Here is a 144,179-nt window from a genome sequence, read left to right as displayed (position 1 = left end):
CCTCCCATCCTTTGTCTCCACCATTGCCTATGGCAAGCACTCTTAACCATTTTCCTACCATGGGCTTCTTTGGAACTTTATTCAAGAATATGGACTCTCAAAATAACTTAATGCATAAAATGAAATACACAGGTTTCAAGGGAAACCAATTATACTGGATTGTAGTTATCAAAATGGTTTTGTAAATTGTGATACAATAATAAATACATCTTAACTCATTAAACAATACAATCTAGACAATGTGTCTTAAAACTACCTATTTTTGAAGGATTTGAGTGATGAATGACATTTGAAAAAATAATACTGTAATATGAAAATGTTCTTTTGGGTGGCAAATTCATAGATGTTGCTAATACTATACTGTGGTTTGTTGTCAACCTCATAATTGAAAATAACATTGATTTTAGCTAAAGGCTTTTGAATATAAGGAAGTAATATTTTCCCACCCAAGTTCATGAACCTAAAGTTAAGGACCACTGCCCTAGGGTGTCTCTTTGGCTTGAAGCTGAGTCACAAGTGGTTTGGTGTTCCTACTTACAGAAAGAGGAAGAGCATGAAGTGCACACTCAGTGTTTTGAATCTCTGTTCTGTGTCATGGATTTCTTCTGCTTGTAAGAACTTAGGCAATGGCCACATCTAGCTAAAACATAAACCCAGTCTTTAAATATAATTGTATTTCATGAATTTTGGTAAGCAACTAGCAACTTTCTCTATGCTTTCATAGAAAAAAAAAATTTAACAAATTTTAACTTATAGAACAGATAAATGAGAGGGTGGAGTTCCTTAAGAATTTCTCTGATGTACAAACATCATTCATATGCATTTTAAACATATCTTAATAAAGTAAAATATACTTCCAAATTGTAAGCCTAAAGGAAATAACCTAAACTAGGTTAGAATCTTGGAATTACCATAAAGTTGTGAATTAAGTAAGATTTATTTCAATTTTTACAAATTCTCATTCCTATTCAATTTTTAAAACATCCTATCTCTTTTTTCCCATTTTGTAGATTTGGATCTTTCAGCCTTTGTCTCTTTCCAATGTTTTATTTTTAAAATTTTCAAAATACAAAAAAGTTGAAAAACAATGTAATGAGTACCTATATAAACCTTCCACCTAGATTTGATAATTGTTAATTGTTGATATTTTGCCAATGTGCTTTGTCTCCCCCCCCTCACACACACACACACACACACACACACACACACACACACACACACACACAGGTTGAGCATTCCTAATTTGAAATTCAGAATGCTCCAAATTCTGAAACTTTTTTGAATACCAACATGATGCTTCAGGTGGAAAAATTTGACACCCGACCTTATGTGATAGGTCATAGTCAAAATGCAGGTGCAATAAAAATTTTGTACAAAATTACCTTTGGTCTGTGTATATAAACTGTATATAAACTGTGTATATAAACTGTATGTATATGAAACATAAATGAATTTTGTGTTTGGACTTGCGTCCCATCCTCAAGATATCTTATTACATGTATACAAGTATTCCAAATCTGAAATCCAAAACATGGATTTGGATTCCAAAAGGCTGGTCCCAAGCATTTCTGGTAAGGGACATTCAACATGTATATAATATATACACAATCAAGCACTGCAAAACATTTTGGTCAATGACAGAACACACATACAACAGGGTCTTATAAGAGTATATCACCTAGTGACATTGTGACTGTCTGGGTTTGGGAAAGAATATTCTGTGATGTTTGCACGATAACAAAATTATCTAATGAAACATTTATCAGAACATAGCCATGTAGGCTGGGCAGGGTGGCATAAACCCAGCGGCTCAGGAGGCTGAGGCAGGAGGATCATAAGTTCAAAGCCAGCCTCAGCAAAAGCAAGGCCCTAAGCAACTTAGTGAGACCCTGTCTCTAAATAAAATACAAAATAGGGCTGAGGATGTGACTCAGTGGCTGAGTGCCCCAGAGTTCAATTCCCAGTACCACCCCCTCCCCCACCCTGCCAATAAAGAAAGTAAGTTACAGATAATGTGACTTTATCCCTAGATACTTCAGCATGAATCTCCTAAGAATAAGGACATTACCCCACATAATTAAATTAACAATAATTCCATATCATCTAATATCCATTCAATATTTAAAATTTCCCAATTTTTCAAAAAATATTTTCTATAGTTACTTTTTGTTCTAATACTCATCTTTCAGTTCGATAATTGATCTTCTATTTTATTTTATTTTCTTTCCTTTTTCTTTTTTCAATACTGAGGATCAAATCCAATGTTTCTTGAAGGCTCAGCAAGCATTTCACCACTGGGCTACACCCCTGCCCCAGTCTTGACAATTTTAAATGAAACTCCTTTGCAACCCAGTAATGCGTTTCTTTTGTCTAGAACTTTTATCTTTACTTATGGAATATTGTATACAATCTAGACAAGGACGCAAGAAATAAGATATATTGTTTTATTTGTTTGTGGTGCTAGGGATCAAACCTAGAACCTCACACATTCTATGCAGGCAGTCTACCACTGAGCTACATCTCCAGCCCAATAATTAATATTTAATTATAAGAAAATAATCACGTTTACTGAACTCCTACCATGCAATAGGCTCAGTGCACTTATTGCTGCAATAATTCTACAGAATAAACCATCCCAAAACTCAGTTGCTTAAAACTACAAGCATTTACTTTTCTCTTACAGGTCTGTGGATTGGTTGGTTACTCCTTGGCCACATCAGACAAGATGCTTACCTCTGGCCTCTGGGTTCCGGGTTCCAGGTTCCAGGTTGCAAATTAAGATCAGGCGTGTTCTGTGTGTGCTTTCACAGTAACTACTCACATCAGATCATTGAAGCACAAGGCAAGACAAGCTTCACAAGCATATTTAGAGACTGTACTCATTTCCATTCATATTATGAATAAAGCAAATGATATAGCCAAGCCCCAAGTCAAATGAGCAGTGAAATAGAGCACACTCTCAACTGGAAGGCAAGTGAAGTGAATATTTGCTGACATTAATCTATTACATCAAGACTTCCAGGAGGAAGGGCCCAAAAGAGTAAAAATATAGGCTCCAACCAGCTGTGTAGGGAGGTACACCTGTAATCCCAATGACTTGGGAGGCTGAGGCAAGTGGATCTCAAGTTTGAGATCAGTCTGGACAACTTAGTGGGACCCTCTCTCTAAAAATTAAAAGGGCTGATGGTGTAGCTCAGTGATAGGCCATCCTGGGTTCAATCACTACTAATGCAAAAAAAAAAAAAAAAAAAAAAAAAAAAAAAATATATATATATATATATATATATATATAGACTCCCAATGGTAGGAAGAGAAAAGCTTAATTATGTTTATGGTTGGAGATGGAAGAGGAGAAATGGACCCCTCAAAACATCAACTCTCAAAAAATAATATGCAGGGGCAGTATGTGTGATGATGATAGCAATGAATGCCACAAGGTATCACACACAGACAATGACGCTGGTGAGAGAAATGCGTGGTCAACAAATAAGAAGAAAAATAAAATTTTATTTGATTGTTTATGATGAATAATAGCTATTTGTATAAAGTTCTCACCTTCTGTGAATCACATTCTTTAGGTACATAATCAATCATTAAATATATCATTAAATATATGAACTTGTTATTTTAATTGTAGCATAAAAGTTTATAAGTCAAGTGTCCACAGATTTTTATCAGGTAATCTGATTTTTTGCTGATAATTAGAGAGATGCATGATCTAATCTTAGTGTAAAAGCCAAAGAAATAGAAATAAAAGAATATATTTAAAGATGTTTTGCAGAAGTTATTAGCAGTAGTAGTAGTATTTTCTCTCCCTTTTTTTTTCTTTTCTCTTTCTCTTTTTTCTTTCTTTTCTCTTTCTCTCTCTTTCCCCCTTCCTTCCTTCCTTCCTTCCTTTCTTTCTTCCTTCCTTCCTTCCTTCCTTCCTTCCTTCCTTCCTTCCTTCCTTCCTTCCTTCCTTCCTTCCTTCAGAGGTCTTGCTATATTGCCAGGTCTTGAACTTAAAATTCTCCTACTTCAGCCACCAACTAACTGGGATGGTAGGTATGCACCACAGTGCCTGACTGTTCATAGAAATTACTAATGGAAGAAAGGAAATAATAGGATATGGGCTTAAAAGATATGTATGAATCCAAGATATTATCATGTACAGATCCATATAACTCTCAAATAGTACAATCAACAAAAGCAAGTAGTTAGTAAAGGGTTTGCTATGGTTGGGACCTGGAATATTCCCAAAAGGCTCATGTATTAAAAGACTTCCCAGGTTGGTGCTATTGAGAAGTGGTAGAACCTTTAGGATGTGGGGCCTAGTGGGAGGTCTATATGTCATTGGGGGTATGACCTTAAAGGGGATCATGAATTCCTAGTCTCTTCCTCTTTCCCTTTTTCTTCTCAGTGATGAAGCTGGTAATTTTGCTCCATTACACATTCTTACCATGTGATCTCGCCATGTTGTGCTGCCTTGCCATGGTCCCAAAGAAATTGGAACAACCAATCATAGACTGTAACCTCTAAAACTGAACCAAAGTTCAGTTAGGGATGTAACTCAGCGGTAATGAGCTTGCCTAGAATGTTCAAGGGCCTGTGTTAGATTCCCAGCATGGCAAAAAATAAAACTGAGTCTGTTATGGTTTGGATATGAGGTGTCCTCCATAAGTTCATGTGTGAGACAAAGCAAGAAGGTTCAGAGGAGAAATGATTGGTTTTGAGAGCCTTAACCTAATCAGTGAAATAATCCCTGATGGAATTAACTGAGTGGTAACTGGAGATGAATAAAGTGTGGCAGGAGGAGGTGGGAATTGGGGCGTGGCTTTGGGGTATATATTTGTATCTGGCGAGTGGAGTCTCCCTCTGCTTCCTGATCACCATGATGTAAGCTGTTTCCCTCCACACCCTTTCCTGCCATGATGTTCAGCCTCACCTTGAGCCGCAAGGAATGTACCCAGTCTTCTATGACTAAGACCTCTGAAACCGTGAGTCCTCAAATAAGCTTTTCCTCAATATGATTGTTCTGGTGAGGTCCTTTAGTCACAGTAGCAATAAAAAAAACCTGACTAAAACAGAGTCAAAATAAACCTTTTCTCTTTTTAAGGAAGTTATCTCAGGTATTTTGTTATTGTGATGGAAAGCTAAGACAGTATCTGAGAGATGATCTCCAAAGATAGCTACCAGCAATTCCTTTCCATCCTATACGCACATGTTGTTCCTCCCATCCAAAGAAGTATGTTTAATTATACATACTTGTCCTTAAATCTCCTTAAATCTGAACTACTTTTAGATTTGTTGTTGTTGTTTTATTTTGTTTGCAGTGCTCAGGATTAAACCTAAGGCTTCACACGTGCTAAGGTAGCACTTTGTCACTCTGCTGTATCACCAGCCCTTTGTGATTTATTTTGACGGTAATATATGGCAAAATTTATATAGTACAATTGGGGGCTTTTCCTTTAAGAAATCATGTTAAATATTTCAACCTCAGGTGGACTCTCAGCAGAATGTAACTGTATAAGTAACCCTAGCTAAGACCATGTTGGCAGTTACCAGTCAGCTGAGTCTAGACAACTCACAGAATTGTGAAAAAGTATAGTATTATTTTAAGCTAATACATTTTAGGATGGTTTAGTCTCCAATAGACAGACAGAAATTGGCATTTGGTGTCGATGTCAGTCATAAAAATAACCTGAAAATATGTAGCAATGACTTTTGTACTAGGTGGTGGACAGAGAATAGAATGTGAGAAGACTTTGGGAGAGGGCTGGTAAGGCAGTGAGGAGGTAGATGATATATACAAGTAAGTAACAAAAGTAAGTAAGTAACAAAAGTAAAAACAAAAGTAACATCAGTGGAAGCTAGAGAGGCACCAAGGGAAATTATTATTGGATATTAGCAAAGAGAAACCCAAAGTATGTAGTAACAGAACAATCAGCAAGCTTGTCATCTGTAACAACTGACTTAATTGATTTATCCAACAGAGATTTACTGATAATCTATTATGTTCTGGGCATTGAGTAAGGGACTAAAGGATAATATAAGTGTTACAAGAGGACAAGTTTAGGAATTTTCTGATTTATTCTGAAAACACTGGTAGCTTCTAGCCATTGAAGGTGGTGGGGCCACCACCTTCCCTTTGATATCAGTCATATCCCATTGAACCTACAGACTAGGAGATTTCCAGGCAGGATATTGAAAATTCCAATTGGTTTCTTTTAGCAACAGTATATGATGATGTATTATAAGAGAAAGGTGAGAGTGCAAAAAAGGGATTGTTTAGATTTCAAACAAAAGTTAGAGGACATAAAGGATTCCAGGCTATTTTTCTAGGAGGCAAAAAAATTCTGAAAACAAGAAATGTCTCCAGGAACAGTTCAAGTCCAGAGTTCTGCCAGTAAATCTGTCAAGATCAAGTTAAGAGTATACTATAAGACGTTTTGGTGACATAATGGAGATTACTTACATATTCTTAGAATTGTAAAACCATTATCATATGGCAACTGAATAGGCCCTGAACAGAGAGGGTGCTATATTGGAAAAAATTACCAAATTGCTTTCAAGGCATGAGGTGAAAAAGGTTTATATAAAATTTCTAGTCAGGATCCATGGTGCACTCTTGTAATCCCAGTTATCCAGGAGGCTAAGGTTGGACAGCCTCAAATTTAAGGCCAGCCTGGGCAACATAGAAAGACCCCATCTAAAAAAAAAAAAAAAAAAAAAAAAAAAAATTGCTGTGCGAATTGCCCTGAAAACACCATTAAAATCACTGTCATCTCATGCTGAAGGACAGAGACATTCAAAAAAGCCTCTGGGCCCAACTCCTAACCACAGAGAATAATTTATAGGAAAGGAATGAAAGTTTAGGTGCAAAGAAGATCTCATATTGGCTAAAGCCAAGAAATCAACAGAACAATGAATTTGGAAAACTCCCAGAGAACAGAACTGGGACCTGTCTTTGGAGTTGGGGAAATGTGCCACAGGCACTGGCCAGATGTCAGATTATTAAGAATCAATGACTACTATGTGTCTTACATTTCCAACTTTTAGAACATGAGTTTCTATTGTAGTTATCCTTTTCTCACCAATGTATATTGTGTATACAGTCAGAGGGCAGGAATAGGGATGAAGGTGGAGAAGATGTTTTTAATTCACAGTATCTAGATCAAAATTAACTGAACCTGAGAATCCTATCTTCATCTAGACTTAACACAGATGACAAGATCCTAGACTGATCCAGCAAAGAATGGGATGAGATTTGGGTAGAGGGATGAATGTATCTTGCATGTGAGAGGAAAGCAAATTGATGCTGGGCTCATGATGGTACTTGCCTACAATCCCACTACAAGGAGGATTCCAAGTTCAAGCTTAGCCTGGGCAGCAGAGCAAGTCTTTCTCAAAAAAAAAAAAAAAAAAAAAAAGTTCCCAGAGGGAAGACTATGGTAGATTATTTCTAAAGACAGCTGCCAACAATTTTTCCTACCCCTACATGTGTGTGTCACTCCACCCTCAGAAATTAGAAACTAACTCCCTAACAATTTGGGCTTAAGAGTGACTTGCCATAACCTGTAGAATATCTTAGCAGTGACACTGGAATCACCAAGCACAGGTCATAAGAAGCTTCTGCTTTGGGGGGAATGAGCTGCCATATAAATATGCTTGGGCCAGTCTCACCGAATAGTGAGAGACCAGGATTTTAAGAGAAAATTATCTCCTTTTACCTTTTTCTGTCAAGACCCCAGATATTGGGTGGATCTATTTTGGGTATTTCAACCCCAGTTTATCTCCCAGATGTACCAGTGACTTTAACTGACACCATATGAAGCAGACATAAGCCATTTACCACTAAGCCTTACTCACACTGAAGAACAAATGTCTTTAAAAGCCACTAAATTGTTGGGTTGGTTTATTACACAGCAAGAAATAACTCAAACAGTGTAATTGAGACCACTTTGGAGATGGCGCAATACATTTCAGAAAATAAGATAGTGATTTATGTGTGTGTGTGTGTGTGCGCGAGTGCTGTGCTAGGGGCAGAACCAAGGACCTTGCCTATCCTAGGCAAGCACCCTACCACTAAGCTACATCTCCATTCCTTAGACAATGATTTCCTAGTAATTGGGGATTCAAATATGTTGAATTTCAGATCAGAGTGGCCTTTTGGGATAGTGGTAGACAGAAACATTCTGCTGTTAAATTTACAATACTTTTAAACTTTTGAGATGAAGAGGTTTCTGAGGTTTATTGAGTTGTTTACAGATGCAAGCCAAAAGTAAGATTGTTCCTGGGACAAATTTCTCAGCTATCAACACCATTTCCAGATAGCAACTGGAAAAAATGTTAATCAGACCTAAGGAGCCAGGATGTTTATTTTATGAATGTATGTATATATGTTGTGTGTGTGTGTGTGTGTGTGTGCACGCGCACGTGGCTAGAGATGGAACCAAAAGTCTCACATTTGCTAGGCAAGTACTCTACCACTGAGCTACATCCCCATCCATCTAGGCTGTTTTATAATGAAATTTGGGGGAGAAGCAGCAAAAATGTTTACAATGAACCTACATTGACTGTAGATAAGAAGTTCAGGACAAGGAGAAGTGGATAAACTCCTGGGAGAAAGATTGTGAAGTTCTCTATGAAGAGGTTAGTCGATACCAAGAAGTTTTTACTGCTTCTTAGTTGGTTGATTCTAAAAGCAGAATGCAATGTGGCCTTGATGGCTAATCTTCAACATGCAGAAAAAGAATGTGGAACAGTTTTTTTTTTGGGTTGATTTACCTTGAAACTGTGAGTTACAATGAACTTATCTCCTTTCCTCCCTCCATTCTCTGGCCTGTAACTTAATTTAGAACATCTCAGAATTCTTTCCTTATCAGCACCTTAGAGAAGAATAAAACAGGAGCATCCATTTATATCATATTTTAAGCACTAATTTATCCAACAGCTATTTATTGAGAATCTATTATGTACCAGATACCATGCTAGGGGCTAAGAGACCATGTATGTGTTGCAAGATGACTTAAGATAATTTTACCAGTTAGTAATTTTCAGAGCATTTAAAAAATATACATAGTTAATCCTACTTACTCAGGAGGCTAAGGCAGGAGGATCAAAAGTTTGAGGTCGGCCTGCCAATTTATTAAGACCATGCTTCAAAATAAAATAAAAAGGGGCAAGGACGCAGCTCAGTGGTAAAGCACTTGCCTAGAATATGTAAAAACCTGGGTTCAATCCCAAGTATGGGGGGGACAGTGATGGTGGGAAATACATAGTAAGATGATAAAGCAAATAAAAATCAGTATTTTGGCACTAAGTTTGGAAATAAGTTATCATTGGCATAATTTATGCTTTATGTGTTTTATGCTTTAAGACATTTGGCATATTTAATGTTATGATCTTTATGAGTCCCATATAAAATGTACCATTGGTTCAGGTCTGCAATTTTAAGTTGAAAGATAAAAGATAATGTTATTAGTTTTATGAATAGTATTTTAACTTTTAAAATAACTTGGAATTCAATATAGATATGTATACGTAGATATATTTCTAATTTTCTAGGTTTGTAAGTTTGATATAAATAAAATACTTGGGAAGTTTTATCAAACAATTGAAATATTTGATGAAAATTATAAATGAGACCAAATATTAATCAAAGTTCTCTTTAAAGTAATGATTAAAATCTGTCAAATCTGTAAAGTAACAACTAGCTTTATAAAGTGAAGTTAAAAGCTTAAGAAGAAATAGATCTTTAACTTTATAACTTTAATAAATCAAACATTGATTTTAATAATCTCAAGTAATATTCCTAGTCATTCTCAAGGACACCAAAACTATTCTCATTGTCATAAATGAATCCAGAGTTCTTAAAATGTTAGATAATGGCTTTCAATGAAAAGGAATATAATACTACCATGTATGTGTATGTAGTTTTTCCTTATAATCTATTTAGTTAAATAGCTGAAATTTACATTTCTAAAATTTAATTTGAATCTTTAAAGTATTTTAAGTAATACTGCTAAGAGAGGTTCTTTGTTTTGTTCTGTATTGCAAGGTGCGCAGAATTGTCCAAGAGTTGCCCAGAGAACTCACTGTAGTTTTCCCAGACATTAACTGCTTCCTCTCTGAGGGGCTAGGACTGCAAGTGAACTCAGCTCCTCACAGGTGTTGGTTTCCGCTTCCCTGCAGGAGGCTTGCAATTTCCCATGGGTGCCATTATCTCCATGAAGGGCTGGATATAGACTTTTGTGAAGTCTGGAGTTTATACATCTCTTTACACTGACCCTTCATTTTTGTTTCTCAGATGAATCATTCTCTAACCTGCGCCAGGTGACACAGTGAAATTAACCTTTTTACCCTCTTAGTCTTAGTGCTACTATTTGTATGTATAGTCAGTGCTATTACTTTACCTGTGTTTTTAACATGTAGTTATGGAGGAAATTAATTTGTAATTTTTTTCCTGATCAATACAATGTAAATATAAAATATAGTTCTGCAGTCACAATTACATGTAAATGGAATTTAGAAAGAATAGAAAGGGTCTGGTGGGTAGGGCTCAGTGGTAGTTTGTCTAGCTTGTGTGAGGCCATGGGGTCCCAGAATAACAGAAAGATTAAAAAAAAAAAAAAAAAAAGAACCCTAGGATACTTATGGTTTTTAAATTAGAAATTGTCATTTCCATTACCAAATTTTTACAGATCTGAAAAGTAATAATAAAAGTGGTCATTGTTGCAAATACACTAACCCTTTTTCATTTCATTAACTTGCTTTATGATTGAATACAAGATTTTCAACAAAAAATGTATCTTGAGCTGAAATATTCTCAATTCAATTTTTTGTATTGATATGCAAAATAATTTCAATTCAAATATTTTCAGAAGTAACTTCTTTTTTCTTCTTCTTCTTCTTCTTCTTCTTCTTCTTCTTCTCTTTAACCTCCATTCATAATAGTATCCTTTCTTCTTTTGCAATATTTTGTTCCTGAGGATTGAACAAGCCCTACCACTGAGCTAATCCCTAGTCCCAACAAAGGTTTTTTTTTGTTTGTTTGTTTGTTTTTTAAGAGAAAACTTTTAGATAATTTGTCTCGAGGGTGTGTAAGAACATTTTACAAAATTCACAGCAACTAAATTATCTGGCTTCTCATTTTCATTCTACTCCATTATAAAAATATATAAATATATTCAAAATATAATTATATCAAAATTCGATTTTGTATAACTGTTACATTCTCAATATTTAATGTTCTGTTCCTTCCTTACTTCCACAGAAATAAGTTTAATGTCTTCTAGTTTGAACGTGTTATTTTTAACAATCAGAATTTCCTAAGCTTCAACAGTTAAATCTTTTTTTTTTTTTTTTTTGTATTGAGAATTGACCCCAGGGGCATTTCACCACTGAGGTATACTCCCATCCATTTTTATTTTATTTAGAGACAGGGTCTCTCTGAATTGTCCAAGCTGATCTTGAACTTGCAGTCCTCCTACCTCAGTCTCTCTGGCAGCCGGAATTACAGACATGTACCACAAAGCCCAGCACAAAAGTTCAAGTCTTTTGATGTTCCAAAGTTTTGGTTAAACTTTGCAACCAATTTTGAACAAAATGAACTACAGAATTAGAGTGTTTGTAAAATGTTAACACCATTATAAGACAGATTGATCCATAAAGTAGTTCTTCAAAGGTTTAAATATTTTGAAAAATTTTAATGATGTAGGAAACAAAGAGAGGAAATGAGTGCATGTTGAAGTTTTTGTTGTGTTCGACATCAGCTTTGTGACAAAGTTTTGTAGTCACTTTATTCTGAATGAATAGATGGATAGTTTTTTGGTGGTGGTGGTGGTGGGTTGTTTTTTGTTTCTGGGATTTTTGTTTCGTTTTGTTTTGCTTTTTGGTACTAGGGATTGAATCTAGGAGTCTTTTATCATTGAGCTACATCCCCAGCCCTTTTTATTTATTTATTTATTTTTTATTTTGAGGCAGAGTTTTGCTACATTGTCATGGTTGGCCTGGAACTTGAGATCCTCTTGTCTCCACCTCCTGAGTCAATGGGATTGCATAGGTTAGATATAGGTTTTTGTAAATTTTGACAACTACAACTTCCGTTTCTATTTGTGAAATACAGCATGTTTATTCACAATTATTAATTATGTAACCATTTCCAAGTACATTTCTGCCCCATAAGTTTTGTACTTTAGTAGCAATTATTTTCACCTTAACACTATTTCACATTTGTATTTGAAATACACACACACACACACACACACAAACATACACACACATGAACACCCATATACATACATGTTATCAAGTTTATTGAAGTAAAATTTATATTTAGTAAAAACTCATCCTTTTAAAGTATAGTTATCTGAGATTTGAGAAATGTATATATTCATATATCTCCACCACAACTAAGATTTAGAATATTTTAATCACACTCAAAGGACTTAAATGAGATTTATAGTGACTTTATTCATAACAGTCAGAAACTGAACCCAACCCATATGTGAATGAAAAAATTATTACATATTCATACAAACACTATTCAGCAATAAAAAGTGATAGAACATGAATCATGAAAACATTTTGCTAAGCTAAAGATCCAGACACAAAAGAGTATAAATTACATGATGTCACTTATGTGAAACTCTAGAAAATACAAATCTTAACAAAAGGGAAAGAAAGCAGATAGTGTTTACCTGGGCTCAGGATGGTGGGGGATTAACTGGAAGAAGGCATGAGGAAACTTCCCGAGATGATGAAATTGTTCCACATCTGGACTGTGGTGGTGGTCAATGACTCGAGAGGCTGAGATAAGGAATGTCATTTATGAAGCCAGCCTCACAACTTAGCCAGATCCTGTCTCGAAATAAAAAATAAGAAGACTGGGTGGTAAGTGTAGGCAAGTGGCGCTTGACTGGAGGAGTTGGGTCAGTGAGGGTGTGACCTGCAAAGGTTGTTCTACCCTGAGGTCCCTTCCCCGCTTCTCTGTCTGCTTCCTGGATGCCATGAATGGAGCAGCACTTCCAGGCCATGTCCTTCCACCATGATTGTGTTGCCTCCCGTTGGACCCAGAGCAATGGAGTCAGCCATCTATGGACTGAGATCTTTGAAATCATGAACCCCAAATAAATTTTTCCTCATCTGAGTCTTTTTGTCGGGTATTTTGGTCACAGCAACAAACAGCTGACTAAAACAATCATTTAACTTATTTTTAAAGTTGATCTATTTTCATTTCACTTATATTTAGCTATTCTTTTTGCTATAAAAAATAGCCACATTTGGACAACAAATTGTAAAGCCACCTTACTTATAAGGCCTCACTTATATACCTCCCCATGTTGTTGATGTGTATGTGGTTGTGGTTGTATACAGAATATGAACGTGAAACAACAGAAAGACAGATTCAGGACCGCACACAGATGCAGCCAACTGACCTTCCCCCCAGTAATGGGGATTGAATTTAAGAGTGCTCTACCACTGGGCTACATCCCCAGCCCTTTTTTATTTTCTATTTTGAGACAGGCTCTAAGTTGCTCAAACTGGCCTTGAATTTATGATCTCAGCCTTCTGAGTTGCTGGGATTACAGGCATGTGTCTTGGTGCCTGACCAGCCAATTGATCTTTTTTTTTTCCTCTCCTCTGAGGGGCCGGCGATTGGAACCAGGGTCCTTGCGCATGCTAGGTGAGCACTCTCCCAACACAAGCTATTTCTTCAGCTCCCAGCCAATTGATTTTTAATAAAGATGTGAAGATTTTTCAATGGGGAGAGGAATAGTCTTTTTCAACAAAATTTTATTAAAAGAATTAAATACTCAGAGGGAATGAAATGAAGCTTAACCCTTAATTCACATTGCACAAAACATAACTTGATATAGGTCAGAAAAATAAATGTAAATGTCAAAAGTTTAAAACATTTAGAAGAAGAAATAGAAGAAAATCTTTGTGAAATTGAAATAGGTCAAAATTTCTTAAATGGGACATAAAAAATCATGAACCATGAAAAAGAAAAATTGAAAAATAGAATAAAACTTTTGCTCTGAAAAATATAATTGAGGAAATGAAAAGTAAATAACAATATGAAAAAAAATTACAACACATACATCTAATAAAGAGCTTATATCCCAAACTTATAACTCTCTAAGATGAAAAAAACCAGGTATTTTTTTTTTAGATAATGGGGACTGAATCCAGAGGTAAGTGCTCTACAACTGAAATGTAACCCCAGCCAAACTCTGTAAATAAATGTAACTGATTTTTCTATTTGAAGAATCTGATAACACTGGCATAAAAGCTATGATCATTTAACCATTCGCAAATTCTCTTCTGCTAATGATGCCAACATTTTAACAGCTATTGTTCTATTTTTCATAAGTGCACAATGAGACTCTTTAATTAAAATCAATGAAATTAATTGAAACAGTCATTTGACCTAATCCACAGTTATGCTTCACAAAGTAATATGTAAATGGACTTTGTATACTTGCACATATTAAATTTTTGTCTCTCAGTACAGTCTTTTAAAAATCAGTACTTACTGTGGGACTGGTGGGTGTACTTCAGTGGTAAAGTGCCACTGGGTTCAATTCCCAGTATCAAAAACAAAAACAACCAAAGAATTAATGTCAATGGTGCTAAAACAAAACAAAACAACACAAAAACTAGTCAACTTTCAGTAGGTCTTAGTATTGTCTCAGAATTCTCAATAGATTCTCAGTACCCCCTCAGTACCTGCTAGTAGGGTAGAGAACTCCTTTCTACCCTCAGCATACCACACATCCACACCTTACTATGGTCTCCTCCAAGGTTGACTTGACACTTGGCCCTTTGATTTTCTTTGCTCTGTCTTGCAGTGTTAACAATGTCATGTAAAGAAACCTAAGCTAGTTGGCTACATGCTGTACTCCTGTGGCACAACCCAGCCAAAGCACTAACCACCAGACAGGAGAATTCTTCTTAGACTGTTTAGCCCCATTCAAGCCACCATCTGACTTCAGTCCCATGAGTAGTTACAAGAAAGACCAGGAAAAGAATCTCTCACAGGTGTCCAGCTCAAATTGCCCTGATCCATGAAAATTATGAGCAAATCAAAGAGGTTGTTTTAAGGCCCTAAGTTGAGAGTTCGTTTTTTATATAGCTATAGATAATTAATACACATAGCATGAATTTTGGCTTTAATTCTGAGATGAGAAAACATTAGAAGGTTGCAAAAGAAAGGCAAAGAAAAAGAAAGACAGAGAAAGAAGGTTGTGAGCCAAGAAGGGACATAATCTAAGCTTTCAAAAGCATTACTCTGGTCGGTATGCTAAAACAAAAAGATAGTAATAAGATAGGGGAATAAATAGAGAGACCACTTTGCAAGGTAATAACCAAAACTGGAGAAAATATGATTGGACCACTTAAGTAGTAGTAGTGTGATTGATGGGAAATGGTCAGAATCTGGGTTCTGAATGTACAAGAAAGTTTTGTTTACATATTGAATGGGAAGTATAAAAGAAAGAAGTAAATGAGAATGGCTTAAAGTTTTTTTTAACTGAGCAACTGGACTGATGATGGGATTATTAAATGGAGGGGGAAGAACGCAAAAATAGTGAGTTGAGATAGGACAGTAACATCAGCAATTCTGTTTGGAAATGTTGACTTTGAAAACTACCTATGTGTGTTCCATCTTTAGGACAAGGATTCTCAGACTGTTGTAGTCTGAAGGCCTGAGAACCTAGATCTCTGATGTCCAAGCGCGGGAAAAGATGAATGTCTAGTGTGAGAAGACTTACCTTTCCTCTTGTCTTTTTGTTCTATTCTGACCCTTAACGGATTGTATGGTGCCCACCCATAGTAGTGAGGGTGGATCTCCTTTGCTCAGTCCACTGATTCAAATGCTAATCTCTTCCAGAAACACCCTCACAGACACACCCAGAAATAATATTTATTTGTTATTTGGGCTTTCCTTGACCTAGTCAAATTGACACATAAAATTAACCATCACAGCACTGGCTAAAGAATTTGCTTTAAATGAGCAAAAAGTTCCCACTCCTACTGAAACAATATGTAGTAAACAAAGAGGGAAGGCAACTGCAGGCAAGTTTGTAGGTACAGTAGCAAGAAACTGAGGGAGTGTCAATCTGATGGCTTCTACTTCTATTTTCACTTTGAAGTAGGAGTGTGGCATCTGTTGAGATGAGTGGGTTAAGTGTTTGGGGGCTTAAGAGTAGAAAACATGAAAGGCCAAGGAAAGACAGAGAGCCAACTAGGAAAATCAGAGGGTTCCCAAGGAATGTGGACTTTTCAGGTGGGGTTAGAGATTATATGCTTTGTGGCACAAACTACCTAATTGATAGGTTTTTCTCTAGCAAATATTTAACAGCCCAGGTGGCGGTATGCTGAAGGCAGGTAATATACCTGTTAGACCAGAAGCAGGCAAACTTTTTCTAAAATGAACCACATAGGATTTGCAGGCCACATAGTCTTTATCACAGCTATTCAACTCCGTACTTTTTGTAAGATCAGGATTAGATGAAAAGAAAACAAATGAAAGTTGCTATATTATAGCAAAACTTTATGGACACTGAAATTTGAATTTAATATGATTTTCATATTTCATGAAATAAATTTTCCTTTGATTTTTTAAAATTGCTTAAAAATATAAAAACCATTCTTAGTATTGGAGCCATACAAACAGAGGCAGCAGGTAGATTTGGTTTGTGGGACCCATACATTTGTGAACCTCTGTTCTAGTTTATATGGCACTTTAGAAAAGGCACACCTTTGGGGCAGAACTATCCCAAGCTTGAGTTTGTTTTCATTTGTCCCATTTGCAGGATATTCTAGGGCAGTGCACAATCAGTCCCTGTGTTTGTGATGGTTGTGACAGAGTTGAGGATCTATCAGATGGTAGACACCAGGAAACAAAGCATGGACAGGGACAATATTGGCCGATGTGGATGACGTGATGTTTCTGCAGTAATATCTGGATGAAAATGGCAACGAAGGTGGAAGGAGGATGATAGATATCCTACTGAAGGGATCAAGGGCTGTTAAGTATTGATGAATTCAAGGAACTGTTGTAATAGAAGTGACTGAGAAAAGAGTTGGAAGATTAAAGTCCTAGAGTGGTGTGTTTGAATTCAAGATCTTAAAGTGAAAGAATTTCAAGTAATAACAAGATGTACTATGTGCCTTATCCATGGGTCAAAGTCTTTGATGAGAAAGAGGAAATGACCAGTTTGTCAATAAGTGACAGTAATGAGGAGATTAGAGGTTGGGACAGCTGATGACATGAACAAAAATGAACAATGTAGAGTGAAAATGTAATGATCTGGAAATGGTTCAGGAACAAAAGGAAGATGCACAATTGCTCTAACAGATGGCTGACTTTTGTTTTCTTTGGTCACTTCCCTTCCAAAAATTAGTTCTCAATTTTTGTACTTACACAGCAAGATCTTTGGTCCATTAAGATCCTTTCCCTTATTCCCAAAGAATAAGCAAGGGAAAAAATAGTGAAGAAATTTAGAGGTTAAAGGACGAAGAACAGAAAAGCCGAGGCTGTGCATAAGGTAATTAATTTTGCTTCATTTTTTTTCATGTGCTTCACCTGACTTCTGGAATGTCCAGTTGGATGTATCAGAGACCTCCTAAGCTCAGTATTTCTGAAACAGAATTTCATTTCCTTCCATAATGCACTTTGCCACCTCTCCCTCTGTAAACTTGTTTACTTTTGTGTTCTTTCAGTAAAAGTCATCACCGACAGCCTGCCCTGCGTCCCCTGACTCCCTTAATAGTTCTCCTTAACCCGTCTGACTATTTTTATATCTAGTGCATCTTTTCTGCTTCAGGCTCTCATTATCTCTCATTTGGATCATTATAAACATCTTTTCAATAAACTCCCTAATAATCATGTCTTTATTTCAAATTTTCACAAGTTATCCATCATGAATTTCCCTGGCATTAATTTGATTTTCTAAAATATTGCATTAAATATCATTTATCTTGATTACTGAATCTTTAGTCTCTCTTGAAGTTGTGTGCACTAAGCAAGTTCTTCACTCACTTCCTGCTTGTCCCAGTCCTGCTCCCTGCCTCAAGTCTCATCTCCCTTTATGTTTCCCACTCGGCAAGGACAGATAGTCAACTAAAATACATGTAATAATCATTATCAATATCACATGTAATAATATATGTGTAATCATTCCACATTCTTGCTTAAAATTCATTGGTGTATCCTCCTGAGGTTCATTCAACAAAATTGCAATAAGATCAATCTTTCTGTGGTCCCTGTTTATTACTTTAACTTCTTTATAAGATTTGCTCCTCCTCTTCTATTCTTCACTCTAATTAAAATCAATTACATAGCACAAATGAACACATTATGTTCTTAGAGCTTTACGTGTCTCACTTCATCCTATGTGATGAGGTAATATAGATAGCATTATTTTATTTCCATAGTATTATGTGTGTTGGGGGAGGGTGCTGGGATTGAATCCAGAGCCTTCCACAAGCTAGGCAAGGGCTCTACCATTGAGCTACATCTCCTGTTTGTACTACTTTATAGCCCAAACACTGAGCTCTAAAGGTTCACAACTCTCTTCCTTTAGGAGTCTTTTAGGTTTTTCTTTTTCTTTTTTTTTTTTTTTTTTCAAGCATATTAAGTAGGTTTTATTTAAAGGTAATAATACAGACTTCTCCCGGCAGGAAGAAGGGGGCCAGAGCTGATGTTCTAAAGTCCCAAGAAGTGAGCACACCCTCCATCTTTTATAGGTTAAATTCTCTTTTGTTCTCCAGTTCTTTCCCTCCTTATCTCTCCTTCCTGCCTACGTGACTAGGCCTGGTTTTGCATTAAGAGTCTTTTAGGTTTTTCAATGTTTCTATTGCCTGGAAGACTCTCCAGTGTACCTTCCTTGGTTACTTCCTGTGGTTAGAAGGAAGAATTCTCTCCTACACCCACAAAGATGTCCATATTCCAATTCCTGAATTCTGTTACCTTGCATAGTAAAAGGGATTTTGCAAATGTCATTAGGGTTAGAAATCTTGAGATGGGGGAGATTGTCTTGTATTACAAGGCAGACTCAATGTACTTACAAATGGCTTTATAAGAGACACAGGAGGATCAGAGTGAGAGAGAAGATGTGATGGTGGGAGTAGAGTAGTCAGGTGATTCTACTGCTGAACGTGATCTTGAGGAATGTAGGTTTCTTCTAGAAGTCCTGAAAGGCAAAAAACAGGTTATCCCCCAAAATATCCAGCCCGGATGACACCTTGATTTCGGACTCTGAGTCCAGAACTGCAAGATAATAAGTTTGTGTTAATATCAAACCATTTTATTTGTTGTAGTTTGTTATAGCAGTGATGGGGAATAAATACACTTCCTCTTATATCTGTAGCCTCTTTCCTGATCTCCACAAGCTGGGTTATATACTCTTTTCCAGATGTTGCCACAACTTCTGGTCCTCACTTCTCTCATAGTACTTGCTTTTCTTGCTTTGCATTTCCTGGTTATGAGCCCTACTCTACTTCTAGTCTGTGAGTTCCTAGGACAGAGGATCATTTTTAAATTTTATTTATTTATTTTGTACTCTTAGAGCTTAAAGATATGCAGCTGGAGCTCAATAGCTATTTGTTGAGTGAACGAATGTGATTTCTCAAAGAGGCCATGATTATGTGTTTATTTTAAATTTATGTGTAAACGTGACAATTAAGTTTAAAAAATACAACTGAATTTGTCTTCCTGCCAACAAAAAATTTTTTAAAAACATGAAATGGACTTTTTGTTAAAGATTCCATAAACACAAAAGAGGGGAGCCGTTTCATTGACAATAGTGAGAAATCTGCTTTCTTCAGAGAAACAAATGAAGCAATAAAGCCAGAAAGGGTGAAATAATTAGAAAAAATTTAAACTTGAACAAAAGCATCTTAAGTTTTTTACATAGTTGGATACATACTTAGAAATAAGTTATGTGCCAGTTACAAGAAGTTTTTTTCTTCTTTTTATTCATGACAATGGTGAATTGATGACTGCTATGCTTGCTACTACAAAATATGAATCAAACATGAGTCAGGGCCACATGACACTATCTATTCTGATTTCCCTTTTGTCATACATTTTTGTAATAGCCTATATCTTAGTTCACTTGGCTACTATTGTAAAAATACCATAAACCATGTGACTTAAAAACAACAAACGTGTGCTTTTCACTATTCTGGAGGTTGGGAAGTCCAAAGTCAAAGTACGTGGCATATTTGGTATCTGGTGAGGGCCTACTTCCTGGTTCATACTGAAGCCAAGCCCTTGTCCTGGAGCTTAAGAGCAATAGCCCAGGTGGGCTGGAGTGTGGGTGGTGAGCTCATATCTGTTGTAGAGCCCACCATGCCAGTGCAGGCTGAAGGCAAGGCAAGTCAGGGTACACCGAACTGTCACTCCTTTCTCAACCCCTGTGGCCTGGCCAGGGTCCAGTGTGGATACCTGTTCCACAAAGCACCTCAGCTCTGAACCTCACAGCATCCAGTCTGCTGACCTCAATCTCCTAGGTAACTGGGATTGCAGGAGAATAGTGAGAAAGCAAAAGTGAGGCAGACCTGAATGGAAGTTCAGATTCAAGGGCTAATCAACAGTGTTAGTATTTGTCCAAACCCTGATCGGCATAAATTCAGAACAAGAGCATTGGCCAAAGTACTATGCAAACCCCTCTTGCCCCTGCAAGGTTTTTTTTCTATTCTTCACATTTGAGTAAATCCTACTCCTTTCACTCTTTTTTTTTGTTGTTGTTGTTGTTCCATGAATTTCATTTTTTTGGATTTGTGAGACAAGAACTCAGAAAGAATTTTATGGCCAGCTGCTGGTGTCTGTTGCAAACCTGGAGGGCATAGCTTACCATTTAGAGCTGCAACACTGAGAGCTGCAATATGCAACTCGATAGCAGTGGAGAAGAATTGGGCTTTGCAGCTGTGACCCTGTGAGCTGACTCCATAGAAGTGGATAATCCAGTTTTGTCTCAAAATCAGGTTTCATACAATGGCCTTTTCTCACTGTGTCCTTGGAGGGAAGATGGGCACACAGCTCTCTTTTATAGCACTACTAATTCCACTCATGAATTCTACCCTCACGACATAAGCACACTCCAAAGGACCAACCTTTTAATATTATCACATTGGAAATTCAATATATGAAACTTGGAGGACAGAAACATTCAGCCTAGTTTCAAAATGTAATTTCAGTATGCTGATTCTGAAGGGAGAGGCCTTTTTAGAATAACCTGAGTTTCTTTCTCATCCTCTACCCCATCAACTATTCTGATGTCTGGTATGTTATGGATACATTGGGTATCACAAGGCTAAAACCAGTAACTCAGCCAGACATTTTGTTTAGGGTGGGGAGATCTGGAAAACACATTCGCTTTCCAGTCCAGTGGTGTAGTTGACAAAGTTCAATTTTGGGGGGTTGTAGGACTGAGGACTCCCTTAAGTTGTTGGCTTTCAGGAGTTGCTCTCAGCAACTAGAGGTTGCTTTAAAGTTCTTTCCCTGTGGCCACCATAGTTACTTCATGAAATGGATATCTGGTTTTCATCTAGGCTGGAGCCCAGTTGTGTGTGTGGTGCTGGGGATCTGATCCAGGGCCTCAGATGTGCTAGGTTGGCATTGGACCGCTGAGCTACATCCTCAGCCCAGAAGCCCAGTTCTTAAACTTCCACTTTAGTCAGAAAAAAACTCTTTTTTAAAGAGTTCAGATGATGAGGTCAGGCCCTGTCAGATAAACTCCCTACCTCAAACTCAACTCTAAGTATTGGGATCCACTTTACAATTCTGTCTGCTTCACCAATATCCATGAAATAGTGTATTTAAAATAGGGGTAAAATAGTGTATTTAGAAAACAAATAAGTTTGAAAAACCTGAGATTTTTCTTAGCATTTTTTTCCCTGCATACCCATAGAGAACCATGTTTTAAAGGAATTAAACTTCAACAACTCACAATTATATAATTAGTTCCAATGTGTGTGATTAAAATGATTAATCCAATTCTTTCAGCAGGAGTCTTCACTTGGTTACACAATGATGGCAGCAGGTAACAAGCCCATGCAGGCCACCCCTGCTGGTGGATGAATTCACATGGTTAGCTAATTAATAAGATAGCAACAGAAAAACATTTTTTGAAGAGCTAAAAATATCAAATAATGGTTTTGTTATTGTACTATAGTTTTGCAAGATGCAACCTTTCATAACCTTAGAGATAGGAAAATAAAAGAAAATTACAATGAAAGAATCTCCATCAATGAAAGAATCTCCATCCTTTGACTGCAGACATCTAGAAGGACCTACATTGTGCCCAAAGACTCAAGATGCACATCAAGAGGTTATGAGACTCTTGTATTATGGACATTTTCATCCTTTTCATACATTGTTTTTAATCTTCTGTGGTTCATGTAACTCTTGTTCCTTTTCAACACGTAAATTCCTACTTCTTATGCCTTTCTCAGACCACTGATTCAGAGCTATTTAAATCTGTGTCTCTTGAACTGCAATTCCTAAGACCCCAAATAAAGTTTGTTTTACTTTTTTATAAAATACATATTTTAACTAATTAATTAATCTTTGAGGCACTGAGGACTGAATCCAAGGACTCAAATATTAGGAAAGTACACTACCACTGAGCTACATTGCCAGCCCCAAAATATGCTATTATTTTTAAGCAATGCATAATAATTATATATATTTATGGGCTACAGTGTAACATTTTAATACATTATGCAATGTGTAATGATCAGATCAGGGTAATTGGTATATCTATTGCCACAGAAGTTTATCATTTCTTTGCATTGGTAACATTCAAAACTTTTTCTAGTAGTTATTTTGAAATAGTCAATTAATTATTGTAAACATAGTTACCCTACTGTGAGAACACGTGGTATTTGTTTTTCTGTGCCTTATTTCACCTAACAGTTGATTTTATTTTTTTAGTTACTGAGTTTGGATTGATTGACATGGGAGACTCAGTAAAGGATACATAGAAACTGGGTGTGGTGATATGCAACTATTCAGGAGGCTGAGGCAGAAGTATTGTTTGAGCCTAAGAGTTCACACAGGCTTAGGTCATATAGTGAGACCCGGTTAAATAAAGAGAGAAAAAAAAGGGGACATTGGCTCTTTCTCTATTATTTCTCATAACTGCATGTGGACATACTAATTTACCTCATAATTAATATTTAATTTTAAAATATCCATTTTTTGAGGACATAACATACTGATGCCACATGTCAGGTATCTGGAAATTAGGCAATAGTTTTGCTCTTAAAAAAATAGATGCAAGGGAAGGCTGAGGATGTGGCTCAGTGTTAGAGTGCTTGACTAGTCTAGTATGCTTGAAGCCCTGGGTTTAGTTCTCAGCACCACAAAATTTAAAGACTAGAAACATGGGACTGGGGCTTGATGTGTAGCTCAATGGCAGGAGTGCTTAGCATGCACAAGACCCTAGGTTTGATCCCAGCACCACAAAACAAAGGACACCATGAATGGAGGCAGGATAGAACTGAAAACCTGAGTAACATAAGCAAGGAATCCATTAAAAGCTCAATAAAAGGTGAGCAAAAACTAGGTAGGCCAGGTATGGTGGCACATACCTGAAATCCTAGCTACTTGGAAAGCTGAGGTTTCAGACCAGCCTGGTAACTTAGTAAGACCCTGTCTCAAAATAAAATGAAAATATATAGAGATGTAACTCAGTGGTAGAATGCTTGCCTAGCATTTCCAAGGCCCTAGGTTCAACCTCTAGTACTATAAAGGACAAACAAATAAAAAACCTCTACATAGGTTCTTCTTTGGTTGATTTGGCAGGTTTTAGATATCACTAAGTGGGTGTTTTGGCTATTCATATTTTGGAATCTGTGCCTCATTTAGAATATTAGAAATCCAAAGCTTTCTTCAAGTTTCCATAATATAACACAGGAACTAGATATTTTAAGCAAAAACACTGTGCTTTTATAATCACTTAGGGAATGATTTTTTTAAAATGATCCTAAGGAGCAAGATACTTACTTTCTTCTAGACACCATTCTTATGATTGCTGTCACTGTAATACAAAGCTGCTCCCCAACCCTTTCCCTTGCATCACAACCTAGCTTGTCAGTCTGAAAGCTGCTCTCCCCGCCCTTTCCTGTGCAGCCATTTTCCCCGCCTCCCAACTACTGTCAGTCTGTGAACATCCTAGCTAGCTATTGGTTCATCAGTCAGCTTGCAAGTATCCTTCTCCATTATTGGTCCCCTGTTAGCCCAATGGGATTCTTAAAGATAGCTTCACCGCCATCTTTTCTCTCTTGTCTTCCTCTCTCCCTGACTCACTTTCTCCTCCTTGCTTTTCCTCAGCGTGTGCCCTTTCTCTTTCCCTTTCTTTTCCTCTCATTTTCTCTCTTACCCTGCAGGGAGACACTCCATTTGCTTAATAAACTCCCTTATGTGATTTCCTGTGTCCAGAGTGGTTTTTGTGGGATTCCTTGCAGTCACCACCAAGTGACTACAAAAGCCCATCAGTGTGTTCTCTACAGATAGGCTAGATCCCAGTTAGGTGAGAACAGTACTGTAACAAGGTCTTAGTTCAGTTAATTATGATTTATCCTATAAAAAGTATTTAAGTATGGGGATGTAGCACTGGTCAGGTGTGCATAAGGCCCGGGTTCAATTCCCAACACTACCCACAAGAAAAACTACTTAAAATAACTTTTTTTTTTTTTTTTTTTTTTTTTTTGGTGCTGGGGATTGAACCTGGGTAAAATAACTATTATATTCAGCTTATTACATCGTGGAATGACTGAACAAAAGTATCATATTCTATGATTAGCTTCAATTCCTAACTTGTGTCAACAGAAAATAACAACTCTGCTTTGAGGAAATGGTTCATTTGGAGCCAACACAAATGACCCATGCCCTGGGAACACAAACTCAAGTTAACAACATAAACTTCCAAAACACATGGTTTCCCAAAGACCTGGTTCTTCCATGAAGAGATTAGCCTTTTACAGTCCCAAGAAAGTAGGTAGGGTCAGCAGGTGAACTACAAAAAGGTGGGGAAATCGACTAGATTCAGATGTTGTTTTCAATAAAGCAGGGTAGGTAATTTCCTGTAGCATTCTGGTATTGTCTCATTCCCAGGCTTAAGATTGGGAGGGGCCAGAGATCCGTCAAGCTTCGCATATGTTTATCCAGTGGTCACAAAACTGATAGATCAGACACAGAGGTGATAATTAATGGCTGTCAAGGGGGCAAAAATAGCCCAATGCAAATTATGATTCTTAATTTGCAATACTTCATCTGTCCATGAGGTCTTGATATTCTAATCACTAAAATTCAAACAACCTAGAAGTTCCCAAATACAAATAAACTTGCTTCATTTGACAGCAATAGAAACTTTCCAGGTAAGTTCCAGATGCTATCCACCAGCTCTTTTTACTTTCTTAGTTATTAAATGCTCATATTCTGTTAGTCTAAGACTGTAATAATTGAGATAACTGACAAAGGTGTCCTCATTTTGCTAAGTCCTGTTTCTTTTCCACAAAATTTGATAAAATCTTCAGGGGAACATTTCAAGCCATTGTTTCTATTTATGAGTCAGAAAAACAAAAGGCAGAGCAAATTGTGGATGACAAGGACCCTTGGAATACTTGTGTGCTGTGTAATAACCTCTCATTTATCTGGAAAGAGAGATTTGATACACTGTCATTAGAAGTACAAAGTACCCCAAAGCCCTAGGATAATTTGATTTACGAAACATAATTTTTTAAAAACGATAACAAGGCTAGCTGAGTCACACCCTATAGTCCCTGTTGGAAGACTGAGGCAGGAGGATTTGTTGGGACTACAAGTTCAAGACTAGTGTGGGCAACATAGCAAGACTCCATCTCAAACCACACCCCCTGCCAAAAACAAACAAACAAACAAAAGAACACAAAAACCCAACAATGATAGTAGTCTAGGGGGAAAAGGATGAAGGGTATTTTGTTTTTGTATCTTATTCTATACCATGAAATTTTTATGTCCATTTAACATTTCTAGTAGGAATTAAAGAAAGTTCACCTCTTAATGCTATAAATAAATTTTTTAAAAAATTTAATTTCATGTCATTTTAGGCACCAAAACAGAGGGAGGTAACATTGCATGGAAAGATGTGACTAGGTCATGACTATGGATCCTAAGCATAGATGAACTTCTCAAACTTTGGAAACCATGAAGGCAAGAAATTTCACCAGTAAACTGTCTTTGCTCTGTTGGAATACTGCCTGAGATCATCTATAAGAGCAAATCTATACTACCACAGGATGATAAGCCATGTAGAGGAGACCCGAAATCCCTACTTGACCAGGGTAGCCAAAATATCAGACATGTAAGGCCATATTCCAGCCTAGTCAACCCTCTGTGTATTTGCTGATACATAAATGGATAAAGCTGACAGACCAACTACCCAACCAACCCACAGAACTGTGAGCACAATAAATACTGTTAAGTAAATAAGTTTTTGGGTGATCAAAAGAAGTTGGGGAATAGATTGGGGAGGATTTCACAGAACTGGACATGTACAAAACTGGACTCATTTTTCTTGACTTTCAGATTTTACTTTTTCCTAGAAATATAGTCACCATTTCTTCTTTACTCTATTTTGAATCAGAGGCATGTTTTCTTCTTAATCTTATTTTCTTCTCTCTACAATATCCAAATCTCATCAATTCTTCCTTCCACTAACACTGTTACCACATTCATGTAAATTTAATAACTAAACTACAGCAATGATGCTCTACTTTCCATCTTTAGCTGTTGAATTTATCTTGAATCCTCTTGTAACAGTCATCGTAGTAAAATATTGCTCTAATTAGGCTTCTTTCCACTGCAAAATCCTTGTGTGACTTCCTTAGCCTTATCTATTGAGTTACCTCCCTCTTAATTTTGTCTGTCATGTATATTTCCATGCATAACTTAGCTTTCTTCAAAGTTATCACATTTTTTCCACAAACCCAAACTCCAGTCAAATTAGTCTTGTCAGTTTTTTCTAGACTATGACATAAAAACATTCTTTAAAAAATATTTTTGCTTTTGATTTTTTTCCCAACAGAATTCTTACTGCCTAGATCTTGGCAATCCAAAAATATCTAATTTGAATTCTGTGTGTGTGTGTGTGTGTGTGTGTGTAAGACACAGGGGATGGAACCTGAAAGGAGGGTGGGATGGGTTCTACCATTGAGCTACATCTCCAGATATTTCTTTTTTAATTTTTATTTTGAGACAAGTTCTGACAAAGTTGCTGAGGCTGACTTCAAACTTGCCATCCTCCTACTTCTGCCTATTTCTACTGGGTGTACCATTGCACCCAGCTTCCCCCCTTCCCCTGTTCTTTTCTTCCAGTGCTAGGGGTAAAATCCAGGACCTCCTGCATGCTAGGCAAGTGAGGAACTCTTCCAGCCCTCAAATTCTATCTTCCACGTGAGACTTCTTTCCTGATTATTCCCAGGTTATTTTTTGAACTCCTTTAGTATTTATTGTCTAAACCATTCAGTTAACACTTAATGTTGTTATTTTTTATATACTTACAGTTTTTATGTGTAGATGTTTTACTCATACACCTAAATCATAACCATCTGGAGACCAAAGTGCACATCTATACCTAGTATAATGTGTAAAATGTTGTCAATAAGTATAATTATATTGAAAAGGGCAGTAAGATTTGGGTAGAATTTGAGTAGGTGGTGAGAAAAGGGACACTCTAAACTAGAGTAAAAAGAGCAACAATGAGAAAACATATGGTTTGTTCCAGAGATGAGAAGGATAAAATCTAATAATGAGTCAATTTATTTCCTTAAGAATGAATGAAGAACAGAAGCACTCAGCTATCATTCTTCCTCTTATTTTTCTCCAAGTTACAATAAGGCTCATTTTTGCCTCAGGATTTTTACACTTGTAGAAGATATGATCACTGAACTAAAATTTTAAATTGGACTTTGTTTACATGTTACGGAAAGAGAAGCCAGTGTCCACAAAACAGACAAATTATCACCTTTATTCAGTTCTGTAACATAAAAGTATAGGATCTATTTTATATCTAAGACCCTCCTTCTAGAGTTGCCTTGTGGTTAGAGAGAAGAAAATACTTCAGAAAACCCAACAGAGTGGGGGAAGGGCAAACCCTTTGTCAAAAGTTCCTAGGACTTCAAAACCCTGTATAAAAGGACCCCAAAACCCTATAAAAGGGCCCAAAGTTGGTCAAGTAGAGAACTGAGAAATTAGTATTTAGGTAAAAACTTTACTTTCTTTAACAACTGTTGCCTCCATTCAACAATTTCTTGCCGGGGTCCAGCCCTAGCAGGAGTCCATGGGTTCCACACTGGTAAACGGGGCGCGGGGAGACAGCGTGGCGATGGATGGAGAATGAAAGACACAGACTCTAGTTCTGGTGCAATCAATCCCACTTTATTCTGGAGAAGGCTGGGTTTATATACACTTTTCTTCAGGCTATGATGACAGGCTTATGATTAATAAAATCAAAGAAGTTTCCAAAGCATAGGTAGAAATTGTTTTTATCGAAAGATTATGAGAAAACAGTAACCTTACAGATTATCCTTACTTAATCACAATTATTTTAAGCATATCTAACTATGTCAATGAGCTAATACAATGTTTATTTCCTTAATATCTAAACTCTATATGACCTAAGACTATTTTTATTATTTTTGCGGTAAAGCAATAGACAAATAATGTCATGTGACCATCTCTACTAGGTCCTTCTGGTTAATATCTAAATTGCTGAATTAAGGGTTACAGGAGGGCAGCAGTCCCAATGGTTATTATGTACCAACGTTTATTATAGGGGTGACATATTCTTTGTAGGAAGGAAGGAATGTTGTGAAACCTTATTCTTTTACCTTACCACCACACATAAACAAAACCATCATCTGGATAAAACCACCCTGTAGGAGACAGGGGGAGATCTATATCTACCTTCTCTAAGGGCTTGCCTTTAGGGGGGTACCAGGGCTTGCCATTGATAAAATAAGCTAATCCATATCTAGTAGCTACTGTGGGAGATGCTTTGTGTTTAGAACTTGGGGAAACATTGTTATCTATAAATTTCTGTACCCCAACAGGTTCTGGCTATGCCAGTAAATGCAGTGTTTGATTTTTAACATAATAAAAACATTCTCCTATAGTGAGGTCAACATCACAGGGTTTCAACAGGTGTTTTGTCTCCATAATGTTTTTCTGGAAATTTGTAGAATTATTCCCATCACCTCTAGCAAGATCCTCAGACTGAAGTGAGTAATATATTATTAGGAAAATTGCACAGAATAACATCCAAGCTAGGGAGGCATACATCTGGCTATAATCCTTTTAGGATGAGTCTCTGCGATCATCCTTGAGTGGAATTCTGTCAAGCACTGCAAGGAGAGCCAGGTGCCCCCGCAATTTCTTTTATTCAACAACATTGCTTACAATAAATAAACAAAAATCATAAACACAAATTTTGGTAAAAAAGAATAAGAAAAAATACATACCATGGGAGTACTGTCCCAAAGAAAACTGACATGGTTATATGAATACAAGTGATGCGTACTTTAAGAAAAACAAAACAAAACAAAAACAGCCTAAACAGCTGAAAAGAAGAAAGTTTTAAAGAAAACTTTTATGATGTATCTTAATATAGTAGAAGTTAAAGTATCTATATTACTTTTATGCTTAAGAAGCTTAACAATAAATATCGAAAATATAGTTGAAATTAAAATGTCTTTGACTGATCTGGGGGTGTATCTTGGTGATAGATTACTTGCCTGGCGTGTGTAAAGCCCTGGGTTCCACCGCTGGCATTACCCAAACAAAACAAAGCAGAACGAAACAAAACAAAAATCCTGGTTGTTTCCGACATGCTGTTTGTTAACATAAGGATCCTATCAGGACTCATCCGATACATTTGGTCTAATAATGTCTTAAATCCTTCAAATGCATAACCTTTCTCTACTTCTTCATTTTTCTTGAGAAATCCTCATTTGGGCCTTATAATTGACCCTATTTTAGATTTTCTTGATTGTATCCTCGCTCTTATTGAACATGCTCTCTGTCTACTGTCTTTTCTATAAAACTGGTATTGAGGGAATAAAGGTTTGATCAGATTCAGTTTCAATTTTTTTTTCAGGAATTTTTTATACGGGGTGTTATATACATCCTATTGCATCAAATCAGGTGAAAAATAAGATTGGTTGTCTTTATTTTTGTGATGTCAGTAATCATTGACCATTATAGCCTTAACCCAGGATTTCTTTAGGAGTGGAAGATTGGTGATATTCTAATTTGGCATTCCTTATTCATTTACTAACTGGAAAACTTTTATATAGAGAAAGTTACTTTCATCAACTATACCTCAGGTCACCCTACAGTGCAGTTCTTTCAGAAAAAGCAAAATAAATGCTTGATTCATTCTCTTTACATATTCTCCTTGACTATTGAGACCTGATAATCCCAATGTAAACTGGAAACACTGTTAATTGAAACTGTATTTAATACATCTAACCTACTGAACTCCAGAGCTTAGCAATACAGTATACCATTCAGAATTGGTTGTTTATTCTTGTGATCACATGGCAGACAGGTAGTTATGGCTCACTACCACTGCCCAGTACTGTGAGAGGCTATTATAGAGTGTACCACAAATCTTTGAAAAGATCAAAATTCAAAATGCAAAGTATGGTGTCTGGTGTCCATCGAATGCATATCATTATCTCATGACTTTGATCAATAATCATTGAAAACTGGGGACCATTTATATTTAGTTTTTGTTTTTAGAATAATGTATTGATGACCTAGCATTGTCCAGAGGGATCAGTGAGTTTTGTTTGGTTAACTTTTTTTCTGTTGTTGTTGTTAATATTCTTATGGACTCTGAATTTTTACAAATTTGTGTTCCAATTTGTTGCAGTTACTGATATTGATGCTCAAATTGCTCCACCTTAGGCCACAGGGAGCCTCTTTTTTTGACTCCTAATTCACTGTTATGACCTCAGAAGACTTTGACAAATAGCTTGCTTTCTATTTTGACTACTACTTATTATTATTTTGACTACTCCAGACCAACAGTTAGCCATTTCTCTAGGAAATTGTCTTGATTCTTTTTAATGGAAAATGATATTTAGAGTACAGACTACAACCTTGGTTCATTAGAATTGCTTGGTCAAAATTTCTATGGCATTTCAATGGATAGAGTTAGAAAGACAATTTTAAATAGAAAATAGAATATAAATTCATACTACTCATACTGATATATTTAACTATGATTTGGAATTACTGGGATTTAAAAAAAATTTATACTGTATTTATTTTTACCAGGAAAATCTTAGTTTCTGGTGGAACTGAAATACATGTGTGTATTTTTTCTCTCAATATGCATATACCTACAGAACCACATAAAAATATATGTAGATATAGATGTAGCTATATACATATAATTTCAGATATACCAATATTTTTACTAATAATATTACAAAAAACAGCTTAAGATTTCTTTGCAGTTATTTTTGTCTTTAGAATATTTTCCATGTATAGACAAATTCCTATATTCTAAAGGAACTTAAAATAATTCTTTTTTGTGTGGCCAATTTTTCATCTCTCAGCCAGATGTGGTGGCAAATCCCTGTAACCCCAGCTACTTGGGAGACTGAAGCAGGAGAATTACAAGTTTAAGGTCATTCTCTGAAACTTAGTGAGCCCCTGTTTCAAAATATAAAATAAAAAGGGGTTAGAGAATAGCCAGTGTTAGAGTGCCCCACCCCTGGGTTCAAACCCCAGTACTGCCAAACAAAACAAAACAAACAAACAACAACAATTTAAAAAAAAAAACAAAACAAAACAAAAAAAAAAACTCTCTCTGCAAATTGGGTTTATTCATTTTATTTTCAAGCAATTTTTTTGTTTTACTTCACTTTGTACTTATATAAATCATTTATATTGGTTCCAAAGTGGATGCTGCAAAACAAGATACTTTCAGAAAAGTTCACCTTCATTCTTTTAATTTTTTTTAAAACAGCATTTTGATTCATAGTACACAAATTTGGGGTACAACTTTTCATTTCTATGATTGTACATAATGTAGATTCATACCATTCATGTAATCATACATGTACATAGGGTAATAATGTCTGTCTCAGTCCACTATCTTTCCTTTACCCACTCCCCTGCCATTTCCCTCTACACAATCCAAAGTTCCTCCATTCTTCTCTTGTGCCCCCCATTGTGTATCATCATCTACTTATCAGACAAAACATTTGGCCTTTGTTTTTTTGGGACTGGCTTATTTCACTTAGCATGATATTCTAACTCCATCCATTTACCAGCAAATGCCATAATTTTATTTTGCTTTATGGCTGAGTAATATTCCATTGTGTATATATACAACAGTTTCTTTATCCATTCATCAATTGAAGGGTGTTTAGGTTAGTTCCACAATCTAGTTATTGTGAATTGAGCAGCTATGAACACTGATGTGGCTGTGTCACTGTAGTAAGCTGATTTTAAGTCCTTTGGGTATAAACCAAGGAGGGGGATAGTTGGGTCAAATGGTGGTTCCATTCCACGTTTTCTGAGGAACCTCCATACTGCTTTCCAGAGTGACTATACCAATTTGCAATTCTACCAGCAATGTAAGAGTATGCCTTTTCCCCCACATCCATACCAACACTTCTTATTGCTTGTGTTCTTGAAAACAGCCATTCTAATTGGAGTTAGATGAAATCTTAGGGTGCTTTTAATTTGCATTTCTCTAATTACTAGAGATGATGAGCACTTTTTTATATATTTGTTGATCACATGTATATCTTCTTCTGTGAAATGTCTGCCCATTTCCTTAGCCCATTTATTGATTGGGTCCTTTGTATTTTTGCTGTAAAGCTTTTTAAGTTCTTTATAAACTTTGGAGATTAATGCTCTGTCTGAAGTGTGTGTGGAAAAGGTTTTCTCCCACTCTGTAGGCTCTCTTTTCACATTATTGCTTGTTTCATTTGTTGAGAAAAAGGTTTTTAGTTTGAATACATCCCATTTATTGATTCATCTTCATTCTTAATGTAACCTCTTTGTCCTCTCTACCTATAGTTAGTTTTCATTAGTTTTTGTTTATCCTTCATTTAAAAATAACATACAAATATACAGTATTTTTCTTTTCCTTTCTTAAAGATGTGTGCTTTTTTTCTAAGCATACTTTTTTTTTTCTAATCATGCTTATTTTTTAATGCTTAACTAGTATATCCTGGTGATTATTCTATAGTGATAGGTAGACATTATCTTTATTAATGTTATAGCTGCATATACTATTCAAATATACAAAATAATTGTTAATTTAACTAGACGTTTTATGGTAGGCATATGCATTGCTCATAATCTCTTGCTGTCTCAAAGAGTGTTGCCACAACTACACTGTGTACAGAACTTCTTGTGTTTTTATGATGGTGTTTCTTAGGGACAGGTTTTTGGAATTATTGAGTCAAGCAAAATCCATTCCCAATTGTGCTATGTATTACCAAACTCTCCTTCACAGGGGTTGTGTCATTTTGTATTCCCAGCAGCAATAGTTGAGGCTATTTATGTCATAAAACCATAGCCTTGTCAACTGGGTATGCTGTCAAACTTTTGGATTTTCAACTGAAATGTAAGAAATGACAAGTCATTATGGCATCATTTTGCATCTTTGTTATTATGGCATTTTTATATATGGCAAAAGGATGTTTGACTTTCTATTTTTATGAATCATTTATTTATATTTCCTTTTCTTTCTCTTTCTCTCTCCCTCTTTCTGCTAGGGACTGAACCCAGAGTTAAGCAAATGTTCTACCACTCAGCCCTATCTTGTGTGCATTTTTCAAAAGGATTGTAGTTCCTTTAGAGTCTCTTTGTTTATCAGGAATATTAATTCTTTGTCTGTAATGGAAGTTCCAAATATTACAATGCAAGGAACACATTGTATTTTTCCTTTTTCCCTATGGCTCTCCAGTTATCCTGGTTTTTATTATCTATTTAATTTATTTTTTGGTACTGGGGATTGAAATGGGGGTTGCCTAGCAGTTCCTTTTTATATTTTATTAGAGACAGGGCCTTGCTGAATTGCTTAGTGCTTTGTGAAGTTGCTGAGGCTAGCTTTGAACTAATGATCCTCCAGCTTCAGCCTCCCCTAGCTGCTGGGATGACAGGAATGTGCCACCATGCCAGGCTCTGGTATTTATTAAGGAAAGGAACATGGTGTTTCTTTGTTTTTTGTTTTTTGTTTTTTTTTTGCAGTTACCAAAATAGCTGGACTAGGGCAGTAGGAGAGTCATGAGAAATAAAGCTAATAAAAAAGGTAGGGACCAGATCATGTAGAGTCTTAAGGTCTACATCAGAAATTTTCGTTTTATTTTTTGATTTGTTTTGTTTTTTGTTTTATGAGACAGGGTCTCACTATGTTGCCCAGGCTGGCCTCAAACTCCTGGGCTCTCAAAGATACTCCTGCATCAGCCTCCCAAGTAGCTGGAATTATAGGCATAGGCCACCATAGTTGGTTTTTTAAAGTTTTTTTTTTTTTTTTTTTTTTTTTTTTTTCCCCCTCTATGTAGTTCTAGAGATCAAAACCAGGGCCTTACACATAGTAGGCAATAACTCTACCACTGAGCTATACCTGGTTAGTTTTATCTTAATAGCAGTAGACACAGAAAAGTTTAAAATGGGAAATATACATAAAGGGATGTTTGAGGAAACTTCCCTTAGCTGGAGGTAATGATGGTGGGTTTCTTTGCTCAAATAAAGTACTTCAGGAGGTGACTGAAGTCCTGGGGTATGTGGCTGAATTTATACTTGGGATGTTTATTCAGGTCTCAACATCCTTAGTTTGAAAAGACATGTAATTGTCTTTTCTGATTCTAATATGGTTCCTACAAGTAGTACTACTTAAGGCTAAAACATTTCAGCCTTACCTGATCTGAACTCTAGTGGCCGCCTACTTGTCTGTACCTGTAATACGTGAATCTACTCCCTCCTCTGGGAAGCAACACAAAGTTTAAAAACTTCTTACTCAGTTCTCTGGAACAGACTGAGTGGGTACCACATCACCTGGGCTATACCAGCATACTCGCCATGGACTCTGCTCATTTTTTTCCTTCCCATCAATTACAGCAATATGTAACTGTCCACTTGTATGCTGACCTTTAAATAATGCTAGTCCACAGTAAGTTCAGCCTGGGGCCATAATAAACTGCTCATTACAACTTAAGCAAATATATTTAATTTGCTTTCCAAGATACATTTGATACATTATTAGTCCACTCCTCTAACAACAGGAAAAGGCTGGAAGTTAACAAATGAGTTGAGAAATTATGTATCAATTTAATTAATCTAATCAATGTTACAGCTAGTGCCTTTGTGAAGATAATGGCCTACAGAACTATAAAAACTGGAAACTATTAGTGCCACTTAATTGGCAAAGGAAAAATGGTGTGTGTAACATCAGAAACATTGTTGGGTTAAAAATTTTAAGTCAGGAGTATAATTCAGATGCCATGAACTGAGGTGAATGGATCCTATTACGTTTGTAGATAATGTTAAAATGAAATAAGATTTTAACCCTAGCTGACAAGTTGGAGAAGTGAACAAGTTGGTGACAAGATGGAGAATCCATAGAATTTGATTTTAAACAAATCCTAAAAGGCAAAATAAAATAATAAATCTACTTTTGACTGATATTTGTCTCCTTAAATTCCGAACATCTTTTACATTTTCTTATAAAGTTAGTTCTGAAAAGATATAGCCCCTGAACTTTGAGGAAAAATATCTAAAAGAGAGCAATACATTTTCTATTTACAAAGATCCCTTGGGTTACTTTGTGGTGAATGGGTAAAAGTGGTATTGGGAATACAACTTCCAAGTAATAGACAATAGTGGATAACAGATGAATCTGAGAGATCTTTAGGTATTATAAACAACAGAATTGGTGATTAATTGGGTAGTAGGGGTGAGGGAAAGGAATAGTCAAATATAATTGTCAATTGTGCCTGTATTCTCCACAAAGCTCTTGTGTTAGTCAGCTTTTCATTGCCGTGAGGAAAACACCTGACTAGAACAACTAGAAAAATTTATTTTGGTTCATAGTTTCAGAGGTCCAATGTATAGTCAGCTGACTCCAGTGCTCTGAGTCCAAGTTGAGGCAGAACATCATGGCAGAAGGGTATGGGGGAGGAAAGCTGCTCTGCTCATGGTGGTTGAGTGTTGGGGGACCTTGGGGAAGATGAAGCCTTCTAGGGCACACCCACCTCATCCAGCCATACCCTAACTGCCACATAGTCACAGTCTGTGCATTTGAACTAAGATGGACTGATTAGGTTACAGCTCTCATAATCATTTCACTTCTGAATATTCCTACACTAACATAGGAGCCTTTAGGGAACACCTCATATCCAAACCATAATAGCTCTATAATAGTAGACATAAATGGGAAATTCTAGGCTTTGTAGTATAGTCACTGTTTTAGTCAGCTGTTTCATTGCTCTGACCAAAAGACCTGATGAGAACAATTTTAAGGAGGAAAAGTTTATTTGGGGGCTCACAGTTTTAGAGCTGTTAGTCCATAGTCAACTCTAATCTTTGGGGACTGAGGTGAGGCAGAACATCATGGTAGAAGAGTTTGGTGGAGGAAAGCAGTTGGGAACATGGCACCAGGAAGAACTCTCCTTACAACGAAATATAACCCTTAAAGGTATGCCCTCATCAATCCACTTCTTTCGGCCACACCCTATCTGCCTACAGTCATCACCTAGTTAATCGATTCAAGTGGATTGATGCACTGATTAGGTTAAGGCTCTTACAACCTGATCATTTCACCTTTAAACTCTCATGCACTGTCTCACACGTGAACTTTTGGGAGATTTCTAACAGCTAAACCATAAAGGCCTCTAATAAGTGGATCTTGTCTTTGTGTTGGAACAATAAGGAAGTGCCTGCCCATTACATTTGGGTACTATGGCTCATTGAGTGCATTGATAGGTACTAATATAAGGCAATGTGTTCTGCTTTAATAATCTTCCATTTGGAGAGTATTTTACTAGATGTGGTTCTTATCCCCATCATACATTAGGCATGCCATAAAAGAACCAATTAGACACAAGAAAACCAACGGGAAGATGAGTCTACCTAGTTGCCTTTTGTCTTACTTTTAATTTTTACACAGCTCATTTGTTACTTTAGAAGTAAATCAAAGCAAAAGTAACCAAACTGGGGGCTATAAATGTGGCTCAGTAGTACAGTGCTTTCCTATCATGCATAGGACCTGGGTTTGATGCTTGATGCTGCTAAAAAATAAAAATAATAATAATTGAACTGAGTTTAGGTTGCTGTTTTATCTACACTTACACTTAAATCAGTGAGTTTCTGCTTGAGTAATTGAGTAAGTAGTTGGTGAAGTTCAGTTCTGGACATTCTGTCTTTGAGGTCTCTTTGATACTTCAAAGATCAAGATCCCACAAGAGATTTATGTGTTAAAGATAAAAGTTGAGATAGAAGTTAAATAGTTCAAAATTGAAATCATGGGAATGGATGAGATCACCTAGGGAGAGAGAGAATAGTTAGAAGAGAATATGGCCAGGAACTAAACCTGAGAAAGATATGTTAGATAGTTAAGGATACTGAGTAGGCTGAAAACACAGATGTATATACCAGAATAGGTAAGAGAAGCATGGTGTCTGAATAACAAGAGGAAGAGTATTTTAAGCAGAACATGGTCAATGTAGTAGCATATGAAATGCTACTAAGAATCATGTAAAATGAAAACTGAAAGTGTCCACTGGATTTAGCAACCAGAAGTTATTAATGGCATTAGTCTGACCTGTTTTGGTACAGCGGTGGTGGCTAACTCCAAATATAAATCGTTCAGGTCTGTCTGGGAGGTGAAGAGAGAGCACCAAATACAGACAATCCTTGAGAAGTTTAACTTTGAAGGGGTGAAGAGAGATTAAAAGCAACATTTTAGGAAGACAGGAAAGAAGAGAGCAAAGTAGTAACAGTGGGTTAATTTCTACTCCATTTAATGCATAAACATTTGTTCACTGCATGAAGAGCACAGGGCAAAAAACTGAAAATTGAGAGATGAGTAAGAAGCAATCTCTTCTCTCAAGATGGTCAAGATTTAGTGTGGGGTGGGTATATATAGATTACTGCATGTTTTAGATTCAGTACCAGCATAGGCAGGAATGGAGTACTGTTTATTAGGAAGAAAATCAGAAGATGTAGAAGTGATGTTTGTGAACTGAGTTTTAAATTCATATGTATTAGTAAAATGACTGAGAAAGATATTCCAGGTAGAGGGAAACACATAGTTTATTGGAAAACTATATGTAGCCTTTAAAGAGCATGGGTTCTTGGAATTATTGCCTAGATTTAAATCTTGCCTCACTCATTACCAGCTCTAGGGACTTGGGTAATTACCATAATTTTGCAAAGCTGCAAAGCTGCAGTTTACTCAACTATCAAATGAAGACTCAATCTCCACACTAAAAAAAAAAAAAAAAAAAAAAAAAAAAAAAGAAAAAAAAGAGAAGAAAAGAAAGAAAAGAAAAGAAGGAAGGCTTAATTCCTATCTCATAGAATTTTAGAGGCTACAAGTTACTGGGAGCTCTGAATTAAATATCTGGCATATGGAAAACATTTAATACATATTAACTCATTATTATCAGATCTAAAATGCAAGAAGAAGGGCAGGGTCTGAAGCTAAAGAAGGTAGTCAGAGGTCAGATTATGACAGGTTTGTCAGGAAGGTCAGCACTGTTCCCAGCATTAATTAAAACAAACTAGTGCAATTATTAGGAAACAGTTAAACTGAAGTCAGGCTTAATTCCACTAAAAATATTATCCAGGAAGCATCTTAATTATAATCTTCTGTTGATGAAGCCCAGGGCAACAGGTATGTACAAGTACCTTGCAGTCTACTAATTAGGAGGCCAAGGTTGCTAACTTCTAATTGTGCAATTTGCAAATATATTTTATGTTACGACATCTTGTAATACAGTGCATTATTTTCCATAAGACTATTGCTAAACTTCAGTTTTCTAAATTTTTTTTCATGTGCTTTTAAAAAATGAACTGGTAACATGATAATTGTATGATTTCACTATATTAGAAAAATCTAGTTTGTGAGCTAGGGATGTAATGGTACAGCACTTGCCTAGCATGTGTGAGGCCCTGGGTTCATTCCACCCTTAATATCAAGGAAAAAAAAAAAAAAAAAAAAACTCAACCCCACCACAAAAACAACAAACACTGATCACATAGGATAGGTCAATCTTCAGCATTTGGGAGGGGCATTCGAGAAAAAGCTGCAGGTGGATCTAGAGAAATTTGTAAGATAACTATAGCCTCTATCCTTTTGTCATAGTTTGAATGGACAAAGGTTTCTCTACTACAAAGTCAATACTTTATTCTCAAGATCTTTATTTTGAGCAAGTTGTTTCTTTTTCTCTTTGTAAGAGTTCAACTTCTCACTCATGTTAACAGTATTACTTCTGTAGGAGAAATTTTTGCCTTGAAAACATATTTCTGGGTCACTACTGCTTGGAATGCAGAACTCTATAGAGCATTTTTCTTTCTATTTTGGGTACTGAGGATTGAACCCAGAGGCATTTTACCACTGAGCCACATCCCCAGCCCTTTTTTACTTTTTATTTTGAGTCAGTGCCTCACTAAATTGCTGAGGCTGGCCTCAAAATTGTGATCCTCTTGCCTTAGCCACCTGAGCCACTAGGATTACATAAGTACGCCACCACACCGGGCCTGTTGGGTATTTTTGAAGTTAAAATGATCATGCTGGGGTTGGGGATGTAGTTTGGTGGTAGAATTCTTGCTTAGCTGCCTAGTACTTGCAAGGACCTAGGTTCAATCTCAGCATGGGGGGGACGCGGGAGGAAAAAAAATCATGCTGATACCTTCATTTAGAAATTTTCCATGCCTGATGAATCCTGTGCTATACATTTTTCCATTGGCATTTTTAACACTGATTTGGACATTTGATATGAAGTATATTGTAAATGCTGGTTTTGTTATATGGTATGAAGTGATTTTATTAGGTCCTGTTCTTGTGCCTCAATTTCCCTTATCTTTTCTGATCATCTGGACTTATAAATAAAACCTCACTTTAGCACGTTCACGTATTGGGTCAATTCTAAAAGATGTAACTGCTCTTCGTGTTCATTTCTCATAGTTGACAACACTTTTCCAAGGCAGGTATTTTCTTTTCGCTCGTAGGTGCTTAATAACCACACAGAGATGACCTAAGAGTGCAGGGGTCTTTTCAGTAACTCTGGATTTCAGAGTGTTTCCTTCCCATTCCTCAGCCAAGCTAACATTTGCGATCCAGTACATAATTTAATGAAACGTTTTAGGAAATAATACTTATTCACTATCTGAGATGTCCCTGGTATGTATTTCATAGAAAACAGAAACTAACCACATGCACCTGTACGCCTTCCAGGTAGAAACCAGCCAGATTGGTTTTATGAACCACTAACGGGTGTTTAAAGGCAGGCTCTTTAGCAATTTTCACTGCAGCTACGTATGCCACAGCCCTTCCAGAATGCGGCACTTGCGGCTTGCAGAGATGCCGCCCGTGACTAACTCGCTGGAGGATGGGGTGTTTTCTGCCGGGTAGCAGAGCGGCACCAACACACAGCTGCGACTCGGTGGATGATGCAGAACTCGACCCATTTCCCTGTCCTCCCGCTTCCTTGAGAACAGTCCCGCCCCTTAATCTTTTCCAGGCGAATTTTAATCTCTCCTCCGCCAAGTGGGCAGAGCGCCGAAAGATCGATGTTACCTCCACGCCCCGAGAGCCGCCATCTTTTTGAGGGTGGGTAGCAGGAGAAACACATGTAGGTGCAGCACAGGCTCAACGGGATGCTGACTGGATTTTGCTGCTTCTCTTCCTAGCACTGTGGGACCAGAACGGCAGAATCCACCGGGGCCCTTCCTCTGACTACCTCTCCGGAATGAGGCCTCAGTGTCCGCGTGACAGGACCCTCTTTTCTCTCCCACAGTGAGTGCAGCGCGGCGGCGCGGCATCCGCGCGCCCCCCCGCGCGCCCTCTGCTGTCAGTTGCCCCGCGCGTTCCCGCTGGCGCGCGCCGCTCCACACGCACCAGCGCCCCTCCCCCGCCCGCTCGGCGCTCGGCGCAGACTCGCTTGTTTGTTTCTTCTGCAGGAGCCCAAGGAGAGGCCGGAGCCGAGACGATGCCTGGGAAACTGAAGGTGAAAATCGTGGCCGGGCGCCATTTGCCAGTGATGGACCGTGCTAGTGACCTGACTGATGCCTTCGTGGAGGTTGGTGCAAGGTCTTGCCCCTCAAAACCCAGAGAAAGCCAAGCTCAGTGAAGGATCTACCCACCTGCTCCCAACCCCTCAGTCCATTCCTCTTTCCATTGCCCTGCGCTCTGCCGTGCTTGTCTAGCCCTCCCTGGAGGGATGTCCGCCGAGGCAGCCCATGTGATGGGTGCATGGCTCGCAGGGGCCCGCGGTACGCCCCGCCGCGCGGAGAGGTTCTTGCTGCTCTGCGTGCCGGGTGACCCTGATGGCTGGACTCATAACAGGCCACCTGCCAGTCAGCAGATCCCGAGGCGTGGCCGCGCGGCCACGGAAACACGCATGTCCTTCTTTAGGGGAGGGATGAATTTCACGCCTGTGTGATGCACATCTGCTTGAGAATGTACGTACAACCCTTTGTGGGCATTCCGAGTCCTACGTTCAGGGTATCCACCTTTAGCCTGACATTTTCAGAACCTTCAATGTTAGTTCCAAACACAACTGGGACACTTTCTTGTATAGACTGGTAGGTCTGATGAGCTGTTTCAAGTAAATTTAGTGCCTTGAGGTAGGAAGTCAATTAAGTGCTATGGATTTAAATTACAAAATTGCTTTTTAAATCTAATGATTAGTTTAAAAGTCATGCAAATTAGTGCAGGCATACGGCCTGGAAAGTAATAAACCAGAGGCTGAAAGAAGCCAAGAAAATATTGTAATAAAAGTCGACATGATGAGCCAGAGGATTACAGCAATAATCGTTTAGGCTATTAATGCTTAAAGTTATAGGTACATGATAATATACAGCCTGATTTCATCTCAATATAAAATATTTTTATGTTTCTTAAAGGTTCTCGAACCTAGCCACTGAAGTTCATCCCTACTGTCATGGCAATTCTTAATCCTAACTTCCTATTCATTTGAGAAATTTCTGTATGCTCTTGGCTGGATATTAGGTCATAGGGATACACAGATAACCATAGTATTTCCACACAGCTTATTTTAATAACTAATAGGTAACATGAATTGTATTTCATTATTGCCATATCTGTGCTAAGTACTTTTTAATTATTATCCTGTATTATAGATGAGTTAACTGAGGCCCGGGGATGATAATATTTTGCATAAGATTACTTAGCTTGTAAATCTCCACATTTCCCCTAACCACTATGTTAATACTGCCTCTCCAGGCAAGATGAAGAGTGTTAAAATCGAATATGGAAACAATTCCGTCTCTGAAAGTTTAGGAAGACATCTAAGGAAGTGACATTTGAAGTGACAGTTGAACTGGGCCTTGAGGGACACCCCGGATTTTTACCAGAAAAAAGGAACACAAAGGCACAGAATGTGGTACATGGTTTATTCAGGGAACCATCTTAGTTTGAGATGTGTCTGAAATAAAAGGGGTATGTATGTGAGTTTGAGGGGTTGAGGCTGGACTAGTAGGTTGGACTCAAACCTCATTTCCTATTGTTTTTTTTCTTTATAAATAAGCAGGGGTAAGCCAGGGGAGCTTTTTCAGTGGAAATAAAAGATTGTGTTTTTACTAGGTTGTTTCTTTTTAGGATTACCTGAATTTACTTATTTATTATTTATGGTGCTGGGGATGGAACCTAGAGCCTTGTTCAAGCTAGACAAGTGCTATGACACAGAGCTACACTGCGTGTTAGGTTCTGGATGTACTTGGATAGATATGAAGCAGGGAAAGCAGTTAAGAAGAAGTTAAAATTGTCAAGGCAGTACGTGGTAATGGGAATAGATTTGTAAAGATTTGCAGAATATTTCTGACAGGCCTTGATAACTGGATTTGCTGGTGAGGGAGGGGGCAGCTTCAAGGGTGACTCATTAATTCCTTTGTTCAATAAATAGTTTTTGATTGTCAGCCATTTGCTAGGCCCTGTGCTAGTTACTGGTCTAGCTGATACATGATGGTGAACAAGACACACTGTTTTTGCTTTTAAGTGATATTTTTGGTGAGGGAGACAGACATTTAAAAGGAAAAGAAATTATTAAATATTTAGTTACAAATTGTGATGAGTGCCATAAAAGAAAACAGTAAACAGGGAGTAACAGGGAGGAACATCTACCTTAAGGTTGAGTAAAATCAGGTTGAGTATCAGGCAAGCAAAGACTGATTGAATGAGAAGAAGCCAGCTGTGCAAGGAGTATATTTGTGTGTGTGTGTAAGGGTAAGGTGTGGGGACAGAAGAGAAGTGGAAAGGGAGAGTCTCAGTAGAGGGAAGACACTGAGGAGATTGGTGTGTTTTAGGAGATGAGGAGCATGTTTGTGGCAATCATGTAGTGAGTAAAGGGGAGAAGGGTATAAGATAAAGTTGTAATGTTGGTCAAGTAGCCATGATTAGGAATTGGAATTTTATTTTTTGTTCTTGTGGTACCGGGGATGTAACCAAGGGCACTCTACCACATCCTTAGCTCTTTTTATTTTTTATTTTGAGAGAATCTCGACAAGTTGAAGAGGCTAACCTTGAACTTGTGATTCTTCTGCCTAGGTCAGATTTGCTGCAATTACAGGCCTATGCCACATACCAGGCTTGGAATTTTATTCTAAAATCAATCTGAAGCAGATAAGTGAGCTTTGTGTTGTGATATGGAGGATGAATTGAAGGGAAAATGGTGGAAGCAGACACTTTGTTGGGAGATTCTGAAATAGTTCAAATAACAGGTGGTGAGGGCCAAGGTAATATTTTGGTAATGGAGAGAAGTGAATAAATTCTATTTTGAAAGTTGAGTAGAGGATTTGTTGGTAGATTGGAGTCAGGGACCAGGGAAAGAAAGACTGAAAGATAATTCCTAGCTTTCTGGGGTCAGTGGGGTAATATTCTGAGATGCCACAGGGATGATAGAGGTTGATTGGAGAGAGTCAGTTTCCATTTGGGCATGTTAGAGTGGAGTTGTCTTTACGACCTTCATTACAGCTCTCCAGGAGGCACCTGGATTTGTTACTCTGATGTTCTAAAGAGAGGTCTGAGTTAAAAGTTCACAGAGGCCAGTGTTTCTCAACCTTGTGAGACTCAGCACCCGCTTACTATAATAGATATTTTGAAGCCTACTCTTAATATTCTGGCATGATTTTCATAGTTACTATAATTTGTCTATATTCATAATAAAAAATCAATGCAATGCTTTAATCATAATATGAAAGAGAAATAAAGGCATTTTTAATGATTTCAATATATAAATACTTGTCCATAAGCATAGTAGGAAGCATGAAGTAATCAGATTGAGTCAGTGGATATTTATTGAGCCCTTGTATGCATCAGACATTGTAGTGGGCAATAAATAAAGTGAAAACTACTTTAGTTATGGAACTTACCTTTTAACGGAAGGAGGTAGTTCATAAATAAGAAAAGATACAATATGCTAGATGGTGAGAGTGAGCCATGTGGAGAAAATAGAGCTGGAACATTGGCTGGGAAGTGCTTCGCCTATGTGTAAAATCAAGTGACTATGACTGCCCTTCACAAAGTGAGGCAGAGGTGTAGTTTTGGCATCTCATATATCTTCATTGCCATTGGTTATCTGATTTTCTAAAATATTCAACTCATGGGGAAGAACCAGAGTTGTCTCTTGATTATAAGATGACTTTAGTTCCTGTCACTATATTTTGGTCTATAAAACTGTGTTAGGTTCTAGGTAGATTTCTTAGTAATGTGCCTATCCGGTGAGACATTTGAATGTCATGACATGTGACAGGTCTTCATTGATGGGATTTTTGTATTGCAGGATCCCTCATATCTCTAGCTCTTTCTCATTAACTACTACTATTTTCCTCTAAACCACTGCTAGATTTCTAAAGCTTTCTTAGATGTTGATTCTTCCCCATTTGGCAAACCTCTAACTTAGGGGAAGAGAGAAGTGAGGTGGATCTTTGAAAAAAATATGACATCAAGAGGTATATTAGAGGATGACTAGAGAAAGGAAGCTGAGCTTGTAGGCCATTGGCCAGCGTGTGGGGGTGGGGGAAGAAAAATAAGGAAAGAAAGTCCTAAAGGCCAGAGGAAGTTTCTAGAAAGAAGCCCTCATCTGTCATAAGTATATAAGCTCATAGGAAAGGGAGATAATGAAGCCTCATCTGTCAGATGGCACTGAGAAGTCAAATCATAGAAATCATTGGATTGGACAATATAGAGGTTGTTATTGATCTTGATGAGGATGAAGCCCATACTGTAATAACTTAGAACTAAGAAGTGAGGAAGTAGAAATAGCAGGAGCAGGCACTGCTTCAAAAAGGGAGGAGGAAAAAATACTGTGGTTCCTAAGTATGTAGTTTTTAGTATTTTTTTTAAAACATAGGTTAGAAAATACTGGAACATATTTGTGTGCTAATAGGAATAATCCAGCAGAAAGGGGAAAATTAAAGCAGGAAAAAGGGGATAAAAGAGGATTACCACATAATAAGGGGATAAACTGTGTAATATAGGCTGTAAGTAATATAAGCTTATAGGAAAGGGAGATAATGAGCCTAGATGCTCTTATTCTCTTCCTCGCTCCCTCTGCTTTTTTTTTTTTTTTTTTTTGAAGAAGAGATCTTCCTGTGTTGCCCAGGCTGGTCTTAAACTCCTGGGCTTAAGTGATTTCCTCAGTCTTCCAGGCTACAGGAATATATTACCAGGCCTAGCTAGTTATAAAAAATCTTTATGCTGGGACTGTAGGTTGGTAAAATTTCCATAGGCAGAGAGAAAAAGGAGCATTTTCAGGTGAATAGGACAAGCCTGGTAAAAGCAAAAGGAGGGTCAGAGAACATGTAATTGAACGAAGGGTTTTGTCAAATAGAAGTGGAAATAAAAGGTAAGGGGAATACATGATTGCTGAGTAGTCTGATAGAGTAAGAAGCTGGAATAGTGCTCTCAGCCAACTTCCATTGACTGGCTCATTGCAGTCCCCAGTGCTCTGCATGCTTTCCATCAAGCATATTCTTAGATACCCCCCATATCATTAGACTACTCTAAAGAGAGTGTGCCCCATAAGTTGGCTGAAATACTTTACCCAGAGTCGGTTGTGTTTGTTCCCAAATCTGCTTATGTCGTCTGTATTTGTTAATTGTAATTAAACCTTGTATAAATTGGAATTCAGTTAATAAGACTTAGGGAAATAATCTATAAAGATTGTTCTTGCATTAGGTGGAGAAAAGATTGTGAAAAATATAGGATACTTTATTCTTTGTTTTTACAAGTGATTTTAAATTCTGCCACTTTATAAATCCAAACCAGAAAGCACAGATGACACGAATATGGTTTATGCAAAAAAAAAAAGAAGATACAGAAATCTAAACAGTGAACCTGTACTCGGAGGCCTTTGTATTGCATTAAAAGGCAGAAATGAATGTTTACATATTTTATATTAAAATTTTTACAGCTTATATTATAATTTTATTATATTATTATTATTTGGTACTGGGAATTGAACCCAGGGGCACTTAACCACTGAGCTACAACTGCAGACCTTTTTGTTTTCCATTTTAATACAGGGTCTCGTTGGGTTGCTGAGGCTGGCTTTGAACTTGCCATCCTCGTACCTCAGCCTCCCAAACCACTGGGATTACAGGTGTGTGCCACTGCACCTGGCTTTTTTATGTTTTAATGTTTCTCTGGTTTAACCAAGTTGCTTGAGTAACTGATTAAGTACTAGTACTGGTTGGTTGAGAATTTCTACTCTTTATGAATGTGAGAAGTTTAGGGAGCAAGTGAAGACCCAGTAGTACCTGAAGATGAATCTTTTTTTTTTTTTTTTTTTTTAAACATCTTTTCTTTTTTAGTTTTTTATATCTTTATTTGTTTTTACGTGGTGCTGAGGATCGAACCCAGTGCTCATGCATGCTAGGCAAGTGCTGTACCAACTGAGCTACATTAAAGATGATTCTTGCTGAAATCTCTAGAAAGAGTAAAATGTGGTTCTGAACAAGGGAAGTATTAATGAAATACATCTCTTTTAATGTGTGTGATACAAACTGTTTGGCTAAACTACATTGTCATTTTCTGTTTATCTAGGAGCTTTTGAGGGAATACTTGGCGGAAAAGAAATTAATATTTAATGAATATTTTCTATGTTTCAAACATTTTGCTAATTCTCTAAATGCATTATCTCATGTAATGCTCCCAGCAGCCCTGCTTTTCAGAGGAGAAAGTAGATTTAAATAACAGGTTAAATAACTTTCTCAAGGTAATTTAGCTAATGAGTGGGAAAAGAGAATGCCTTACTTTACTAGGGGAATCTCCATTAAAATTCCTAATGTTCTTTAACAGTTGTAAGGCATTTAATTGCTGAGTAATAAAATACCTTTGAGTTGAATAAAGCTGAATGAACTGTGATTCTTCTTTACTAGAAGAGAAATCATCACAGTGTTGGCAGAGTGCATACTCTAGCCTTTTTCCTTTTTTTGAAATCTTGTGTTTTTGTTTGTTTAATGCAGTTTGGGTTCTATCAGATCTTAATTTAGAATGCATTGTTGTAAAAAAAAAAAAAAGGCAATATACCTGAGCTTGTGGTGGGGAACAAAAGATGATGCTGAACTTGTAACTTAAAACACTAGGTGCTTTTTGGTGAGTCAAACCCTTAAGTGTATTTAGCATTTCAATGGTTTTATAATCCTAACAACATTTTACTTCAAATAAGGCAGTTTTAAGTAAATTAACAATCATTTATCTAACTAAAAAATCTAACTAAAAAACAATCATTTATCTAACTAAAATGCATAAGATGTTCCTTGATTTTTGATGGGATCATATCTCAACAAACCCATGGTGCATTGACAGTATTATAAATTAAAAGTGTGTATTTGATGTACCTACACAACTGAATATCAGGGCTGGGAATACAGCTCAGTAGTGGGGCACACATGCAAGACCCGGGTTCAATCCTCAGCACCACAAAACAAAACAAAACAAAACAACAGAAAAACCGATTACCAAACATTGTACCTTAGTCTAGCTTACCTATTCAGATACCTTCATTAGCCTATAGGTGGGCAAAATCTAACAAAAAGCCTATTTTATGGTAAAGTGTTGAATATCTCATGTAATAATATCGAATGCCATACCAAAAGTGAAAAGCAGAATAGTTGTTTGGGTATGCTTTTGCACCATTGTAAAGTTGAAAAATTCTAAGTTGAGATTAAAAAAATGAAAAATTATGTTTGGAGACTTGTATTTCCTTTATGCTTTGAATATTGAAATACAATGAAAATTAGATTAGTGAGTAATCAAAAACTTCTTCCCAAGTGTCTTTTCTCCTGTTAAGCTTCATTTTGTTAACATCGTGATTTGAAAAGAAAAAAAATATGTAATGCATATTTTATATTTATATTTATATATTCATATACTTCCCATTAAAAAAGATTTGAATTCTCCGAAATATAATTTGGAAATCCTTATTTCTTTATTACTACATGTACTGTATTCTTTATACTCTATCAGTCCTTTCTTCAGAGAGAATTGCTATTCCTTTTTTGGCTTGTGTTCATCTACTTTCCCTCCTCTCCTTTATTTATTTATTTTTGTACCAGGAATTGAACTCAGGGGCACTTAGCCACTGAGCCACATCCCCAGCCCTTTTTATATTTTATTTTGAGACAGGGTTTTGCTGAGTTGCTTAGGGCCTTGCTAAGTTGCTGAGGCTGTCTTCGAACTTGAGGTCCTCCTGCCTCAGCTTCTGGAGCCCCTGGAATTATAGGCTTGCACCACTGTGCCTGGTCCCTCCTCTCCTTTTAAAAAAAATCTTTTATATGCACATCATCTTTTTAGAAACAGATGTAATTATACTTTATATATTTTTGTTTGTTTTATTTTTCTGTCATTTATATCTTCCCATGACTGTATATAATCAACTCCATTCTTTAGTAGGAATGCATATGATTTATTTAGTCACTTTCCTGTTGAATGACTATTTAGGTTTTAATATTTTGGGGGAGGGGGATTTATGTGGAAGTACTTCTCTAAGTTAAATTCCTGCAAATTAATCCAGAATTATATAATGGGATTGAAATAAAGTTACTGCCATTTGAGTTTTTAATTTCCAGTGTTTTGAATTTTAAAATGATACATTTAAAAAATAGGTAATACATATTTACGGTTCATAATTCAGAAGGTACAAAATGGGTCAACCTTCATTTTCACTGCCTTTACTTTAACCAACCCATTCTTCTCTTTCTAATGGCCATTGTTAACTTTTCTTGTGTATCTTTCTAAAAATAATCTGTATGCCTTAACATTTTTCATTTTTTTTTCTCCCCAAAGAGTGCCATATGCACTATTTTGCAGTATAAAGTTTTTTTTTTATTGTTTGTTTGTTTGTTTTATTTTATTTTTTGCTGTGCTGGGGATTGAATCTAGGGCCTTGTGCGTGCTACACAAGCAGCCTGCCATTGAGCTAGCTACAACCCCAGCCCCATTTTATTTTGACCTCTGTTCCTTATCAGTGTGTAGGAGATGTTTCATTCTTCTATTTAGACCTGCCTTTTGTGGCCTTGCTGTGGATAGCTTAATCAGTTTCAAATTGATGAATATTTAGATTGTTTCCAATCTTTTGCTACTGTAATGCTGAAATATATTATACATCTCTGTGTAATAAATACCAAGAAATAGAACTGGTAGCGTAAAAGATATGGGCATTTAAAATTTTGGTGTGTGTTGTTAAACTGCTTTCTGTACAGACTTCTAAATTATTGTCATATCAGCAAAGTGTGAGAGTGCTTCATCATTGTTTTCAAATCATTTGATCTTTGCCAACCTTAGTAAAAATGTTTTAATTTGCATTTCTCTACAATGAGTTTGGTTATCTTATTTTTGTCAGGAGAGGGAATTGAGACTATTTCCTAGGGATTGAACCCAGGGGCGCTTTACCACTGAGCTACATCTCCAGCCCTCAGTTCTTTTTATTTTTAATTTTTGAGACAAAGCCTGGTTAAGTTGCCTAGATTGGTCTTGAATTTGTGATCCTTCTGCCCAGGCCTCAGGATGCTGGGATTATAGATGTGTGCCACTGCAACATGCTCTTATTTGTCTTTGGCTTCATGATATTCTTTACCATGCAAGAAACTGCTATATTTATGTACTCGTTTTAAATTTTTGCTACCTCTAATCAAACTGCTTATGTACCAAATTGTTGGTATTATGATAATTCAAACTAAATGATAAAATAAATAGAGAAATAGAGAAGAAAAATAACTGCAGTTTTAGATATTTTGCTTTTGGAAATTTTTTGGACCAACCAATAGCACAGATTATTATAATTTTTACCTGATGAACCAGCATTTACGAAGCATATACAGTGTGCCAAACTGCTGTGATAAAGTGAATAATCCTTAGTGTATTTTATGTTAGGAAAAATAGTTGATGATGTTAACTGAAAGAATCAGGGAAAGAGTTTGAAGAGATCAAATATAGAAAAGGGAGGCAAGTGAAGAAGTAGTTGTTTTGCTGTTTTAACTCTTGGGCTTCTTGACCTCTTCCAAATCCAGTCTGAGGTTTCACAATCACCATTCTTTTTTGGAAGTAAATCCCAGGGATTTAGCTTACTTTTTTCCTTCTTCATTCCTTATTTACTTATTTTTGGGCCTTTGTGATTCAGTGCTTACCAGGATTGTCTATGAAATGAGAGTCTCCTCACCCAACACCTTTTTTTGTCCCTGAAGATAGGAACATAAACCATAATAGTTTATTGCTTATCACTGTGTGTGTACAGATAAGGGATTAAAAAATAACAAATATGGGGAAGTTAGAGAATACAAGGAAATTAAGACTTTCCTCCTGTTTGAGGTGAGGGCCTTATTCATGCTAGGCAACTGCTTTACCACTGAGCAGTCAGTTCAGGACTTTCCTCTTTCAACTGAGCATCTTTAGTGGCCATACTAACCCCTTCCTCCATGTCCGTAATCTCTGTTTTTGATTTCCCTGTGGAGCTGGTTTAAGTGGAGCTGTGGAAATTAGGTGTATTCTGCAAGCTCCTGGTCAGATCATACCTTTTTACTTTTGTCTTAGGGAATAGTTAGCCTTTTTTCCCCTTTGTGATTAATTCTTCTCCCCTTACTTGGCTGACATTTATTTTTATTCACATTTCTGATATTTATATTTGAATGACTTCTTTTTTGTTTTTAGGTAAAATTTGGTAATACCACCTTTAAAACAGATGTATACCTCAAGTCACTCAATCCTCAGTGGAACTCAGAATGGTTTAAATTTGAGGTAAGTTTTTAAAATGTCTGTGTCTTTTGTGTGTATATTTTTGAAGTGACTCTTTTCCTTTAGGGATGATAAGAATATCTTTTATTTCAGGCATAGTAGCTTTTCTACAATGTAAGAATGTTTCATTTCTGCTTCACTGGAAACACAGTTTTTCAAAAACTACATTACCTTAAGAAAATATAGTATCTGATAATGCTGGTGAAAAAAAAACCTTAAAGGGTATTATTATATTATTATTATTATTATTATTATTATTATTATTGTTTTTCTTTGGAGTTTAGCATATTCCAGGAAGCACTAAAGAACAATGTATGGAATTTTTTTTTTTTTTTTGTGCCATTTTAACCATTTTTAAGTGTGTAATTCAGTAGCATTAATTACAGGCCCAGTATTGTACAACCACCACCACTATTTCCAAAATACTTTTATACCCTAAATAGGAATTCTGTACATACTAAGCAATAACTCCCTATTTCCTTTTCCCTAGACTTTGGTAACTAGTGATCTATTTTCTATTTATTTGAATTTTCTTGTGCTAGACTCTTCATTTAAGTGGAATCATATAATAGTTGTCCCTTTTTATTTGATTCTTTTATTTCCTAATGTTTTCAAGGTTTGTTCACATTGTGGCAGGTAGCAGAAATTATTTTTTTTTGGCTAATATTTCACTGTATTTGTAGACCACATTTTGTTTATTTATTTTTTTGCACTGCTGGAGATTAAACCCAGGGCTTTGTGCATACCAAGTGCTGTACCACTGAGCTATATCCCCAACTCTTTTTTAATTTTTAATTTTGAGATAGAGTCTCATTAATTTGTATAGGCTGGCCTCGAACTTGGGATTCTCTTGCCTCAGCCTCATGTAGGTTATTGGGATTACAGGTGTGTGCCATGATGCCCAGCCCCTACTGCTGTTTATTTTTTAATTGAGTTATTTATATTTTTGTTGTTAGTATAGAGAAGTTCTCTCTATACTAAATATTAATTCCTTATCAGGTATACAGCTTGTAAATGTTTTCTCTCATGTAGTAGGTTGTTTTTTTACTTTCTTGGCAATATCATTTGTATAAAAGTTTTTTATTTTGATGAAGTCTGATATATATTTTTTTGCTGTTATTGCTCATGTTTCCCTAATCCATTCCCTGTGTTTTTTTCCTAAGAGTTTGATGGTTTTAGCTCTTATACATAGGTTGTTGATCCATTCTGAGTTCATTTTATAATGGTTTGAGGTAAAAGGCCAACTTCATTCTTGTGTACATAGAAGTCCAATTGTTTCAAAATCGTTTGTTGAAGAAACTTTTCTTTTCCTATCCTTCTCAGAAATCAATGGAAAAGGCCATGTATGAGGTATAGAACATGGCTATTGGTGGGATGGCTAAGGGTTGGTGAGGGTGGCTGTGTTTCAGTGGGGGTGGTGAAGGGTAACATGGCTATCCCAGCTATATACCAAAAGGATGCAGTTGTAAAACTATTATTCCTCATTTCTGACCTTTTACCCAAAGATTTCCAGCCAGATGGATCTTTCTAAGGAAGATAAGTTCTAGTTCCCATTAACTCCAGCCCTTTTTTTTTTTCAGAGAAAAACACATTTTATTTTTAACACTTGATAAAATCTTTTTCTTTTAATTTAACGCTTTTTATCTAAAATTTTATTTTATTTTATTTATATATTTTAAAATTTATTTTTATTGTAAACAAATGCAGTACATGTTGTTTCTGTTTGTACATGGAGTAACAGCATATCATTTGCATATTCATACATTTACATAGAGTAATGATGTTTGATTCATTCCGTTATTTTTTTCCTTCCCCCACACCCCTCCCACCTCTCTTTTCATTCTATACAGTCCCTCCTTCCTCCATTCTTGCCCCTCTCCCACCCCCCATTACGTGTCATCATCCGCTTATCAGTGAGATCATTCTTCTTTTGGATTTTTGAGATTGGCTTATCTCACTTAACATGATATTCTCCAATTTCATCCATTTGTCTGCAAATGCCATAATTTTTTTATTCTTTATAGCTGAGTAATATTCCATTGTATGTATATACCACAGTTTCTTTATCCATTCATCAATTGAAGGACATCTAGGTTGGTTCCATAGTCTGGCTATTGTGAATTGAGCAGCTATGAACATTGATATGGCTGTATCTCTGTAGTATGCTGATTTTAAGTCCTTTGGGTATAGGCCGAGGAGTGGGATAGCTGGGTCAAATGGTAGGTCCATTCCAAGTTTTCTAAGGAATCTCCACACTGCTTTCCAGAGTGGCTGCACTAATTTGCAGTCCCACCAGCAATGTATGAGTGTACCTTTTTCCCCACATCCTCTCCAACACCTATTGTTGCTTGTATTCTTGATAATCGCCATTCTAATTGGGATGAGATGGAATCTTAGTGTAGTTTTGATTTGCATTTCTCTTATTACTAGAGATGTTGAACATTTTTTCATATGTTTGTTGATTGCTTGTAGATCTTCTTCTGTGAAGTGTCTGTTCATAATCCTTAGCCCATTTGTTGATTGGGTTATTTGTATTCTTCGTGTAGTTTTTTGAGTTCTTTATATATTCTGAAAATTAGTGCTCTATCTGAAGTATGAGTGGTAAAGATATTCTCCCACTCTGTAGGCTCTCTCTTTGCATTGCTGATAGTTTTCTTTGCTGAGAGAAAGTTATTTAGTTTGAATCTATCCCAGTTATTGATTCTTGCTTTTATTTCTTGTCTTATGGGGGTCCTGTTAAGGAAGTCTGATCCTAAGCAACATGTTGAAGATTTGGACCTACTTTTTCTTCTGTAAGATGCAGGGTCTCTGGTCTGATTTCAAGGTCCTTGATCCATTGTGAATTGATTTTTGTGCAGGGTTTAGTTTCATTCTGTTGCATATGGATTTCCAGTTTTCCCAGCACCATTTGTTGAAGAGGCTATCTTTTCTCCATTGCATATTTTTGGCACCTTTGTCTAGTATTAGAAAATTATATTTATTTGGGTTTGTGTCCATGTCCTCTATTCTGTATCATTGATCTACCTTTCTATTTTGGTGCCAATACCATGCTGTTTTTGTTACTATTGCTTTGTAGTAGAGTTGAAGTTCTGGTATTGCGATACCCCCTGTTTCATTCATCCTGCTAAGGATTGCTTTAGCTATTCTGGGTTTCTTATTCTTCCAGATGAATTTCATGATTGCTTGCTCTATTTCTGTAAGGTATGTCATTGGGATTTTAATTGGAATTGCATTGAATCTGTATAGCACTTTTGGTAGTATGGCCATTTTAACAATATTAATTCTGCCTATTCAAGAACATGGGAGATCTTTCCATCTTCTAAAGTCTTCCTTAATTTCTTTCTTGATGTTTTGTAGTTTTCATTGTAGAGATCTTTTACCTCTTTGGTTAGATTGAGTCCCAAGTATTTTATTTTTTTTGAGGCTATTGCAAATGGAGTTGTTTTCCCTCATTTCCCTTTCAGCTGTTTCGTCACTTGCGTATAAAAATGCTTTAGATTTATGCATGTTGATTTCATAGCTTGCTATTTTGCTGAATTCATTGATGAGGTCTAAAGGTTTTCTGGAGGAGGTTTTTGGATCCTCTAAATGTAGAATCATGTCATCCTCAAATAGTGACAGCTTAAGTTCCTCTTTTCCTATTCGTATCCCTTTAATTTCTTTCGTCTGTCTAATTGTTCTGGCTAGAGTTTTGAGGACAATGTTGAATGGAAGTGGTGAAAGAGGACATCCCTGTCTTGTTCCCATTTTTAAAGGGAATGGTTTCAGTTTTTCTCCATTAAGAATGATGTTGGCCATGGGCTTAGCATAAATAGCCTTTGCAATGTTCAGGTATGTTCCTACTATCCCTATTTTTTCTAGTGTTTTGAGCATGAAGGGGTGTTGTATTTTGTCGAACACTTTTTCTGCGTCAGTGGAAATAACCATATGATTCTTATCCTTAAGTCTATTGACATGATGGATTACGTTTATTGATTTATGAATGTTGAACCATCCTTGCATTCCAGGGATGAACCCCACTTGATCGTGGTGCACAATTTTCTTAATGTGTTTTTGGATATGGTTTGCCAGTATTTTATTAAGGATCTTTGCATCTATATTCATCAAGGATATTGGTCTAAAATTTTCTTTCCTTGATGTATCTTTTCCTGGTTTGGGTATGAGGTTGATGTTAGCTTCATAGAATGAGTTTGGTAGGGTACCCTCTTTTTCTATTTCCTGGAATACTTTGAGAAGTATTGGAATGAGTTCTTCTTTGAACGTCTTGTAGAACTCGGCTGAGAATCCGTCTGGTCCTGGGCTTTTCTTGGATGGTAGATTTTTAATGGCTTCTTCTATTTCATTGCTTGATATTGATCTGTTTAAATCGTGTATGGCCTCCTGGTTTTGTTGGGGAGGAGCATATGACTCTAGAAATTTGTCAATGTCTTCGGTAGTTTCTATTTTGTTGGAATACAGATTTTCAAAGTAGCTTCTCATTATGTTCTGTATCTCAGTGGTGTCTGTTGTGATATTTTCTTTTGCATCATGTATTTTAGTAATTTGAGTCTTCTGTCTCCTTGTCTTTGTTAGTGTAGCTAAGGGTTTGTCTATTTTGTTTACTTTCTCAAAGAACCAACTTTTTGTTTTGTCAATTTTTTGAATAGTTTCTTTGGTTTTGGTTTGGTTTCAATTTCATAGATTTCAGCTCTGATTTTAATTATTTCCTGTCTTCTACTACTTTTGCTGTTATTCTGTTCTTCTTTTTCTAGGGCTTTGACCTGTAATGTTAGGTCATTTAGTTGTTGACTTTTCATTCTTTTCTGGAATGCGCTCCATGCAATGAATTTTCCTCTATGAAAGTGAATTTTCCTACTATGAAATTTCTATGAATTTTCCTACTATGAAAGTACTGCTTTCATAGTGTCCGAGATTTTGATATGTTGTATCATCGTTCTCATTGACCTCTAACAATTTTTTAATCTCCTCTCTGATGTTTTTTGTTATCCATTTTTCATTCAATAACATATTATTTAGTCTCCAAGTGTTGGAGTAATTTCCCTTTTTTATTTTGTCATTGATTTCTACTCTCAGTCCATTATGATCTGATAGAACACTCTATTTTTTTGCATTTTCTAACGGCTGTTTTGTGGCATAACACATGGTCTACTTTCGAGAAGTTTCCATGTGCTACTGAGAAGAAAGTGAATCCGCTCGTTGATGGATGGAATATTCTATATATGTCTATTAAGTCTAGGTTATTGATTGTGTTATTGAGTTCTATGGTTTCTTTGGTTGGTTTTTATTTGGAAGATCTATCTAGTGGTGACAGCGGTGCGTTAAAGTCACCCAGAATTATTGTGTTGTGGTCTATGTGATTCTTGAAATTGAGAAGGATTTGTTTGATGTACAGGGATGCACCATTGTTTAGGGCATAAATATTTACTATTGTTATGTCTTCCTGATTTATGGTTCCCTTAAGCAGTATGAAATGTCCTTCTTTATTCCTTCTGACTAACTTTGGCTTGAAGTCCACTTTATCTGATATAAGGATGGAAATCCCCACTTTTTTACTGAGTCCATGTGCGTGGTAGGTTTTTTCCCATCCTTTCACTTTTAGTCTGTGACTGTCTTTTTCTATGAGATGAGTCTCTTGCAGGCAGCATATTGTTGGGTCTTTCTTTTTAATCCATTCTGCCACTCTATGTCTTTTGATTGATGAGTTTAGGCCATTAATGTTCAGGGTTATTATGAAGACATGATTTGTAGTTCCAGTCATTTGGCTTATTTTTAGTTTTTAAGTTGGCTTGGTTTCTCCTTTGAGTGGTTTTTTCTCTAAGGTAGTTCCTCCCTTTGCTGACCTCCATTGTTGTTTTTCATTTCCTCCTCATGGAATATTTTGTTGAGAACATTCTGTAGTGCAGGCTTTCTATTTGTAAATTCTTTTAACTTTTGTTTATCATGGAAGGATTTTATTTCATCTTCAAATCTGAAGGTTAGTTTTGCTGGGTATAGGATTTTTGGTTGGCAACCATGTTCTTTCAGAGCTTGAAATGTGTTCCAGGCCCTTCTAGCTTTTAGAGTCTGGGTTGTGAAGTCGGCTGCTATCCGTATTGGTCTCCCCCTATATGTAACCTGATGCTTTTCTCTTGTGGCCTTCAAAATCCTATCTTTATTTTGAATGTTAGGCATTTTCATTATAATGTGCCTTGGTGTGGATCTGTTGTGATTCTGTGCATTTGGTGTTCTGTAAGCCTCTTGTATTTGATTTTCCATTTCATTCTTCAGGTTTGGGAAATGTCTGATATTATTTCATTGAATAGGTTGTTCATTCCTTTGGTTTGTATCTGTGTGCCTTCCTCAATCCCAATAATTCTTAAATTTGGTCTTTTCATGATGTCCCATAGTTCTTGGAGATTCTGTTCATGATTTCTTACCATCTTCACTGCTTGGGCAACTTTGTATTTTCAAGATTAAATATTTTGTGTTCATTGTCTGAGGTTCTGTCTTCCACGTGGTCTAGTCTGTTGGTGTTGCTTTCCATTGAGTTTTTTATTTGGTTTATTGTCTCCTTCATTTCAAGGATTCCTGTTTGGTTTTTTTTGAGAATCTCTATCTCTTTGTTGAAATGATCTTTTGCTTCCTGCACGTGCTCTTTCAGCTTATTGGTATTATCATTCATTGCTTGCATTTGCTCTCTTATCTCATCCTTTGCTTCGCGAATCATCTGAATCATGTATAATCTGAAGTCCTTTTCTGACATTTCTTCTAACATACTGTCAATAGATTCTATTACTATAGAATCTAGATTTGTTTGGATCATTTTCTTGCCTTGTTTTTTCATGTTGTTCATGTATCTTCCCCTCTAGCAGTGCAGACCTGGGGTGTTACAGATTTCCCCCTATAGGCTTATAGTGGCCCTATAGCCAAGACCCTTTCTTTAATGGGAGATCAGTATTAGCAGTGCCCAAATCAGACACTATGCAATCCTAGACCAAATAGCCCCTATGGGGACAATAACAAAATTGTCATAATAAACAGAATGAGTTCAAATATTATCTTTGGTAAAACAAACAGGTTTGCAATAAGGTCTGTAGTTTCTAATGGAGGACAAAGAGGATGCAGAGGGATGTAGAATGTGGATGTTAATGGGGTAAGAAAAGAATATACAGAAGTTCTAGAAAATAGAAAGGGTGAGAGTGTAATCAAAAGAAATCGGATGTTAGCATGCAAAAAACGGAGAAAGAGATTCTGAGGGAACAGGTAAACAAAAGGAAAAGAAAACAAGAAAGGTAAAGAAATAAAAACTTAAATTTTTTTAAGAAGGAGAAAAAAGAAAATCTACTGTATAACAGTCATATACTAATGAAACCTCCCAGTGTTCAGTAGCCTGATGCATGAGAGGTACCTGACAATGAGCTTTAAGTCTCCAGCAGGTGTTGCAGGATGGGATTTGCCCCACCCAAAGATCGGAGCTAAGGTTTCCAGGATTATCCAAGATGGCTGCTCTAGCTTCGAAATGTGTTGGCAAATGGGGAGCTGCAGCTCAAGGTTGGACATGGTCAAATGGAGGTCCTGGAGACAGGATGCGGTTGGTCCAGCAGGGGTCCTGGAGGTTTGGTGTGTTTGGTGTGGTTGTGGGATCCTGGAGGCCGGGTGCAATCAGTCGGTCTGTGGTCCCCGTGATAGGGCGCAGTTAGTTGGTCTGGGGGTCCTGGCGGCAGGGAGCAGTCAGTCGATGTGAGGGCCCCAGAGGCAGGGAGTGATCGGTCAAGCTGAGGGATCCTGGAGACGGGGCTCAGTCAGTCTGGCCAGGGGTCCTATGGGGCCTGGCTGTTGTCTCAAAATGGTGGCAGCCACATGTAATCAAACCAGCAGGTACTGTAACAAACTTCCAGGCAGCAGCAGGCAGCAGGTGCTCCACTGGCGGTTGGCGATCAGTTTGCTGACTGTTGTTGGACGATCGGGAGGTGAACCTCCAGCCTAAGGCAGGAGATGGACAGGCGAGAGACAGGCAAATGGCGGATGATAGACGCCTGACAGTGAGCAATCTGCTCTCAAAAAAGGCGTCTATATGCTGGCAGACTGCAGGTCATCACAGCAGACAAATGGGTAAACACCAGGGGATCCATAAGCAGCAAAAACTGCCTCACAGAGAAACAGATATCCTCTGCTTGAAACCGGCGTTACGGAGCGACAAGGAACACAGCCTCCCTCTAGTTCCCCATCTTGGATCTCAACTCCAGCCCTTTGAAAAATGGGGTTCCATGTTGTCTGGATAACTGGTCCAGAAGTCAGTAAATTATTATAAACTGTTTTCAACTTTACCTTTGAGACAAATTTAATCAGTTGGACATAGAAGTATGGGTACTATTCCATTGATCTATATGTCTGTCCCAATATCATTACCATATTGTTTTGATTGCTGGAGCTACGTTTTGACATCAGGAAGTGAACCTCCAACTTTTTCTTTATGTGTTTAGTTGATTTTTTTTTTTTTTTTCTTTGTCATGAACTGTTTTGATTCTGCATTTTCTTTTGTGGATTTGTACAGATTTTCTTTTTGACTATTTTCAAAATGCCATTTATATTTGAAAGATGCAATGTTGCATGCATTTTAAATCTGTGCCATTTTAAACTACATTATTAAGGTAAAATGTGGACTATATAAGTCAGAGAAAATGAGCAGGGAAACTTGCTTACATGATTTCAGATGGAGTTAGTATAATAAAGTACATCTTTCTTGCCCTAGAGAAACATTTGAATACTTATGTAGGTTTATTTTGAGAGTTCCTCCTTTCTCATAACCTAGAAATGGTTAAAAACAAATATTCTTGGTTAATTAATTACATTGTTATTGGAAAGCTAGGAGGAGGAAGGCTTCATGTGTTAGTTTTTGTGATGATAGGAAGTTATCATTTTAGAAAATAGCATTTCATTTTGTTGATGATCTAATACTGTTAATTTTTAAGGCTAAGGAATACTTCAGCAGCTTGTTTTAAAACATAAAAATAGCCAGGTGCTATGATACCCCCTGTAATCTCAGCTACTGATGAGGTGAGATGGGAGGTTTGTGTGTTTGAGGCTCTCCTGGGTAATATTGCAAGACCTTGTCTCAAAACAAAAATAAAGAAAGAAAGAAAGAAAAAGTGTGTGTGTTTATATTTGTAGTTTTCTGAAGTAAGGGTGTTTAAAAATATTAATGTTTTTAGAAACTAAAGTTACCAGCCATTTTCTTTAAAATTTAAATTGTTATTTTGACTGGTGCGTCTACTTAATAGCATATATGGTGTCAAGAATGTGCTTGAACTTTGTGTTTATAGTTGATATTAGATTAAAGTTCTTTTAAAACTATTTTTCATTTATATATGTTTTGAACTCTCAAATATCTTAAAGCAAAATTTCTCTCATATAAAAGAAATTTTGAGACAGTATAACATCATGTAGATGTTTTGGATTCAAGACCCCTTTTGTCTTTTCTTCATCATCTATACATGAGAATCATGTAGCTTGTCTTTAATTACTTTTCATATTGTTTATTGGTGCATGATAATTGTACATAAGAGTGGGATTTGTTCTTACCTATTTGTGTATGCACACAATATAACAATATAATTTGGTCAGTTTACTCCCCAGTATACCTCTACTTTCCCTGCCCGGTCCCCTTTCCTCTCCTGGTCTTCCGTGTCTTTTCATGAGAGTCCCCTGTGTCCCCCGTGTCCCACCGCCCCTTTTCCTCTTCACCTTCCATGTATGTGAGAAAACATATGACGATTGATTTTCTGAGTTTGGCTTATTTCATCTAACACAATGCTGTCAAATTCCATCCATTTTTCTTCAAATGACATGATTTCATTCTCCTGGCTGAATAGAACACCATTGTGTATACATACTTTGGCTTGTCTTCAAAGTGATTCAGGGTCACTTCAGGTTCTAAGTTAGCAGCTGGAGTTCCAGGGATCTTCCCAGTGTTCCAGGCTGGTGAAAGGAGATAAGAGTAATGTGGAGTACTGGAGGGACCAGTGAGTTAACACCCTTTGAGCTGAGCAAGAACTTTGTTTGTTTTGGTATTAGGGGTTGGACCCAGGGCCTAGCACATGCTAGCTAAGCACTCTACCAGTGAACTATAGCCCTAATCCCTAATCCTTAAAATCACACCGTTTTTATGTCTGTACTAATCTTTTTTTATCTACGTGCTTAGAAATCTGTTCTTTTTCAGAAGTAAGACATTTTAGCCAGGCACAATGGTACACATTTGTAATCTTATCAACTCAGGAGGCTGAGGCAGGAGGATTTCAAGTTCGAAGCCAGCCTTGTCTCAGAACATTTTTTTAAAATATTTGTTTAGTTGTAGGTGGATACAATAACTTTATTTTATTTATTTTTATGTGGTGCTAAGGATCAAACCCAGTGCTTCACACATGCTAGGTGAGCACTCTACCACTGAGCTACAACGCCAGACCCCTTTTCTCAGAACTTTTGAAAAAGGACTAGATACATAAGCCCAGTGGTAGATAGCCCCCTGGGGTCATTCCTCAGTACTGAAAAAAACAAGTCATTGTTTTAATTTAGTAATATATTCATTTGTGATAGTCAAAATTTTAAAATAAGATTTAATTTTAGGTGGATGATGAAGATTTACAAGATGAACCTCTACAGATCACAGTTCTTGACCATGATACTTACAGTGCAAATGACGCCATTGGTAAAGTGTACATTGATATCGATCCTTTACTGTACAGTGAGGCTGCAACAGTCATCTCAGGATGGTTTCCAATTTATGATACCATACATGGTAAGGAATAATAATTTAAGAAAAATCATGAAATTAATCTTTTGTATTTCTTCTTTTTTTTTTTTTTTTTAACTTTATTTTGTTTATTTTTTTATGTGGTGCTGAGGATTGAACCCAGTGCCTCACGTGTGTGAGGCAAGCACTCTACCACTGAGCTACAACCCCAGCCCACAATTTACTCTTTTTTTTAAATTGTTTTTTAAGTTGTAGATGGACACAATATCTTTATTTTATTCATTTTGTTTTATGTGGTGCTGAGCACTCTACCACTGAACCACAACCCCAGCCCTTGTATTTATTCTTAAAGACTTTCATGCCACAATTGACAGTTTTAAAATAGACAAGTAAAAAAAGTAATTGTAAAATATTGTTCATAGAATTGTTACTTCTCTGATCATAAATTAAAATAATGCCTGCACAATTTGAACAACAAGGTAAGCAAATACATTATTTAAAAATATCTTGAGGTTCTGGGATGTAACTTAGTGGTAGAGTGCTTTTCTAGCATGCATTAGGCCCTGGGTTTGATTTCTAACACTTCCAAAAAAATTAATCATGCTGGTACACTATGTTTCTAAAACACATTTTCAAACTGATAATATTTGCTTACAAATTCTTTAAAGTTTTTTGTTGTTAAAGCAGGGTTTTCAAAGTGCGCTCTCGGAATAATGAAGGGTCCCAAAAATGCTTTCGCAGGGTCTGTGAGTTAAGAACTGTTTTTAGCAAAATATTCATATATATTCACTACTTTCATTCTCACTTTCTTACAAGTGTACAATGGAGTTTTCTGGAAGTTTTTTGACATTGAGTGCAGAGCAGAAATGAGAATTTGTGTTTCATTAAGTAAATTATAGGTATTTGAAATATTTAACAGTGCCACTTTTAGTACTAAATTTTATTGTTTAAAAATATACTTTTAGAAAAGGTTGCTTATGTTAACTTAAAGTTTATTATAAAGAAGTACTAAGTATTTTTAATTGCCAATTTAAAATTCTAATATGATAATTATTGATAGATATGAGCATATAAGCAAAAATTCTTTTGAGCTCCTCAATCAGGTTTAAGATTGTAAAGGAATCCTGAAACTAAAAAGTTGAGAAGTGCTAGTCTAAATATATATGTCATCTTAGAGTGGTGAATAGAACTGTTAAGAACTGATATTTCTGTTTGCATCTATCGTCCTGCCGTTTTTGTTTTTTGTTTTTTTTTTTTCATTTCTAACAGCAGTTTTATTGATAGGAATAAATAAGATGTTTATAATAAAGTAAAATATTTGCTGAGGTGTATGTTTAAGTATATTTATTGTGACATTGATTATATTTTTTACTAACATTTAAAAAGAACAAATTACAAAACAGGATTAATTTAAATAAATCGGGTGCTGTAGATGTGGGTCAGTGGTAGAATGCTTGCCTAGCATGTATACAGCCCTCTATTTGATTCCTAAGTGATCCTTAGCATTGCAAAATTGAATGAGTGAATAAACGAATAAGGGCTAATATAAACCCTGAGTTATATAGTCAGAAAAGAAAGACTATGTTTTCAGAGTACAGTGTAGCAACTGTGCATGATGTATTATGGATTACAAAATACATGTTATAAAGCATTATATGATGATCTCAAGGTTGTTTAGAACCCAAAGAATTGCATTTATGTGATATCATTGGAGAAATTGGCAGAATACATGATCAAATGTTTATCCCCAGATAGTTACTTTTCTGGATTGTAATTCTTATTTTTCTTCTTGCCTTTTTTTAGAATTTTCCCCTTATTTTCTATTTTATTTCTGTCTATTTACCTATCTATCTATCTAATCTTTATAAACAGGAAATACAGTCACATTTTATGTTACCAGTTAAGAAAATATACTGCCAGGTATTGGTGGCATGAGCCTTTAAATCAGCTCCTTAGGAGTTTGATGCAGAAGGATCTCTTTCACCTAGGAGTTTAAGACCAGCCGAGACAACAGAGCAAGTCCCCATGGTCAAAATAAAATAAATAAATAAATAAAAGATGCTGAAATATTAATCTGGGCTTGGATTAAAGGCAGTAAATAACTGTGTAAATGAATACATTTCCCAACCTTTACTATTAAATATTGTTTATTATAGGTGGTTAAATATGTTTATGGGCTCTGTTAAAAATACAATCTTATGATTTCAGTAGCTGAATTAGTAAATTACTTTCCTTAGAAGGCCATCTGCTGTAAATGTGAATTTAACATGAAGTTGCAGTAGTCAAGTGAACATATTTAGTAAATATTTAGACTTAAGGGCTGGATCATTCTTTTTTTTATTAGAGAATGTCCTGAAAACCCTTATTTTTGGAATTTTTTAAATTGGTGTATTTTAATTATACACCACACCCGCTATTATATAATTGTAGTGGAATTCATTATGCCATATTTGTATATTCACATAGAATAATTTGATCAATCTCATATTAGAATTTTTTAGTTAGCTTATTTGAAATTATATTCATTGAAATGAATAAAACTTGTATTAAATTATAATCTTGCATTAAGCGTTAGGACTATACACTCTGGAATCATGAAGGAAAATTACTTAATCCTGGCATCTTTCACTAACTAGCTAATGACACTGCATAAATTATTTAATTTTTATTAGTTACATATTTATTCCTCTGTAAAATGAGTATGGTACTCCTACACAAATTACCTTTTTGGGTTGATGTGAGTACAGTGAGATACTATATGAAAAAACATTTAGTGTGTCATCTGTCAGTATGCAGCAAATGTTATCACCACTCTCATTATCATTGTTGTCATCATCAATTTAAATGAGATTTGGTTCCATTTAGTCTTGGTTCAAATAGAGACTTCTGGTAATAGTGAAAATTATTCATTCTTGTACATATGTGTTCTGCTTCAGAAAACACGAGGAGAAAACCACTGATAATGAAAGTAATTAGGAGGCAAAATTAACATTATTATTATAATTAATACATTATTTTGAAATCATTAATTGCATCTGTTTGCTTCATTATTTAATTGTACACTATTTTCTTAAGGTATAAACTTGATTTTCCTTTTAAATATGTAGGTATCCGTGGAGAAATCAATGTAGTTGTCAAAGTAGACCTCTTCAATGATTTAAATAGATTTAGACAGTCATCATGTGGAGTCAAATTCTTTTGCAGTAAGTATATATATTGTCTTATTTAACAGGAAATTTAATGATTTTTAAATATAGAAATATTCAATTAATATTTCAGAAGGCTAATAAAAATGGTATACTTTGGTTTTAATGCCAAAGAAAAAATAATTAATTTTCCAGAAACAATTACTATAGCTGTCTGGCTATTTATTTAAGAGTAAATGTTATTTAACTTTTACAAGTTTATTGAAATTTTTGTTAGAAAAATCCAGTGATATTTTATTGTGGTGTCTGTCACTGAAAGATAGGAGCAGAACATTTTAGCCAAATACTATGGTGCTAACTCATACTACATAGGCTTCTGTGGGTATGAAGCCCCAAGAACTCCATGAAATATGAGTCTGACGTGGGCAGATTTGGACAGCTCATGGCTAATTCTTATTAGTAGGGTTAAGGATCCCAAAGTAGTTGATTATCTTTGATACATGAATGTTTGTTTTAAGACACTAGTTTGATGTAGATATTCTAAGATTCTACCCTTTTGAATCTGACCAGTTCTTATGTAAATTCAATGACATTTTTATTTGAATCTTAAATGAGCACGTTATATTAAACAAGACTGTTAAGTAGAACAGTGACATTGGACAGTTGACTATATGACCATGGATTATTAGAAACTGTGGGGCTGTATGACTCTTTATGTTATGTCAAAAAGTAATGGTTTGGGGGCTGGGGATATAGCTCAGTAGATAGAGTGCTTGCCTTGCAAGCACAAGGCTGTGAGTTCAGTCCCCAGTATCACCCCCCCCCCCCAAAAAAAAAAGTAATGGTTTAATTTTTGAGACTGCAATGTGTGGTATACAGAAGAATTTTTGCCAGGGGCTCTGAATAATTTCAGATAGTTAATAGTCAATATCTACTTTCTATTTGTCTTAATAATCAGCTAAGTTGCCCAAAGTTACCTTGAACTTGGCAATCCTCTTACCTTACCAAATAGCTGGGACTATAGGCATGCAACCACCAGGCCTAGGTCTATAGGTGTTCTCTAAATTGTAAAAATACAATTTATATTTATCAGGCGTACATGAAGAAGTGAGGTGTCTCATGAGAGAATAGTTATATGTAAGATTAAAATGGGTCTTAGAGGACTGTTTGGTTGAGAGCATTATAATTACATTTAGTAATTACATAATTATATAATTACATAGAAATTATCATAGTAAAAAGCTGTTCTTGTATATCCAAAGGGTAAGAGCTTTGACATGCATTTTTTAAAATTCATTTTTACCTTGTGATAAACAGAAGCTCTAATAGATAATTTGTTTTAATAGCAACGTCTATTCCAAAGTGCTACAGAGCTGTGATAATTCATGGATTTGTAGAAGAACTTGTAGTCAATGAAGACCCAGAATATCAATGGATTGATCGAATTCGTACACCAAGGGCATCAAATGAGGCCAGACAGAGACTCATTTCTTTAATGTCAGGTACAAATAAAGTAACTTCATTATTGATTAACAATGAGTTTTTGCTTCCCTTTTATGATGAAGTCCTTGAATTTTAAGTGACTGATTCCCTACTCCTGACCCCATCCTACTGAACATTTTTAATAAGTGGAAATCTGAACCAGAAGCTTATTGGTATTTTGCACAATCATAGAGGGCTGGGGACTCGAACCTGGGTCTCCAGCATGAGAGTCAGGCACTCTACGAGATGAGCTATTTGGCCAGCACTCAGAAGCTTATTGTAAACTAGGTAGTGAAAGGAAATTGTGTTTATGAAGTGGTGTAGTGGGTGCAAAGAATCCTGAGTAAGGAGGTTCAGAAAGGAGTACTGAGCAGGAAACAGGATTCTGGTTTTCTTTCCTCTAGAATTGGTTTACTGTCAGAACTTAGGCAAATCTCTCATCCCTCTCTTTAATACTCTAGATTCAAATGTTACCTTTTCATAGTCCTTTCCTGAGAATTTGTTGTATAGCTCCTTCAGCCTCCCCTAGAACTTCCTTTGCCACTCTTATCCCATTACCTTTCTTTATTTTTCTTTGGAGAACTCATTTATTACCTGAAATTTGTATTTACTTGTGTGTGTATATATATATATATATATATATATATATATATATATGCTTGAATATATATTCAAGCACACGAACAAGAATAAATGTTATATTTAATAAATGTGCATTATGTCTGTATTCTGTAACATAGTTTGCTCTGTGATATAGTTATATTGTAATAGAATTATATCTATATTCTGTAACATAATTATAATAGAATTATGTTCTATAGTCTATATTCTATTTATACTTACATATTCTCTGTATAATATTTATTTTTGTTTACTTGTTTAATTATCTTTTTATCCCACCAATGTAAGTTTCGCTAGATTTGGAACTTTATCTTTACTGTTCACCCAAGCATCTCTAGCACTTTGCGGAAGGGAAGAATGCTAAGCACATAGCACAGAACCAAAAAAAAAAGGTTCGGTAAATGAGGTACATGAATGAGTGAACCTGGCATAATGTCTCATCTACCTGAAAGTAGGAAGGTAGACCAGATAATCTTTTAAGTTCCCGTCAAGTTCTAAAAATCTGTGATGTTTTCAAACTTGTTTTTTGTCACTATTAAAAACTAGCATTATAGTATGTATTGTAGGGATATGAAGCAAAGCACGAGTTTTTTCTTTCTTTTTTTTTTTTGGTAGGTGAACTGCAGAGGAAGATTGGCTTGAAAGTACTTGAAATGAGAGGAAATGCAGTTGTTGGGTACTTACAGTGTTTTGATCTGGAGGGCGAGTCTGGGTTAGTGGTACGAGCCATAGGAACAGCCTGTACTCTGGATAAATTAAGTAGCCCAGCAGCATTCCTTCCTGCATGTAATTCCCCATCTAAAGAAATGAAGGAGTAAGTATGAATTAATGCAATTGTTCTTAACGGAGATTTTTATTTCTTACCTCTACATTTTCATTTGCTTTACAACATTTTAGTAGCATTGTTCAATGTGTATTTTTTTTTTCCTTCTATGATTTTCCTTAGCAGAGATAGGTCAAACTTCTGCTTAAAAATATTTACATAATCCTAGTATTTTATTTATAATATAAAACATGAAGTAGTATAAACTTTAACCATTCTACATCTTTAGACATTATATATGTAAAGTTTAAAATGAATATTCATGCAACGTGTGGAATTTTATTTATTTTTTAGGGAATATTTGAAACCCTGAATACTGTGGTACAATTATGTTTGTTATTGGTAACACAGTATAGAGAGGAGCAAGGATTGGCTTGTGCAGGAGTCTCAACTCAAGTGTCTACAGAGGCCAGGCAGTTTATTAAAATAAAATAATTGAATAGGAATACTGGGGTCTGTGTAAGGCCAAGGTTGGTAAATCTCCTTCCTTCTTTTCCTCCCTTCTTCCTCCTCGACTCCTTGCCTTCCCCTACATTTCCCTGTCCTCCCCGCTGCTATTTTTTTTTTTTAATATGGGGGGCGGGTACTATGTTGCCCAAGCTGACTTTGAACTCCTTTGCTTAAGCTATCCTCTTGCCTCAGCCTTCTGAGGAACTTGGATTACAGGTGCATTCCACTGTGCTTGGCTTGGCAAATTTTTCTTTCAAAGGCCAGATACAAAATAGTTCAGGCATTGACAATAGAGTCTCTGTCTTTATTTACCAAAATAATAAATAATAATAATAAATGATATTTAAAACCCATGAGTTTGCCTGTCCCCTATCTAAGAGGTTAGACTCATAAATTTTTTTTTTCTAGAAACTATATGTGATAGTTCCTTTGGCAGGATTTGGTCTGTGTGTCCTTGTTTGTGTCAAAGGCAGAGATTCCCAGCTTGGTGGTGTTACATATTGAACATCGCTAATTAAAAAATTAGAAATTCAAAGTGCTCCAAAATTCAAAAGTTTTTGAGTGTTGGCACTCAGATATCTCAGATTTTGGATTTTGGATTTTCAGAATAGGCTGCTCATTGAGTAAAGTCTGTAAATATACCAAAATCGGAAAAAAATCTGAAACCTGAAATTGTTGTTTTGGATAAGTGATTTGAAACAGGATTTTTCTGTCATAATGATTAGGTTGGTAGGTTCTGTTGGGGAACAGAGATACTGACTCAGCAAGGAACAACTCTTAACTACAAAAACTTGTTCCATCCTAAATGCCAATAGTACTTTCATTGAGGAGCACTGCTTTAGAGATACTTCTAGATTGAGGATTGGTAAACTTTTTCAGTAAATGACCCCATGAGACGTAAATAATTTTAGTTTTTGCTAATGCTACTGTATGACTCCACTGTTACCATAGCAGTCATAGATAATATGCAGACTAATTGGTGTGGCTGTAAAATTTTATTTACAAAACAGATGGCAGATGGATTTGGCTTGCAGGCTACAGTTTACTGACTCCTGTTCCAGATTGTCAGGGTGTCAAAAGTCTGTAGTCAGAAAACCCAAACCATTTCCCAGTTCAGCAGTATTTAAGGGAGGTTGAATGGAAAACAATCACAGTCTTTAAAAAAAAAAAATTATGACCTTTTTTTAAAATGACATTTTATCTTAAGCATATTCTGTTTGTTTAGCCATGTCCTTTTTGCTGGCCTTTAGTCATTTGGATTAAATTTTATTCATAAAAGGAAACATAAAATTGCATAATACCTAATTTTATTTGGAAACACATTGACAAGTGAAATAATTTTAAAAAATAAACTGAAGAGTTTAGTTGCTAAAATGTTCTGGAAAAACATGAACTGTCAGCTGCTATAGGTGGAGTTGGATGTCAGGTGTAACTTTTTGAGGGATTTAGAATTTCCCCGCTTCGTTCCATAGCAAATTTAAGTGAAGACCTGATTATCTCCACTTGCTAATCTCTAATTTTACCTACCCTGCTCAAAGGGACCTGGAATATGTTTCACTTGCATTCAGGAAGAAATCATTAAAGTAAACCTTTTGGGATTGTATAGATAGTCTCTTCTTTTAGTTTTGTCATAGCCATTTTCTTTAAATTGTCAAACATTCACATAATGAAGAATTTAAGTTGTTTTATTAGGATTTTCTGAACAGCATCTTACTATCTAGGTCATGTTATTTAGAAAAACCCTCTGTATTCAGGCAACTTTATTTCAGCCAGCCTTCATTGTCTTGACAGTCAGCTTGAGTGCTATTTCTAAACTTATTTTATGACTTGGCTGATTATAATTATTCTAGTATTTAATTATAATATAACATTGTTGGGTCTAGATAGGAATTTGATAAAAGGTAGTATAGATTTGATTTAATGGATTAAATGGATTTCCTGAGTGGATTAGATAGTATAATATATGGAATGAACTAAATATTAGAAATACCCCAGGGTGTTATTGTGAGGCAGCCTTTCATGCAAAGAGACTGATAGAATCAGAACTCCAAGAATACATTATGGTATGCTTCAGTGTATTTGGATTTTAATTTGATGTCATGATTTGAATGTTTTTAATGTTTATTTTATTTTACATATATTAATGGTGTGTTCTACTTCATAAGTTTTTTTTTTCCTTTTAGATGTTTAACATAATGCAAAATATAATTCCCTTTGATGTTTCCTTGGTGAACTCTTGGTAGTAAAAAGTGTTAAGTCTAACGTATCACTTTTCTGCCTAAAAATGCTTTCTAGGAGGCTTCAGCCATAATTTCTCCTGTGTACTTAGATTTTTTTCAGTCTAAGAATTGTCGAACTTTTTCACACTTTAGCAACAGAATACAAAATAAAAACAACATCACTCAGTTGTTTCTATAAAAATTGACTACCAATAAGATGTTTGATTTTCATCAGTTATACAAAACACATTTTTTAATTTATATTAACAGTGAAAGCGGAAACACTATTCCCATGTAAATCAGTAATATTTTCAAAAGTTAGTCCATGAAAGCTGGGAAAGACTTTTGTGGCCAGTAAGTAACAGCTCATGTTTGATCCTTGACACATTGTGATTGGTGGGATTTTTTTCCCTGGACAGTCAGTACAATGGTTAAGAAAAGGCCAGGAAAATTAGGGCTCTTGCCTATTTTAATTTGACTTCTAAAAAATGGAGATATGATAGTTTATTCATATAGGGTTTTTCCCCACATTGTACAAAAATAAAGACATTGTATAGTGAAATAGTTGCTAATATGAAGTCCAGGATTCTTTTTTATGTAATGTACCTATTTACTTCATTCAGTATAACTTTTTTAGCCAAATTTCTTCTTGAGAACTTTAAATGTTTTATATGAATGTACATTTGTATAGCTAATCTAAATTTATTTCTCCATGCACATAGATGTGTTCTGTTAGAGGATATAAGTTGGTATCTTACAAAATTTCAATTCAGAATGCAGTTTATGTAGTATATTCAGTATGAGAACTAGAGAACATTATCTACATTGCTTTATTAGTGTGTTTTTAAAAGCAGTGTCCCTTTGCTTTGTTATGTTTTCAGTGTAGCCTGGTTATAAGCTATATATTTTGGTATGTTGAAATACTAGAATGTGTATATTTATTTATAACCATTCAGTTTACCCATTTCTCTGTATGTGCAGTTTTCACATTCTTAAATATCCCTTTCTTGAGATTCTAGACAGAAACAGTTGTTAAACTTTTTTCATAGAAAAATCTAATTATATTTGTGGTATATATATCAGTTTCAAAGATAATATGGGAACTTTATACTTCTCACTTTTATGGGTGTTTCTTCCCATAAATATTGCATAGTAAGTTCCATTTTGATGAAATTAATATATTGAAGCAACTTGAAATCCAAATCTTAATATTTTTTCTTATTTAATCTCATTGGCTGTTCAGCTTGTTATTTTTCTTATTCACAATCCTAATTTATTAATCCGATCCTTTAAAATTATAACCATATCCTAACAACTTAATATTTAGATGTTCTTTTTGAATTTCAACTTATTTTTTTTTTTTTTGCATGCAAGGGATTTAAAAATAAGTTCTCTCCCTGAACTAAAGCTCCTTCAAAATTATTTTAACATAACTTTGCAATCTGTTGTATGTATTGTTTTCTTTTCTTCCACTTTGACCACAAATTCCCTCAGGTCTCCGCTGGTCCATCCTCCAAGCCATGGATGCCGCTCGACTCACAACAGCCCAATTCACACTGCTACTGGCTCACGACTTACTCAGAACTTCTCTGTGTCTGTTCCCACTCTCATCTATACTGGTACGAGACTGCTCACACTCCAGAGCTGGGGAGAGGCAGGCCACGGGCAGAGTGGCTGCAGAGGCAGGCAGGCAGGTAGTGTAGGCAGGTACCACAAGTCTTTGCTTCCTCATTTTCTTACTTGAAGTCCAGCTGCAGTGAAGAACTTCTGTATTTAGTTGCCACAGAGGCTCACACTATATGGAAGTGAAAGTGTTCTTCCAGCTTCCAAAGTCTCTTCCACAGATCTTCTCAGAACCTTATCTTGTGTAAATGTACTGTGAATTTTGGGAGGCTCTCTCAAAATGTGTTTTGTGGTTATTTCTGTGTTTTTTGGAAATGAAATTGTTGATAAGATTCTAAATGAAATAGATACCAAACCTTCCAATTTGCTTGTTTTCTTTGTGTACAAAACCTCTTACATTAGGGTCTGTTTCATTCTGTGGAAGAGAGCTATTGGAAAACAGGTAAGCAACTATTCTGCATTAAATGCAATGTTTCTGTGTAGCTATATTCATTTTCCTCTTTGATGTGTTTTTAGCTGTGGCACTCTTGATGCTATAGGATAAGGAAACATTTTTTTTTCTTTTGAAGATACCTGTGTGTGTGCAAATATGAAAATAATTATGGATATTTCCACACACCATTTGTAGCCATCATTTTTTCTTTTGTAACTTAAAAATTATTTTAAAATATTTTGTCATTTTTTTAATTTGTCCTTTTAATATGTTTTCGTCCCTTAGTCTGTCATTTCATGCTTTTTTGCTTTGTCACTTGGCTTATTAACTGTTTCAATGCAGATAATATTTATCTGAAGAGTGATGAATGGTTAAACAGCAATTGGTTATCTTTGGCCTCATTCCCAGCTCCACATTTAAGAAATGACTGCTGGCCCTGCCCCAATACTTTCCTGGTGTTTGGATCATGCTGCCAACCGTCAAGCCCTTTGGCACATGATTACTTAATTTTTTCCACCTTCTTCTGGCAGGATTCCCTTCAATGAAGATCCCAATCCCAATACTCACTCATCAGGACCCTCAACCCCTCTGAAAAACCAAACTTATTCCTTTTCACCTTCCAAGTCCTACAGTCGACAGTCCTCTTCTTCTGACACAGATTTGAGTTTGACACCCAAAACTGGTAAGGCACTTCCACCCACCTTTTGTTTTTTCTTTTTTAAAAATTTGTTTCTGTTTCTTACTAGCTTTCCATCCAAATCTTTCCTCCTGTTTTTGGCATTTAAGTTAAAAAAATAATGTGATTTGATTATTTTCAGTTAATACGATTAAAATGTCAAGTTTTTTTTTTTTTTAGATCAGAAATTATCTTGTTGAAAGATCAACATTTTATTAATTTAATCTTAGTGTAGCTATCAAGTCTGAAATTTATTTTTATGTATAGACTTTTTCATTTCATGCTCAGGAGGAATTACATCTTAAAGCATTTGAATAGAAAGCAACACTGTTGGCTTGCCATCAAACTCATTGAAGTATTAGCATTTTTAAATTAATTGTTTTTGCCTCTCTGAATTTAATTCTGAGATTTTTATCATGAAAAATAATTTTCAGAACTGAAATGATTATATTGGAGTACATATCTGTTCATATGTTTATTAACTGTTATTTAAAATGTTTGGGTTTGCTAGTCTTACTATCTAGGTTAGAAAATGTCATTTTTAGTTAAACTTGAGTATTTCTCAATTTATTAAACTTATAACTTTTCCCTCTCCTATTTGTATTTTTATGAGTAGTCTCTGTGGGTTTTTGTGCATGTTTTATGATAAAAAATTAATATAGGTTAAATTAGTATTTTACTCCCTAAAATAGAATTAGCTTATTTAAAGCATTAAGTTATTATTTCTAAGGAAATTTAAAAATAAGTTAAAACATTTAACAGTTTATAATTTATAATTTTTGTAAATAGTATTTTTGTCTGGCAATTTTCCCATCAGTTTGATTAAGGTGTAGTTCTTATTTGCTTTACTTTAAACTTAGATCATCTTTAATAGCCTTACTTTTGTGTTAGAAAAGATATTTATAAAATGATCCCAGATTTTGTGAAAACCATGAAATAAATCTAATTTCAAACCAGTACTACTTATAGAGAAAGGGCATTTAAAAAAAAAAAAGCTCAGATTTAATTTCTATTTTTTATAAATGTCATAAAAGCATAAAGAAGATAATTAATAGACTTACGTCTTTTGATATTAACTTTGTTTTTACATATACATTCAGCTCTTCATTATTCTGAGTCCTACCTCCAGATAGATCAAGCAACTATAGATTGAAATATTTGCAAAAATATTTGCAAAAATAATTGCATATATGCTAAACATGTATAGATTTTAAAAATTGTCATTTTTCTCTAATATTGCATAACAGCTATTTACATAACATTGTGTTACATTAGGTATTATAAAGTAATCCATAGATGATTTAAAATACATAGGAGGATGTGCACAGTCTATATGCAAATATGAGTGCATTTTATATAAGTGCATTTTATGTAAGCATTTGTGGGTTTTGGTATTGGGAGTGGTTGTGGTGGTGCTTATCCCGTAGTCAGTCTGTTGCAGAACTAAGATGACTGAATGTAATTATGAACAACATCTAAAAATAACATAGTATTTGATTGTAATGGATGCTTTGGAATGTGGCATTTTAACCATATCTATGCCATAAAACCTGAATCATTCAAATTATAGTAAAAAAAATATTTTTAAAGAATAAGAGAGTTTGGCCTTTATATTCATGACAATCAGAATAAGAAAGACTTAGGATAGTAGTTGAAGAATAATTTTGAGGCTTTTGTTAACTAACTTTGGATAATACTCTTATCTATTATTTTCTCTTGTCCACACCACCAATAAAGTTTTGAGAGTATTTCCTTGACCTTTTGTTTCTAAAGTCTAAGCCTACAAAAGCAGATTGTTAATAATCAGTTGAACCACACTTGTCTTCCCTTAGCTTTCTAATAGGCAATCAATTGTATTAGCAATGAAAACCTTTTTTGTATTATTAGTACTTAAAAATTTATTTGCAGGGCTGAGGTTATGACTCAGTGGTAGAGCACTTGCCTAGCATGTGTGAAGTACGGGTCCTATTTTTGGCACCACATTAATAAACATATAAATAAACAAACAAACATAAATATATTGTGTCCATCTACAACTAAAAAAAATTAAGAAAAATTTATTTACAAATGAAGTATCAATTCTCATGTTATCTGCCCGTAAGCTGGCTTTAAATACATTTTGTTTGCCCATAAATATTCACTACCTCAATAGCTTATTTATAAAATGTTAGCAGTTTTTAGTCTCTTGGCCTTAGCATGAGTCCTTACATATCTTTGAATAGTCCTGAGGAGCATTCCTATTTCTCATAGAGATATAATTTGGCAAAATTAAAATTGTTTTAAAATTCCTATAACTATAATTTGGCATATTTGTCATGTTTCTCTTCCTTCTAATTTAACTATATGTCAAATCAGTTTCTTGAGAAATATTGGAATGAGATGAGCTGATTATAATTGAATTATCATTACTAAACTGGGAAGGTGAAAGTAGAACAAAAGTAATAAAACTTATGGAGAAAATTGTTTTTTCTGTTTATAATTAACGCTCTTGCCTGTTTTTCTGGTAGGTCTCCTCTTTTTAAAAAACTTATTTCTCTAGATTCTAACTTGACATTTTACAAGACTTTATTTTGATTTTTTCCCAAGTACTCAACTAATTGGAGTGAGATTTTCAAATGCTAGTGTTAGAATACCGATTTGACACCTGACTTGAATGAAATTATTTCTTTTTTAGTTAAGCAGCTAGCTATGTATAGTTTTTGTGTTCTAGAGGTTATTTGACCCTGATAATGCTCAAATCTCCATACTTTACAGAGTTCTGTGATCAGATTAAAATGTGAAAATTTTTAGAGAATAAAGAAAAGTATTATATCTCAAAGCTGGACAGAAAGAAGTTGGTATTTATTTTAGATTAATAATGACAGTTGTCTACCTAATGTAGTACTATTTGATTTTTTTTTTAGGTGGGTATTCAATTCAGATATCCACATTGCTATCTTTTAACCAGTAACATTTAAAGATACTGTACTTTCATTTAAATAAATGTTTATATTTGAGGCAGCAAGTTTCTGGCTTTAACACTTTGAAAATGTGGTAAATTTTAACCCTTCAAATTAATAAGCAAGAAAAGGGTAGGTAATTTAAGTATTTTGAAGAAGTCAGTTAAAAGTGATTAAAATGGCATTAAATCCTCAGTCATTTAAAAAATTTTAAGAATGTAGAGTTTGAAAGGTTTTCATTAAAGTTTTAGTTTATACCTTTATTTGCATTGTTTTGGATAGACTTCTTGCTAGTGACTTCGTATGCTTAGTGTAACTTGTCTATACATTTTAAAGTTCATTTTTACTGTTATGTTTGCTGCTTCATCATTGCTTTCCTTATCCTGCGTTTCCTGATCATCTTCTGAATCTGCATCTTTTCTCTGCTACTTTCCTCCACAGCACCTTACCCACAGGGACCTAGGATTTACCTGTGTCCCAGCTCCCCCTCTCTCTCTTGTGGTTCCCTCCATCTTAAAAAGTCCTGTCTCCTCCTCTCGGAATCTAGCCTTACCCCTCATCATTCTAGCCTTGTCAGCCCTGTTCTGAGGAAAAGTGTTTCTTTCAGTGAAGAGCTGTTCCTGGCTGCTTCTGGTAGGATCACATTATGTCAGCTTTTTAATCCCTTTACTTTAAATTATTTTTGAAAAAGATTAATTATTTCATACTATAAAGAATGACTGCATATTTTATAGGATGTGTTTCTATTAATTTTTTTTACTGATAGAGTTAAACAATTAGAATTATCGTAAGGATATAACAGCATTACTTGATGGATAGTTATGAATATTTGGTAAATTATTTTATGTATAAAAAAAGCTTATGTCTAAGGACATAGATCTGGCTACTTACAGTAATTATTTAGGTTCTTATTACTAGCATTTCTGTTTTAGATGATTTACTTTCTTCCCTACATACCAATTCTGTTCACATTGGACCTGTATCATCTCATTGCTAAACCATATGATTACATTAGTAAATTATTCTGTTTGAATCAGTTTAAGTCTCATTTTGGTGATATTATATTCTTTATCCATTTTTTCTGACCATTGCATTAATCAAATTCTATATTTTTGATGTTTTCCTTTTTACTACAAATTTACATTTTATTTTATGGCTTTTAATATGCTTCATAAAAAGATCTTAGTTTTATTTCTGTTTAGCATTGTATAGTCTCTTAAAAATATTTAGGTTACTCTAAGAAAATTGAATTTCCTTTTTATTTTTAAAGAACAGAATGGGACTATACACATGCTAACCTTTGTTTCCTTATCCAAGAACAGCTAAAAATGTAAAATTAAATTAGTTCCTTTTAAGTTTTGTAGTAAATTTGAAGGTATGCATTTTTAAAAGTGTGGGATGAATTCCAATCTGTAGAATACTGGCTTCTCATCCATCCCCTGTTTTCATGGATCATAGTTTGTCCAGTGGTTCTATCAAGACAATAAAATAAGACAGGGAAAGAAATTTAAAATTAAGCTTTAAAAGTACATATATGAGCTTGGGAAATATAATTCTTACATCCATAACTATGTACTACATTTGTAATGTGTCTATTACATTTCTGTGATTTTTAGGTTTTTTTCCAAAAAATTTCTTTTGGTTTTTGGACTGGATGTTGAACGCGTATCAAAATAATACTGTTTTGTATGATGATATGTTTAGAAATTGGAAGTTATCAGAAAACAAATTTACTAAATTTCAAAATTACTTAAATTTCATGCTCTTTAGAGAATTTTGGGATATTTTAAGTGATCACAGTAAATGTTTTTCTTCTCTGTTTACTCTTAGTCAAACGTTAATATTTCTCAGTTTTTTAGTGTTCTTAAATTGTTAGCATAATAATAGTTACCATTTTGATGATTTTTATTAGAAGATTCAACCTTAAAAAATGGTATATTATATAGAGATTCATTACTTTAACATAACTTCTTTTCATAATTCCTAAAACAGATTGAGTCTAAAACTAACTGTAATCAAACTTTGACTTCTTGCTTCCAAAGAAATTTTACTAGTCTATTAGAGTAAAACATATGCTTTAGTTACCATCTCAAATACTTTAAATGTTTGGATCATTTTGTATTTTGACTCATGATATTTATGAATTTGAATTCAATTAAGTTTGCTTCTATAGTTGGATTTTTTGGTTGTTATTTATGTGCTAATGTTCTGTAGGAATGGGAAGTGGTAGTGCTGGAAAAGAAGGGGGGCCATTTAAAGCTCTTTTAAGACAACAGACACAGTCAGCACTGGAGCAGAGGGTAAGATTTATCAGATATTCTTATTCTTACATTGTTAATGTGAACTTATGATCTTTTGCTTCTGTGTACCTTCACAAACTGTTTTTGTCATATCTGAAAATATTATACTTTTGAAATCCAAAATGAACTTAGGTATCAAAGTAACTTGTTTCAAATATTTACTTTTGACTTGGAATAGTTCTGTAACTATTTTATTTTGTCCTCTACTTATTAGAAATATTTTTTAGAAATATCCATTGAACACTGAAGTCATTTGTAATTTTTACTACAAAGTTGTAAAGAAATAACTAACATTTTTGTAGAAAGAATATATCAGTAGCATTTTATTAAAAACAGTTCTTTAGTAATCAATATTTTTATTTGCCAAGATTATTTTTTTATCATTAGTCAATCTCTTAGAGATAAGAAGTGTACATATTCTATGTAATTTTACAGATTAATATAGTGTAGTTCATTAATATAATACGTCTATTTTGATTGTTATGTTTAATGCTTAGTTGCATTGGTTGAGTGGGAAAATGAGTAGTTATAGTTTTTGGATGATTTTTCTCTCTCTCTTTTTTATAAACTTCATTGCTAAGGGAGGATCGCCTCATAGGTTCTGTAGAAGGCGGGTATGTTTTCAAACATGTGTGAGAGCATATTTCTTGTATTAGAAGCTTTTCCAGTTTTAATCTCAGTCATTTAAGTTTTGTTTAAGCTTTTAACAAATGTTGCCAGCTTTTTTCTTTTCCATAATGCAGTTTTTTTTAATTTAATAGTTCCATGAGGCTCATGTTCTTTTTTCTACTAATACAGTGCATGATTTTATGTGTTATGTCATTTATTTTGACACAATTTTATAGCTTTCATTATGTTTGATTTGGAAGCTATAAACATTTATAGAATTTTTTTATTATATTTTATGCCAGCATTTGGGAGAAAAATAGGTGAATCATAGTGAATACTTGTGAAAGGATGCATTTTATAAAACTAAAGTGTTTCTTTTCTGCAGTTTGACTGTTGAGAAGAGTGATTTTCAGATTCTCTTAGTATAAATAAGAGAGTTTATTTTTCTAGGCTATTTTTCCTTATGCTGAAGGTACCACATATGCACAGTTTACCTTTTAGGCAAGACTGGAAAGGGCAGAGCTGAATTGAGCAGACCAATACGATGAACTGTACCTTGTGCTTGCTTTATACCCTAATGAGTAGCACTTACCTTTCAGCCACTCTTACATCTTAGAGGCCACTTGCTACCACCAAAACGTTCACTCAAACATATAAATCATTAAAACCAAATACAGCAAAAAACTTAGGAGAAGCAGGTTATTTTTTAGGCCAGAATATTCTTATCTCTGTCCCTTCCTGTTTTTGTGTTCTCTACAGGGTCCTTCATACTAGGTTTATGATTTCTTGTAATCAAATTACCATTCTACATCAACAAAAATCTTAGGTTGCCTTAAGTTTGGGTGCAATAGAATTTTGTGTATATTATTGTACCTTGTCTGTTTTAAGAACCTTTAAAACTGTTTCACTTTAAGGAAAAAAATTAGTGAAAATCACTTTGGATTTAGTTAGGATGAGATCTCTTTTTAAATGTGCTTTTAAGTATTAGAATCTTGGACACGTTAACACATTGGGCATACATTACTGAACAGTCTTCATGGAATTAAAAGCAAACGTGCTGAGAACCCAAGTTTTCATTTATACTTTTGTAAAACCTGGGTGTGTATCTGTTGTGGCAGTACATCTGTATCATTTGTCATACAGTAGTCGTTCCTTAAGTTTACAAGACTACTTCTCTGCCCTATGTGAATAATAAATAGCAAAAACTTGGTGGTCTTTGACTTTGTCTTTCACCTGTGCTGCCATAGTGTGGCTTTTGGTTTTTGCAGTTTGGGAATCAAACCCAGAGCTTCACACACATAGTATGACTTCGGTTTTGGAAAAAATTCGTACGGAAGTATGAAGAATTCTTCCTATGTGTTTAGATATGCCTTAATTGTGCCATCTTGAACATTAGATTATGTCATGACATGAGCTACTTGCATCATTTTGAATATTTAAAAAAATACTCATTTCTCTTTTTAGCTCAATCACCCTTAATAAATTATATTTCAAGATATCTTAATTACCCAATCTCGTTTAATGGGTTAAGTTAGCATCTCTCAAAAATAAAAGTATTGGGGCTGGGGTTGTGGTTCAGTGGTAGAACACTTGCCTTCAATGTGTGAGACACTGAGTTTGATTTTCAGCACTGCAAATAAATAAATGAATAAAATAAAGGTACATCAACAACAACCAAAAAAATAAGAGTATTGTTTTTTTCTCATACAAACATTAAAAGATCTGGGCAATAGATGCCAAATTTTTGGGAGATGAGGAATAAAAGTAAAGGTTTTACTTATATTTAAGTTCAGAAAAAAAAAAAAGAAACAAGTTACTATTTAGATTCTGGGATATACATTTTTCTTCAGTAAAAAAACCTAGTTAACTTAGTTTAACTTAGTATTTCCCAAATATATGTTACTATGGAATCTTCCTTTTAAAGTACCTGTTCTTGAGGAATATATTTTGAGAAACATTGATAATAAAACACACTCTTCTGGTGATTTATAATCTTTTAAGAAGTTTAAATTGTACAATAAATCATTGTAGGAGTCTAGCATGGAGTTTTATATCTAGAAAGTTCTATTGGTAAGAAAGTATTTGATTTAAGAAACTATTTGAATATCTTCTTGAAAAATTCCATTTAAGTCTTTTAAAAGTAATCATACTATGTTTTATTGATATTAGGTTTTATTGATTTTTCATCTAGCCTGTCTTTAATCATACACTGTTAAATATTTTTATGCTTCATACATATGGCTTATGCCAGAGCATCAAGAAATAAAGTCCATGGTCCATGCTGGGACCATAGGGAAAGATCCTTTAAATATAAAGTCTTCTGGGCTGGGGATATAGCTCAGTTGGTAGAGTGCTTGTGTTACATGCACAAGGCCCTGGGTTCAAACCCCAACACACAAAAAATAAAAAAATAAATAAATAAAAAGTACACACACACACAAAGACTTCTGGAGAAAATCTACAGTTGCTAAAATTCACATTTATGCTTTGAAAGCAAGGTGTGTTTGAACTCATCTTAAGGAAATTGTCCTTTCAGTGGAAGAAAAAAAAAATCTATAAATCTGTTGAGTGTAATGAACAAACTATACATTCAAATCAAGTCTTTAACTCAGTGTTTTAACCAGAAATAACAGGGGAATCAGATGATGAGGTTTGTTGTTCAGAAACAGACTAGCAATAAAAGGCTCTCATGACCTCAGTTTTTCATCAGAAACCTGGAAACAATAGACCCTCCCTCTCAGGGCATGGGAGAGATTATAAATAGTTTTGACATCTTTTCAACAGAGTGTGTGCAAGTGTATGACAGCAGTCTCTGTCAGTGGTAGTGAAGAGTACTTGTGGTAACTCTTCTAATTAGAGAATAGTCTGAAGATGGACTTTTGATTAAATAACAGTGACATTTTTGCTTACTGTAGGTTATGTGTTTTAAAGTGAATAGGCCTGCTGACTGAGTGAACCAGGGCCATGTATCACAGAGCTTAACTTGGCAGTGAGCTTTTACCTTTCGGGAGGGTAGCCACTGCCGTATATTACTTCTCTAGTATGTTGCTTTCCCTCTCATTCCTTTATTTGATCTTCTGAGATCTGGGGAGAAGAGTAAAAAATCCTGAATAGAGAAATCATTTAGGTTCATACTTTTGGTACTTACTTAAAACCTTGTAGACATATGTTTTCCAATGTGTGTAAATTTCTCTAATTTACTTTTTAGCTTAAGAAGAAATTAGTTTTCCATTTAGTTTCAAAAAATTTATTTTCAGTGTCTGTCATCTAGATATGTAAAAGACTTAAATATAAAGATTAATTGTAAAGTACTTTTTTACCCTTTGGGACCGTCACATGCCTCAGGTATTTTGAGAAAATTAGAATTTAAGTGTTCCTAATATTGGAAGAAAAAAAAAAAATAAAGGACAAACCTAAAGACCCAAGTTATTAGGGAAAATACTAACATTTTTAATAACATAAGCTCACCTATACATTAGTCATTTAAAGATTACCTTAAAAAAGTTGATGATAATGTATTCCAATTAAATATTTCATAATATATTCAAGTGATATATTCCCCCACCATCCTCTTCCCTTCTTTCCTTCTGTCATTTGGGTCAAACCTAAGCAATTCCGTAGCCTGGTTTTTTATCCTTTTCTTATGTAATGTTGGCTTTTCTTGCTCTTGTTATATTAAAGATTTCCTCTAAATTCTGACCAACTTTAAATATATATATACACACACACATGCGTTGTTTTACACTTTACTTTCATGGATTATTGAGATGTGCAGACTTTTTGCTTTCATGTTAAATGATTCCAGATTGCTATGTTTTGTGAATTATGCTTTTGTGAGTTTGTATTCTCCATGCTTTAAGCAGCCAGTCAGAAACTTGCTGCTTTTATATGTGCCTGCTCTAGCAGTATCTTGTATATTTTTGTCTCATCTTTTATTTTTTTTAAATTTAATCTGCCATGGTCTAGAAAATAATATAAGTTTTAGAAATATACATTCCTAACATATATTTATAACTACATAACTACTATATATCACAGATAGTAAAGTCTGTGGTGATCTCTTATGAATAAAATGCATGAACCTTAATACTTGCAGCCCTAATAGTTATTTTAACTGTTAGGAGCCCTGTTTTGCTTGTTTCCATATAAATAATGTGAAGGGCCTGTATGTTTGGGTAGCCAACCATAGGACCTCTCCTTTCTTCCTGGGTACAGTTTCTTTTCTTTCTTTGATACTGGTAATTGAACCCAGTGGCTCTTTATCACTGAGCTATGTCCCCAGTCCTTTTTATTTTTTGTTTTGAGATAGGATCTCATTAAACAGCTGAGGGTCTTACTAAGTTCCCTGAATGGCCTCTAGCTTGTGATCCTGTCTCAACCTCCCGAGTTGCTGGTATTACAGGCATGTACACTGCATCTGGCTCTGGGTGCAATTTCAATAAATGTCCTTTCAATTAATGAACTCTCTTTTGGGTTCTTCTCCTTGTCTCTCAAGTTGAGAGGTTTTTTGTCTTTGAGAAGGGGAGAATAAAGTTTGGAAAACCTTGTAGAATTATATTGCCTACTTAACTTTTACTACATATTCCCCATACCCGTGCTTCCTCCCCCACACCCCACTTTGTGGTGCTCAGAATCAAACCCAGGACCTCATACATTGCAGGCAGGTGTTCTACCACTGAGCCACAGTGCCAGTTGTCCCCTTTTCTTAATACACATTTAAGTACTTGCACTTGTTCCTGGTGCTGATAGAGTGAGAACAGTAAATATTTCTACACTGTGATTCTCTACCCACCTTAACTTGAAATTTACTTTTTTCCTTTCTCCTTCCTCTTAATCTACATTGCTCATCCTCTCACTCCCCGTCCCTTCGTCCCACTTTCTTTCAGGTCTTGCACCAAGCCTTTGGAATCCTTATCAGTAACTTCTATTGAGTGTGCATGACAGGGCATCTATGCCAATAAATAGATATAGAATAGAGGGGTTGGCCTATCCCCTCATCTTATTGTAAAATTGTACCAGAGTAGGTTTCCAAATGTCTCAAATTTGAACTCTTAAAAACATTTTTTTCATAATGAGATTTGATAAAAAGGGTCTTTGGAATCTGCATAACATTGTATATGTGCAAAAATTTAATTACAAAGTATTTGTAATGTATAATGGGTAGCTTTTTATTTCACGGTATAGAATGCATTGCCTTTTGCACAAGCTGTTTAGTAAGCACATTTTTTATACTTCACACAAGGACAGTTGTATTTTTTCCCTTTCTTTCTACTAGGAATTTCCATTTTTTACCTTGACTGCATTTCCTCCTGGATTCCTTGTGCATGTTGGCGGTGTTGTTAGTGCACGTTCTGTGAAGCTTTTGGATCGTATCCACAATCCTGGTATGTTCTTAAAAAATTTGTTTTTACTGCTTTCCTTTATTTAATTTCTGATTATTAAAACTAATTTGTATGTTTTATCAACCAAACCTATCTGAAAAGAGAAATGAAAAGAAAGTATAAACTGGCACATGTTACTTTAAAATATTTGTAGTAATCTTCATTAAAAAATTATCAAACTAAGTAGAAGTGTATGTTAATTACTTTTCTATATAAAACAAACACATCTTGATTTATTTTTGGCCAAGGTATCACTTTGAGGGACTTCTTAAATGATTTTTGAATCAGTGATTTTCTTTGACCCAGGGAGATAAAAATTTGACCAGTGTGGTCATTAATTCAAGATGTTAATTCTTTTCACTATCAATATATCTTTATACATTAATTTTTTTGTTCCTAAAAAGAGGTATCCTTTTAAATTGTGAACATCGTGTAGAGTATTTAAAAATTAAAAAGTACGAGAACAAACTAATATTTGTTTTCTTGGTTTCTTTTCTGTAACTGTTCTATGTAAGTGAATGAATAAGAATAGCTCACTTCTTTAAAATATGAGACCATAATGATAAAAGAAGACAGACATCAAAGTCCCAGTAATTGGAGGCCCTTGGATTAGAAATACTCTGGTGATTTTTCTAAATCTAAAATAAGCATAATAAATGGTAGGAGCTTCACATATGGAATATATTCTTGCATCTCTCATTCTCTAGATGCTCAATCATTTGCTCAACTCACTAATTTTGATGTCATATCTTAAACCTGAAGTTTTATTAGTTTTCTTATTTGGCATCTGTATATACATATTTTTGAAATTTTTAATTTCTCATTTCTGGAAAGTAACATCTTTGAGATGTTTATATTGACAACTCTGAAAAAAAGAGAAGAATACTTTTTGTGTAGAAAACATTGCAGATAATAATTTTGAGGATTTATATAGCATTACCATTCTTTTAACTTTTTCAATATTTAATCTATGCTCTGTGCTTTGATTTTGTGTGAGTTAATTACAGAGAGGATGCAATTCTTCAGGACCCTGAATGAGATTCAGAGAAGCAGTGCTATCTAGGCCTATTTAATTCTGAAGCTTAGCAAATACATCTTTTAAGCACTAATCTTTTCTTTTTCTTCTTCGTTTATTTTTTTCCCCATTTCTTATTTTTAAGTTCTTAATTTAAGAACTTTTCTTCTTTGTGGTATTTGTGTATTCTTTGTTACTTAGAGGAAAGGTATTAAGGTATTAAGATATTGAGGACTGTGTCAAGTTCTGTATCTTTGTGTTTATTTGGAAGGTTTAAGGAAATACTAGTTAAGGTACCAGACTTAATTGGTTGACCTAATGCTAGTTAGGTTTCTATGGACTTTTGAGTCAAATATTTTAATAGATAGTGTCTATTGGTAAGATTCCAAAAATGACTTCAGGATTACATTCAGTTGGTGGTATCTTCTAAAATGAAAACATTTTGATTTTGTTGCTTCCAGGTACTCTGAGTAACTGATAGAGTCTGGAAGAACAAATGAAGGCTGCTTAAATAACTTTACATGTAGAGAGCTGTGTTTTACATGTCACTTTTTTTCTTTTTAAATGAAAGACTGTTTTAGGGGCTTTATCATACCTGTCAATTCATTATAGCTTTGTTAAAAAAACGTAAAAATCTAGGTCCAGTGGAAAACACGAGAATCTTATTATAGAATGTTTTTTGTGTTGTAATTACCAGTCACCAATTTTCTCCTTTACCCTACTTTCAGAGTAGTTTTTCAGTTTAGGTGTAGAAATTCTTCAGTTATTAATAGACTATTCCCAAAAGACTGGGCATATCCATAGAAATGCTTTCAATGGTGTATGAGTTACATTTTCTTTTTATTTTTAGTTAAATACATGTCAATTATAAATTTATGATTCCAATAGTATCTTACTTTGTTTAAAAATATCATTCATTGAATTGTTTTATGTATTATACACTAAAAAGGAACTTTGACTTAAGATGATTTAATTTTAAACTGCTTAAATAATTTTTTATGAAAAAATGTTAATTTATTGAGATTAGACTCAAAATTAAACTCTGAATTAGCATATACTGTAATGATGATGTAATAATTTTGTAACACTGAATCTTTCTGCTAATAGAAACTTGGTTAGTGAGATGCATGTGCCAATGTTGAAAATATTGTTTGCACTTTCAAATTAATCTTGCAGCTACTTTTTGACTAGTGAATATTGAAAATTTTTATTTCATCCTTAGTATACAAGGAAAAAAATCATATTCTAGAAACACTACCACCTATTCAACTCTATGGATTATTATTTTGAAGATTTTCTGTTTTTGAACTTCCTCCTTTGTTAAATATTAAACAAACAGGAGCATAAACAAGGGGAAGAATGGGGTGGTTTTAAAAATCCAGGTAATTAACAAACAATTAGACTAGTTAATGTTAGATTACTATATCATGCTTCTTCTTCCCTTTCTGTTTCTACTTCTTATTAACTCTGCTGTCTTTCCAGTTCCTGTCAAGTGGTATTGTCAATTGTGTTTTTGTTGAGTTTTTTTGTTTTATTCCTACTATTCTCTACCTAAAACTGATCTACTAATTTGCTGTTTTGAACTCAGCCTTTGTCGGAATTATGGGTAACACAAGATCTTACAAACTACTAGACTGGAATAGTTTCAATTCAGGTATTTTAATGGTCATTCAGTACTACATATGCTGACAAAAATTATGGCAGCTCAGTGAAGTTTTTAGAAATGTTCTAGATTAAATAGGTTTAATATCAATTCAGTTACACAGATATATTCTGTAATACATATGCAGTAACTTGTAATTTCCATGGAAATGCAGATATAAAAATGTGTCAACTAAAATGAATTAATTAAAACCATAGAAATACCATAAATTATGTATGACTTTTCTTATATAACTTTTAGAATGACAATTAAATTATATACTTTGGACAATTTTCATATCAGGGAAATAATACAGGCATGAATTTTATGATTAAGCAAATATTTGTTAAATAATAACTATTTTGTGACTAATTTGATAAATCATTAAAAAGTATATTTAAACTGCATATTTAGATATGAATAGAATATACTTAGTGTTCTCTAAAGTACTAAAAAATGTAACTGTTAGCATTTTTTATTTATAATTCTAGAAGTGTTCCAAAATTTGGTAATCCAAGAGCAGATTTCTTTGGAGATTAATAGCTTCTATAACCTTTCCTCCTTCTCCTTCCACATGAGAATATACTTTTTCTTTTTAAGCCACTTAAATATTGATATAGTTTGTAGCTTTTCAAGAAATCAAACTGAGAACTTTACAGCTGATGATGTGGTTTAGAGTCAGAACCAGTCAATTCTTTTTGATAAAAGCATACTCTCTTAGTAATATAAACATCTAAATTTTATATTATTATCTTAGAATTAAATTTATAGAACTATTTTTAATTTTGTATCAAAGCTGATATTTTGCCTAAAGAAAAATTTCAGTTCTTTGTGTCCAAAAGTATAACTTACAGAAAATCAAAAACACCAAAGACCTCAGTATTTTAGATAATATCCCATAATCTTTTCAATATTGAGAATTTTTTGAGTCCAAGAGGTGAGCTCTAATGTAAGTAATGCATGTTTGACTCTGAAGCAAGACATGTTCTTCCTATAGATTTATTAAAATTAAGCTGCTAAACAATCTGATGAGGTCTAACTTTTGCAGATAGAAACTGGTGTCATTGGTAAATCTTTAGGGAAATTACCTGTGTTTCCTATCCATGTTTTTACCATCTGCTGTCATTGATTTTAGTTAAAATTGCCATTTTTAGTGTAGTATTTTACAATTGACTTTTAGTGAGAAATTTAGAAATACATTGTTGGATTTATTTCATAGAGATATATATTTTAAAAATGTGGTCAGCTTAGTACAGTGGGAAGAGAAAAAGGTTATGTTTAAAAACATGTAGTAGATTGATCTTTAATAATTTAGGAAGGTCAGAGGTGTTTAGGATGAGATATGTGTTGGTCAGATAGAACAATCTTGGAATGTGGGAAAGTAAAAATTAAACCTTACAGACATAAGGACATTATTTCGTATAAGCAGAATTACAATTTGACAAAGAAAAATTTGGTTGAGGAAGCAGTATATCTTGCCATCATTTAAATTATGTCAGGTGGGAAGTACATGAAGAAAAAAATATGGACATGTTATTGAATGTTAAAAGAACATACCATGATATTTTCAGTTTAATTGTTCTCATAGTAGTATGGTTTTTGACTGAGGCATTAGGTGTTTCCTGTAATAGCTGGTACATCTTCATAAATAAGGTTGATTTTGATATAGTTTAGGAAAAATTGAAGGAAATATGATGTTTTTGGTAAATAAATATTCAAATCATTTATGTATCCTCTATAATTTGGGAATAATTAGCTACTGCTATTTTATATTACCATAGAGAATAAAGTTATGCACATGGAGTCACACACTGCATAATAACTTTTTGGCCAGTAACAAATTGTATATATGATGGTGGTCCGTAAGATTATATTATTTCCAAGTGATGATGTAGCTGTCTTAGTTGTATAAGTACATGCAGTGATGTTTGTACAATGATAAAAATCAAACAAGGCATTTCTCAGAACATATTGTGCCATACAATTTGCTAGGTACTTGAAGGAAAGGGTGCCAGTCTCCCTACTTTCATGAAACTCATATTCTTGGAAGGCATTGAAATGTTAAGTGATATATTGTGTGGTATGGTGTTGTACTAGGTGAAGAAGACATGATTACTTGGGTGTCAGAGAGGCTTACGGAGGTAGCAGTTCTTGAACTCAGATTGGAAGGATATATAGGAAATTCTCATAGATTTATATTGCAGGCAGCATATTCAGTTAATACATACTTTGTGCCACACTGGTGTACGCCTCAGCTCAGGAGGCTGAGGGAGGAGGATTCTAAGTTTGAGGCCAGCGTTAGCAACTTAGTGAGGCCCTAAGCAACTTAGCAAGACCTGACTCAAAATCAGAAATAAAAAGGACTGGGTGTGGCTCAGAGGTAAAGTGATCCTGGGTTTAGTTGCCAGTACCAGGGAGGAAAAAAAGTACATATTTTGTGTGTGGTTCTAAAACTTCCAGCGTTTAGCAAAACAGTATCTCAGCCAGTACTCTTTTGATGATATTTATGTAGTTACATCATACTTAACTAAGTTGTTTGCCACTGAGTTAAAAATACCTTCTATAGTTTAGCTTTTTCCCTGTCTCCTTTTCTCCTGCTTTGCTATCTTAAGTTTGTGTTAACTACAGTAAAAGAAAATATGTTTATAGATCAGGAAGAAGTGACCCCTTCCTGTTTTTTCTTTTCTTTTTTTTTTGGTACTGGGAATTGAACCAGGATGCTTAACCACTGAACCACATCCCCAACTTTTTTTTATTTTTATTTTGAGACAGGGTCTCACTAAGTTGCTGAAGTTCCCGCTAAATTACTGAGGCCGGCCTTGAACTCAACATCCTCCTGTCTCAGACTCCCAAGTTGCTGGGATTAGAGGCATGTACTACCATGCCTGTTGGTTCTTATGTTTTTGTCCTGGTAGCAGTTTGAGAAAAGCAAAGTAAATCTTGCTGTTAGGAAGGAAGATATTGCATTTATAATTCTTTTTCTTTTCTTTATTTCTTTTTTGGCAGTACTAGGGATTGAATCCAGGGGTGTTCAACCACTAAGCTACATCCTCAGCCCTTTTTATTTTTTATTTTGAGATGGCCTCAATGAGTTGCCCATGTTGATCTCGAACTTGCTAACCTCCTGCCTTGGTCTTTGGGGTAGCTGGGATTATAGGCAAGTGCCCTGACTCCTGGCACATTTCAGATGTTGTTGGTGACATGCCAGGAACAGGAGTACATAATAATAAGACAACAGGGTTTCCCAGAGATTTGGGAGACTGAGGCAGAAGGATTACAAGTTCAAGGCCAGACTGGATAACTTAGTGAGACTTTGTCTCAAAATAAAAACAAAAAGGACTGGGAATATAGGTCAGTGGTAGAATGCCCCTGGGTTAAATCCTCAACACACATGCGCACGCACACACACACGCACACAGAAAAACAATAATCAGGTCCATCCATGGTCACATTTGCATTAGATCATTGACTACAGTCAATAAAACTGAAGACAGGGAGACAGGCTATGTAGTAGTCCTGGCTAAATAAGTGATTCACTAAAGGAGACTTAAAGGGAGGTAACTTTATTGAGCATTTACTATGCGCCAGGCACACTTCTAAGTGCTTTATAATAGCAGGTCATTTAATTCTCAAAATGAATCTCTGGAGGCAGACACTAATCCTATTTTGTAGATAAGCAAAATGAAGCAGAGCAGTTTCCTCAAGGTATGAATAGGTAGCAAGTGATTTGAGCTGTAATGTGAACTTGAGCACCCTGGACTCAGAACCTATACCCTTAAACACAGATGAATGGAATATTTAGAATATAAGATAAACAGGATAGATAATGAGTGGAATGTGGCAAGTGAAGCAAGCCCTTGTTTGTCAGTTTCAGCTGAGAGAAATTATCCCACACACCTACAATTCTAAGCTTTCAGTTAGCCCTTGTCTTCTGTCCTTGGAACTGCAAGTTTTTTGGAAAGTTGAACTGTAAAATATAAAGAGTAAATATTAATAGTCCCAGACCATTGTTTTTCAAATGGGCATGATATTTTTTGTCTTATCTCTTGAGTTACCATTGAAAGTATTTCTGAATAGTCACACAAAATTTTTTAATGGGTGATGGTCTCAATGTAGTTGAGGAAAATATGTCACATTCTTTTTCTGTATGGGATGCTTGTCAGCTTAGATGATTTTTCAGGAAGTGGCAAGAGAGAAATTCATAGTAGTTATATAATCTGGCTTGAAAATGAAATTATATTTTAGTTTGAAATGCCCTCCAAACAATGTTTTTGAGTTGATGTATTAAGTCCTGAATTGGTGAAACAAGTTAGATTTTTTAAAAAGCTAGATAACTTTTGTTTTTGAGAATGTTTTAAAAAATTTTAAAGTATGTTTTTGACAAATCATAGATTATAGGACATGTTATACATAAGTTTCTTTTAACCATACAATAAATTTTTACCAGTGATAAGGCAAACTTTGTAGTAGTGGTTTGAAATTAGAAAATTTTTTGTTAGCTATCAAAATATTTGTTCAGAAAATCCATCATATTTTAGAAGCAAAAATTCAGTTAAAAACTAAAAAAGTATAAATATTTTTACAAAATATTTAATTTTTAACAATACTTACAGAATATGTTTCAGTCTGCTTATCTGGTTTTTTTTTTTTTTTTTTTTTTTTTTTTTTTTTTTTTTTTTTTTTTTTTTTTTTTTTTTTTTTTAAGTTTTCAATAAACTCTTTTCATTTAGTGGATGTTTGTGGAATGCCTGCCAGGTATGGAAGCACTGTATTTGGTGCTGGGGTACACTGCAAGGCAGACATCTTATTTACACACCTGGTCTTGGCTAATTCTTATGCTATTTTGGTGTGTGTATGTGTGTGTGGGCGTGCGCACATGCGCATGTGTGCTAGATAAATGGAGATGGGTGGTAGGTTCTATTGCAACTTGAATTCATCTGATGATCTCAGAGTCATTCTTTTCATTTTATGTAAGAGGTATTTTATGAGAAGATGTGTAAAAACTAAGCCTAAAGCAGTTGAGCAGCTTTTGTTATCAGTATTTTTTTTGTGTGTGTGTGTGTGGTGGTGGGGATTGAACCCAGGACCTTGTGCATGCGAGGCAAGCACTCTACCAACTGAGCTATATCCCCAGCCCAGGGTTCTCAGTATTTTAATAAGTTTTCAGGAAGTACATAGAGTTCAAGAAGGCATAGATGTACCACATATGATATATGAGATTTTCTATGTTACCAGCAATTAGAAATAATGAATAGGCAGTTGCACTATATACAGAAACAGTGAAATTTCAAGTTGAGTAGATTACATATCTGAGTGTTTTTTTGTTTTGTTTTGTTTTGTTTTGTTTTTAACAGATAACAAAGAGTCCAGTATAGTCCAACAGGGGTTATATGCCAGCTACCATCCTAACATCCCAAATTTCTAACTAGGTCTAGATTGCTCTGTAAATCTGCACATCATATCTTCCATAATGAGATTCCTTTTCTTAGTCTGTTACTAATCCCCACCTAGTATGAGGTTGTATACTCCTCAAACCTAAACTCTAAATTCTTTTTCATTAGGAGAAATATTACTTTCAGGTATTTGGGAATATAGCTTTTCATGCTATCCTTAACAAGATAGATTATCATTATGTTAAAAACCTTTACTTGATCCAACCTAATGCTTTATCTCCTCTTGGTCATTTAAAAATTAAGTTGAATAACTCCATTTCCTTTTTTCTTTCAACCGTTTAAAAAATTGTTCAGGGTAGAGATGTTCTCTTCCAGAGCTGTGTTAAAATAGAACTTAATTTAACATTTAGGTAGTTGTTGTTTTATCAACGGAAGTCAGAAGTGTGCAAATGTCTAAAATCTGAAAGAGATTGGGTTTAATAAAGGTACATTGTGTTGAGTTTACCAGTTTTTTACTTTCTGAGATACAAACTGTTATGTTAAGAATCTTTACTCATTTCACCTGCACTTCAGAAATAAGATAAAATAATAAAAAGATGGCAAGATATCAAGCTGTGATCGCTTTCTAGAAACCAATAGTAGTATCGATGAACTAATCCTGATGTTGGCCCACATATGCTAACATTATCCCTGAAAGAGGCATCAATGAGGTACTGATTTAGAGTTCAGTTCATCCTGCAATTAAAAGAATATATTAAAAGATTTGTGATATTATCTATGAAAAGTTTTGACCCATAGAAGAAAAACTTAAAAGTGTGAAATATAATTTATATTATAATTATATTTTAATTTTTCTTAAAATGATATCTTATAAACAGTTCTATAGTTTATTGGGAGGATCATGGTATTTAAAGTGAATATATATATATATTTTAAATATCTTTGAAATGTTTATTAAAGATGAGCTCACATCTCAGCTGTATATCCTTCAAATATCCAAATTGTATCCAGTTTCACGTGTGGCAGATATAGTTGCCATAAATTTTTGAGCCAAACTCTTGTTTTTTCTTTTATATAACTATGGTAGTTCTCAATTTTTTAACTTTGTAGGGTGAATAAAACAATTTAGATTCAGTAGTGTGTTTCCTACTGTTAGCAGTTTTGAAACCTTAAAAATTTTGTTATAGTAATTAAATACTGTGATATATCTCAATTTTTATTGTTAATAAATTAGTCTTAATCATAATTACTCTTTGAGGATTCTCTGGATTATTTCTGGCCTGAGTGTAATTAAGGCTTTGAGATCAATTTAGCTTTTTCTTTAATATTAAATAAATTTGATTAATCTTAATTTTATCATAATTAAATAATCCCTAAATTTGATAGCCACAAAATTCATTCTTTGGTTCCTTGTTATAGATTATTATTGTTAATACAATTACTAATTTGTGATTAAGTGCTCCCTACTGTATGCTTGCCTTGCTTTCACCTAGAGTCTAGGGCCATTACTTTCTGTAACCATTTCAGTGAGCTGCCATAGTTTTCAGTCTGTACTGTCATCTGATCCAAGCATGCGCCAAAATATCACCGTTCCTGGCTCCTGTATGCTGACTCTGCTTTGCAAACCCTTCGTTCCTTGAGCTTTTGCTTTAGCCAAAAACCAAAGTTAACAAATTCTCTGGAGTATGGACATACGCCATTTGCTTCCTTAGTTCTCATGCTATGTAACTCTCTAGCTTTTTATTAAACTTGTAAATACTTTATTAAATACAATAATGGCATCCCCATGTGCAGTTGTGTGGCTCATGTGTCAAAATAAAGGCTGCTTGTGAATTTGTCAGAAGAATATGAATGCTCCACTTGCGCTGCATTCAGCTTTTCCTGTGGTCTCTTTTTTTTTTTTTTTAATCAACCACTTATTCTTTCATGGTGTTTGGTTTAATTACCTGATTATTTTATGTGTTATACCAAGGTAAGTTTGATGTAAGGTAACTTTTTGTATTCTATGTGGTTACATGTATTTCATAGGATTTATTATTACATATTTTTCCATTTAAACATGTTGGCCATTTCTAAATAAATATTTTTTGAATTTATAATAAGAAGGCGCTTTCTCCATTTTTCATTAATTTTTAAAATAATATGAATTATTTCCTGTAAAAATTCGTTTTTAAACCAGAAGCTACCATGTGTTAATGGTACAGATGTAGGCAAACCTAATGTAAGAAAATCTATTCTTTTAAAAATATACAATTATTGACCTTAGGAAATAATATTTTAAACTTCCAAAGTGGTTTAAAAAATACGTAGCAGATTCTAATAGTGAGTTTAAGAGAAGTTGGGCTTTTTATTTCATGTAGGTTTTTAGGAAAACAGTTATTTTTTAGTTATACTTCTATTGTTATTTGTGATATGTTTTCTCAGAATCAGAAATAATTTGATAGATGAGAGCAACTACTTGAGTAATCGTTTGTCTTATACAAAATTCTCTTTTAGGAAAGGATGTTAAATGGATATTCAGAGTGGTATACAAGCACGTATGTCTTAGAAGAAAAAAACGAGTTTGAACTTGAAAGTGTATTGTGCTGGTTATGTACACATTTCAGTTTTGAATGTGAAGAAGGACTTTAACACAGTAGTATTGTGCAAAATAGGGCCTCCTAATTGTTTCACACATTTCTTAATTCATAATATTGACTGCTAACAGATTGTAGTCTTTTCTTTCTTCTTTCTTTATTTTATCTTGTACTTTGATCTTTCCTCAGTTTCTGAAGTCTATATTCTTTCTTTTCTTCTGAAAAAAAGTTTTAGGGTAGCTCTGTTTTGGATCTAAAACTTTATTCAAGAACTGGCTGGCATCATTTATAGTTCTGACTTTTATCTCCTCATTTCTGCCTTTTGCTGATCTCCTCCCTGTGGAGGAAACAAAATCACTTCATAGGAGTGTGAGCTATAACAAGCTTCCTAATCTTTTTTACTTTGCTGTCTTCACTGTTTTAATAGTGAGTATAATTCCACTTACTCTTCTTATTTTGAAAAACATTTTGAAAATGGATATATACTGCAATTTAAAAATAGAAAATGGTGTTGGATTATTTGGTTTTCAGTTTTAATAGTTACTTTTCTGTGGAAACTTCACAGTAAGCGCTTAGCACCCTATTTAAAGTTGATTAAGTTTTCAAATTGTTCCCAAATGGGAATAGGCCACAAAAGGAAACAAATCAGAATATGCTAATTATAGACTATTCAATTCTGTTTTTAACATCTTTGCTCATAAAAATTTACTCTAATTTGCAGCTGCTGTTCACCAATAGTTTGTAGCTAAATGCAAGTAATTAGGAAGTATGTGTGACAGCTACTCCATTTAAAATGCTCCATTGCAAGCAATATTAGACTTCCCTGTGGCAATAAAATATAATTCTGCTAGTCTAAGCTTTTCTTTTCTTTTTTCTTTTTCTTTTTCCAGTGCTGGGAATCAAACCCAAGTCTCCTGCATGCTAGGCAAGCACTTTACCACCGAGCATACGGTCTCAGACCTAAAGAGCCATATATAAAGTTTATTATGTCCAATCTGAAATTTGTCCTTCTACACATTAGCCAAATTACATGTATTAATCTTTTAGATGTATTTTACTTTTTTTTTGATTGGCCAGTTCCCTTATTTCATGTCACTTGCTTTTATATCCATACCTCTGTAGAAGGATGACTGAATATAACTTTTTCTCTTTTTAACATTAACAAGTCTTTGGAAAGAACCCAAACAGTGGATTATAAAATCAAGTACCAAGAAATGAAATCAGAATTTATATTAACTTTATAGATGTGACACGTAAGTCACACAGGTGAGACATAGGGTATCCTCTCAGTGAAGGTTAGAATCTGGAAACTGTAGATCTACTTTTTAAGTTGTATCTAATAAAGTATATGCCTATAGGTGTCCCTTAAAGTAAAAAGCAAACAGCTGAGTGGTTTGTTTTCTAGCAACCAAGTTACAAATGCTAAATCCTATGCTTTTTGAGAAGTAACATTTTAAAGATGTTAAGTTTAAAAATCTGTTATAGAGCAATACTTCTTCACCTCCTATAGTATGTTTATTTTCAACATTGCTTATTCATAAAGACAATGTGCTGTTGAGTAGTGAACTGATTTAAAATTTATTTTTCAGATGAACCGGAAACTCGAGACGCATGGTGGGCAGAAATCAGACAAGAAATAAAATCACATGCTAAAGCCTTAGGCTGTCATGCTGTAGTGGGCTACAGTGAGTCAACCAGCATCTGGTAAATGATGACAACAACTTGGCTTTCTAGGCACCAGAATCTAGCTTGTCACATGAAAGGAGATAAAATTTTATGCACATGTAAAGCAAAGAATAGGGGTGGTCAGGAGCTTGGGCTTTGAGGTGCTTTGGGCCACATTTAGTGTGCCGTCTTTCCCACTTAATCATTGTGAAGCTTAGGGAACCTTGCTCAATTCCTTTAAGAGCTTCAGTTTATTCATTAAAACAGAGAAAATAAAACTTATCCAATTAAAGCACTTCAGGGAGCAAATGAGAATATACAACTGGCACATAGCAAGTATAAACACTATTTTACTGTGGTTTGTGACTTTGCATATTCCTTATGCTTTAATATTTGGAACTCTTGATCTTTTGTAAATGAATTACCAAGTATCTTAAAAGTTTGTCTGTAAACTTATTTTACTTCCATTTACTAACTGGAAGGTAACTTTCTTCTGCTAACAAGTCATCTTTCCTAATCCTTCCAAGGTAAGAAAGGACTTTCTCAGCTCCTTTTTCTCTTTCATTTGAACAGCCTGCCCTCCTTTAAAATCAAGTGCCATTTTACTGTTCACAGACTTATCTCCAAACATTCTTTTGCCTCTCATTACTTCTATTTCTTCTAGTTATATATTCTCTCTAGTTACCTAGGTTGAAGTTTCTCATACCAGAGTGCTCTATTGCCATTTGACTTTCAACCATATTTCAGGCCTCATTATCTCCCCACCACAGCCCCAGTACAGGGGACAGAACCCAGGGGCACTCTAGCACTGAGCCACATCCCCAGTACTTTTTATTTGTTATTTCGAGATAGAATTTCAAATAAGTTGTCCAGGCTGGCCCCAAACTTGGTGTCCTCCTACTTCAGTGTCCTGAATGCTTGGGTCATTACCTCTTAAAACTATTTCACTTAAAAAATTTGAAACTCTAAAATTTTACTCTCAGGTAATGATATTTTCCCACCAACTCATCTGCTCATTTATAACTCTTTTGTTTTGACTCCTGTTAAGTGTTTTACCATTTTCTTTCCTTGGTTCTGACTTTACCTGGTGTTTTGCCATCCTTGAACTCTACTTTCAGCCTGTTCAAAAATGTATGAGTAATGTCAGCTAGAAGCTGTTCGCTTTCTATCCTATTTTCCACTTTCTATTCTTGGATAATTCTTGCTGTCAGATTCTTTTGTGGTGATCATTATTTTAGAGAAAAATCATTATAATGTAGTAAATGTGAGTATTATGGGGCCATGCTGTTCAGTCTTTGGTGGTCCTTTTCTGTAGCAGACCATGTATTATACATTTGAACTATTCTATTCCTGTAGTAGCTGTTCTACTCTTGGTAGTTACTAGCTTTGTAATGCTTGTTATGCTTTATTCTCATACAGATAGTCTTGCCTCATTCATGGATCTAGAGTTGTAGGCATTCAGGTTCAAGGGATATGATTTTAAAAGATGTAGCTTTTGCCATCAGATTTACAATTCCTCCTGGAGAATTATGAGAAGTGTAATCCATTTTATGATTGAGATTTACCAGGATGCTTCAAGATCCCAGAGAGCTGGATATCAAAAGGAGGATAGAAAGAAAGTGTTAATGATATAACTGATGCTTGAACGTAATCTTGGGGAATGACTATACTTTATGTAAATGAATAGAATAGGCATGGGGTTTGTACAAAGCTAAAGGAATAGCAAATGAAGACTGCCAGAGGGTATCGCGTGACTGAAGATAGGTCACAGGTGCATGTGTCTAAGTATTAGGCCATCAAATTCAAGGAGGGTTTATAGGTGCAAGAGTCTTTGTTTTATATATTAGTCCAATGAATTTACTTAGAAGTTCAAATTCATCTGCCAGAAATTTCCTCCCCCGCAACCTTAAAAAAAAAACTTTGTGTTTGCCTACCATTTGACTTATTTTTTTTCTGTTCTGACCCATCCTGCTTTGTGTTCTACATTAAACTCTTTGAGGTTCACTTCTGCTTTGGAACCTCTTGACTGAGAACCTTCACAGGTTCATGTTATTCCTTCTGAAATCACCAGTGCCCACGTACCTCTTACACCTTGTATTCTTGTACTCACTCATGGTTCACATGACGGTTTCTTCTGTATATTTCTTAACTTATGTTCTATTTATTCCTTGTTTCTAGCATTTTATCCCTGGGCTGCTACTTGTCTCATTTGCTTTGGGTGATAGCCTTTAGTAGTTATGTTGATTGTTTGATGTGTAACGAATTTTTAAAAATTATTTTAAAAATAAATTTTCTATCACATATTGACATAGATTAAGCTCCATTTAGTATATTTTGAATACTATTGTAAACCTTTATAATTGTTCAGATTCAGAGTGAGCTAAAATAATATAGATATTTATGTAGTTACATTTTTAGAATAGTTTTAATAAAAGTTTATATTCGTTTAAAAAATATTCTAATATAATGTAATGGATTATCATTGGATCAGCAGTGTAGTTTGTTACTGTGTAAGTTTGAAACATTTAAATCTTCTAGGTAGCTATCATCATTAATATTATATTTTACCTTTTTTTCAATTTTTAATTTGTAGGGAATTCTTGCCCTCTCCATTTTAATAAGGTTATTTTCATTTTCTATCCCAGGTTTAGAAGGTAAATCCTGTGATATTATTTAATATTTAGTAAAATGTAACTTGAATTTGTCACTCTTGTAATAATTTTGGTATTTAGCATTTTCCACAGTTATATTGTCTGAAAATATTAATTTGTTTGTGTTTTTCCTGTTTTACAGTGAAGAGGTCTGTATTTTATCAGCATCTGGCACAGCGGCTGTACTGAACCCTCGATTTCTGCAGGATGGCACCATGGAGGGCTGTTTGGAACAGAGGTTGTCATGGCATCCTGCCTTATTTTCTGTAATAGCAGAGAAGGGAGAGATTGTCTCTTTTTTTTTTTTTTTTTTTTTTTTTTTCCCTTCAGAGCGAGGATAGTTCTCTGTAAGGGTGGCTTATAGTGGTATAGTGTAGAAATTGGGACTCAGCACCTTACTGATGTTTAACTAACCTGTGCTAACAGGTAAGTATGGGATTCTGCACTGTATTGCACACATTATTTCTGCTATCATGGTAAGTGACACATATGACCACTATTTTAGTTGACTCTTGCACTGCTGTGACCAACATATCTGGTGAGAACAACACAGAGGAGGAAAGTTTAGTTTTTCTTATGGTTTCAGACGTTCAGCCCATGGTCAACAGAGCCCATACCTCAGGGTAGAAGGGGAGGCAGAATCATGGTGGAGGGGAGTGGTGGCAGAGGAAAGCAGTACAGAACATGTTATTCAGAAAGCAGAGAGAGAGAGAGCTGCATTCACCAAGAACAAAATATAAACCCCAAGGTCATGCCTCCAGTGACCAACTTTCATACCTGCCTGCCTACAGATACTACCCAGTTAATCCATATCAGGGGATTAATCCGCTGATTAGTTTACAACTTTCAAATATAATAATTTCACCTTGAACATTCTTACAATGTCTCATACATGAGCTTTTGGAGGATATGACATATCCAAACTGTAACAACTACCAGTTGAGGAATTTTTTGACTTTGTTATAATATAGAAATGATTTATTTTACTTGACTTTTCCTTTCTTTCACCTTATCACCTTTTCTGTTTTCAAAAACAGAAAAAGGTCATGAAATGATATTCAAAAAGAAGGTTCTTATTTCACAAAATAAATCACTGTATTGTATAAAATTATATATAAAAAGTTCATGGAAAGTGACTTTGGTATTTGTAAAACAGAAAGTGAAAGCATTGGGTAAAATGTGACTTAGTTAATTATTTAGTCCCTTTAAAGTTTTGTTAGTTTCTGTAATTGTCAGTGTTTTTCATAAACAGACAAAACCATCAATTGTATGTATAAACACACATATATTCTTTTTTAAGCATATATATGCACATAAGGTATTAATTTGATATCAGTCTATCTGAATAAAATACATTTTTATTATGCTTAATGCCACAATATACATGTCTACTTTCTCCCCCTGTATTAATATATTAGTCAAAAATTAAGGAAGGCAGTAAAAATAATTCTATATTTGGTCAAATTTAGTATAAATTGGTAAGTCTGAATATAACAAAGAAATATATTTTAACTCTAGGCAAAAGAGAACTGTGGTGAGATCTTTATTTGTCCAAATTAAGTGGATATTGACCAGTCTGTATTCCAGAGCCTCCAAAGTTATAAATTTGAAATATATTAAGCAATTATAATATTCTGTTGAGAAAACTGCCTTCACTAGTAAATTTTCTCAGTCCTGCAATATAGTTCTTAACACATTAGTAGATTTAATTCTTTGTGTGTGATTGTGTTGGGGATTGAACCCAGGGCCTTGAACACGATAGGCAAGCTACATTCAGCTACCACTGAGCTAAATACCTGCCCAGCTAGATTTCACTCTTAAGTAGCTAGAAGCCTAATTTAATAAATGATTTTTTCCAATTCTTGGATTTTTTCTGTTTCGCGGCTTGGGTAGATGTAATAAATTTTCCAATATGGTAGTTCAGGACAACAGATGCCATCTCTAGTTGATAAAAACAAAACATCTTTTTTCTGGCTATAAAATTATTAGTGTTTTCAAAAAAATATATTTTAAAGAATGTAGGAGAATAGAAAGCAAATTTCAAATGCTTTCATAAATTTTAATGCTTTTGTTCTTAGCCCTTACGATGATGCACCACTTATGTTCACTTTGTGTGAAGCGTTTAGTTAAACATTGTTCTGGTTTGCCCCTTCCTAACATGGGCTTTGGGTTCAAACTGAAATTCAAAGAGGAGGTCTGCTCATTACTATTAAGTGTGACTTACCAAGTTAATATCCTGGGTTGATTTCAAGTGAAGAGGAACTAGTATTTGCTGCCGTCTGCTAGGTGTTATATTGGGTTTGGGATATATATTTAGCTGTAGTTTTCTTAATTTTCAGAAAAACCTACAAACATTTCTAGGTAGGTATTCCAGTTTTACAAAGGAGGCTCTGAGAGGTTAAGTAACCTGTTGAGGGTCACACAGTTCACTCAGATCTGTCTTGACTTCCCTCTTATTTCTAATATATGAGAATGATGTTTCTACAGTAGAAAAATAATAAGTAGGAGTAATGTAATGTGATTTAGAGGGTTATGATGAATATTCAGTGAAAAAAATGTATATAAGAAATCCGTAGAATGCCTGTCTTCTAGTATATAGTGAGTTTTCTTCCTCCCGTTTTTAATTTGCTTGCCAAATTTCAACTTCTAGTGGGCTGCCTTAGGTTAAAGATATCTAGACACATCTTTTCAGAGCTCTAGAAGATGTGGCTATTGGAAAGTTTGGGGTTCTCCATGGAGCTTTACTCTGTTTCTGTTCTCATTTTGATTTCCTCAAATTTAGTGACTGAAAACATGTTTCATTATTCTACAATAAATTCACAAACAGACATTTTACAGTGAATGGGGAGGTGTGGATAGTTCGCTTGTGGTTTATTTATGATTTGTATGTCATTTATGATATTAGTGTTTGGTTTATCAGAAGTATAATAATAGTCATTGGAAATTAGAAATCTTAAAAGTTTACCTATTTTTAACTTACCTGTTTTTCTTTGTAAAATGCATTTACAAAGAAAACCAGGTATTTTTTAAAAACAACTTAATTAACAAATAAGTTAATTGTAAAATGTTCTTTCTCTCTTAGAAATTTTTTTTGTTTACATTTGTCAGTCATTAGGAAAATATCACCCTTATTGTCCATCCATCTGTTTTTATATAGTATCTTTGGAACAATAGTGGTATTGTGAAGCTGGTAAGTCATCAAAAAAAATTGGTACAAAATGGTTTTCTATTTTAAAGGCACTCTCATCAGAACGATGTATGGTTCTGATCTTATGGTTATTTGTAATTCTTACCAGTCATAGTTTTATTCTTACTATTCTTACTATTGTGGTAGAAGTTGTGTAATTTGTACAGAAGTACTATATATGTAATATTTGTTTTTGAAAAACGTCATAGATTTTCAAGAGTGCCTTTTTTACTTTTGGTATGTGTTCTGGGAACTGAAAAATTAATTCTTTCTTTCTTCATTTTTCTTAATGTATTTATTTAGGCTTGAAGAAAATTTGCCTGCCGGCTGTGGATTTTGCCATATACCATATGATGAATTAAATATGCCATTTCCAGCTCATCTCACATACTGCTGTAACTGTAGGAAACAAAAAGTTCCTGATGTTCTCTTTACAACTATAGACCTCCCAACAGATGCAATAGTTATTGGAAAAGGTTGTCTTATTCAAGCAAGGTGTGTTTGTAAACACAGTATTTGTTGTCCCTAAAAAATTATCAGGCATAGAGTTAGAAATATTTATTGTTTCCTGCCTGTTTGATCCTGGATAGGCTGTGCAATTCTATTGGAACCTTGTATTTTATTCCATGTACGTTAGGAGAAAAAAATATCTCTGTGTAAAACTCAAACAAGTTTATGTGCAAAAGGAGTTTTTAAATACTTAAATGCTGTACAAATGTTCATTATGGTTATTATTAATCTCCTTATAAGCTAGGGATGTGACTTAGCATAGACTGCTTAAATTACATTATATATATGTTTTAGTTTGCTTTTTTGCCACTGTGATCAAAAGAACTGTCAAAAACAATTTTAAAGGAGAAAAAGTTTATTTGGGGTTCACATTTTCAGAGGTTTTAGTCCACAGAAGGCTGACATGGCTGACATCCTGGTGGAGGGCATTCAGGAGGAAAGCAACTCAGAACATGACAACCAGGAAGCAGAGAGAGTGGGACAAAATGTAAACCCAGAGACAGGCTCCCAGTGATCCATCTCCTTTAGCAACACCCTACCTGCCTGTAGTCACTGCCCAGTTAATCCAATCAGTGAATTAATTCACCGATTAGGTTTAGCTCTCATAGCCTAATGATTTCACCTCTGAAGATTCTTGCATTGTCTAGTACTTGAGCATTTGAAAGATATCTCATATCTAAACCATGACAATGTACATTGTGGAAATTGACCTTTTCTTTTAAAAAACAGTGCTATGTAGTGCTTCTTTTACTACTTCACTTAACTGTTGAGAGTTGCTTTTGCTTCCAAAAATGCACTGAAGTAGGAAATTCTAAATTGTGACACACATACAGCAAACAGTTGTAACTGTCTAGGTCCTTACCAACTGTAAGGTTACCAAGTCCTTTGGGCATTTCTGTTCTCATCTTAACTTTGATATCTCATCAGTTAGTGATACAGTTGGTCATTTTCTCCTTTTTGAAATTTTTTTTACTTAACATGTCACACATTCTGTTTTTTTTCCTACCATTCTATATAGTCTTCAGTATCTTTATGACTCCTCCTTTTGTGATTTTTGAGAGCCATGGATTTGGCCCCTCGTCAATTTGTAAATCTATATGCTATCTGTCCATGACTCCTAAATTTATAACTCTAAATAACATTATTCTGTTCTTCAGATCTATGTACCTGTTTACTTCGTATCCCATCTTGATATATCAGAGACATCTCATACTTGTTCCAAGTACAACTGCTGATTTTCTTATCTTTTCATTTTGGCCTTTTCTTTTTGAATAAAAAACTACCTTTCTCTACCCAATTTTCCATGTCAAATCTGGTCTTGGATATTGTCCTATTTCTCAGCCTCTCCACATCAAAGTCATTACAAAGTCATGTTGAATTTTCTTCTGAAATATGTTCCTAAATCATTTACTTTATTCCCTTTTTTAAGTTCGGACCTTCCACTTGGAATTGTTTTTCTTTTACCTGAAGTATTTATCCTTTAGTATTTCTTTTAATGTGTCTGTTGGTGATGAACTATCTCTTTTGTTTGTCTGAAAAATGTGTTTATTTTACTTTTATATTTAAAACATATTTGGGGCTGGCAGTTATTTTTTTTTTAGTTCATTGAAGATAACTTTTTATTACTGCCTTCTGACTTTTTTATTGCTGCCATTGAAAAATAATATATTTTTCTCTTGTCCCTTTGAAGGTAGCCTTTATGGTCCATAATAAATGCTCAAGTAACTTTTGTGTTCTTTTAGTGATTAAAATAATTTTTCCCTTTGCTTTCCATCTATCATCATATGGTATATGATCTATCATCATAGGAAATATTAGACTTTATTTTGTCTAGTGATTTGATCAATATTATTTCATTTAGACATTTTGAAATTTTTCATTTCTGTTTACTGAAATAGGACTTTTAGTGAGTTTACATAGTAACAAAAATGGCAGAAAATATTATTGATATAATTTAATAAGCCTATTTGGAACAAGTAAATGTTTTTATTAAGTACACTTTTAGAAAGTTCTAAAATTTTTGACATTTCTTAAGATAGTATCAAGGATACTGTCCACTGACTGAATTTTTATTCTTTACAGGTTATGTCGCTTAAAAAAGAAAGCACAGGCAGAAGCAAATGCTACAGCTATCAGTAATCTTTTGCCATTTATGGAATATGAAGTACATACTCAGCTAATGAATAAACTAAAACTCAAAGGAATGAATGCTTTGTTTGGACTAAGAATTCAGATCACAGTGGGTGAAAATATGTTGATGGGCTTAGCAGTAAGTTTAGAAACTTTTGGTTGGTTTTGTGATTTCTGTTGTAGTAAATTCTGTTTTATGTAATTCGGTCTTTTAAAAAAAATCTTAGTTGAAGAAACTAACATGAAGACCTGTGAGAGTCGGGGACATTTTAGGAAGTGAAGACTCTGGGGATAGGCTTTCACATATTTTAAGGGACTGTGACCATAACTTTAGTAATTAAATGTCTGAAAATTATCATTTGTAACTTTTAAGTAAGTTGACCATTATGGATCCAGATTTTATTATTGTTTACAAATTACTAAAACAGAGTTTTTACCTCTTGGCAATGTTGATATCTGTGCAGGGTAACTCCTTCTTGCTGAGTGCTGTCTTCTTTATTATAGATGTTAAGCACCATCCCTAACTCTACTCACTGGATGCTAATGGCACCCTTCTAGTTCTGATAACCAAAAATGTTTGCAGACATTGCTAAATGTTTTCCTGCCTACTGTTAGAGAAATGAGTTTCATCATAAATGTGTACCTATGGCCAACAGTGAAATGTGTAATAAAATATTTGTGAATTATCTTTTTTCCCCGTGCAGGGGGTTGAACTCAGGGCCTTGTACATTCTAGGCAAACCCTGTACCACTGAACTACCCTTCAGTCTTTTAACTTTTTATTGTGAGATAGAGTTTTAATAAGTTGCCCAGGGTGGTCTCAAACTTGTGATCTTCCTGTCTCACTTCCCAGTTAGCTTGGATTTCAGGTGTGCACCATCATGCCTAGCAAAATATGTGTGTTCTTAAGTGCCAGTAAAATGTGAGACTGAGTAAAACTCTATCTCCACTTCATGTTCACCTTGCCTTGTGAGAAAATGAGTTCTGTCTGGAAAGATGTCAGTGGAGAAAGTTAGTGGTGCTTTTATAAAATAGTAAGGGACCTAGAGAAGTAGGGGTTTGCAAAACATAAGGATCATTTGGAATCTAATCAGTATTTTTGGAAATCCTTTTACATTCTTGATACTTTGCCAGCCAGGATTTTTTTCTGTCACTGGCAGTTTTCAAATTGGAATTCTCTTGCCATCTTAAAGACATGCATAGATGTTTAATTTTAAGAACTTTATGGAACTTGGAATTTTTTTGAGTATATCTTTGTAGATAAAATGCCAAATTGCTTACTATTTCATGTGTCTTTTCTGTAAGATTTAATACATAAATTTTTGTATATAGGGGACAATTGTATTATAATGATAAACTGATTATCATTTTTTTAGCAAGAGAAACTTGTAATAATGAAGTTAATCTGGTTTATGTTAAGATATTCGATACTTAGATTAAGTGGAGAAAAGTGTTTAATTCAGAGTTCTAAAAATTTGCATGCTTGATGAGAACATAACAATTAAGTAATTTGGGCTAAATACAAGACTAACAATTGATGAGTACTGTGGGAACTAAAACCTGGGTTCAAATTTAAAGGTTTAAAAACTAATGGCCAACTACACCAAATATTTCTGATGGTTGAGTCCTATGGAACCAGTTTATAACCCTGGTATAATTTTAAGGTTGACTCACATGCTGCTTTTCTGATTCATAATCACCTTTTCCTTCTTGATCACTAAGTGACACTGGTTTCAGCTGTTTGATATTTTGTTCTTTGTGCTGTTTTTATATTTTCTCTAATTAAATCTCAAGATCTCAAGAGTAGCTTCTGTAATAGCTAATATTCTTATGAGTGTCTATTAGGTGTCTGGCCCTGTGCTAGACTGGAAGGAATGTAGTACTGCCTTCACTTTACAAGAGGAAAGTACAAATGCTGTGATAAGTTGAGACTACAATGAGTTATGGCATGTGTGCTGGAACTGGACTGCAAACACAGTCCAGTCTGGTTCTACAATCTGTGGTTCTCAACCATTCAAGACCATTGCCTCATTAATGAATGGAGCCAAGAAAGCTGCTGTGGTTTCGTGCAGCACAGTAGGGGTTCTGTGGTTGAACATCAGATATTGGGTTTGGGTGATGTATGCTAGTGAACAAATCAAGAGAGAGCACATCTGAGATCAGTTTTGTCTGCTCAGACTTCATTGTAGAGTGTCATGTCCCTTTTAGGATGGATTTTGACAGAATTGACAATTGATTACCTAATAATAATTAAAAATTAAAAATTCATAAATATTCAAAGTTAAAAGAATTGTCTTCCCTTCCCATTGTGCCCCTTTGATGTTAACAATTTGCTGTTTTTACCTTTTTTAAAATATTTTTTTAGTTGTCAATTGACCTTTATTTTCTTTATTTATATGCAGTGCTGAGAATCAAACCCAATACCTCACACATGCTAGGCAAGCACTCTATCACTGAGCTATACTTTTTAATTTTTTGCTCTGCTTATGGTAGCATAAATATGAACACATGTAAATTTTATCTTGTTTTATATTTCCCTTAGTAGTTTTCCATTACTAATAGTTTGTGTTAACTATTTCAGTCAGAACTTAATAGTTATTTAATTAAATATTTTAAATAAATTTACATTAAGTAAAAAAAAAAATTGTGGCAGGCTGGGGAGATAGCTCAGCTGGTAGAGTGCTTGCCTTGCAAGCACAAGGCCCTGAGTTTGATCCCCAGTACCGCAAAAAAAAAAAAAAAAAAAAAAAAAAAAAAAATTGTGGCAATTATGGTGATGTGATGAAAATTTCTTGGGTTTTGCGGTGAGAAATACTTGGATTCAAATTTATTGAATATGGTCTTGACTAAGTTCAATATCCTGGGCTTCAGTTTTTTTTCCTACCTTGCAAAACTTTCCCTTTTACTTTGCCACAATTAAAAATTGTCTACTCATTCATGAAAAACATTTATAGCAACTTCGTTATTTATTTGCTGTTTTTCTTTTTTATTGAAGCTTATTTTTTAGACTTACAAGGTAAAAACTTTAAAAATACTGTTGCATATGCATTGAAAAGTAAATTTCCTCTTTCACACTGTAAGTCTCCCATTCACCCAAGATCCTCCCTGGAGTAAACTACCTCCTATTACCAGTTAGACTTTAGCATGCCCATCTAGAGATGTCCTTGTGTGTATACTGATGCTTTGTTGTCTTTTCCTACAGAGCAAAGATCACACTCCTAAATATGAAAACTTAAAAGACCATAATTCTTTATATATTTTATCTGATTATTTCCCTATTTTGTAAGTCTGCCACAGGTGTATATTTAGCAGCTTTACCAACACCTGGTGGTATTCAGATTGCTGGGAAGACTCCTAATGATGGTTCATATGAACAGCATATCTCTCATATGCAAAAGAAGATAAATGACACAATTGCCAAGAACAAAGAATTATATGAAATCAATCCTCCAGTAAGTAAAACAATTCTACATTGTGAATACACTGCTTATTGTTAGGTCATCTTATTTTAGATATAAAGGATTTTCTTTTCATTGATTAGGTTAGGGTTTTTTTTGTTTTTTTGTTTTGTTTTTTTCTTTGAGAGGGATTGGGCAGTGGGGATTTGGGGTCTCACCTTGTTGCCCATGCTCGTCTTCAATTCCTGGGCTCAAGTGATCCTTCTGCCTCAAATTCCTGAGCAGCTGGGACTACAGGTGTGTGCTACCGTGCCTGACTTAGATTAGCTCTCTTTGTTACTTGTTCTTTCACTTCCCTTAACATTTTACACAGATGTTTCCTTTTTGAGAAGTCCTACATTGACTACTCTGTTTAAAATGCAGTACTTCCTGTCATCCTTCTCTGTTTTATTATTTTCTATAACTCTTTTCTGTGTTTGTAGGTGACTTATGACACACACATGCAGGCAAGTTTTAAATTTTGCTGTTATAACCAGGGGAATGAAGCTCCGTCAGGGCTGTATGTCTTATACCTAAAAATGTTCTTTGTAGTAGCTTCTCAATAAATATTTGGTTTTTGATTAAATACATATGATCATAAATGCTCTTTATTTTAGTAAAAAGAAAAATTGTTTATGTATGGTACAAGTGGAAAAGGAGAGTATTTTAGTTACAGCTTCTTTTTTACAATTTGTCAGTTATTTTCACAGTCCATTTTCTTGCCAGTTTTGCAGTAGGTATCAAAGTGCTTCTTCCTCTACAGATGCCTTGTCATCAGTGTGAATTGAAAGAAAGATGTGTTGGAGTTAGAATGAAACTCTTCTTATGAGTCTCTAACATGAAATACTTCCACAAAGGGAATATTTTGGATTGCAAAATGGACCACACATTTTTTGAGGTCTTCTACAATAGAGCATCTGAATTCTAACTTCAGACAAATAGCTTTTGTCTTATTAGATTAACAAAGTTGTGAAGTTGAGAAGAATTTTAAAGCTAATGCCTAGAGCTGTGCTGTTCAGTGTGGTAGCCACTGGGGCACTTGTGTAATGAGTCTGAATGAGATCTGCTCCAGGTGTGGAGTACACACTGAATTTTGTAGTCTTTATATGAAAAAGAATGTAAAATATCTCATGAATGTTTTTGTATTGATTACATGTTGAAAATTTAATATTTTGGATATTTAATATTTGGATATATCAAGTTAAAATCTTTTATTAAAATTGATTTCATCTGCTTTTTTTTACTTTATTGTGTGACTTGCTTTATATTTCTGTTGGGCAACATTGATGTAGAGCTTCTTTAAGTTGAATCAAAATGTTGATGTGTTAATATACTAATACTTGAAAAATAACCTTTGTAAAAGTTCTCATACTCTATCTTAATGAATAATAGCTGTACGTTTTTCTTTTGTAAGTGTATTTTGCTATTTGAACATCTATTTGTAGTGTTTATGCCAGTTGGGGAGAATGCTTTATGAAGCTACATGTTAGAACTCCATTTATTTTTTTTTCATTTATTAGTTCTAATGATATAAATTGAACTCTTTTACTCAACAGTGCTTATCACTTTTTAAAATCCATTCTGACCTGCCATAAAAGAAAGGCTCTTCCTCCATTGTGTTTCTGTTATACCATAATGTCTGCAAGTCATACTGCCTATTACATATAATTGTCTGTCTTTCTTTAGTATAATATATAGTTAGCCTTCTATAGGCATGCTCTAGTATCTATGGAATCAGCTAACCTTGAATCAAAAATATTTGAAAAAACAATTGCATCTATACTGAAAATATACAGCTTTTATCTTCTTTTTATTCCCTAAACAACACAGTATAACAACTATTTACATAACTTTTACATTATACTAGTTATTATAAATAATTTAGACATAATTTAAGGTATATGGGAGGGGCTGGAGTTGTTGCTTAGTGATAGAGCATCTGCTTATCATGCCCAAGGCCCTGGGTGCAGTCACCAGCGCTGCAAAGGATAGAGAGAGAAAATGAATGAATGGACACAGAAGGATATTGTAGGTTATATGTAAATATTGTGCCATTTTATATAGGGACTTGAACATCCACAGATTGTAATTAAACTTTGAGGAGTCCTAGAACCAATTCCCTAAAGATACTGAGGATTAATGATGTAAGCCCCTCGAAGATAGAGATGTATTTAGAGTGTGAATTAAGTTACTTTATTCAGTAAGTACTTATTTAATTGTTCGTATGTGTCACACAGCTTATATTTTGGAAAGAGGGTAAATCTATCACAATTTTTAAAAAATTTCAGCAAATATGGATTTCATATGTTGAGGATGACTATATTTCCATAAAAGGATTCATCAATTTGTGAATCTTCTAATATGTCTTTATTTCAGAGACACTAATCACATTATAATCCTTTGGACTAACATCACAGTTGTTTCACAAAGCTAGTATACAAAATTAATTACTAGGCCACTATATACATCAGAGTTTTCTCTTTTTAATTTTGTACAACAACCAGTGTAAGCCCACCCTGAAAATGTGGGTAGTGCACCTTTTCTCTCAGTAAGATAACCCCAGATGTGATAATCATTCTATTTTTTTCTTAAAATGTTTCTAATGTTAAGCTGTAGGTACCACTTAATCAAACTTTAAAATAATATAAGGCATCAAAATAAAATATAAAACTTTTAGAATAATAGTATTAGGGATGAAACCTTAATATGAATCTTAAATATATTAAGTAGTAGACAGTTATATTTATCAGGTCAGTGATGTAGTGAACAGAGATATAACAATTCTCAGCTACTATGATATCATAAAAAGAAATGTGGTATCTGATGAGAAGAACATTGCACTGAGAAAAGAAAAACCACTGTTTTAGACAGTCTTTACCTAGTCTTCAAAGAGTCAAATTTCTTCACCCTGAACTGCAGTGGCTTCTTTTCACGTGTACGTGTGATACTGGGGATTGAACCTAGGGGCACTCTACCTCTGAGCACCACTTCCTGCCCTTTTACGTTTTATTTTGAGATAGAATTTCCAGGGCTAGCTTCAAACTTGGGATCCTCCCGTCTCAGCCTTCCAAGTCTCTGGTATTATACAAAGGCATGTGCCATCAGGTCTCGCTCTTTCTTATTTTGTAGTCATTATGTTGTGCATCCCATCAAATTTATATAGGGCAGGTTAATGTAAAATGTGATTAAAATAAATTGATGTGAAAGTACTCCATAGATTATTATGTTATGAAACAGCAGTGATCATCTTTTTTTTTTAATTATTTTTAAAAAATTTTTATTGTAAACAAATGGGATACATCTTGTTTCTCTGTTTGTACATGAAGTAGAGGCCTACCATTTGTGTAATCGTACATTTACCTAGGGTAATAGTTTTTGATTCATTCTGTTATTTTTTTCCTTCCCCCCACCACTCCACCCCTCTTTTAGTGGTCATCTTTTATCTAAAGTATGCACTAGCAGTGAATATTTAAAATCCTGCTTTTGAAAAACTTTTACTTAAAATTTCCTTGATTTTGTAAGACAGCTCTGGTATATCAGTAATAGGCTTGTGCTCACAAATTCACATTTTTTTTTTTTTTTATTATTCTTTGTGTCCAACAGTGATTTACAATCTTTAGTTAGCTCAGATCATTGACTCTTGTAATAGGGGAAATCTCACTAATCCATATGAGATTTCACCATACACTGACTTATTATCATTATTATAGCTATTAGAGTTTATTTAGCTCAATAAGTTACACAGCAAATATATGCATAATATGTGTGTGTATATGTATCTGTTCACATATTCATGTTTTTCATACTTTACGTTTTACTCCATGGACCTTTGAAAATTACCTCTGGGTAAAAAAGTATTTGAAAGATTAGTAACTATTTTGGGAAGTAGATCTTTGAATTTTTATGGCTAATTAAGACTTTAAAATGCTTAGTCAGGAGTGATAGATTTCTGAGCTTATTATAATGTCTGTCTATACACTAGATGTCAGTTTTGCCTTGTCTCAGTGACAGTTGTATGTTTCTAGAATAGTTCATCAGTAAGACTGCTATTATGGCTAAAAAGAAATAACCATATCCTCTATAAATAGTTAAAAAGATTATACTTAAATACAGAGTTAATTAAATTTATTTAGCAGATTTTTTTCTCTGTTGGAAGTTGTCTATTAATACAGAAGTTTAAAATCATATTGAAAATATAACCTCTTGTGATATAAAGCAATTATATTTCTTTTAGGAGATAGCTGAAGAGATTATAGGATCACCCATCCCAGAACCTAGACAACGCTCAAGACTTTTAAGATCTCAATCAGAAAGTTCTGATGAAGTTATGGAATTAGATCTTTCACATGGGAAAAAAGATGCTTTTGTTTTGGAGGTAATATTGTATCAGACTTATTTCTTAAAACTTTTGGAAGATGTACACTTTACAATTAGATCCTAAATTGATGCGATTCTTTTGTGTTATTACATCTGATAAATATCATTTAAGTTTTATTATAGAAATTGTACAAACCTGAAAATAACAGAATTTGATGACTAATGGAATAATGCATTTGGCCCTAAAACAATTAGCATATGGGTTGAAATAATATGAAAATGTAGACTGAATGTTTCTAATCCTCAAATCTGTAGTGCTCTGAAATCCAAAGGAAAGGAAACTAAATGAGGGTGCAAGTTAAGAGAGAAAAAAATCAGTTGTTTTGATCTCAATGAAGCTGGAAGCTGGTGGTAGAATTATGTTGGGATAGAAATAGAGATTGAGAGTCTTAGTAGGGAACAGTGCTTCAGATGTGGGCAGAGGACTGAAGGTAAAGGGGAGGATTCAGTAAGAGATCGTGCAAAGAGATTATGGTTGGAGAATATCTGAGATCTTGCAAGTGGAGCACTTAGGGAACAGTGGGTTGAGGTATGGCAGTGGGTAGCTAAGCTGAAGTGGGAGTGAAAGTGACTGGATCCCAAGGGTGATGTGAGGGGGGAAGCTTGGAGGTTTTTGGGACAGAATGAATGCCAGTAGGTGTCCAGCTAGATATTTTCATTGTTACTCACAATGGAAATGTTGTGAAATAAGAAAACTATGATTTAATTTAGATAAACTTTAGATATGCATTGAAATTTTGTCCCTATTTGATTCCTTTGGAAAACAATTCTGTATTTGATGAAAAGATTCTTCTTAATTACATTTTATGAGTTTAAAACAATGAGATAATGATTTCTTATGTGTTTTTGTAAGTCTTTTGAAACATGCTCTTATAAAAGCTTGAGAAAAGTCTGAGTTAAAAAACCTCTATACTTTAATTGGTAAAATATTTCACTTATAAGTATTTGTAATTAATACTATGAAGAAAATTGCTGATATTAAGCTATTTTTTCATGTTTTTATTTTAACAGGGAAAAAAGGCTCTACTTTTTCTTGATTCTTAAGTTTTCTATTTAGTAAATAATAAAAGTAACTTTTTAAAATTTTGTAACAGTATAACTTATTCTAATTAGGATCCCATTTTTATGATCGTACGTGATGTGGAGTTTCTCTGGTGCTGTATTCGTAAATGAACATTATGTCAGATTCATTCCACTGTCTTTCCTATTCCCATCTCCCCCTCTTCCCTTCATTCCCCTTTGTTTACTCCACTGAACACCTTCTATTCTTCCTCTCCTACCTTGCACTCTACTGTCATATATATCTAAAAAGAACAAATAAATAAAAGAAAAAGCAAATATATTAATTTAAAAATTTGGAATATTTATGCATTCACTGCTTATATCAAGAGTTTTAACCTTTCTGCTTTCAGATTGATGACACTGATGCAATGGAAGATGTGCATTCTTTACTTACTGATGTTCCTCCTCCTTCAGGTGAACAGAAGAAATTGCCTTTGAGATAAAAAAATTTTCATGTATCAGCATTTTAGTTCATGATTGTTAGAGTACGAACTTTATTTTAAAGGTTTTATCATAGTGTGACATTCTGTCATATTCTTAGCTGCTTCAAGGCTTAAAACACATAACTTAAAAATGCTATGTTAGAACTTAGGTACAACTGATTTAAAATACTTTTACATTTATATATTTAAAAAACTAATTATTTGGATGGTTTAAAGTTTTTTTGCAGGTAGAGAGTTTTAGATAAAAGAATGAAAGGGTTTGCAGTTAGCATTTCATATAATTGAAAAATGTTATTTGACAAAAAATTAATAAGATTATCATATGTTTTAATCATATTATTTTGGCAGGCTTTTATAGTTGCAATACAGAAATTATGCCTGGTATAAATAATTGGACATCAGAAATACAGGTAAACCTTTTATTGATTTTTTTAAGCAGATAGCACATAGTCATTTAATAAGTTCCATCTAAATATCTATTTTGTTTTTGACATTGCTTTTGACCTTCATATGCCAATTAAAAGAACTATCCTTTTTCATATCATATTAATTATTGTTTGTTATTTGGCACTTTTATCAACTGTTACAGTATTTAGTTAAAAAACATAAAATGATGTGCTGTTCTGTCTTTCCACATTTAGATGTTCACATCAGTAAGAGTAATCAGATTAAGCAGTCTTAACCTGACTAATCAAGCTCTCAATAAGAACTTTAATGATCTCTGTGAAAATTTGCTCAAGGTAGGAATCTTCTGACTAAATTTTATTTAAAGGCCTTCAGAATCTTGACGTTTAAAAAATATTTATATTGTCTCTAATACCTTACACAGTTGTAGGCTGCATTGTTTTTATATACCTATCAATCATATCTCTGTCAGCAGGTGAAATGCTAAAATTGTCCTCTTAAAAGCAATTTAAATTAGTTAATGACTTAAATCTCATAAAAAATCTGGTATATATATTTGTAAATTTTTAAAGTATTGCTTTTTATTATTTATTGACAAATATAATTAAGTCTTACTATTTAAATATTAAAAATTTATTCTTGCTCAACACAGTAGCACATGCCTATAATCCGAGTTACTCTGGAGGCTGTGACAGGAGGATCAAAAGTTTGAGGCCAACCTAGGCAACTTAGAAAGACCCTCAGCAACTTAGTGAGACCCTGTCTCAAAATGTAAGGTCTGGGGATATGGTCAGCTTAAAACACTGCTGGGTTCAACCCCAGTATCAAAAAAAAAAGAAAGAAAGAAAGAACAAAATGTATTTTTAATATAAGAGAGACAAAACAGAAGTGGTCTTGTTTTATTTTACTTTTTTTAAAAAATTTTTATTTGCCATAGTATAGTGTACATTGACAAAATCAAGCTTCTATAAATTTTTTAAAAGAAAACAAAGTGACATAACTAGTATTTTCTGTTGTGTAGAGCCTGTATTTTAAACTACGATCTATGATCCCCTGCTGCCTTTGCCATGTAAATTTCACAGTATCTCTGCCTGAAGATGAATTAATTCAGGTAATTAAGAGTCAGTCTATTATTAAAGATTTCTAGCTTTTATCAGATTTGTTTTAATATTATAATTTTGACCTAATCAAATAATTTAAGCACATACTGTTTGACTTCAAAATATTTTGAAACATGTCGTTTTGTTTTTTGAACTCTGGTTATCTGAAGGTGGACTTCACACATGCGCTCCACCATGCATACAATAGGATGAATGCTCGTTTTGTGGGATTTCACCAGTTCCTATCTGTTAGAGATGTTCTTGAGCTCTTTCTGGAACATCTAGCTATATGGGTTGGGCTTAGTGCAGTAGTTCGAATATTTGAGTTTACATGTAATTCTGATTGAGGATCTTAACCAGGAAAGGCAAATTAACCAATTGACATAGGTTGTTTTCATGGTCCTGAAAAAGATTTTTATGAAATTTAATTTTGGCAATGATTAGTTTCTAATCGTAATTGTTTGTGCAATTCTAGGTCACAGTCACAGCAGTTGCAATAACTTTTGACAAAAATCAGGCTTTACAGACCACAAAACCACATGTCGAAAAGTCACTACAAAGAGGTAAACCTTTGATGGATGGGAAGTACAGTTCATGTTTGTCTACATTATAATTCAGTGATAAAATATAGAGGGTAGGTAGGTTAAATAAGTGACTCTTAATTGAAGAGATATTTACCACTTTTTTTGCTCACCTTTATTGAGATAATTGGATAAACATGACTGACTTGATTGAATCACATGACCAAGTGATTCACTGGTATTTACATAGGGAATGCTGCTGTTTTTAGACTTGAATGATAGCATGTGAATTCTGCAGTAATTTAGGTGTTCTATGCCAAGATCTCTGGTGAGGTCCTCAAGGCACCTGAGAATCAATTGGTGTAGTAAGCAAAATCATGACCCTGTTTTTCCTCAGGAAATTTCAATTCAGTAAAATTTCAATTCAGTGTCCTTAATCCAGTAAAATTTAAGAAGTGCCATTCTTAATATATTCCAAAGAGGCCAAATTATTAGAAATTGGTGTTCTGAAAAAAAGAATGCCTAGGGAAGAATATAATGCTTTCTAAAATTTAAATGACTTATTGACTAGCTAAAATATTCATGATTAGCCAAAATGTTTTAAAGTTGATTTACATTCCACATGTATGAAATTGATAAGATTTGAGCATTGAGTTAATTTCAGATAGATGTATTTGATGATTATGTGTTCAGATATTTATCAGAGAAGTTAAATAGCTGTTTTAAGCATGACATAAACTAGTAAGTTACACTGTACAGGAGAATAATAATTATTATTTACAAGTCAGTGTGCTAAATGATTTATAAGTATTAATCTTTTAAAAGTTCACAACCTTCCCACTAGGGAAAGCAACATCTCTGTCAATATCATGCAGATGAAAGATACCCAGGGAAGAAATGAGGGATGAAATAGCCAGTTTAAATTGTGTGGGGGTGAGAAACATACATACATACACATGTATGTGCACACATGTACATGAGCACGCACACACAAAGTAGATATGTTGTCACAAGTTCCTTATGTCTTAAAAAATCATAATAGATCAGTATTAAATAACTGTTGTTTTTCTTTCCTCTCCAGCTTCTACAGATAATGAAGAACTTCTACAGTTTCCACTGGAACTCTGTTCAGATTCACTTCCTTCACATCCTTTTCCACCAGCTAAAGGTTGGTTAAGTAAGAAATTCAAATGCAAATCCCAGTTTCTAGTGCCCTCACTTTCCTCATTATACTCAATCTTTCTTAATCTTCAGATTTATCTTTCATTTTGTCTTTGTATGTTTCTCCATGTTCATGAGTAGGAGAAAGTACTACTCATTTAATTTTTCAAGTAATTTTACTATAAATTATTAAGATAATTTTTTATGTGATATTCCATTCTCAGACCTCAAATATAGTAACATTTTATTTTTAAAGATTTGTATTTCATAGTATATCTATTCAAATGTAGTATATTTGGTATTTGTGTTACGTTTGGTAACTTTTTTTCCAGAAATAACCAAAAGTTTCAATACTTTTGGATTTTCACAGACATCAGAATTCTTGAAAGGATAAATGAAAAAGTTTTAGGGTAGTACTAGGGAGACAGGGATGAGCTTCCTGTCATACGTTAACTTTGGCTATAATTGAAGAACATTATTATGTATTTGTAAGACACTAGGATTTTTTCAAATGCACCTGTTAATTTAATAGCACTAAATCTATTTTAATCTGTATAATTTTTGGAGAACAGCGGGAGTTTTTTTTTTTTTTTTCCATTTATCTTCTGATTTCAGTGTAATTTTTATTATAAAACTTTTCAAAACTACCGTACCTAATTCTACACTACATAATCAATACATGTAGTTTGTGTTTTTTTCCTAAATGTTTTAGTCTGAGAAGTGATGCACTTGTTATTTAAAATCAAATCTATTCTAATTTCTATATTCTATAATACAAGTGAAATTATTTTATCTGATACTAAATTATGTATAAAATAGTTTTATGTTTATTTCACATATGTATCAATAAAATCTTTACAAACCAGTGCAAGGCTTATCTGTAGATAAATGAATTGTGACTCATAGTTTGGATGAACATATAAGCTATCATCAGATTCTGAAAACTTTGATCACATTTTCTTTTTGGCATCACCTAAGATTCTAATTTAGAACCCCATAGAGAATTTTAGCATATCTCAATTTCCTTAAAAGAACAGAGGAAAGATCAAATTCAGAGATGGTCTGAGTTCATATTTCTTCTTTTTTTTTAATTTCAAAAGTTTTTTTTTATTTAAGAAGTAGACAAGTTGATTCTAAAATTCATGTGGAAATACAAAGAACAAACTTGAAAGAGAAACAAAATTATGGGATTTTTACTAATTAAATAATTGTATAGCAGTTACTCAAAAAGTTAAATTGAATTACCCTATGACCCAGCAATTCCAAATCTAGAAATATTTTCTTTTTTTTTTTAAATTTTTATTTCTGAATTAAATATAATTTCCAAAACAGAAGACACTACTGTCAAGAGTCTTTCTTGAATCATTAGATAGCAAGTTTTGTTGTTGTTTTTTTTTGATGGTGTCAGGAATTGAACCCAGGGCCTTGTGCATGCTGTTTGTTTCTAAAACACCTGCATTATAGAGAAACTTGTCTTTTCATAGAGTTAGTTCCAAATGACACTTGGGTGTCATTTTATTAATCCTTACTCTACAATGTGGGCAAAAAAACCCTCCAAGGCCTAATCAATATAAAAAGATTTGATGAATTACTAATTTCTAGGACTAGATATTTGTGGAGTTTGGGCCATATCAGCTCAGTGTTACCATTCTGTTAATACCTACAGAAGTTTAAGTTATGTTTGCCTTATCTGTATTGATAGCTTTCAAAATGTTATCCAAGGTAATAATAACTAATACTATGTAGTCATTAATGTAAATACTTTGTGAACTAAAGAACAAGTCTAGAAACATTTGCAACTCATTTTAGACAGCATGGAGAGGGACCATGAGTGAGGTTAAAAAAAACAAAAAACAAAAAAACAGACCTGGTCCTCTTTGTTCTTTGACAAGGCATAAGAACTTGGGTTATTTACTTAACCTCTCTAAGCCTCATGTTTAAAATGTGAAAGGGTTAAGATTCTCTCTAGCCTTTACAATTCTGTGATTCCTTGGGTTTGTGTTTTACAGTTCTTCTATTACAAACATGTTATATTCTTAAAGAAAAATCAAAAGCTGTATTAGTGCCCAAGGTCATGAACTTCTGTACTTGTTAAATTGAATGTTTACAAGATATTTGTAATCAATTAATTCAATAAGTTTTAAACTCTGCTCCTCCAAACCATAGGGGTTTTTCAGAGATGCCTCAGGTGGCAAAGAAGGGTGAGGATTGAGAGGATAAAGCTCTGGATGGCCTACCTCTTAACCAGAGCAGCTTTGTTTTGATTCAAGGAATTTTACACAATGGTTTTCTATATATTGTTTGAAGAAAGGGTTTCAAAGGTTTGAAAACCACTAAATCAGATCACACAACATTTATCATCATCAAAATTATCATGATCATCATCATCATAATTATGTTTCATCATAGCTAATACTAATATACATATAAAGCTTTTTATATCGAGTGCTTAACTGTAAAACCTATGTGCCTCTTGTTGAATATTACATTTTAAAATTATTAGTAAACACTTAAAAGTGTATCTGTACCTCTTCATAGTTTTGTAGTTTCTAAATTGTGATTTGTGATGCATACTTATTTATTGTCTTTGCTTAAAGTCTTTTCAGAAGGACATGAATTAAATATGTCTTTAAAAGTTATTTCAAAGTAATTTGGAAGAATTAAGGGTAAGATGGGTTTTGAAAAGGTCTGAAAAATGTAGTAATGGAGTCTCATAACATGAATGGAGTAATTATGTAATGTGACATGATGGAAAGTGTTGAAAGTTTAAGCTTAGCAATTTGGAGAAAACAAACAGGAAAGAGAAAGTTAAGAGTATTAGGAGTAAATAATCAAAAAATGCATCTGCTTTCTTATATGCAACCAGAAAGGCTTAAAAGTCAACTACCCATACTGATAAATATATGGTTTTTATAGTTTTTACTAAGTTGGTTAGTTAAACTGGTAAGTTTTTTTTTTAATTCTAATAACTTTGAGTTTTAGTTTACATTTCATGTTCTTATCACAAGTACATTGGTGTGTTAAAATTTCTTATTTTCTGGTGTGCTGACAGAATAGTTTCAAGAAGTAAGCTTAGTAGGTTTTTTTAGCATTTCCATCTTTTCACTTGTAGATAAACCTTCCATTATCTTTTTATGTCATTGAAAATGAGTAAATGTCATGTGAAGAAATGATGCCACAATTAAATGTATCTTGTTTCACTGTGTTGAGTAAGCCTGGGCCTGAATTGTCCATCCATGTTCAATTTTTCCTTCCATCATTTATTATATTTGGTTTTGTTTCTCAAAGTAATAAAATAGTTTGATGTATATCTCAGATTTATGTTGATTTGTTGTTACCTTGCTAGTTATCTCTTTTTTTTAATATTAAAAGGTGCTGAGCTTCAGTAATTTTTAAAAGGATATTATAACATGAAGTCATCAAAATTCCTTGCTGAATACTATGAGGAACATACATGATGTGGTATCAACATATTATTTATATTCGTATGAGGCTATTAGAAAAGAATGAATATAGCAAATTTTAATAATACTTTCCCCTCATCATTATTATCCATAACTTAGTTTTTCACTAAATCATTTTCAGGATTCTTTAAAAATGATATATATATATATATATATATATATATATATATATATTATAAAAGAGAGAGTAAATGTAGTAAGAATGGGGAGTCTGAGTAAATGCAGTCTGGGAGATAAGTAAAATACCAGTAAGATTTTTCTCATAGATTACAGTCGATCTAAAGAATTTTATGCATATAGTTTTTTTAAGATTTTGGTTTTTTTTGTAGTTGTAAATGGGCACAATACCTTTGTTTTATTTTTATTTATTTTTATGTGATGTTGAGAATTGAACCCAGGGCCTTACATGTGCCAGGCAAGCACTATACCACTGAGCTACAACCCCATCCCCTGCATATAATTTTTATAAAAGGTTAGCTAGCATATCACTTCAAAAGTCTAAAGACTTAAATTACATTGTCATATTATAGAGCTTACTAACAGATTAGACAAGTGTGTGTAAATCATATACCATAAATTTCAAGCACTTTATAAATGTAATCTCTTATAAGTTTTTATTAAACATTGATAGTTTAAAGCTTTAAAAAGGCTTAATTAGGATAATTATATATATAATTATGTATATTATATATATACATATATATGTGTGTGAAACCATATAAAAGAGGATTTTTTAATACCCATCTTGTTTTCTACTTTCATTTTGCTTTTATGCTGGGTAGTTTCTTTGTATAAAATGATGTTAACTATAGCCTGGCAGGATATTTATTTTCATTATAGCAGCTGCTGACTAGTGTAGCAAGTACCAGTTAGTATTTGGCTTTAGATGTAAAAAACCCGAATTGACTTACATTTACAATGCATTGCTTTCCATAATTAGGTCTACACAGTAGTTTTTTTAATCTTTATTTTTATTATAGATCACAAGTTTGTTTTTGTTAAATTAAAAAGATAAGTTAAATTATTTCATTTTAATGATTTACCTAATATTATTTAAAACTAGCAGTTAGAAATATAAATTCCTAAAAACTGTAAGAACTTTCAGTTTTCTTGCTAATTAATAGTTAACAAGTATATATAATTCTTTATACTAACTAAAGAATGTCTTTATATACTGATAATCTGTTGCATGTCTGCTGTTTCTGTTTTGTTTTGTTTTTTAAGTACTGTGTATTTTGTCATTATGACCAAATGGTAGTAACAGTAAAAAACAACTGATGTTCTCCGTGTTATTGGATGTCCAAAACAATCAATGGCAGACCTTGAAAGGAGAGAGATGATGAAGAGAAGAATGAGGAAAATAGAAACTAAAGTGAAGAAAACATATGCAAATGCTTATCCAAGAAATGGGATGGAAAGGGAATTGATGAAGAAATAGGGAGAAAGAATCTCTACCTCTCTAGCTTCCTTAAGGTAGCTTGAGGACAGTGAAATTCAGAGGCAGAGGGATTAAAAAGCAAAGAAAAAAATGAATTGAGCAACTGCCAGAAGATGTAGGTAATTTGGAAGAGAAGCCGTACAGGGTAGTAGTAAGAGTAGATGTCTGGAAATGGAAGCAGGAACACATAAGAAGGGGACTGGAAAAAGACAAGTGGCTTAGGATATTGTATACTTTAATTGGAAACATGAATGACTCAAATAGAGAAGTTAATTTTCTTTCCATCTAAAATTTGTATGTATTGCCTATGTATATTTCTGTTGAATTTTTCTCATTTGAACTATCCAGATTAAACCTATTTCTATCTTTCTCTATACCTTAATAATTCATAACTATAATGTGGCAATTTCATTATCAATCCATCAATATTTAAGTACCCTTATGGGTAAATTTTTACTGAATGTTCAGATACACCATTTGCTTTAACTTAGTCATTAAACCAGATTTTATAGTTATGAGGCATAGACAGTCAGTGTCTTATAGATTGATGGGAATGCCTAAAGGGGCATAAAACTCAGTTTTCATCATAATAGCTTAATACTGAGAATGTTTAAATGGGAAAATAAAGCATAATAAAGATTTTTAAAGACTCCAGACTGTACATATTTTAATCTGACAGAGAATCTTGTTTATATATTTTTTCAGTTTTATTAATTTTTAAAGATGTCTAGATAAGATTGTCTCAAATACCTTTTTTTAAGTTATTCAGAGCAAAGGTAATCTATAAATTCTAATGAGATAAAATGAATAGTCAAACGATTGGGTGATTAGTGTAGAAACTTTATTACAGCTGTCTTGGTCCACTTTGTGCCACTATAACAGAATACCCGACTGAGTATTTTATAAAGAATAGAAATTTATTGACTCATAGTTCTGGAGCCTGAGAAATTCAGTGTCAAGGTATTGGCATCTGGCAAGAACCTTCTTGCTGCATCGTCACAGGAAAAAAGAGCAGAAAGAGAAGAGGGGGCTGAATCACCCTTTTATAATGGTACTAGTCCTTCCCTCAAGAATGGAGCCCTCCTGACCTCATCGCCTCTTAAAGTTTCTAGCTCTTAATACTATTTTGATGGCAATTAAATTTCAACCTGCGTTTTGGAAGAGATAAACATTCAAACCATAGTAACAGCTAGCCAGTAGTTTTGAATTGGTTATACCAAATTATTTAGAAGGATGAAGAAGTCAAACCTGAAAAACATTGGAGAATGTATTATTGAAGGAGGAAGAATCCTGGCCACATTTTTTCTTTGTCACCAATGTGCTCATTACTGCTAAAATGCTTTTTATCTGGGTTAACTTACCTACTACCCACGCCACTAGACATATGGCTTCCCAGAGTGTGCTGAGAATAATTAAGATGTAGTTCTACTTGCTAAGTTTCTAGGGTTATTTGAGAATGACAGGGTTTATTCTTTGACCTGTGTGAAATGGGAAAGGAAATTGTGAGAGAGTGGACTGCTGTATGGCTGGATTGAGGCTCACTTTGCAGCTGGTAAGGGGGATCCAACATAAGAAGTGCTCTTCCACATAGATACACAAATGTCACACAACTGAGTGTTAACTAATGCTCAGCAAAGCCTGAATGATTTCAAATGAGATTCCTACCTTGGATGATGAAGTCTGTTGTCTTTTATTTAGAATAGGTATAGTGATTGCATTTTCTTCAGTTTATTTCTTTTTAACTAGAATTACTAGTTTGGTACCAGTGAGCCAGACTTCTTACAACTTAAGTGCCTTTCCTTTTGAAAGGCCAGTTTACTGGGAATCCTAACTTCAATGAGAAAGAACAATCATTGGGTATTTAAGGTATTCAAACCAGCCTGAGATACCAATCAGATCTATCTGCAGCTGGAAATTGCTCACCTGGGGTCATTTCTATTAAGAGAAAAATTAAGATCATAGACAAGTGTGTTAAAATATAACACTGTTCTTTTTAAGTGAGATTAAAGAAATTCTTTCCCTTACCCTTTCTCTGAAGAATGTTTGGTTTAAAGCATTTTTTTTTCTTTTCTTTTTTTTTTAGATTTTAATTAAAATGCATTTATATTATAAGTCAGGGAATAAACATCCCCCTCCACCCTGTTTTACCCCTTTCCCTACCCTTATAAATTTATTTTTGGGAAAGTAGTAATGGCACATACTAAAAAGTTAAAATAACATAAAAATTATGTAGTCCAAAATAAATCTCCCTTCTTAACTTTATTTCTCTTCCCAAGAGACAACTACTTATAACAGTTTATCATGTGTCTTTGCAAAGATTCTCTTTTTATCCTTTATTGGAACACACATATTTTACAGATTATTGTGTACCTTGATTTTTCCACTTGAAGTGGAAAATTCTGAATTACCTAGATAATATTGAATTATAAACAAGCATTTAATTGTAGTGATTTTCATAAAGTATTTTAGTCATTCTCCCTGTCCTTTAAAAAATATATTCATAGAATTAATCCCAACTACATTCTTTGTAATTCTATACTTACCAAGTCTGTACTGCCCAAGGCTGTAACTCTGGAGAACCTTTGAACCCACCTAGAGTATATAAAGCCTAGGGTAGGCCCATGCTGTCCATTCTTGTCCTGAACTGTCTGTAGAGACCTGGTAAGTCTCCCTGATGGTCTTCCTTTGAGCTGTCTTCTCCCAGACTTCCAAAGCTCCTCAAGATCCTAATCAGGACTGTCCCCAACTAGACCTGCAGGCTACAGACACAACAGTCAGGGAATGTGCACGGCTCAATACCCTCACAGACATTTCATGGACATTACGTGGTGTTGCCTTTTATTTGTCATCTCTTATTCAGAGGATTGTCAGCCACTGTACACTCTTCTGTATTCGCTAGTGGCCATGTGCTTAAAAAAAATGGTGGTGGGGTTGAAGGGGAGCTTCTTCCAATTTGGAGAAATACTCTAGACAAATTATTAAAATAAACTTTGATTAATTTAATAATATTACCAAAAGATCAACACATTAAATAGAGATGAAAAAATGTATTTAGTTTATAATTATTTTTTAAAAACTGGCTGGTCCAAATTATTCTCAGTGTTTTTCACGTGTCATTTCTAAATTGACAACACTTCTTTTAGTCGAACAATACTTTGAAACATAAATTCAAATATGCTAGTGTGAATAGAGCATGAACTTTAAAATTGGATTATGACTCTTTTTTGTAGTACTACTTACATTTGCATGATACCTTAATTGTCTTTACTAAACATAAAGTATCAGGGAAAACCTTGGATGCTACTTCCCTGAGGTGCTGGAAAGGCAGTGATTCTAGTTTGGGATTCCTAGTTACTTCTCAGCCGTCCGTTTTAGTTCCACAAAGTCTTGCTACCACCAGAGGGAGCCGTTGATAGTTTAGTCAATAAAAAGGTTCTTGGTGGAGGGACAGGGGTAGGAGGCAGCGTGTGTTGATCTGTGAGTCCTACTTCATTACCTTGTTTGTAATTTTTAATCTCACTGGCTCTTACCCCCAACAAATATATCCCTTTCATGTTTTACATCAGATATACTTCCCAACACAGTGACCTTTTGTCCAGTTTTCTTACATTCTGCTGTCATTCTTCTAACATTTGTTACTGTTTATATTTTCTTGTGACTCTAAAGTTTCTGAAACTCATTTTGTGTTATAGTAACAAACAGTTGTCCTTAGCATGTTATTTATTAACTGAGCTAGCTTTCATGTCAATAGAAACTACATTTTAAACCTAAAATCTTCTATTTGGTTTGCTTTTATAATGAAGCCATAAAGATTTATTCCTATTCTTCTGGCTTATAGAAGATATTAACAAACAACAAAGAAGAGATGCTGGCTTGTACTTAGCATTCAAGCTAATGTTGTTCATATTGTCTTATTAGAACACCTGGAGAGTGCAAGTTCTAACTCAGGTATACCAGCCGCACAGAGAGGTGAGTTTGTTTAATTAAGCAAATAGTCACCAAAGGTGTGGAATTCTAGTTCGGTGGTGCATAAAATTTCAGACACTGAAGAAATGCACTGGACAATGGAATAGACACCAAAATATGGCTTTATTGTAGTTAGAATATGTATTTTTTATTCATTAATTTTTTTAGCATTTTAATAGATTCTCAATTTCTAAAAATTTTAGCTCTTTGACTTTTTTTTTAATTAGCAGTAGTAAATTATTCTTTTTAAAAGGGGAAATTATTTGACTCACATCTACTTCCCACCCCGTTTATCAAGGGCTTTGTTGCCAAAAATCAGGCGTAGAAACAGAATATTGACAAAAATAACCCTTTGGCTTTTGTTACTGATGGTAAAATAAAGATATTTTCATTTGAAATAAGTCAACTAGTGAGGGGTTTTGTCCCCAAAGTGTTTTTCAACATTTTGATTCTCTTTATTTTTTATTTTAGGATAAAATGGAGAAGGGGATTTTTCATAATGTTTGAATTGTAAATTAAATTCTAATAGGAATAGCTAAAATAGGTAAAATAGAATGCAAAATAAAATTAGTTAAAGCAGTGTGTGGTCCTTTCATTGGTATTTATGTTAGACCCCACTAACATTCTCCCCAAGAGACCATACAGCTGTGACATCTCCAAAAATGCTCAGCCAGATGATCGAGAACTTGGTTTTGGACAAATCAGTGTCAAAAGCTTGACTCTTTATCACCTCTCTTATCTGACTTTAAAAGGACCATTCTTTTTTTAAGCTGCAGTTAAATTGCGTCATCAGAAGGAGTGTTGTGACGAGTAAGAGACGTCATCCATATTTTTTCTTTGTTTTTTCTTTTGTTTTCTGTCTGTGTTTTCAGCAACGTCAGTTGATTACAGTTCCTTTGCAGACAGATGCAGCAGCTGGATAGAGCTCATTAAACTGAAAGCTCAGACCATAAGGCGCGGATCAATTAAGACAAGTAGGCGGATGTTTCTACCACATTATGATGATCTGAGAAGCATATCCCTGATTTCGCAGTGATGAAGGCTAGACCTTACTACCTAGTATTAACATCGCCAATCAGTTGTGTATTGGAGTGTGAAAGCTGCAGACTAACGGTGGTATAGGAAGAGAAATGAAGGGCCTTTAGATTTGTTAATTTTAAGAACAGAACTGTTTTTAAAGTTCTACTTTTTGTGAAGGTGTACCTAAAAATATGTAAATAGTTATGATGTCCTTCTAGCTGGAAGATAATCACCAGCTCTCTCATTGAAGAGATTCTCTTCTAGGACCCAGTGTATTTTGTATATTGCATCTGTCAGCTTACTAAGCAATATCCAGAGGGCTGAAAGAATAAGTATTTCTGGAGAGAAAGTAATTAACTCTCATCTTAGTGCTAGACTCAGTATGTTTATGTTCTTTATCTATATCCCATATGTTTTGATAGATTTTGAAGTGACGATATTTGAGTGAAAAAAAAAGAATTAAAAGAGATGGAACTACCTTTTAGAGTAAAGAACACAGGATATGGAACCAGCCAGGTCTGGTTTTGAATTCCAGAAGTGCCAATTTAATAGCTGTGTGACCTTGGACAAGCTATTTAATTTCTCTGAACTTTAGCTTCCTCATGTGTAAAATGGGGATGATAATAACCTATGTTGCTGGGCTGTAAGCAATATATATTTACATATATATATATACATATGCATAATATGTCTGGCAGATAGCGGTTATTTAGCAAGTGGTAGCTGTTTTGTTACTTTATAAACAACCACCTTTAGATGGCCAAGGTCATTTGCTAAGTTTTTTAAATTGTGAGTTTGTTTAATCAAAAGGTTTGAAAAGGAAATACATTACAACTAGTTAACAAAAGGTTTATCTACAAGTTGACAATGTTGAAGTCGTCTGAAAAAGATGGAAAGAACTGTACTGGGAAATATAACAACTTTCACACTCTCTTTGTAATAATTTGTTCCTACAGCAGATAATTTTAATGCTCTGCCGCTTTTTCTTTTTCTTCACTTCATAACTGATCATTGTGTGTGTAGCTACTCCGCATCAACATTTTCTTTTGCAGGAATGCCATTTTTCTTCCAAAAGAATTCATTCCAGCATATCCTCATGTGTTTTTCTTTCTCTCTCTTTTAATTGCATGCAGTGCATGATGATTTCTTTTCTTTCATGACATGGCTTAGCCTCACAGACAGCTGAATGTTGTCACCACTTACTTGGAAACCTTAGGGAATAATTGAGTTACCAGAGTCTGTTCTTAATCTTTCCTCTTCTTTTCTTCATTTATAGCTGTGACAGTTGAAAAAGCAAGTCCAATGGGTGAAGGAAATTTCCGAAATCGTTCTGCTCCACCTTGTGCAAATTCCACAGTTGGGGTTGTTAAGATGACACCTCTTTCTTTCATTCCTGGAGCAAAAATAACCAAATATCTTGGAATAATTAACATGTTTTTTATTCGGGAAACCACTTCTCTTCGTGAGGTAATTTTATAAACATGGTTTTATTGGTTTTTGAATTTTCTTTAAGATTAGTAACAAAACCGTCTCAAATTATTATTTTTCCCTAAAATAATAAATATACATAAACATAAATACATATTTTGCTTATTTGTATTTTAATAACCTGTCTGTAGTGATTCTGGATTAAACTAATGAATTATTTTTACAGCAGCTAGTATTATTACGAGAGTTGTGTTAGGTTTAAACACATGTACTATTAAAAATTCTAAATCTTTATCTTTTATTAAATCAAACAAATAACTATGTTTCATTAGATTATTACAACAACCCTAAAAGAACAGCTTAGTTTCCTCAGTAGTTATTTGCCTGAAATACATTTAAATAGCAATTTTTAAGGGATCACATTTAGAAATAGTGGGGGACCATATTATAAACATGTTTATGGAGATATTTTATGTAGTTTAGCTTTATTGTTTTTTCCCTCTGAAAGGAGAATGGGGCTCTTCATTTTCAGTCTTTCCAACAATTTATGAGAATGCTGTTTCTTCAAATTCTTACCTTACCCTGGATATCATTAAACTTAATCATTAAACTTTGAATTTTAAGAACCATTTTACTTGTGGTTAAAGTTCAAAATCAGTCAATCTACTCTTTCTTTTGTAATAGGAATTTATTCTCGGTAAAAAGAAAATCGTATCTTATGTTATGGAACGGGGTGTTGAGCAAATTAATACTTTGCTATACTGATAGTTTTTAATTACTGAGTCATGAAAGTAGGTAATTGCTTTACATTTTACTTTAGTAGCAGCTGTGCTTTAATAAAGTGTGTTTGTTATGGAAATGACTTACCTGTGCTTTCCCCCCAGTTTCAGTAGAAAAACTTCTTAGAAATCAAACTTGTATACTGTCTTCCATATTATGCTCACTGTCCTGCATCCAGCACAGTATTTGGCATGGAGTTAACAGTGCATTTTGTGTAAATGAATGATGACTTTTGACAGATTGTTTTATTAATTAGATGGAGGTATTAAGATAAATCATTTAAAAATATTTTCAAAATTTTTTTGTTATTGGGGATTGAATACAGGGGCACTTTGCTACTGAGCTACATCCCTTAACCTTCTTTTTTTTTTTTTTTTTTTTTTTTAAATGTTTTTAGTAGTAGATGGACACAATAACATCATTTTATTTATTTTTGTGGTGCTGAGGATTGCACTCAGGGCCTCATGCATGCTGGATGAGTGCTCTATCACTGAGCCACAAGCCCTACCTTCTTGGACTTTTTATATTCTGTTTTGAAACAGGGTCTCACTAAGTTGCCCAAGCTAGCCTTGGACTTGCAATCCTCCTACCTCAACCTCCTGAGTCCCTGTAATTACGTATAGTCATTCATGTACCATGGTCCCTGGCAAAATCATAAGATTTTATTTCCTACATCTTCTCTACTGCATAAGCTCCTGTACCCAAAAATGTTGCTTCATAGTAGATTTCCCTTTAACAGAGACTTTAAGGCACAGTATTGCAGTTGTATTCATTGCCTGATAAATTATTTTCTTACAGTCAGTTAACCTTTTTAGAATTTAAGTTCTGTAGCTACTCTGCCTTTGGAATTTCTTAATTTAATAGAAGGAAACTAATAAAAAAAAAAAAAAGGTACTGAGTTGTGATTGAGTTGGAGGCAGTCTGAAACAACTCACTTAATTCCTTAATTGCAAAAAGCAATACCTTTACAAGACTATGTAGGATGCCCTGGGTTTTTAGAAAGATGTGATTTGATAAAATGATTTTCTAACAGTATACTCACCTTTTCCCTTACTTTCAATTTAAAATGGGAAATTTCCTCCTAGATAATAAGTAATCTCCAGTAGAATTTCTGGAAAACTTGGATTGAAAAAACATTTTAAACTTTTGATTGACCTCTTATTTATGTTTCGTTTGATTTTTGATCATGGAAAAAATTTCCTGAACTACTGGATTTTATTTCCTAACAAATATTTATGGAATACTTATTTTGTGTACCTGTTAAATTAGGTATTAGTATATAATATGCAAAACAGATGCAGTAAGTACTACCTATGTGAGTATAGTTTGTCATGGGAAGGTTACAAATTCTCTGTGCTGCTTTTAAGCTTAAATTAGTAAGGATAGTAAATCCCCATCCAGCCATGTTTGCAGTAAAGCCATGTTTGCTCATCCATACAATAAATCCTATGAATTTTTGCCTGTCATTAAGATAATTTGGGATGATTTAATATATATCCTTCAACATTTTATGTACATTTGTAGATACATATATGTAATACGATTGTTTTGCACATTGTCTTTTAGGAAGGAGGAGTCAGTGGTTTCCTCCACGCCTTTATTGCTGAAGTGTTTGCAATGGTGAGAGCTCATGTTGCTGCATTAGGAGGAAATGCTGTCGTTTCCTATATAATGAAGCAGTGTGTCTTCATGGAGAATCCAAATAAAAACCAGGTGAGATACAGTTAGAAATCTCTGATTTGGGGGAAATCTGAGAATTTCCCTCATGGCCAGCTACCCACCTCCATCCCCCTCCCAGAAGAATAGTGCTCTTCAGAGTTCTCTGATTCTAAATACTAAAAATACAGTTTAGTGAATTTATTAGTAAGCATGGTCATACATAGCTTAGGTGCTATTCCCACATCTTAGGAGACAAGTTATTCTTAACCATTTTTAGAACTTCTGCTCCTGAGTTACTGTTTCCACTGTTGTCTTGGTGGATGTTTGGAGCACAGTGATTGTCTGATTGCAGAGAGCGAAACGTACAGGTTAGTTTGTACTGTGGTGCTGTCCAGTTTTAACTGCCATGCGGTGCAGAGTGTTATCATAATGGTTTCAGACTACTTGTTTATTTCTGTTAAATAATATTCTGTTCATGGGGACTAAAAAGAGCCTTATTTGGTTAAATTTTAGAATGAAGTTCTATCAGTTTTGAGTTAAGATACCTCACTTAGAATTGTGAAAGATTTCTTTAAAAAGTAAATGACTATATAAGTCATGTGACTATGATAAAGGCAGTGCTTCTCGACCTGCTCCTCTTATCATACATCAAAAATCAGATTGTACGACATGCAGTGATAAGTGGATGGAAATGCTTGTGGCTATTGATGATTGCTCCTAGTTTCTGGCCCAGGGGACAGCCCTGAGAGCAGAGGGACCATTTAAAGTGGTTTCAGTTTTATTTATTTATTTATTTATTTATTTATTTATTTATTTATTTTTTCAGTTGTGGATGGATGTTTATTATTTATTTATTTATTTATTTATATACGGTGCTAAGGATCAAACCCAGTGCCTCACACATGCTAAGCAAGTGCTCTACCACTGAACCACAACCCCAGCCCTCAGCTTTATTGTGAAGTCATTAGTTTTTAATCAGATTCTTCAGAAGCGTGCTTCATTTACTTAACTATTTGGCTTTTCTGGATAATGTATATACTTTTGCACTCAGAGTGTATCATATTTTATTAATAGACATTGAAGAAAAATAGTGATGACATGAGACTTGGAAGATAATATTCTGATAAATTTCAGCAGTAGATAAGGAAAGTTAGAGGGGAGAGAAGGAAGGGGATCTAGCAAACATCCTAGGAAAATTTTGGTAGATAACTGACATATAGTTAGGGCTCAGTTAGATTTCTTAACTGAAGTTGTAGATTCAGGACCAACTTATTGATCAGATTTGGAGCTGAGGAGATGTACAGAGTGGGTGAAAAAGGGTACATAGTAGAGCAGAAAGAGCTGGAAAGAAAGTGAGGTAGGCATATCAGAAGAGGCTAAGAACTACCTCAAAACAGATAATGTGTAAGAAGATATAGAGAGGAAACCAGAGAAGGGACATCCCAATTAGCATTAATTATTTGTTGTAAACAATGTGATATAGTCTGGTCATGAAGAAAGCATCTATCAGATCTTGAAAATAAAACTTGTTCAACTGAGCATTTCTTTGCAATAATTTTATTTAGTGTAATAAGATTTCCCTAGACCTATTGAAAAGGTCCTTTCTTGCTTAATTATTTTGTATTTCAGATTGAGATTTGTAGTTTTAGGTTTTTCCTGGAGTTAGGTTTGTAAATTATCACTTTGGCAAGTGCTTCAAAATCAACTTATCCAAAACACAATCTTTCTCTGTGCCTTAGTTTCCTCATCTGTAATATTGGGATAAAAATTGGGGAAATATATGTAATATGCTTAAGTGCCTGGTGGATAGTAAATACCATAGAAGTTGTTACTCTCATCTTTTGAATATTATAAAGTCTTTAATGAGTTAGAACATGATAAAACTTAAGCTTCTTAGTATGTCATACAGGGTCTTCCACAGTTTGGCCTCTTCCAACTTTTTTAGACTTACATTTTACCTTTTACCTCTCCCCAGTGTCCATACCCTATGTATTGATTTATGTAGTTTTCCACCAAATGAACTGTGCTTTTTTTCATTTCCTTCACTTTGTAACATGTTGGTATTGTTAACTCCCTTTTGTAGGTGAGAAAACTGAGGCTTGCAGTTTCAGTGCTCAGTATGAGACTCTAAGTAGAAAAGCTAGAATATACTCTAACTTCTTTGGTTCCAAATGCTATGGGCCTTCCCACTGCCAGTTTTCCTGAATGATTACTGTTAATTACTGCTTGCCACTTATGTGCACACGTGATGTTGGGTGCTATTCTTCATGTCATTTAGCTTTTATTCACTTTTAATTTATCATGATATTTTACATACCCTTAAAACGTATAGAGAGTTGTCTAACACAAACACTTGTAACTCAACACTCAGTTTCAGAAATGAATATTAAAAATATGGTGGGAGCCTCTATGGACCTATTTCTTCTTCCCACCAAGTGGACAGTCCTTATTTTATTGTCATTTCTATGTAGGCTTTTATATTTTAAAAATTATGTATGCACTATATATAGTACTATGTAGTACTCATAGTCTATACAGTCTATAGTAACTATAGTCTCATTTTGTATTAAAATGTTTGTATTTTTTAAACAGGTAATACATGATTCAAAATTCAGAAGGGGTACTAAAGGAATATAGACAGAAAAGTTTCTCTCTGTCCTGTATCCCAGCCTCTTTCTTCCCATGTACCACCAAAGTTATTAGTGTTTCTTTGTATGTCACTTCTACAGCTATAACACTTTAGAGCATGCAACATGAGAGATTTTAGACACATTCAAGCAAAGATACAAGCCTTTTCCACCGCTCATTCTTTCACTTAATTTTTCTAGGCGATTGTTCCATGTGAGGGTAAAATGATTATCCTCATTGTTGTAACAGCCACATAATGTTCCATGGCATGGATCAACTAGAATTTCTTTATCTAGTTCCCCACTGATGAACCTTTAGGTTGTTTCTAATAAATGTTATGCTAATACATGCAGCACTACAAGAACAAATATAAAATGTAAGTGATTAGCATAGGTCTGAGTATACCTATAGGAAAATTCCTTAAAAGAAAATTGCTAGGTCAAAGTATAGGCCTTTGTAGTTTTCTTAGATACTGCTGAAGTTTCCCTCCTTTGAGATTATTTTGCACATTCTATTTATTTTCATTAATTCATCATGACACTTAGGAGCGCTATCCACGTTCATAGAACTTTTAATTCATTTGAATATTCCATAATTTATTTAGGCTGTTTCCTATTTTTTTAATTACAAACACACTGCAGTGAAAGTCATATATTAATTTTTTTCATATACATGTCCACAATTTTTCTCTAGGGCATGAAAAAATATGTATATATAGTATGTGTATTTTATATACATGTTGACAAATGCTTGCGAATGAAATTGGCATATCAGTTTTTTTACTTCATATCACCAAATTATTTTCCAAAGTGGTTGCACATCCCCCTTCCCCCAGAAATGTTAAATGTGTTTATATTGCCCCATGTCTTTGCCAACACTTGGTAATATTGAACCTCTACCTGTATTTTTATTTTTTTGCCAGTATATGTATTGCAAATATTTTTTCATGTTTCTAGGCTTTTTGAATTTCCTTTCCTGTGAATTGTCCTCTCATTCTTTTCTTATTCGTCCCTTGAGTTAGTTGTTTTTCCTAGTGATTTATAAGCCTATGCTTTTTTTGCTGTACAACACTGTCCCTGTATTACAGAAGCATATGAACATATTGTTAAGTGTAATTGAACCTGTCCTGTTTGTTGTTCTTATAGGCACAGTGTCTTATAAATGTAAGTGGTGATGCAGTGATTTTTGTTCGTGAATCAGAGTTAGAAGTGGTATCAGCTCAGCAACCTACTGCCAACTGCCAGCCATTATGTACTGGAGGAGAAGTTACAACCTGAAGAAAATAGGAAAGAAAGAGCTCGCCTCAATGAGATTCATCTATCTCCATTGTTTTGTCATTATCGTCATAGATAAAAAAGCGAAATTAATTTGAGATAGTTAAGAAAGAAATGATACATTATGCATAGATTTTGTCTGGAATCTGTTGGAGGCATGAGAATTTCTAATCTTGGCATTTTGTTTGCCAAGTCTATTAGACAGGCTCTATGAAATCTTCTGCCTTCAGTAAGTTAAAATAAATTTCTAAGTGAACTGTAGCAAAGATGAAAGTTATTTGTAATTTATGTTGATTTTAATAAAATCATAATTTAAAAAAAATGGGAGGATTACCAGCAAACTAGGATAGCTACCTTATATAATTCAGAAAAACTAAGCAAGAAATTCTCAGATTGTTAATGAATAAATAATAGATTTGAGAAATGTAAGGAAAATGGAGAAAAGTTTTCAGAAAACTACTGTGTGGATTTCTTAATGTGTTTTGTTTTGATGAGGAATGTGGTAATAACTCTCATTGGGGAGGTGCTTTCAGCCATCTTTTAGAAAGAAGTTAAAATTCTGCAACTTGAATCTGAAATACCTCTAACTACTGTAAAAGAAAAAGTAACTTATTAAAACTGATATCTTTTCATTGAAAAGTTTTAATATCTCCAAAGAGGGAGGAAAAATTTATAATATAATTTCATAACTGGCCACATTTGAGTTAGTATTTAATTTGTCTGGAAGAGACTTTGCTTCAGGTGGGAAGAAAACATTAGTGAATTTTATTGAAGTAGTAAAAATACAGTTGATCTAGCAGGAACATTAAACCTAGTTTCCAGTAAAATAATATTGCACTCCTACCAAATCTACAGAACTTTAGTAGTATCTTAGACATTTTTGATAATGAGTTAGAGTGTATTTGGCATAGAATTTGGAAATGTAAATTGAAGTAAATATGCTGCAGAATATTGAATGTATACATAGGAATACTTTTTTTTGTCAATGCCAAATGCCCATTGTAAATGAATCTTAGATATTATATTTCTCCTTTGCACAATAAAATTTCTTTATAAAACTCATGATTTTGTTCTCCAACAACCTGCCCTAAGGATTAGTCATTTCCTTGTTTATCACAGGTGTCAATATTTTTCTGTATTTTGTTTATAATTTTATTTTTTAAATAAAAAATTTATAAAGGCAAACTGAAATGTTCCTTAATCTCTTTTTTGACTCTTGGATAAAGTACTGTCAGTTTTCTGAATCACGTAACCATCTTATCGTCTCCATTTAATCCTTCTGTCAACAAACATCTGTTGTGCACTTTTATTATATGCAAGGCCCTGGTCTTAATTTTGGAGGGGGGGGGTATATAATTGTGGCCCTTTTACCACCTAGTAGGTTGGCATTCATTCAGCAACTGTGTACTGAACGTCTACTAGATTGCAGGACATAGTTTTAGATGGTGAACAAAAATAAGTTCCTGCTTTCATAGACCTACAGATTTGGTTGCAAAACCAAATAATTCGTAAAATGTGTTATATGTTATTTTAAGCAATTACTAATGTTTATTGAATGCTCACTATATGCAAGTCAGTCTAATTTTTTAAATTAACCCTTTTAATCTTTATAGGAGCTGTGCTGTTAGCTCCATGTTGTAGTTGAGGAAGTTGAGTAGTGTGTGTGAGTTTCTCAAAGACAATGAATAGTAGAGCGAAGGTTCAAGCACAGGCAGTCTGGTCGAAAACCTATACTCAGTGAGAAATGTGAGTGCAACTTGGAATGGAAGGTAGCCTTCCAGAAGAGTTGAGAGATGTTCAGTCAGGAAAGAGTTGGCTCTTCAGTCATAATTTCATTCATGCATCCATTTGTTTTCTAGTAGCTATTTTGTAATAGCCTTGAATATTCCAGAGTCCTATCAAGGCAAAGGAAAAATAATGCAGCTGTTTTCTAATTGAGTGCTTACTTTGTGTCATGTCCTGTACACATACATAATTGCTAATATTTGAAGGAAACCATGAAAGAAACAGTGACATCTTCATTTCAGTGTGAACAATTTGCAACTCATCAGAGACCAAGACCATTTCTGTCAAAGTTGGAGTTTCTTTACTCAGGCTTGCAGCCTGGCCACTTGCTCTTCACCTGAGCACTTATTGTGGGCTACCTTCAAAGCATGATTGATCTGTACCAACAGTGGGTCTTTTCAGAAAGACTGAATGTTACCTATGCTCCACAAACTGCTTGTGTGGAACCCCCCAGAAACAGTCATCCGAAATGAACATGTTCGTACTTAGTCTTTGGAAATACTGAGGCCAGTGTTGGATTGCAGTGTTGGACTGTGGGCAGTTTATTTTTTTAATGCATACACTTTCTCTCTTATGAAAGTGTTACGTAAATCAGCTCCATGGCTGAATCTATTAAAATGTCAAGCTTCAAACTATATGTTTTAAATAGATGAGTTTTACTGAATGTAAGCAATACCTCACTTAGAGATGTTTTAAAACATCTGAGGCTGCATGATAAGTTATTAACAGTGATGGGGAGGTATGTGATGGATTAGAAAACTAGGTAAAAAGTAAAAATAAACGACACCTTACAAATGGTATGTATGATCCCACTTATGTATTTATATAGTTTTAAGTAGGTATTATTTTTTACCTTTCACCTGTCTTCTTGGCCATCATATCCCTCTAGACCCTCTAAGTGAGGTATAACTTACTTTCAATAAAACTCACCCATTTTAAGTGCATAGTTTGAGGCTTGACAAATAGATTTAGCTGTATAGGTGAGATACACAACACTTCCATCATCAAGAAAGTTCTGGGTCAGGCATTGGTGGTATACTCTTGCATCCCAGCTACTCTGGAGACTGAGAAGGGAGAAATCCTTGAGCCTGCAAGTTTGAAACCAGCCTGGGCAACACAGCAAGATGCCAACTCTTAAAGGGGGAAGTTTCCTGTTGTCCCTTTGCAGTCAATCTACTACTCCCCCTTCCATGTAAACGGATTCTTGTGCTTGGCAATTTTCACTTAATGCTTTTGAACTGCATCCATGCATGCACATTTTGGTCAGTATGAATAGACTATTTTTCAGTTGAATTTGCACTTTTTTGTGGAGTTGATTTTTTCTCATATGTAATCTGTCGTAAGTTTGAAAAAAATTTCCTCTTTGTTGTCTATCCTTTCCCCACCATACTGCCCCACCTCATGGCATCCAGTTTTATACTAAATTCATTTTTTAAATCAATATAGGAGTGCCTTTTAATGGCAAAAATATAGTACAGTGCATTCACAAACCAGTAAGTCATTTATTATCATTATTAAGTACTAAGTATTGTGTATAATTGTATATTCTGTATTTTTATACAACAGGCAGTGCAGTTTATACAACAGGCAGAGTAGTTTACTCCAGCATCACCACAAATACATTGTTCTATGACATTAGATTGGCTAAAATGCCATTAGGTGATTGTAATATTTCAGCTCCATGCCAATATTATGGGATCCACCACCCTGTAGGTAGTTTGTCACTGACAAATATTATGCCAGCTCATGGCCATATTTACAAATGCTTACAGAAAATCTGATTGAAGCTCCGGACCTTTTTCTTAAAAGAAAAATAAACACACACATGAAACTTAACATTCTACTTCAGGAGTTTTTTGGAAATTACATTGACCCCAAGTTGGATAAGGAAATGGACTAAAGAAAAACATTTGCAATGCAGGGTAAAGAGTATCCTAAAAGTTTGGCCTTTTTTTTTTCCTGATAGGAAAGCCAAGGTATTTTGATTACATGAATATACATATATATATATAAAGTATATATTAAAATGTATTTTTTAGAAAAATTTTAATTGGCAAAATTGTATATATTTAAGGTTATACATGTTCTGAAATATGTATACATTGCTGAATGGCTAAATAGAGCCAATTAACATGCATTATCTCACTTTTTTTTTTTTTAGTGAAACCACTTAAAATCTATTTCAACTATTTTCAAGAATATAACACATTGTTACTAATTGTAGTCACCACGTACATAATAGATTTCTCAAAGTTATTTCTCCTAATTGAAATTTTGTATCCTGTGACCAATATCTCTCCCAACCCCACCTCTGGTAGCTACACTCTCTCCTATGAGCTTAACTTTTTTAGATTCTACAAATAAGTGAGATCATGCAGTGTTTGTCTTTTTTGTGCCTGGCTTATTTCATTTAACACACTGTCCTCCAGGTTTATCCAGTCTGTCACAAATGGTAGATTTCCTTCTTTTGATAAGGCTTAGTGGTAGTATTCCATTGTGTATATAGACTGCATTTCTTCATTCCTCAGTTGATGGACTGCAGTTGATTCCATATCTTGGTCATCGTGAATAACCCTGGAGTGAACATGGGAGTGAGTGCAGATGTCTCTTCAACATACTGGTTTCTTCTCTTTTGGATGGATACCCAGTAGTGAGATTACGGGATCATATGGTACTTCTATTTTTAATTTTTTGAGAAAGCTCCATAGTGTTCTCCATAATGGCTATAATAATTTATATTCTTACCAACGGTGCAAGGCTTTCATTTTCTCCACATACTCTTCAACACAGCCTATATTTTAAAGGCAAAATATGAAAAATAAAATGATTCCTCTGCTCTTTGAAGTAAGAGTTTTAGGTCTGTAGGAATCAAATAAGCATTTGTTCACTGGAGTTTAAAAGATAATATTTTAAATATTAAAAAACCTGAAAGTATCTGTGGTAGGCAGAATAATGGGTCCCCATAGATCTTCTCATCCTATTCCCCTGTGTATATATTACATGATATGACAAAATACACTGTGGATGTGATCAAGGTTAAGGGCCTTGAGTTGGAAATATTATCATGGTTGATCTGGGAGGGTCTTAGAGTTTAATCACATCAATCTTGAAAAGGGAGGTAGAAAAGGAAGTCAGGGAGAGAGAAGAAAGAGGGAGAGGTGGGAATGAATTTGTGTTAGGAGGACTCAACCTGCTATTGCTGCCTTTGAAGAAGGAAGAAGGGAACTATAAGCCAAGAATGTGGGTGCCTCTTCATGTTGGGAATGGCCCTGGCTGACAGCTGGAAAGGAAACAGGGATCTCAGTTCTACACTGTAAGGAACTGAATTCTGCAAAGAAGGCGAATGAGCCAGGAAATGGATTTTTCCCCAGAGCCTCCAGAAAGGAATGCACTCCTACCAGTGAATTGATTTCAGTCTGTTACACCATGTTAGTTTTAACCTACTGCAATAACAAATTTGTGTTAAGCCACCAAGGTTGTGATAATTATGGTAGGGAAAGAAAACTAATAAAAATTCTTATAAATATGGAAGAATGGAGATACATAAAGTAAAACATTGCCATATAGTTGTGTTTTTTAAAAAAAATTTTATTCTAGTTATACTTGAAAGAATGCATTTATGCATTTTAATAAATCATACATAAATGGAGTATAATTTCTCATTTTTCTGATTGTACATATTGTAGGATCACATCCGTCATGTAGTGATATATGTACATGAGGTAATAATGTCTGTTTACTATCCTTCCTACCCCCAAAACCCCTTCCCCTCGTTTCACTCCCCTCTACCTAATCTAAAGTAACTCTATTCTTCCCTAGCACCCGCCCATCTTTATTGTGAATTAGCATCCGAATATCAGAGAAAAATTCAGCCTTTGGTTTTTTGGGTTTGACTTATTTCGCTTAACATGATATTCTCCAACTCCATCCATTTACCTGCAAATGCCATAATTTCATTCTTTTTTTAGGCTAAGTAATATTCCATTGCCTACATATACCACAGCTTCTATATTCATTTATTTATTGAAGGGCATCTAGGTTGGTTCCATAGTTTAGCTATTGTGAATTGAGCTGCTATAAACATTGATGTGGCTGTGTCACTGTAGCATGCTTATTTTAAGTCCTTTGGGTATAGACCAAGGAGTTTGATAGCTGTGTCAAGTGGTGGTTCCATTCCAAGTTCTCTGAGGAATCTCCATACTGCTTTCCATAGTGGTTGCATCAATCTGCAGTCCCATCAGCAATGTGTGAGTGCATCCTTTCCCCCACATCCTCACCAACACTTATTGTTGCTTCTATTCTTGATAATTGCCATTCTGACTAGAGTGAGACAAAATCTTAGAGTAGTTTTGATTTGCATTTCTCTAATTGCTAGAGATGTAGAACATTTTTCATGTATTTGTTGTTTGTATATCTTCTGTGAAGTGTCCATTTAGTTCCTTAGCCCATGTATTGATTAGATTATTCATTTTATTGGTGTTAAGATTTTTTTTTTTTTTTTTTTGGTGTTGGAAGACATAGACAAACCCACCCAATACAGTTATCTCATACTAGACAAAGGTGCCAAAGATATTCACTGGAAAAAAGATCGCCTACTTAACAAATGGTGCTGGCAAAAATGGAAAGCCACATGTAATAAAATGAAATTTAACCTTTATCTCTCACCCTGCACCAAACTCAAGTGGATCAAAGACTTAGGCACTATACCAGAGACCCTGTGCATACTAGAAGAAAAAGTCAGTCCAAATCTTCACCATGTCAGCCTAAGATCTGACTTCCTTTACAAGACCCCTAAAGTGCAAGAAGTTAAATCAAGAATCGACAAATGGGATGGATTCAAACTGAAAAGCTGCTTCTTTGCAAAAGAAACAATCAATAATGTGAAGAGAGAGCCTACAGATTAGGAGAAAATCTTTACCACATGCACTTCAGATAGAGCATTAATCTCTAGTTGTGCCTTCGTAGCAACGTTTAACAGGAAATGCTTTATATACTCAAGATATGATTACAGTAATGTCTCAATATTTTTCCAATTTTCCACCTAGTCAGTGTAAGTCCAGAATCTCCCACCTCTGAGCATGACTTTACTTATGAAATTCTCCAAGAACTCCAGAGGCTCAGCGCTACTCTCAAAGGGTTGAATCCAGTCCCCATACCACCTTGGTTAGCTGTTTTCTTTGCTCCTCACTATCCTGTGGTGTCCTGTGGGAGTGGTCTCCACACAGCAATGAGAAGGCTCCATTCCAGCCAAGACTCCTTCACAGACTTCCAGGATACGTTAGGCCATAGACACCTACTTCTTCCAAGGAAGCATGCCCCATTCCTATTGCTCAGCTCTCTTACTTGTCAATTGTGGCTGGCTCCCAGAGGGCCAGGAAACCTAAGGAAGTCCATATTACATTTGGTTCTGGAATCTACCATATCTTAGCTGTGTCCTTGAGTGCTTCCAGAAACCTTACCCCTGCTTTCCAGAGGGAGCCATGTGAGGGAATTCCAAGGGAACTTAGGAATGTCAAGATGATCTTCTGGTAACAGCCACAGGGCTTGCTGGTATCCTTTATTAAACTTCATCTGTTCATGTCTTTACATTTTAAGAAGGTCATGATATGGTAAAATTTATTAACCTTTTAAGTATTTAATTTCATATGTATTTTGACTTCTGTTTTAACAAATCTTTCCTTAAAAGGCAAAATTTCTTGGGGTTTATGGAAGTAAAGTTTACATACAAAAATTTTTACCTTTTTAAAATGTAGAATCCTCTGAATTTTGAAAATAATGTGGTTGTTCATCCATCACCAGAAGCAGATACAGAACATTGCGATCACACTAAAAAACTGCTTCATATTCATTTGCAATTAATTTCCTCTGCCAACACTTTTCCTCTGGCAACTGATGATCTGTGTTTTGTTTCCATAATTTTACCTTTTCAACATTGCTTTATAAGTGGACTCATACAGAATGTTGCCTTGTGGGTCAGCAAATGCATTTCAGAGACAACTGTTATTGCATGTGTTAGCAGTTCTTATTCCCTTTTTTTTTTTTTTTTTTCTGATTAGTATTCCATTGTATGGATGCACCACAATTTCTTTATTAATTCACCAGCCACTGTGTATTTGGTTGTTTCCAGTGTTTGGAGATTATTAATAAAAGTTTGGAAAATTATGTACAGGTTTTTCTGTGGGCTTAAGTTTCCATTTTTCTTGGATCAATCACAAAGTATCTATGGAAGGCAGAAGAATAGATCCCCCAAAAATGTCCATGACCTATTCCCCTGTGAACATATTATATAGTATGACAAAAGAGACTTTGCAGATATGATCAAGGTTAAGGACCTTGAGATAGGGAAAGCAAGAGATGGCTTGCTGTGTCATATGGGATGCATATGTTTAACTGGATGTGAGAATGCCAAATTTTTCCAAATTAACTGTACCGTTTTGCATCCTCACTAACAATGTATGAGGGTCCTCTTTGCTTGGCATCATTACCAGCACTTGATGTTCTCAATTTGGTTGTTTTAAACTATTTTGATAGGTACATCTCACTATCATGAAGA

The 144,179-nt window shown here is 34.4% G+C and overlaps 1 protein-coding gene across 23 annotated transcripts; it reads left to right on the top strand.

Moving 5' to 3' along the window:
- Window positions 1-39,389: 39,389 nt before the first annotated feature.
- C2CD5 (C2 calcium dependent domain containing 5) lies at window positions 39,390-136,903 on the top strand. Of its 23 annotated transcripts, XM_079141454.1 has the most exons (31): window positions 39,391-40,838; window positions 40,919-41,024; window positions 41,189-41,307; window positions 51,396-51,482; window positions 62,082-62,253; window positions 65,316-65,411; window positions 66,701-66,856; window positions 68,073-68,271; window positions 73,536-73,687; window positions 77,062-77,253; window positions 78,835-78,920; window positions 79,502-79,534; window positions 84,805-84,913; window positions 87,514-87,579; window positions 97,126-97,240; window positions 99,995-100,090; window positions 103,343-103,534; window positions 105,632-105,818; window positions 108,966-109,130; window positions 113,350-113,490; window positions 114,905-114,968; window positions 115,346-115,407; window positions 115,639-115,737; window positions 116,424-116,513; window positions 116,978-117,065; window positions 118,105-118,191; window positions 127,005-127,055; window positions 127,925-128,026; window positions 129,349-129,539; window positions 131,847-131,993; window positions 135,713-136,903. In XM_079141454.1, the coding sequence occupies exons 3-31, from the start codon at window positions 41,218-41,220 to the stop codon at window positions 135,842-135,844; spliced, it is 3,447 nt and encodes a 1,148-aa protein (XP_078997580.1). In that variant the 5' UTR covers window positions 39,391-40,838; window positions 40,919-41,024; window positions 41,189-41,217; the 3' UTR covers window positions 135,845-136,903. The 23 variants fall into 23 exon arrangements, with proteins under 23 accessions (XP_078997596.1, XP_078997599.1, XP_078997586.1 ...); XM_079141470.1 differs by lacking the exon at window positions 127,005-127,055 and having other exon boundaries at window positions 39,390-41,024; XM_079141473.1 differs by lacking the exon at window positions 127,925-128,026 and having other exon boundaries at window positions 39,390-41,024.
- Window positions 136,904-144,179: the final 7,276 nt, after the last annotated feature.

The sequence above is a fragment of the Sciurus vulgaris genome (assembly GCF_902686455.1).
Source record: "Sciurus vulgaris genome assembly, chromosome: 5".
NCBI lineage: Eukaryota > Metazoa > Chordata > Mammalia > Rodentia > Sciuridae > Sciurus > Sciurus vulgaris.
The sequence above is the reverse complement of the archived record's forward strand: the minus strand, read 5'-3'. Positions and strand labels throughout refer to the sequence as shown.

Coding starts and splice junctions, on each gene's coding strand:
- C2CD5 (XM_079141454.1), top strand. CDS start 41,218: ATGCCTGGGAAACTGAAGGTGAAAATCGTGGCCGGGCGCCATTTGCCA. Junction 117,066..118,104: donor CGAAAAGTCACTACAAAGAG/GTAAACCTTTGA, acceptor TTTCCTCTCCAG/CTTCTACAGATAATGAAGAA. Junction 128,027..129,348: donor GCGCGGATCAATTAAGACAA/GTAGGCGGATGT, acceptor CTTCATTTATAG/CTGTGACAGTTGAAAAAGCA.